The sequence below is a fragment of the Lagopus muta genome, chromosome 11, assembly GCF_023343835.1.
Source record: "Lagopus muta isolate bLagMut1 chromosome 11, bLagMut1 primary, whole genome shotgun sequence".
NCBI lineage: Eukaryota > Metazoa > Chordata > Aves > Galliformes > Phasianidae > Lagopus > Lagopus muta.
This window is the reverse complement of record NC_064443.1, coordinates 6,207,026-6,328,921: the sequence shown is the minus strand read 5'-3', so window position 1 is coordinate 6,328,921 and position 121,896 is coordinate 6,207,026. Positions and strand designations below refer to the sequence as shown.

Here is a 121,896-nt window from a genome sequence, read left to right as displayed (position 1 = left end):
TAGGTTCCCTCCCTCTTCCCAGTGGTGACCGACTTGGGGTGTATCACCCCAGTGCCTTCTTTGGTGGTATGGCTGGGAGTCACTCCACCAGTCTGTCTTCTGCTCACACTCTTTGATGCTCCTAAATCTCTCCACCTCCTCCTTGAGCTCTGCAGGAGGTATCTCAGCCACCCTCCAGTGGCAGCAGCAAACTCAGGCACTCCTTGCAGCCAGAAATCTGAGCAGCCACGTTTCTGGGCAGGCACTCGATCTGGGTCGCCACATTCTTTTTGGAGAGAGCTTTCTGCCTCACAGAGACCATAGCTAGATGTGTTCTCCAGGAGGCAGTCGCTAGGTAAGCCAGTTTCCCAAGTGGGGAGGGATGCTTTGTTCCCCAGCTCACCCTGCCTGCAGGAACTGCCATGCAAACTGACGTGCCACACTCTGTTCACTCCTGGGAGCTCTTCGAGGGTCACTTTTGTAACTGGAGGCTCTGATGCTGCTGCTCCAGGCCCCATCCCCACCACATCTGAGCTGCTGACACATGAAAGGTGATGGTGCCCCATAGCTCCTCACTGACAGGAATTCAGCTGCCCTACTGAGGTGATTCCTTGCTTTGGTGCAGAATGCGGCCACACCAGAGCTGTCTGCCTGCAGAGAAAGGCACCAAGTCTTGGAGCACAGTGTGAAGGATGAATACAGCTCCGTGCCACGCACCCTGTGCACGCAGCTCCTGGGACAGGTCCAAAGAGTGGATGGTTTGTTATTCCTTACACACACCATCCTGTCTATAAGAAGTGAGCCTTGCTATTTCCAGAGTGGAATCCCATACGAATAAAGACAGTGATTATCAGATCTGCCGGCTTCCATGCAGACAGTATTTTCCTGTCCATTCTGAAGGCAGGGCTGTATTGGTGTCAGGGTCCTGTGACAGAGCACTGTGCTGAAGCTGCACCATACTGCTCTACCTGACCCAGCCTATGGCACAGCTCTCCGGAGCAGCTGAGGCCTTTCCTCTCAGCTCCCATTGCCTGACAAGGAGGGAGGGAACTGGCCCCGATGCACTGAGAGCCCACTGCCGGGTCAATCTTCCAGCCATTCTGCCCCAAGCCTGTAGCATTGCCTGGGGTTGTGGCCAAAGTGCAGGACCCAGCACTTGTTCTTACTGGACTTCATCCCATTGGCCCCAACCCAGCAATCCAGTCTGTCCAGGTCGCTCTGTGGGGCTTTCCTGCCCTCAGGCAGATCGGCAGTTCCGCCAACTTGGTGTCATCTGCCAACTTATTGAGGATGCACTCAATCCTCTCATCCAGATCAAACTCCTTCATCCAGATCAATTTATTTAGGTGCTACCTTCTGCTTTACCACACGCTCTCAGCAAATTGAAACAAAGAAAAAACTGACAAACATTCTAAAACTTTCTCTTTGCAAACTTCTGGTTTAGTGGTAACAAACGAGCTCCTTGCTGCCTTCAGGAGCTGTATTAGCTCAGAATGCTCTGCGTTACCGTTCAGGATTAGTTGTGTCATGCTCCTTGTAAGCCCAGGTGAAAGAACTCTGAACTGCAGAAGGAGCTTCAAGTCTTCAACACAGCCCTTCCTTGGGCCATGGTACTGCAATGGATGGAGGCCAAAGGCAGCTCTCACACAGCAGCGTGCTTTGAGTGATAACAGAATAGGAGCCCGACTGCAGTGTCGTGAAATCTTGTTCACAAACGGTTTAAATGCATCGATGGATGTTCTGCATGAGGCTGCACGCTTGCCGTGACACCTGAGCAACTGTGACCAGCATCACTTTCAGAAGGCTTCTGCGTAGTGCCCAACCGTGCTGGCTGCTTCCAGGAGAAGAGAAGCCCGCTGTAGGCAGGCGCTGGGAAGCAGGCAGCAGCTGTGGGTGCAGGAAGGAGGGATGGCTGTGCGGGAGCACCGAGCTGTGTGCTTTCGTCTGCGAGTGCCAAGCAGTGCCGGAGCTCCCGCCGCCCCGCCTGCCTGCAGAGGGCTGCCGAGCACAACCGGGCCTCTACTGAAACGCTTCCCAAATGCTGGGGCGTTCCGTTGTGCGTAACCCAGATGCAGCAAATGACGGCCGCAGCCCGGCTCGGGGCCGGTAACAGGCCTGCTCCCACAGCACGAGACAAAGCGGAGCTGAGCTACGAGGCCTCTCCGTGAGGCTCCATGGGCTGGCATGGTGTGCTCCTGGGCTCTGCGTTCACTTACTCTGTATGAAAGTATCCTCCTGGAGGTTCAGTTTGCTGTGAGGTGTGTGAGGAGCCAGAAGGCATAGCTGGCACGATGCCTCCTGGGCTCCGAACGTCAGGACTGCGTTCAATGCAAACACTGCTCTCACCAAACCGCTCGCTCCTGTCGCTTAGCAAAACGTGGCAGCCATCCTGCTGCTTTACACCCCGCTCCTGCTGCCCTTCCCAGGCTCCCGCTGGCCGTGTCTGGGGGTTCATGCTGGGCAGCGAGGAGGAATCCCTGCTCGCTTCCCGCTGCAGCACAGCAGTACTGGGAAGCAGGGCAGGAGAGGACGGACTGTGAGGGACTTCCCAAACGATTGGAGTTTTATCCTCCAAGAAATGCATCTGAGACTTTAAAATCTTATAAGAGAAACTGGTAAGTTTTTATTGGCCTCTGGTAGGATGGGCGTTTGGGTTTCATGTACCCTGCCAGACTCTGGTGACCTGTGCTGAAGACAGTGTTGTCGTCAGAATGATGCTGATGTCCAATAAAGTTGCTCCCTCGTGTCAAGGTTCTGTGTAACATGAGATTGTGTGCTGAAATGAAGCAAAAGAAGAGCGTTTAAGTGGGAAAGCACAGGTATGGAGTGATAAATGCAATCTGTGTTAACTGTTACGAAGTCCATTCTTTAACTAAATCTTTAAGCTAATTTGCTATATGAAAGGGCCTTTTAACCCAGCCCTCTTTTACAACTTCAATTCTTCCTTCCTTACTTTGGTTCAGAAGCCAAGATAGCACAGTACAGCGTTCTGTGAGATCTAAGCAATCAATGTTTTAAGATGTGGTATCAGATGGGGAACTCTGGAAGAGAGGTATGCAGTCACCACAAGCTCCTCTCTTGCTGAAGCCCAGTGATCCCTGTTGTTTCAAGGTTGGTTTCATGGACAGCTTCTTTGTGAACATTTATTTAAAGAGCAGATATGGTTGAAGGGAAAAAAAAAACAAAAACCAAAAAACTTGATTTACTTCTCTGCACTAGCATGGAAATAACTCTGGGGACAATGTGTCTATAGCTACAGAGCACCATAAGTAAAATAAGCTTATGTAGCACTTGCTGTAGAGGAAATAGATAGGACAAACGCTTCAAAATGATAAGAACATCTGGAAAGCTGAAGAAATGGCAGCCCAGACCGCCACTGCAAGAGCATGTGCCTCTATGAAAATCAGTGAATGCGTTTAAACCTCTCCTGCAAAGCTGAGAGGTTCTAACAGGTGTGGCAGTGAGGAGAGGACAATAAAGCTCACAGCCCATGCAGCAGTTGTCTGGGCCTCGTCTCCTCATCCTGCATTATCATAGACTCATAGGATCATTACGGTTGGAAAAGGTGTCTATGATCATCCAGTCCAACCACCCACCTACCAGCAGCTCACTAGCTCTCTAACCACGTCCCTCAGTGCCACATCTCCATGTTTCTCGAGCACCTCCGGGTGACACAGTCCATTCCAGCACCCAGGTGACACAGCCCATTCCAGCACCCAGGTGACACAGCCCATTCCAGCACCCAGCCACTCTTTCAGCGTTTTTCCTAATATCCAACCTGAACCTCCCCTGGTGCGATGTGAGCCCAAGTTCCACCCTCGACTTCTGCTTTCCGGGTTGAAACACTGAGCAATTAAAATCTCAATAGTTCAATTCAGGCTGAAATGGGGTCTGTTTTTTTTCGCAGGTATATACTTTTGCCGCTCAGCACTGAGGAAAACAGACACTGTGTGTATCTCAAGATGTCGTTCAAAACAACTGAGTCATGATGTAGGCCTATAATCTCAGTCCTGTGTTACCACACCTTGAGCTATGCCAGAAATTCAGTTTCACTGGTAAACACTCGTGGTGGGCCCAGGAATGCCATTCCCTGCACTAGTTCACACGTAGCTCTGCATGAGCACTGCCTGAAAGTCACTTCTGTGGCACAGGAATCCAAGGGGCAAGGCGAGCAGTTTTGACTGTCTCTCTTCAGTCAGCCTAGATAGGTTCTGCCTGTATCAACAGTGGCTTTTTCTCTCTTAGAGCCCAGTGAACCATGCAGCCAAACTTTGGGAAGCCCTCTCTTATTCTTCTGACATTGCTTTATCTGATTTTTTTCCCCCTCCCTCCATCTCTGCTCTGTCTCTTGACACTGCAAAACCTAAAGTTATTTGGGCCCTTGAATTTCCTTTGTCCACTACAGGGTGATTTTGGATTTGGCAGACTGCTGAAAAACCACCAAGAAACGCCCGTTTTTTCTCTTTTTGCTCTAAGACAGATAGATATTATCCTCCCTCTGAAAATGAGATGGATTCAAGACACCAAATCAGTCGTAACTAGCACTTGCACATCAGCTGTGACACTTTGTGACTACTTTACATGGCGTTCTCATACTTGGAAGGGACAAGTGTCAGCAGCTGTTGAAGATGCTCAGGACGTGTGTCCCAGCAGAACACCCTGAAGCATGCCTTCCAAAACCACCCAGAGGGAGGTCTTAGCAAAGGGAGGGAGAGAAGTTCTGCGTTCTCAATCTCAGCTCAAACTCAAGGGTTCCTCTTTTGCCTTCGCCACCACTGCTCACTCATCTAAGAGGAGGAAGCACCGTGGAGTTGGGCTTTTGCAGCTGACAGGAGTAGTGGTGCAGGCGACTCTCGGCACGTACCCCACAGCCCATGGCTCTGGGCTGGTGCTCGCTAGGCGCAGGGCTTTTACCTGCAGCTCCGGGGTAGGAGCCCAGCATGCGACAGCGATGGGGCTGGCCCTGATGGAAGCGGTGGGTGCCTTCCAAACCTACAATATAACTCCAACAAACAAATGACTTTTTTTTTTTTTTTAATAGTAACCAACACGCACTCAGGTTGTGTTCCGAGGCCCTCCACCCCTCCGGGTCGCACTCCCGCTCTCAGCACAGCGCGGTACCCGCAGCCGCGGATTGCTGCGCCTGCCGCGCAGTTCGCGCGCTGCCGGGGCACACAGATGCACACAAACACACTCACATACGCGGAGCAGCGGCTCGCTCAGCGCTCCCTGCGCTCCGTGCCCCGTCCCGCGGCGCTCCCCGCCCCGCCCCGCCGCGCCCAGGCCACTTTCTTTCCCGAGTCCCCGCGGTAGCGAGGCGCAAAACCGCGCGGCCCCCCCGGGCGCGGAGCCCCGCGGCGCGCAGCCCGACTCACCGCGGCTTCCTCCCGGCCGCGCGCTGCCGCCTCGCCTCGCTTCGCCTCCCCCTCCTCCGCCGCCCGCCCCAGCCCCAGCCCCGGCAGAGGAAATATTGCAATGTTGCAAGCTGACGTAAGGACATTACAAGGAAAGGGCTACATTTCGGAGTGTTTATGAAAAGCCTCGGTACTGTACTGTCACCAGGGGGCATGCAATATAATGCATTTCGCCAAACATTTTGAATAATAATCATTTAACAACAACAACAACAAAAAAGCCCCGGTCCGGTCGGCGCTCGCGGAGCCGGAGGAACCATGCAGCCAAACTTTGCGAAGCCCTTTCTTATTTTTCTGACATTGCTCGCTCGCCCTTGAGGAGCCGTAATTGCATTATCTGATTTTTTTTTTTTTCCCCTTCTTTTCTCCCCCCTTCCCCCCCTCCCCGCTCCGTCTCTCGACATCGCAAATTCGCTCGCGTTTCGGAAGGAGCAGCCGCCAAAGCTACCGAGCGGCAGGAGCCGCCGCCAGCCCCGCTCGCCTCTCCGCGAGTCCGGTGTTGTTTTGAAGGGAGCTAACATGGCGACGGTGCCCGTCTATTGCATCTGTAGGCTGCCCTACGACGTAACCCGCTTCATGATTGAATGCGATGCCTGCAAGGACTGGTTTCACGGCAGGTAACACAAAGAGATCGGGCCTTTTCCCCCCTTTCGCCGCGGTCCCCCCCCTCTCGCTCGGTGCCTTTCGCCTCCTTTTCTCTCCAGGGCAGAGCGCGGCGATGGTGCCGTTGGAGCCACCGCCGTGTGCAGTTTTCCAACAGGCCTTTTTGGAGAGGAGGAGGAGGAGCCACTCTGCCCCCGTCTCTCTCTCTCTCTCTCCGCGTTGTATTTTTTTGTTTTGTTTTGTAAATTTTCCTTCGATTCCCCGCACAAAGCCCCCCCCCCCCATCCCCCTTCCTCCCCGGGGCTCCGGTGTCATCGGGCCGGGGGGGGCATTGTGCTTCTTTCCTCGGGGCGGGCGCCGCGGGGTGCGCGGAGCGGAGCGCGGACCGTGCCGCCGGCCGCCTCAGCCCGGCTACGGGGCCGCTCCGCCGGCCGGGAGCGGTCGGGTCGGGCCGCGTCCCGCACCTTCCGCCTCGTCCTCTCGGTTACGGACCCAGGGCGGCGGGCTGAGGGCTCGGGCGGCGTGGAGCCGCGTCCCGGGGAGGCGGCGGGGTTCGGCCGCGCTGTCAGCGCGTTCCACGCCCGCGGCTCCGGGCCGGGCGCGCCTCGCCTCGCCCGCGCGGGGATCTCGGTCCCCGCACCCCCCCCCACACACACACACACAAACCCCGCCGCCGCGCTCCACGGCCCTGTTGGGGCAGCCGGGTGTTTCCCGTCTGACAGGGCTGCCATCGCCGGGCCGGCCCTGCGGCTTAACCCTTGGCGGGGCGACTGGGCGGGGCGCGGAACGGGCGGAGGGGGAAGCGCGGGGCCGCGGCGGCTCCGCAGGGCGAGGGGAAGCCCCTCCGTGCCGGGAGCCGCGGGGGCGGGCGGGGCGGGAGAGCGCCGGCCCTGAGGCGGGGCGGCGGCGGCGGCGGCCGTGCGGGGAAGCCCCGGCAGCAGCGAGCCCGCCCCGCGCGGTACGGCCCCCGCCTCACGGGGAGGGAAGGAGGGAAGGAAGGAAGGAAGGAGGGGCTCCCTGCGGCTCCCGGCGCTGCCCCCCGCCCCGCCGCCGCCGGGGGAGACGAAGGGGGGACGCGGGAGAGTTTGTTTAGGGCGGACAAAGGCGGACTTCGGCCCTCGATTCATTTCGCCCTGAAGCTTTGTCATGGAAAGCGAGCGCGGGCGGCTGCCGTGCGGGAGACAATGGCAGAGCGGGCGTACTTGAGTTAATGCTGTGTGGAACTGAACTTCGGGAGCGTTGGAGCGTTTGGGGTTGTTGGGGTTTTTTTCCTTCTTTTTTTTTTTTTCCTTCCTCCTCTGCGAGAGACGGGGAAGTTGGTTAAGGACGCGGGGAAGGAGCGCCAAGCGTGGCTGTGCGATGTGTGCTGGAAGCGATGCTGGCTGTACCCGAGCAGGACAGCGCCGCGACTGCATCTCCCGCGTGTCCGAGGGGAGGTGCCGGGCTCTGTGTCAGGGGAGCTGACCGACGGAGGGGGCACAGGGCCTTTGCTCAGCCCCAAAGTAGCGCCCCAGAGGTGGGTTTCATAGTGAGCAAAACTGAGGAGACCGCACTCCGAGGGAACCTCAGATAACCGTGTTGGAGAAAGGAGGTGGCTGATGGAGTAAGGAACCACCTGTATCTGTCCCTGTTTGATTTGCTCGATGTTGTATGAGACAATAAATCATCAGCTGTGAAAAATATACACCGGGATTTGGTCGTGGAGAGTTGTCCTGTCTCGTTCCTAGGTGCTCAAAGCACTGTTGGTGTTAATGCCTGTATAGTTGCTGCACTGCAACAAAAGTGACCGAGCATGCAAAGCTCTGCACTCTTAAAGAGGCTTGCCCATTTAGAAACGATTTCTTTCTCTTTTCAACATACACAGAGCACATTTCAGAAAAAAAAATGCCATTCCTGTCTCGGTTCTGTAGAAGCAGATCAGGGGTTTTCATGCTTCCTCCCTGACCGTAGCTTCCAGATATTTCAGTACATGTTTTTCCAGGTTCTGTTCACGTGTCAGGTGTGGTCCCCTAATGCTGGGTAACATCTTTGTGGCACTTCAACGAATCTGACGGTAAACTCGTATTACTAAAATATTAAAAGTAAGTTAAACTTGCTCAGTGCCATTTAGAAGCTGGAAGCAGAGCTGAGCCATCACCACATGACTGACAAGCGCTTCCCAGCCTGATGCTGATGTGCCATCGACTGTGGTTGGAAGCGACCGCTCTGCGATGTGTCCTGAAGGAGGGCTGGGAGGGACGAGCCGGGCTCTCGGGGCATTCAGGTCTCACTCATCATGGGAACTTCTGTGATCTGCAGACAGGATTTCTCATGTGAAGCAGCATTAGAACTTTCTTTATAGATCCCCACTTAATCCTCACATGCTTCCGAGCGGTTGCCCACTGCTGTATCTGAACTTTTGTGCGGCAGGAGAAAGTGCTATATCAGAGGCTTCCCTCCTTTTTCTGGTCACTGCTCTGGAGCTAGGCCTGCATGCAGCAGAGTCACTGCAATAGCATATTGGGTCGAATTGATGTACGTGGCAGGTAGGTTTTTTCTGCTGGACAAAGGCGTCCGTATTGGTTTTGTGCACGGGGTGTTGCTGAGCTCTAAGAAGAAAGGTCATCATTGGCTCTGTTCCTTTCTCTGCAAAGCTTTCAGAGGCCTTTTGTTACAGCTCCATATGTTACCCATCATCAGGGCCCCCAGCCGCTGTTTATGAGGCGTACTGAACTGTGCAGCCACCGGCGTGTTCGCAGAGCACTGCTTTGTGCCTTCTTATTAAACCGACTTTCAGTCATCTCTGTGCTTCCAGCCCTGGAGAGGACAGGGACGGTCTTAGAGACAAAAGGAAAAGAAATGCCTCTGTGGACAGCAGAGCGGGGCTGTTGGACACCACTGTTTGTAAGGACAGAACCTTTGCCACAGAGATTCGTAGAGCTGGGATGCTTTGAGATCCTGATTCTCGTGCTCCTCAGGAGTTGTGCTGGTCCTGCTGTTGCCTTTCCTCCGCTGCACCTAAGCTGGCAGGACAGTTCTGTAGCACAGCACTCCCAGGTTGCCCTGTTGCAGTTACCATGCTGGATTCCTCAACTTTCATGAGACTGAAAAGTGGGAACCCAAGGAAGGTGCCACCAAGGTCACATGGAAATCCTACAGCCTGTATGTACACAATGGCCTCTGGTAGCTGTGGTCACTGAATTGACATGGCAGAATCATTTGTCAGAGCATGCCTTGTGAGCAGCACCACCTTGTCTGCTTCTGGATGGTGGTGGTGGTTAGCATCTATGAAGCTGCATAGGGTTTAGGAGCTGCCCCTTTCAGAGATACCCTCTTTCCCTGTGCATCATTGCTGCAGCTGGGAGCAGCTGTGCTAGTTTTGCTGACAGTCTGTGGATGCAAAATCTTAACAGGTGGATGTAGTTACACTTAATAGCAGGCTTCCAACTACTCAGGTCACCTGTGACTGGAGTTTGCAGAACTCAAGGCAAGGTGAGTCCTTTTGCTCAAGTTTGTTCCACTAGAAATCTGTTCTGGGTTATTCTTTCACGTAGGTGGAAGGAGGTGAACCATTTATTTCTCTGAAATGGTTGTTTTGTTACCGGTACTTATAATACCTGTATCTGCTCTTTTTGATGTAGGAGGATCATACAATATTTAAATAAAATGACCCAGAGAAGATTCAGGTTGGATGTTAGGCAAAATTTCTTCTCCAAAGAGTGGTCAGGCTCTGGAAAGGGCTGCCCAGGGAGGTGGTGGAGGAGTTAAAGGAACGTTCAGATGTTGTGCCGAGAGGCGTGCTTTAGTTGGGGAAATAGTGGTGGTAGGTGGAGAGTTGGACTGGATGATCTTGAAGGCCTTTTCCAACCTTAATAATTCTATGACTTTATTTTCATATTTATTTTCCTGTATTTAAACTTGCAAACTTATAGCCATTGTTATAGCTGCAGTGATATCTTAGTGCTATTATAAAATGTTTAGCTAACTAGAAGTTGCTATTCCAATTCCTATAGCAACATAGGGTTAGGATGATTTTTAGCTGTAGAATCTTGATGCACGAAATGAACTCCATCTGGATTAAGAAATACACTTGTTATTACATTGCAAAACTGAAAACTGCGTATGGGGAAGATGCAGCTCTTCTACTGGAACATTCAGCCTTGTCTTTTTCTTAAAATAGGTCTGTCTTTGCCTGGCAGTGTCTGGGTCCTCTCTTTTACATGGCTGCATCACCAGCTGTGGTCGAATCTGAACATAAATATACTTAAAGATGGGATAATCCTAACTTTTAGGTGATCCTAGAAGTACCATTCGGTTTCCCAAAGTACTGTCACAATGGAGGGAGTTACTGAGGTTAATTGTCGATTGTGCAGAGAAGATTGTGTTTCATACTGAGAGTTCAGATAGGACAAGGAAGTAAATTATTAGTTTAGTGTTATTTCAGGTTTTCCTGAAGAGTTTGTCAACTTTACAGTCTGCTGGAGACCAGAGCAGGCATTGTGAAGAAGCTGGATGAACACCAACCCTGGAATGTGGTTCCTTATGGATGATCCATTCCAGGAAAAAAAAAGAAAAAGTTTGTTGCAAAGTGTTTTTATGGACCCCATAGACCATGCTGATTGTTCTGGATGAACTGTCCATGCAGCCACTGTAGTGAGGTTTGTTTCCCTTAGAAAAAAGCCAAGAAAAAGATTTTTTTTTTGTATTTATATATATATGAGTTGTGAGTATGGAATGTGAAGTTTTGAACTCATGATAAAATGAGTATATATAAATGAACGAGTGCTCCCCAGCAGCACAGGCCTTTGGCTGGGCTGTGCTGAGCTCAGGCCAGCAGAAGCAGGGCTGCACCCTCCGCAGGTGCTGTGCTGTTACCAGGAAAGTGAAAGCGATGTTGTTTCTCAGGCAACAAAAGATCAGTTCTGCGAGAAAACTGGGGCTTGATTAACCAACCCGCCGCGCTTTCCTTATTGCTAAATAGCTCTGTAATGAAGGGAATGGATAAAAATATCTTGAAAAAGTGATTGCGGCGGTATAGCTACGAATGGAGGAAAAAATGGCGAGGAGAAAATATGTTCCAGATGCGTTATAGGCCTCTCTAGACCCAATTGTTGTTAATATTACCGTAGCATATTTTCCCCTTTCCAATCAACGTGCTTTTTCCAGTGGATGCAGCCTCCTGTTGTTTGGGTGCCTGCAGTTACAGGTGCCCGGCTGCGTCCTGCAGGCCGGCTGCCTGCGGTGGCCCTGCAGCTCAGGAGGAAGGCTCCAGAAGAGCGACGTGGCTCCTTGTTGTGCTCGCAGGGGTAAGATTCAGGAAGCAGGGTTAGCCGAGGATGTGTTCCCTTCAGTTCTCTGATAGCGTATCCACAGCGAAAACTAATGGCGTTTTTACAGCCTGGTTAGCTGTGCTGTGTACGGCCGCACAGGCTGCAGCCTGGGTACGGTTTGTACAGCTGTGTGATTGCACAAGGGCTGAGCAAACACTCGGTGCCTGGAGCAGTGCAAAGCTGGCTTCGCTCTGCCCTCGTGGGTTTGCGTTACGTTGTTGGGCTGCAGCGTTGGCGGGACGGCTGTGATTCGTGCCCATGCCGAGCAGTGCGCTGTGCTTTCACTTTCACAAGCAAGGCACCTTTCTTCCTGCTCTAAGCTTCATTAACAAAACTTCGTAGCTCTCACAGGCATTCCACTTCTGTCACGGCAAATGTAAAACCCGACGAGTAGTATTGCATTTTTGTTACAGCGTACTTCCAGTGAACAAAACTCATCGTCTGCATGGCACTGACCTTCTGGTTGGTAGGGCTGGTTGCCCTGCTTGCCGTAAGTTCTGTATATAAAATAGCTAGTGCTTTCCCAGGGCGTTTCATTAAGCAGGGCTGTGATATGTGATAGAGGCGCTGGGGTCTCGCTTTGGGGTGGTGCAGTGAGCAAACTCTGGAGCGAGCTGGATTTCTCACAGTAGCCATTTTCTCTGCTCAGCCCGCGGCAGGGAGCACAGCCATGTGTGTCTGTGTATTAGAAACTCCTAGACTTGCTGAGTGATATAAATAATAATTCCTTTCCAGGTTTTTATTTGAAAACAATAAGGCTGTGCATGAGCTATTTTAGGGCATCGTGCACCATCTATTTTGAGATGTGATCTTGCTGCTCATTGCATCCAAATACCTTTCAGATAGAGTATATAGAAATAATAAGGTTTTCAGCAGATTTCTTGTATTCTTTGATTCTCCTCTGTTAATTGCTATGTTGTGTAAATTATGTATCATCTTACTTGCAAGATATATAAAAAATATTGCAGACATGAAACGACACCAGCCATAGAGCAGTGAGTATTGTACTTTAAAACAAGACTTCCTAAACTGCTAGTCCAGTGCAATCTGAATATGCAAATGTACTCAGTATTTTTTCCAGATACGCTAATTAATACATAGGATTTATAATGCAGTTGCTGCTGCACCTGTCTTTTTGATGGTATTGTCATAATAACGGGAGATGCAGTTTAGGTTTATCCTCCACATAATGGCCAAGTAGCTCTTGACAGAAAGTCACAGAGAGATGAGTGGTGGTGTCCGTGCTCACTGAGGATGCAATCTGGTCGAACTGCAAGAGTTCCCACTTGTTCTGCTATTTTGTTTTCTCCATAGCTGGAATTCCAGCCGGGGAGTGCATCCAGCACGCGAGGAGGTAATTTCCTCGTGGTCTCAGAGAGTGAAACCCCCTTCTTGCTGAGCTTCTGCAGGCATCTGATGGGGTTGGTGTCAGAGGCTGAAGAGAGGAAGGATGCCTGCCGTGGGGAAGGGGAGTTGCCCTGCTCACCGCCTCCAGGGCAGATCGCTGGGAGGGATCACCTCCTGCTGCAGCTTAGCGATGGGCCCACAGTCCTGCGCGGAGAACAGAGGCTTTCACTGTCAGCTCCATATGCTCACGCAGCTGTGTAGTTCTCTAACATGAGCACATCCAGCGCTTTTATCCACTATTAGCAGGTAATCGAGTCAGGCACAAAGTTAAGCAGGAATATATTCTGTCATGAAAAAGGACCACAGAATTTTGAAAATGAAAAGTGCTTCTGCATTTTGTATTTTCCATTATTCATCTGATCTCTGAGAGCAGTTGCAGCTACACTTGCCCTTTTGTTTTTAATGAGTTGCCTATGGATTCCATTTCATGTTCCTCCTGTATATACAGTACATTTGCTCTCAGGGAGAACATTTTTCCTGAAAGTTTTCATCTGGCACAGAAGTGGGGAAGAAAGTGAAATATTTGAGCTAAAGATCATTAGTTGTGATTTCTTCTTCAGCCTCCTTTCTGTGCCCTTAACATCTCAGTGGTAAAGAGCAGAAACGTGAAAATTGGCAGGAATGATGTTCCTATCTCATATGTGCCATTCACCAGTCTGAAAAGGCTGGCTGAGATATAGGCAAATTATAGTGATTTTTTTTTTTTTTAATCTACTTGATACATAATCATTACTAAAAAATAATAATGCTCATAATCTTCCTGTGTTCCTTTGGCTCGATGACACTGTGCACTGTGTTTGGACAATGGGATGAAGTCTTTGGCTTTCATGGGGTTTGCACATGTAGTATGTGTGATTATAGTATGCATTTATGATTGTTCATGTGTATAAAAATACACTTATTAAACGTGGGCCATGTGGTTATGATTTAGCCTTTCAGCTCAGATCTTTATTATGAGTAACTTGGTGTAGATCAGTGTCTCATTGTAAATTTCTAGCAACAGGTACTTCAAAGTCTTCAGCATTCCAATCCGGATAGAAACGAATGCAAACGTTTTTCATTACCTTCTTGGATGAGCACAGAATAACATGAGAACACATGAAAGAGCCACTGATTGTTTTTCAGGAATACAACCAAATGACCAGAGCTACAGCAAAGTTTAATGCCCTGTATTGAGCGTCTCCCCGGGGTCCATGGATCAGGCAGGAGGCTGAAGTGAAAGGGTTCAGCCTTCAGCTGTTGTGTGGCCTGGGTGTGTGCAATGGAAGTGTCTCCTGGGTCACAGCTCTGTCCATCTGTGATGGAGAGAATAGCAAACTTGCAGGGCTGTTAAGTACTTTTTCCACCGTCACCTTAGAAATGTAAGTCACAGAAGCACCATCAAAAGCAGCCAGGCTCAAGAATGACCAAGAACCTTTATGCTGCTTCCCCACTGTGTGTAATCTAGCTAGAAAAGAAGTCCATAGGCAATCTCTCAGCAATCTCCGTTCATTCATGTCTGCTTTTTGTGTATGAAACAGTAATGCTTGTACTCTATTTTAGTTGCTGGGTAGGGGTTGCTCACTCTAAAGACTTGCCTGATTTCTGGTCTGGATACACGACCTCTCGGTTAAGCTTTAACATTGAAAGTCGTACAGATGGCAGAGAGTGCTGGAGAATATCTGAGAAAGATTGCAATGCCATTTCCTGCAATGGAGTGCAGGACTTCTGCATGGATGGATGAGGTGATCTTGAAATGCTTAGACTGGTTCTTAGAAGACCCTTTAGATTCACAGACGTTAATGCTGCTAGACGGTGTTCTGAACACTTACGTATTCTTATCAAGAAACCTCACCTGTCTAATGATGAGGAAAAGCCAACAAATTCATTAATGAGCTGTTCTAGTGACTTATTGTTTCAGTTCTGACCAAAAAAGTTATGGGATTTCCATTCTGTTCGCTTAGTTTCTGTTTCTACATGCGATATCTTATTATTTTGTGTGTTGAGCCCTCTTTCTCGGTCAGCCCTTTTCATCAACACGTTGATGTCCTCCTGCTAAGAGTCACCGTGCTTCTTTAATCAGAAGATACATCTGTTCTTCTGAGTTTGGCTGAGAAAGTTGTTGAGCATTTATTGTAGAAATAGTTGCTTCATTTGGAGAGTAATTCTCTGGGTTTTCAAAGAATTAAGAGAAAGAATGCATTTAACTTCTGCAGAATCTCTTTGTCAGATGTTCCATGCCTTCTGCACCAACTTTGTCTTCACATTGTACTTAGAATACTATAAACTGTGTCAGAAGTGGTACTGATGGTTGTTGGTTTTTACATCCGCAGCTGCATTTCATCCTATGATGTTAGTTATAGTCTCCTGTAGTTTTACTCTCACTTTATTATTATTATTATTGAAAGCTATCCTGGATTACTAATCATAGAATGGCCTGGGTTGAAAAGGACCATAATGATCATCTGGTGTCGACCCCCCTGCTGTGGGTAGGGCTGCCAACCACTAGACCAGGCTGCCCGGAGCCACATCCAGCCTGGTTTTGAATGCCTCCAGGGCATCCTAATGACACAGAAATTTTCATTGAAATGTGCCCTTTCCTTGTATAGTAGCTGTAGATAAGGCCTACAAGATCTTGTGGACTGAGTAATAAAAGCTGAGCACTATGCAGGGGAAAGGCTCAGTGTTGACAAAGCTGGTAACAAGGATTCAGGTAATGACATGCCACCCTTTGGATGAGTATTGAACCAATTACCCAGCATCGTGCTGGAGGAGCTGCCCTGCTGGAAGAGGTGTCCTCAGCGCTAAGCAGGCAGCTCTGCTCTGACCACATGCAGTCATTGGAGGGCTGTATGGTGACTTGGTATGATGTTCATTCCATGAACAGCACTTTCACCCATTGCTGCAACGCAATTGATCTTCTAGCTGGAATGTGCAGTGAAATCATAGAGTCACAGAACTGTTTGATTGGAAGGGGCTGCTAATGGCCATCTGGTCCAACTGCTCTGCACTGAGCAGGGACACCCACAGCTCCGTGAGTGCTCAGAGCGTGCAGCCTGACCTTGGTGTCTGCAGGAATGGGACACCACTGTGCCTGCCCTGCACTAATGTGCTGCAGCTATCTCTGTGCCTGGGAGAACTGCAGAGCACAAAGACAGCCTGGATTTAAAGTTGCTGTGTAAGCTATGAGAGTCAGAACTGTGCACTAAGTATGTTGGCAGTTTGAAGACATTTATATTTTCAGACACACTGGTTAAACATGGGTATTAAGGCAGAGGAAACGGAGATGGAGCTGCAAGATTTTTTTCCCTGGCTTTGCTCCTCGTTTCCTTCTGAGTTTCTGTCCATCAGCTGACGTGGCTGGGGTTTGGATTAACTCTCACACGTGTGGTATGGAGTGTATAGGTAACAAGCTGATAGCAAACTGGCAATAATACTGATCAATCTTACCTATGGGATGCAGTAACTTGTAATTAGAACATAGCAAGTGGTTTGAACTCTTTGGGTAAAATATCCCTTGTACTCCTCATAAATATTTTAAATATAAAATTGACAAAGTGAAGAAAATGAATAGCTTATAATTGCAAGAGAAAAGGAATAAGAGTTCTCCTGGCAGCTGCGGTCAGAACAGGGCCAGGAGTTTGTTAGGAAGGTGGGATAAAAGCACGGTGTTTGCTGAATGCCATCCTTAGTGCTAGCCAGGTTGCTTCTGACCCCAAATTGTGCAGCCACTGCTGCAGCGTTCTCTTTGCTCTCCTTCTGCCAGGCACACTCATAGCAAGTGTCTGCAGATGATCCTTGTAACATCGTGCCCTGGTGGAAGCCTGGCAAACCTGTAATTGCATGGCCTCTTTCCCTGCTATCTAGTATGTTAAGAAAAGTGTTTCTTTAAGGCAGAGCATGTATCCTGGGCATGCTGTGCGGCTTGCAGCTTGGCAGTGACATGGCACAGCAGAGGAATAACGAACTGCTGCCACTGTGTGTGTGTGTGTGTGTCAGAGCACTGCGCTCCTGGTATACGTGCTGTTTGAGTCAACAAATCTGCATACAGCTTACAGTTTCTAGAATGCTTCTCTTAGAAGCTTGGGGAGTGTCATTTGATCACTGTCTTTTTTTTTTTTTTTTTTTTTTTTTTAAATTTCATTTTCAATTTAATTTTATTTTCAGTTTCACTTTTTCTCAGCGGAAATTACCTGCTTTCACTTCGTAAATAGCTCAGTGGTTTCTTACCAGCTCGACTTTACTCTGGCTCACTGCAACAGAGAGAAAAGTACGTGAGCACATCCTCAGGTGATGTGCAGTGATCACGTTCTTTTGCTTTTTGGGCTGAATGTGGTGCATTGCCTTTGTTGAGTGCTGTGGGTATAGATAGATGCTTGTTTCAGATTCACTTTTGATGTTTGCAAGCTATGTCACCTGAGGAGTAGATAGGCAAACTGGTGCCGTTAGGGTGGCTGCAATATCCAGCAGAAGCCATGTGCAGAACAGCTTTGAGGACATGGTGTAAATCCCCACGTTGCACTGAGTTTATCACTGGTGTGTTCCATTCACGAATGAGGGCAGCTCCTAACGTGCCTCAGCCACCTGCAGCACTGGGAGCAGGAGCTGCGTGCGCCGTGCTGGCAGTGCCCAGGAGTGCTCTGTGAGGTCAGGCTCTGGCTGCTTGGCCCAGCTCCTTGCTGCTATTGCACAGAGCAGCCTCCCACTGCGGGAGTGCTGTGATTTGCAAAGGGAAGGGGAGGGAGTGTGGCAGAAGGAGCAGCCCAGAGATACAAATAAAGCCACTACACTGTGTGTGTGTACAACTAATCTGCGAGATAGCCACCAACTGCTCCCTGACCCTCCAACTACTTAACTCTGATATACAATTTATATCACTTTTTGTACTACTGCTACAGTTTTTTTTCCATTTAAAAAATATATTACTGTTGCTGAAATTAAATTAATTCGGCGCTGTTGGAAAATTACTCAAAGGGCTGTAATAAGCAGTAATTGTAATTATTTCTGTATCTGCATCAAAAACAAAGGACAGCTGGAAATGCCAATTCAGCATATTGTGTGTAATCAGAGATGCTGGATGGAAAGATCCCTGAGTCCAACCATCAGTCCATGCCTGTGACCACTCTAGATCCATGTCCCTCAGTGCCACATGTCCACAGGTCTTGAACACCTCCAGGGATGATGACTCCAGTAGCTCCCTGGGCAGCCCATTCCAGTGCCTGACCACTCTCTTGGAGAAGTCTCTCCTAATGCCCAACTTGGACCTCCCAGGCACAAAGTGAGGCCATTCCCTCTCATCCTGTCACTGTTACGTGGGAAATGTCTCTGCTTGCTTCTACCAAGAGCAGAAGCCCTTGGAGGCAGGAGGAAGAGGAGATGTGTATTACCTGGGCCTGTGGCAGCAGGGACATTTTCCCTGATATGACAGAGCTGATACAATCGCTGTTCTGAGTATGTTTTTTTTCCTGCATTTTCATGGAGAGCTGAATCATGTTATACCAAAAAGCTGATTCAAGCAAGTATGGTTTGTGGAGTGTGCTTCTGAACAGCACTCACACCGAATTTGGTGGGGTTGTGCTCTCAGAGTCCATCTGACTGCTGCTGGTCACAATCTGAAGCTGTCTGCTGCTTCTTTCATTTCGTTCTTTCTCAATTCTGTGTTTCGTTGCACTCTTGGAACTAAGAAATTCTTCCCAAAGCAGAACCATTTATTTTAAATGCAAAACACGGCCAACATCAGGCGCGGTTCAGCTGTGCTGGCCAGTTTGTGTTCCCACGGAAGTCGGTGGCAAAATGCCTGCTGATGGGAGAGCAGCTCCGTCCTGCCTCCTGCTTGTGCCACAAACCTCCAAGGGAACAGAAATAGAGAAATTTAAACATGAGCGGCTGCTGTATGCACAGATGTCCATGTCTGGTTCCCACAGAGATTACTGAGAGCGGAACATATCCTCAGAAGAGCAGAATTTAACTCATGGGGACTTTCCTACTCACAAATGTGGCAGTGCTCTGCAAAGGCTCCCTAAAAGCTGGAGTATTTCTCAGAGCCTTTGTTGAAAACCTTGGCGTTCTGCAGCTTTTTGGGTCGCTGCTGTGCGTAAACTCCCCAGAGTTCTGTGAATTTGGTACGACTGAGGGAGGTAGGCGTGATAGGTGGCTTAATGCTCACTATGTGTGCTTGTGCCTGGACGTGCTTTTATCAAGGGTGGGTGTGCGCACACAGGAAGGCTGCTGTGCAGCCAAACCATCCTGCAATGAATATCCAAGGGGAAAGGCAGCCTGCGTGCAGCAGCAGCTTTCACTCTTTGGTAAAGTTTTCCCTTTCAAGAAGAAGAGAAGCAGAGCTCGCATTTTGTGCTCATAAGCCACAAGCTGGGAAACAATATTAACACTCTATGCTAGGTTTGTAAACTGACCTAAAAACTGGCTGGAGAGAAAATGTGTTGTTTCCCATAGAACAGCTTAAGTAGCTTTGCAAATGAATGCCATTGGTAACAGTTCTTACTACATACGAGTTCCAGTAAGTGTAGCATTTTGATACATGCAATATAACTTTTAAATGATAGTTTTAAAGCATAACGTGAAACAGAGCGTTAATTTTGCCAAGGAACATGTATGGGAATGAAAACAGTGTTTCACCTAAGGCTTTGCAGAGACGTAACTGGAGTTCAGTATCGCCCGCTAAGCATTGTAGACTGAAGGAACCAGGACTGCAGGTGTATGAACAATTCGGCATGTTTATGGAGATGTTTAATCCGTGTCTCAAAATGTAACATCATTACGTTTTTTACAGTTCTTTGGTAATTGGAAATCCGCTTCATAAATTGCATGCAGTAAATGTCAATTTGCAGACAGTGGAATCAGTTGAAGCAAGCAGCAATTTGCAGCAGCGTAACGCAGCGCACACAACAGTGTGCAATCTCAAGGCCGTCATTCAGTTGCTAATGACAGTGAGTGTTGCTGCAGAGCTCAGGTCCTGTTACTTGTTCTGCTCCTCTGCAGCTCAAAATAATGCAGTAATAAGAAATCTTCAGTGGTTCCCATGTTAGTTTGGAACAAATCAGTTGCGTAAAGGTGAAGTTAGCAGGCCTTAGCACACTGGGAGTAATTTGAAAATTGACTAAAATTTGGTGGTGACTGACATGTTCCTTACATGAAAGTAAATTTGAAAAGAAATTAGTATCACCTTTATTTTCCACTGGAATCATATGAAATTTGAGGGAATGGTTTTAGGCGTGTTACTTGGGATGCTACTGCTTAAATTTGATTTCAGATTTGCTTTATAACCTTTGAAATGTTTTGTGCCTTTAAGAGACATAAATCCACGTAAAAGATGAGTAGGACAGGCATCTTAAATATGTGTAGTTCTGCTGCCAGAATAAGACCAGCCGCTTTTGAGCTTGTCTTTAGCTTCCCATGGGGGTAACCAGCCAACAAAGCACTGGTGGCAGTGGGATGTGATGGGCAGATGGGGCTGCTGCTGTGTGTTCCCCAGAAATCCAGCTGCTTCCTTATTCCAGTTAAAACACCTGGGTAAATCAAGTTCTGATACTGTTTATGAATTCTTCCTTCCACAAATTCAAAGGAATTTTTGGTATGCCAAGTGTCTTGCCCAGAACCATGAAGCTTCTGATCTGCAGCTGCTTTTGGTTTGCTTTGGTTTAAGCTTTACTTTGGCCAAACCTACCTTACAGACAACATCTTCCTTTGGAAGTTTGTTTAAATGTCAGCTGGACTTGATATGTGTGACTTTAGAAAGTGTTAGGTATTGCTTTGCTTTGCTTCTGAACAGCTACAAGACCAGAAATCACTTCTGACTTTTGGTGAGACCACTGCATGCCAACCAGCTGTGTAAATCCCGCTGCACGTGCTCCTGGCTTAAAATGGCCATGAAACTCTTTTCCCTCAGCAGAAGATGGGAATCCCAATTGCTTCAGCCACGTCTGCAGTGCTGCTCACATGAGAAGCGCCAGCTCAGCTCGGTGGCAGGGGAGCAATGCTGGGTGGTGCTGAGTCAGCCTCTGAGATTTCAGCCCAAAGCAGAGCTGAAAAGAACAGCTTTGTGAAGTACAATGTAAGGATGATTTATAGCAAATTAATTCTCTAGGAATTGCTTATCGAATCCCTGAGAGCTTGCACTGTTGCAGTGCCTAACAGGCGACTGTTTTTGTCAAAGCAACGCCTTTGGATGAGTTACTCTTCTGAAAGCAGTAATGAGTAATTTACTGGGACACATGCTAATAAGTTAAGTAGACATGTGCTCTAAAATTGCTGATAAACAACGATAAACACAAATTAATGCAGTGCACAGAAGGAATTTATGCAACAGCAGTGCTGTGGGCCCTGTTTCCATAAATAGAGATTCTGTTGAAGTTGGGAGGGAGAAAAGGGGCTTTAAGACCCAGCCCTGTGTTCAGTGTGGTTCTTATTGAGTGCGTGTGTAGATTTGACTGGCTTTGCACAGCGTGTCACATTTACTGTCAGTTGAGTACCACCAGTAGATCCATCATTAGTTAGGACTCTTTTTTTTTTTTAGGGTTTTTGGTTTTTTTTTCAGTGTAGTATTTGTTTATGTTTTTTACCTATGCTTGTGAGGGAGAAAAATCCTGTTTTCTACTACTTATAGAACACATAGCTGTTGGGAAAGAGCTTGTTTTGCTTTCACCTGTTGTCATATTATGCTGAGCCTCATGTTTCTCTCTGTAAATCAAAGCATCGCCAACCTATTATGTCATACGACTTAATAGAAGTTAAATCAATGCCTTTGCAGACCAAGAAGAGACCAGTAGTACCAGTTAGTCAATGAAGTGTGCACATTCACAGCTGAATTTCATCAGGTGGAGCAGGTCCTTATGACTCATGGTGGACATAAAGGGCACCGCTACATTCCATGTCAGCCCAGTGATTTGTCTTAATGTCTGAACTAAGGAAACCTGTATATCTTACAGCTCTGAATAAACAGTTGTGACCACCGTGTTTTCTTTCTGAAAGTGCAGTTTTGCTTTGTTTTCTCTACTGCATATAGTATCTATCAGACTGAGGTATTTGTCCTATCTCCATATCAAGGAGAAAATGTACCACCTCCATGGTGAGTGTCTTCAGCAATGAGGCAATGAAGAGCAATGGGTGGGCAGAACGGTTTCATACTGCTGAACTAGTTAATAACTTTTGAGACGAGTCTGCCATACCTGCAAGGAATTGTATGTGAAAGATGTACAGAGAGCAGCACAGGTGTCTGTGTGTGCATATGAAGCCAATTTACCATCTTGGAATGGAAATAAAACGTGATCAATCCGTAATTAAATCATTTGAAATTGGATATGAATCTTCAGAAGAAAACATTTTTGAAATGCTGAAAGCTAATGAAGTTCAGATACGAGAGCAAGTTACGCGACTGAACAACAGAAAGAGTCAAGAGTGATTTGGGGGTTTCTGTTAATAATTGGTGCAAAATGACATCCTTAACTAGCACTGTTGACAGCTTGAATATAATAGGTTCTTCATAAATAGGAAAGTGAAAAACATTCCTTTTCCCTCTTCCCTCCTTGGTATACCATTGGTTCATCGTTGGATTTTCCCATGTGGGCATTGCAGTTGGCTCAGATCGTTTGCCATGCAAAATAGAGCATGAAAAACAGTAATGTCAATGTGCTATCAGGAATGCTGTGTAGAAAGAATGCAAAAGTGTGCGAATGAATGGAAATGAGAAGCCAGCAAAATGCTGCTGTGTAGTTCCAGTGAGATCTTAGCATAATGACACCTATGCAAGTTATGTTTGTTACCTTAGATTTAGAACTGAATGATATAAATGGAGATGCAATTACAGCAAATCTAACACAAGCAGTAGTAGAAATGTTATTTCTGTACACTTTGGTACAGCGGTTGTTGTACAAACTCAGCGATGTGGCCTGGGGCTTTGCTGCTGTTTGGTTTATTTGTAACATGTTTGCGTGCATTTATCAGTACTTTAGTCATGTTTGTTTATCGCACATCTCCAGTGTGTTCTTTCAGTCCACAGGCTTTGCATGTGGTGTGCAGATAAGTGGATTCTTGATTTGATAGGTAGATGCTAGAATGGATATGGCAAGCTTTGCATTCCTGGAACAGTGGAGCTCTGCAAATGACGGCGCACAACAGCTGCTGGAGAAAGGAGCAGTTGCCCGTTCATTTGAAGAGCGGCTGACCTGGTGGTGTGCTTGGCAAAGAGGAGCTGTATTGGTGCACAGTCGCTTGTGCAAACGGCGCTCTGAGTTCTGAAAAGAAGTATTTTCTGGGTGTCTTCTTCAGTCAGAGGGCAGAGCAGCTATGGCAGCCATCAGTTGTTTTATTTTCATGCACATGTGTAGCCCCAGCAACTGAAGTACTAAGACTGAGACTTGATGGAACTTTCATGTAGATATTAAATTCAGAAAGCTAAATGCCAGTCTAACTTCAGCAGCAAAAGTTACTCATGCATTTCTCTCTATGGATGAGCTCTCTGGCTGGTGTACGGGGTTTTATAGTCAGGTGTCATTTAATCTGTGGGCCACGTTTCGGTAAGCTTAACATCTAATTCCAACCAATTATTTGTAACTCCACATTTCTTAATGTAAAAATGCATGTAAATGCAGGTTTGTTCTATGCAGTTTGAAATCCAAACCGATCTTGTCATATGTGCACGGGGAAATGACGTGAAGTCTCTTTTGGCACTAGGAGAGAGCCCTACTCCTTCTCCTCTTATTGATTCAAGCAGCACAAAATGCTTCTCTTAAACTGTCCACAAAACCTGAAAATGATTCCCTGAAAGAAAACAAGAGTGAGAAGGATCAGCCTGAGGCGGTGCTTTGTGCTCTCGAAAATGGGGGTGTTAAAATCGTAGATAAGTGTAGCAGTTTTTCATAAAGAAAGACTTGGAAAATTTTTAACCGTGCCCAGGAAGCGAGCCCATACACACACGTGCTTGCAGCCGTATGCGCACATCTCTCCCTGTCCTTCCTCCTGTATTTCCCTGTGTTTCAAACACAGAGAAGTGTTTTCTGTGAGGGCAGTTGTCTTTGGCTGCAGAAAGGCTCTCAGTGAATGGTGGAGGGCTGACAACATGGAGGTGTGTGAGGGAGGGCAGAGAGCAGCCCAAACACGGGTCTCCTGCTCACTGCTAGAAAAAGAGGAATGTAAAATTACTGTCTACAGTTCCAGCTTCTTTGGTTGGAAAAGGTACGTTGCCTTTATAAATGGCACTGCATTATAGATCAGTGTTTTGGCTCAGGAGTCTCTTAATGTATATTTTTCTAATTACATTTTCAGCTCTCTGGAGCTCCCCTTTAAATTCACATTGGTGTCTAATCAGCACACGAGCTGGTCAGCTGGAACCTTTCCTGCTGCTTACCAAAGCCAGCAGGTGTCTTTGAGGTGCATCAGAGTACCAATACAAAGCTCCCAGGCACTGCTGTTGCTCACACTTGTCAAGGACCAGTACCTGCATCTCCTCAGAGGTTGCTTTGCATCAGCTGAAGGCAGAAATAATGGCTGACCTGATGACCAGCAGAATGAGCATCTTCAGCAATGGAGCGCACTACAGCTGCTGTTACCTGAGCCACGTTGCAGGCAAGTTGCCTGGTGTAATAGCATCACTGTGACAGGGAGCTGTGTTGCTTTGAGACTTTGTGTTCCTTTTAAACTGCAGGTCAGAAAATGAAAATGGCTAAGGGTTCTACCAAACTGCAGACATGGGTTTATTGTAACCAGTGCTACGGATATATATTGTATGGCTATTTTTGCAGTGGTGACAGGACAGTGGGGTTTTGTTTGCAGTAATATTCCTTTTTTTTTAAGAAGTGAAAGGGTCATAGAAAGACCCACAGACCTGTAGTATTGCAGTAGCATGTGATGCTGGCAGAAACTTTGGTTGTGCAGTAATTTCAGACTGCTGTGATCTAGAAAGATTTGTTTGATTGATTTCCTTTTTTTTTGTCTGAGATACGTAATATTTCATTTATGCAACAGTACTGGCTTGTTTCTGCTGAGGAAGAAAAACCACTTGTTAATAATAGACAATTTTCTAAAGTGGTTTTGACCTGTACTTATTCAGAAAGTGACATATTAATGAAAACAAACAGAGGATAAGTTGCAGTGCTTCTTTGCACAGAACAGTTTATGCTGGCTTGGGTGTGTGGTTGTGATGTGAGAATATTTTGGTGCTATATTTTGTATGGGTTGCATCTTACAGCTTTTCATGGGGCAGTGTTAAATAGCACAGGTGCCATTAGGTGTGGGTTGGGAGATGTATTCACAGCTGTGTGGGGGTTCTGTGTGAGCAGGTTTGTTGTGTGGAGTGAGGCAGAAAGGTCCTGAACTCTTTGAAGAGTCAGCTGCTGTATCAACAGTGTTTCAAGGTGCAAAATATTGATTCCTGTTGTTCTTTAATTTAGCCGTGTAGTTAAATGCTTCAAATAAAAACAAGTGTGAAGTATTAGAATCATAGAATCATTAAGGCTGAAAATGACCTCTAAGATCATCTGGTCCAACCATTCACCTATCAGTGATATTCCCCACCAAACCAGGTATTGCAGTTCCCGTCCTTGAACAGGGTCTCTCTGCTCTGTTCCTAAAGTGTCCCATCCCTTTGTCCTGGCTGCACAGGTGGGCTGGTTGTGCACAAGGAAAGTGCTGGGATATCATTGATGCTGCTGTGAGAAGGAGAAGGTCAGGCTCTTAAACAGAATTCTCAATCCACAGTTCTCCAAGAGCTGCTGCCACTACTTGTTACAGAGCCTTGTCTTGTTGCAGTGCTTGAATTCCCTTTCCCTGTGGAACTTGCCCCATGATTCCCAACCTGTAGGTGAAAATGAATGCACAGCCAGTATTTTTTGTTTATTGTTGCACTTGGTACTCAGGATTGATTAAAGACTTTGCTTCAACACTTGATTATATGCAACCGGTAAATAATGACATGCTTGACCAATCCAGCACTGAAAGCCATGCAACCATTCTGAAGGTGTGTGCAGTTACACAGGGGATTTGTGGCTATCTGGATGTTGCCCTCCCAGTCTCGTAGCAAGCTGCAAGCCTGAGCAGGGAAAGGACAATTTTGTGTGCGAGTCTGCTTTTTTCTATACAGCTACTAAAACAACAGAGAGCTTAAATCCAGAGTGAGCCCCAGGAACAGCACTCGGCTTGCAGCTACTCTGTTCTTAGATAAAGCTTCTAATGATTGCAGTGGGAATTCTACTGAGGCAACAACTTCAGTACTTTCCCTGTTTGGTTTTTTAGATTTCAGCCATCAAGAAACTTGGCACGAGAAGTTACTCTGCTGAAGGACTGAAGTTATTATCCAGATCCCACACACTGGAGTTTGTTGTTTTGTCAGTGCTCAGTGTACTTCAGTGTCCAGCCTTACTTGACCTGTTTTTCTGCATTGAGCCCAAAGAGAGAAGGAATTGCTTAATGTTAGGTGGGTCAGATGGATCAGACTGGTGGAGGGCCAACATGGCTTACAGGGGACAGGGAGCCTCTGACAAATGAGCATTTGGCTCAAAATAGAGGAGGGAAAGTCTTCTTGTGATAGGCAAAATTCTCGTGGGAGTATCACAGGTTTGAAGGCATTGTGCCTGCAAGGTGAACATCAGGCTCTTCTGTGCAGTAACCTGATAGCAAGCACTGAAACTACATATTTGGTGAGAGGCTGGAAAGCTTCTGCTTCCTTTTGGACAAAGAAAAATGGGTTAACTCTCATTTGAACTGGCTGCGATTGCATGAAATGACCCATCCTTGAAATAGGCATGTTCTTTTTTTTTTTTCCCCCTGTATAGAAAAGAAACACTTTGGATTCCAGGGCACAGTGCTCTACTTCAAGCATTTGTACTCACTCAGAAGCTTTTCTCACGTGACTTCCTGTGCTCCTTTCTGCTCTGTCATTCCTGCAAGCTGAGCTGTTTTCCCTTGAGCTCAACTTGTGTACCAAATGTAGTTCTACGTCGTGCATTGCAAAGCTCTGTGGCTTCTGTTGCTTGCAGGTCACAAATGTGGAGTCTGTGCTGAAAGGAGAGGATAGCTTTAAGACCTACAAATCAGCGTACTGCTTGCTGTTCCCAGCCTTCCATCTAGTTGGCAGCTGAGACTGAACTCTGCTCTGCTAACTGTTGTTTGAGGTAAAAGGTAGAAGAAAGTCTTTCCTTAACAGTCCCTATCAAATGTAGCATAGATCCAAAAGGTGTTAATGTCATTTTTATGAAAATGATTTTTGCATATTGATGAAAAAGAAACCTGTAAATTCAAATGTGTGTAAACAAGAAGGCTGAGCCTGTTTGGAAAGAAATCTGCGCTGATGCATGAGACACAACTGGTTCTTGCAGAAACAAACAGAAATACCTCAGTGCTTTCAGAAATTCCAGTCAGAGAGAACATTCCCATTATCTGGGGTGTGTTTGGGCAAGCTCTCTTACCCAAACAAAATGAAGTATGTTGCAGGCATGTATCATGATCAAGTTTCATACTATTTTAATCCCAGGTCTCGCAGTGCTTTGTGTCCTCTTCTCTAGAGTCCTGACCAAAAAGACAAACTCAAGCAGAGAGGGGACTGTGCATTGCATCCGGGTGTTGGTGAGGTGTGTGGAAGGGGAGGTAGGAGGTGTGCAGCCCATCGGTGTGCTTGTCAGCCCTTTGAGAAATCCAGCCCTGGCTTTCACTCATTGAAAGCATTGTGCTGAGAAGGGATTACAGACAGAAAGATGTATGTTGGGGCACTTGAGGTGCTGTCTGCTGAGCAGTGTACCTGGCTGAAAGCTTTCTGGCAACACACTTGCACAAATTTTGCTTTAGATGATATCAGAGCACCTTTTCTCCTGGCAGTTCTGAAGAGATGGGGATAGATGATGTGACTGGAGTAGGCCAACTGCACAAATTTCAGCAAGGTCTTTAGACAAGAGATTATTCCTAAATCTGTAGTCGTAGCCAGCAATCCGTGAGCTGCGTGGAGACCCTGGCACCAACAAAATGGAATACCCACAAGGCACTATGCTGACTCCTGATTTGTTCCACTCCACATAATTGGCTTTGCCTCTTAATTTTTCTTCAGGGTGCCAGAAATGGTCCGTTTAAGTATATATTTTGAATATTATATTGCCTTCATGTTTTGTACCAGAATAACGCGGGCTTTATCACGCTGAGTCAGAGCAGTGTCTCGGCTGATATCTATTCTGCAGTCATTAGCTAGCACCTGGCACATCAGTTGAGGATGAAATGGAAAACTGTATGTAAAGAACAGAAAGTAACTGGAGGAAGGAAAGGGGAGGGAAAGAAAGCAACAGAGAAAAAAAAGTGTGCATACAAATTCTTCTTTCACACCTGCAGGCTATCAGCTTACACCTTAAAGCACAGAGCTTTGTTACCCACATCAAAATCTTCTGTTGCGTAGCTCAGATACAATGCAGAGCTTTTGAACACTTGTATAATGATGCAGTCTGCCAACCAGCGTAACCTCCCCCAGCTACCAGGTCAAAATGAGCACTTCTGGGCTCCCTGCAATTTCCTTATGTCAAAGTAGCCGTAAAGAATGGAAGTTTTATTGCTGCATGTGGCCAGATTCTTTTGTGGACGAACGCCACTTCTTTCAGTTGAGTTGCACAAAGAATAAATTGCAAAATAAGAGGATGATTTTGTGAGGCGGGTTATTTTTATGTTGTTTAATGTACTTCTTGCCCTTTTGTTTTTAATTCACTCTAGCTTTGCAATTTTCTCCTTCAGTTTTTGTTTTCTTTCTGCTTTTTACCACTGCCTCTTTCTCTGTTGTTTCCCCCTTGGCTTATTTCCCATATGCTTTTGGAAAATCCGGTAAGGAGAAGGAGCCGAACAAGACTCAGAACAGCTGTAATCACACAGGGCTGAGCAGCTTCTCCGCCAAACAGACTGCCTTTGGCAGGGCCCTGTTTTCAGCAATGAATCCTTGGCACACTAACAGGTGCCTCCACAAAAGTCCTGTGCTAAGAGCAACTACTGTAAGTGGCATATGGTTGAGGGTTTGACCAGAAGGCAAGATGAGAGGGCAGCAGTGAAGCAAAGAAACACAAGGACAAACTTCGTAACTACTGCACGGATTTGGGAAAGAAACTGGAATTGTAAATCTGAATTTTAATGTCAGCTATTTTTGGATGTGTCCCTTGATTTCCATTAGCATGGTCCTACGTGACAGCCTGATGAGCAGAATCAGGCTCTGGTTATCAAGATGTCGTAAGCAGAGGATGAGTTTTGGATATAGATGGCAATATGTTGCTGTTTGAGAGAATGCATGAGCTGTTCTCTCCATGTTGACTCTGGTAAATGTGACCTTTTCAAGGTGTTGCCTTTATGTCATTCAGACGACAGACATTGCAGTCAGCTGGAGTTAAACATCGGGGTCAAATCACTAAGCCTTTAACTATTTTAAATTATACAAGAGTGAGATGAAATAGAATTTAGATTTGATATAAAATAGCAAGGAGGAAAAGAGTTTCATCTGGCGCTTTTTACCACCACCCCTATTTAGAAACCTTTTCAGCCTACGTTTGTTTATTGTCCATATATTTGTGTGAGTGTTGTCTTTCCAACAATAGGAAGAACTGTATCTACTTCTTAGCTGATTTTTCATATTACCTGCAGCAAATCATTTTAACTACCCACGTCTTGATCCTCTGCATGGAAGAAAGGACTAATGCCAGCTCTGTACCTGACTGAAGATAATGGTGCTTAAGCGATGGGCCGCACTGGGCTATGTGAGAGCAGTTGTTCCCTGAGCACTGTGTGATGTAGCCTTTTGCCTGCTCTGGGACCTCATGTCCCAGCTGGGATCAAGCAGGGCATCCTATGCTTATAGTGCAGGGCTGGAGAGGGCTGTGTGACCAGTGCCTTATGCATGAAGTGACAGAGTGCAGTGAGTCCCACTGAGCAACTTTTGTATTTGAAGACTAGAACTCGACTGGCCTGCAGCCTGGCCTACAGTGGCAGAATGGCAGCTCTGGGCATTCTTGAGTGATCTACATGGGATGACACAAAGCACACTCTAGAACGAAGCTGTGCCTTGGCTTGGGCTTATAACAAGCCCAGTGCACATACTCCTACCTTAGCTGCTTCCTTCTCAAGGGTGCTTGTGTCTTTCTCCAGTGAGTTTCTGCTCACAACTATTTTCCTTCCTTCCTTCCTTTTTTTTTTTTTTTTTGTTTTTTAATGGCTATTGGTGGCAAAACCTAAGCAGTAAACTCAGTGATCTCCCTTAAGTATTAATATAATAGCTAGCAAAAAGAATCAGACTCCAGAGCACATGAAAAACTATCAAGTGGGAAGAGCCACTGTGTGGTGTATTGCCTTGGACTGCACATTGCCTTAGTGGAATGAGATTGTTGAAAAATATCATTTGCTTTTAAACTAAACAGTAGGCCTCCTTTAAATTATATCTTAATAAAAAAGAGAACATCTTGGATGGTCTTTGATTTAGATGCACTGCATTTTAAATGTGTTCTAATTATAGTGCTCATCACTTAACATTAATTTAATGAACATCCTCATTTATAGGGACAAGGTTGGCAAATAGAAATTAATGCCATTAAAATCCACAAGTCTCCCACAGGAAAAGAAAAAATCAAAAGATCTATGAACAAAATGTAACCTTATTATTTATAACAAGGCAAAGCATAAAATCACCATCCGTAAGTTTTTGTAATTGGCTCTGGGGCCCTCAGCATACACAGTCTGCCAGCAGCAGCAGTGCAGCCAGCAGCCTGCCATGCGAGATGCTGCTCCCAGCCCAGCAGTGGCTGACAGGTGTCCACATGCAGCAGTCACTCACATGGTGGGCACTAATTGGGAGGCAAATGCAAAATGGAGGCTGCGTGTCCAAGGTGCTTCTGATAGGTCAGGACAGAGAAAAATGTGCTTCTCTAATGGATAAAAGCTTTTAACTCTGAGGTCTGGCACCTTGTCGGAGCTCAGCAGCTATCTTTTAGAACTACCTCTTGTTTCCTTTGCCCGTGTAAGATGACTGATTTGTTGTTACTCTGAATTATGGTAGTTGCATTTTGATGTGTATGTATAGTTTCACTCGTATTTAGTGGGACCTCTTCTTAGAACTCCTTGGGAGCCTGTCAGAGCCTGAGTAAATGATTTTACACTCAGTGGGATTTTTGTTGGCCAGCAGTAGAGTTCTTGCTGTTCCTCTCTGCAGCCTGCTGCTCAGCTTGTTCTGAGAGACTTCAGGTTGAGGTTCCAGTCTTGCAGGTGGACTCCGGCACTGTTTCAGTTGTCTGGATCAAGATGAGAACTTTTCCAGTCACCCTCCAGAAAAGATTGCAGTGGCTCATCAAGACCCAAGAATAACAATTGAGGGAAGAACTTTTGATGGATATGGCAAAAGTGGTTGTAATACATATCTCTGCTTTTATCATTTAATTGCATGCTGATATCAGAATCACTTAGTTTGAAGAAACACAAGCTGTCAGATTTTCTCCCAAGGCATTGGTTTTGACGTACATGGGGGCTGGGTGCTCCACTTACTTCTTAAGAGCCCCTTCTGTCCTGGATGCTTTTAGGGAAGTTGCAGGAATTCAGGTGATGGCAATAACAATTAATCACAAACCAAAGATACGTAAGGACAGATGATATTAATAAAGGGAGAACGTAGTCTTGTATGGATCCCTGTGACCCTGACATGTCATTCCGTTATGGGAGGCTGAGACTGTGATATGCATTGCAGCCAACTTGTCACACTGGCCCTAATGGGCTGTGAGCAGACACCATGATGGCTGTGCTTTCCATTTAGTCTGGCTTGACTGAATTATGCAGGCTCATTTTTCTCCATAAATATGATGATGATCATCTGCAATGTTTAGCCCCTTCTTCGAGACATAGTAAGGAGAATTTTTATCGTTATTCTCCAAATCCTGCTCTACAATTATTTAAGGGGTGGAGGAGAGCAATTGAGCTTTAAATAAAGGTGTAGGCTTTGCTTCTTGGAGAGTTATGCCTTGCACAAGTGCTACTTAGTGGAAAAATGCTGTAATATAAGGTGCAGATGGTGTGAAATTTTCATACATAAACAACTTATGTTTGAAATTAGCGATGAGTACCTGCTGAAGTACTTGACTTTGGACAGGCTTATCAATAACGAATACATCTGGTGCTCAGATCTCTTTTGTCTTTCACCTTCACTGTGTCAGTTGTGTCAGTGCCTTCTCCAGCCCTCAGCTCGCTGGCTGGCCTGCTGCCCCTACACTGGAAGCTGTGTAATCAGCCGTACATGGGGTCAGCGTGAATTCGTTCATTTTCTGCAGTTACGGTGTCTGTAGAAGTTTAAGGTGTGAACTCAAACTTCTTTTTTTTTAATCTCTTTCTGAAATGGGGAAATATAGGTCAAAGCCAAAAGCCTAAGCTGTGGGCAACTTCCTTCCAGTACTTGAATGGAGCTTATAGGCAGGACTTTTTACATGGTCTGATGGTGACAGGAAAAGGGCGAATGGCTTTAAACTAAAAGAGAAGATATCTAGGTTAGATGTTAAGAGGAAATTCTTTACTCATGGAATCATAGAATCACAAGGTTTGAAACAACCTATAAGATCATCTAGTCCAACCGTCTTCTCATTACCACTGCTACCACAAGCTACTAAGGGAGGTGAGGCACTGGCAGAGAGAGAACTCTGTCCCAAAGAGGTTGTGGGTGCCCCATCAACTGGAGGTGCTCAAGGCCAGGTTGGATGGGGCCCTGGGCAGCCTGAGCTGGTGGGGTGGCAACCCTGCTCATAGCGGGGGGTAGATGATTGTCAAGGTCCCTTCCAAGGGGGATAGAACTAGATGATTGTCAAGGTCCCTTCCAGCCTAAGCCATTCTGTGATTCTCCCCACATTGCCATCTCCTCCCAGGTTTTGTAAGGGAATGCACAGATGCCGAGGCAGTTCCAGCAGCATGAAGGTTCAGAGCCTTTCCCTCCTGCAGGGCTCTTGGGCAGCTCTCAGCAGTTGCACATCTGCAGCACCGGTTTCTTCTCCCAGTAGTGTGGTGAGCATGGGCTTTTTGTGGTGTCGCCTCATACAGAATTTACTTTCAATTAGAAACTTGGTAAGTTAATCATCAGGGTTTTCTTTTAATGTTTAGGGCTAAACTGATTTTAAACAGGTCCAACTGACAGAACTGGGCTAGCACAGCACAGCTGTCTCTTTATTCTGGATGTGCTGTCAGTGGGAAGATGGGAGCCTGCCCTGGCACCGTGCTGCAGCAGATGTGGCTGTGTGCGCCACAGAGGGTTACACAAGGGCCATTGGAGCAGGGTTGTGTGCTGTGATGTCACTGACGCCATTTTGTCGGCATTTAGGGCCCCTTCAGCCTCCCCTCCCCAGGGCTGTGTGGCAGCAGTTGCCTCTCTCACACAGGGTCTATTGCACTGCTTCCCTCTGCGGCGTTTTTAACTACGCTGGGGTGTTTTTGGTTTGTTTGCTTTCCTGTGTCTTGGTTTACAGACTGGCTACTGATAGAGATGGTGGAAAATTTCCCGTTTGCAGTGGCAGACCTCCTTAGGGATTAGGTGGTATTTAAATCCTCTGGCGCAGACAACATGGCAGAAGTCTTTGTATTTGTTTGGGTTTCTTTGCCCCTGAAAGGCCCTGCCTCCTCTGCTCACACAGACCCGTAGGAGATGAGCAATTGTGTTATTAATATTTACAATCTCGTTGACTAAAAATGAAAGGTTCATCAATTACTTGTGTATCTTTTGCCTGTAAGTCTTGTCAGCAGTTCAACTGAGTAAATATTGGAATGAGTATGTGTTGGAGCTGTCTCTAGATGAGTCACAGCAAACAGTTTAATGCCTGTCATCTAAATATATAATCTTAGCCTTCTACATTGCATTAAATTCTGCAGGTTCCAAGCATCTCCCAGATCAAGTCAGCAGTAATTCTCTGGTGGACTTCATAGGGTATATTTAGGGTTGAAACTGTAGTGTAGGAAAAACGTTATTTGTGTCTTTCTGTGTAGGTCTACGTAAGTATAGAGGTAACCGTGTCTCAGCTGGTGGAGAGAGAAGTGATTTAATGTCTGCGTTCTGAAGGAGCAGGTTCTCTTCCCTTAAATTTGATAAATTCTGCTATTGAGTTCAGAGGATTCAAGTTTATGGCATTTTATCCTGGAAACTTAAAGTCAATTCTAAAAAGAAAAAAATAAAATATTTTGATGCAACCCAGTCAGGAAGTAAACTGAAGGGGAAGGTTGTTCTGAATATTTATATGGCAAAAAGGACTGTAAGGCAAAACTTCCTCTGAAACCCAGCAAAAAGACATTTGATGTGGAATTCAGTCATGAGAAGGCTTGGGCTAGATCTGTCCATATTTCAAAAGCAGCCTTCCAATTTCTAGCATGCTTTTAAATTGTTTCAGTTCAGGCATTTTCTTTGTTTTATTTCATTATTCGTATTTAGGTGTCTCTTATTAATAAGACATAAGTGGACCCAAATTGAGCTCCCACACATACAGGAGAGGATGCATTCTAACAGCAGAAATTGACTTAGATGATTAGTTTTTTTGTGTGCATGTGAATTCACATTTTGCTAGGCATGTTAACATCTCCTTCCTGGTGATTGCAAATACATTGTTTCTATGGCACCATGACACAGGTGTCAGCCTCCAGAAAATGGAGCACAATAGGAAATGCTCGTCTCAGAGTCCTAATACGAATTCCTGTTTACATTACTGAATGAGGGAACGCTCAGGTACAAGAAAGATATTTCACGGTTTATTTATGGTAATATTTTGTCTTCTACGTGGACTTCATGTCTCCTTGGTCCTGATTCGTTTTTTTAAATTTACATGTTTTGCTTAAAGCAGAAGAGAGAGATTACGTCTCTGCTTGGCTCATGACCTACTTATTGTTGCATTTATAGAAAAAAAAGCAGGATTGTATCTCTCCGCTTCTTAGCTTCTCCTCCAGTACAAAACTAAGAAACTGCACAGGTATTCAGTGGCAGGGAATAACATCCCAGCAAAAGCTGGGACCCTGGTCCTTACTGCCATTCCTGGTTTTGAAGAGGTTGCATTGGGAAAGTAACCTGCATTCAAAGTTAGGACTTTAGGTCGACATAAGCTGTGTGGCAAAAATTATCTACTGGTGAACTTTTTTTTGTTTTTTGCAGATAATGTTTTTCAGAGAAAAAGCGATAGTTAGTGGGCTGTTGGCATGTTGAAATGAGCATGGAGACACTTGTGACAAGACATTGAGCTTTGTATTTAAAAATGGCCTTTCCTGCTGCTCATGATAAAGATTGGAGGGGCATCCACAGCCTTTACATCGCTGGTTAGATTTATCTCACATGAGCATCTACCTTTAAAATACTATGGCTTTTTTTTTTTCTTTCTTGATGGAAAAACTGGGGTTTTGGGGAACTATGAGGAGAGAAACAGGTTTAGCCTCTGGTCATATAGAAAGCTACCAGTGTCTCAGAGAGTACAGTTTTGTTGTTGGGTTTTTTTTGTTTGTTTGTTTTTTTCCTGATCCTGGACCCTCAGGAATGACTTCAGTTCATCTGGTCTGCAGTCAGAATTGGATTATCAGTATTTTTCAACTCTGTACTGACGTACCTTCAGAGGAGGCTGTGGAAGAGTAACCCAGGACAGCTTGGTGTGTCCCAATGCACCCTTGGAAAAATAAGAGACAAAGTGTTTGCTTGAAAAGTCCTTCTTCAGGCCATGGTTTGCAGCTGAGGTCTTAGAGATTAAAATAACTTTAAACTCATTGAAATTCCTGAAGAACAGAAAGGACGTAGATTCCAAATTACCCAAGGAGAAAGATTTTTGGAGACTCATGCTCTTACTAGCATAGGGCAGGAATAGTTAGGAGAAACTCAGGCATGCAGTCAGTGTTGAGGGAGGTTTATTTCAAATAGATACCACTTGCTTACAAGAGGTTATTTGGACAGTGCTTACAGTTTGTCATTGCTCCTGGAGGGAACAGAATTGCAGGTCTGAGCTTGCATGAGGCTAGCTGAGCTAATTATGGCTTGCAGGGTGCTGCTGCCAAGCACCAGCTCTGAGCGTGGTGCCAAGTGCTGCTGCTTGAGGCCACTTGTGTTAGCTCTGCTAAGTGGAAGCAGCACGGCTGCAAGAGTGCCAGGTGCACTTTTACTGAAGAGATAAGCAGGCTGTGGTTTCCCCCTTCTTCTCTGGGCAGGATGTGCATGCTTACTTTGGGTGCAGCTGGCCGTTCCACCTGTTGGGATCTGGAGCATTATGGCAGTTGGGCCCTGGTGTAACCAGTCCTACACAGGAGATTACATTCCCGGGCAGAGCATTTGCTGATGGAGCTGTGTTGTTCTAGCTTTTTAACGGGCTGCACCGTGTCCTGTGAGCATGCCCTGAAAGCTTTATTTTATTCCAGCCCCTACAGAGAAGCAAGAGTTGAAACTCTTGTCTTGAAATCTGGCTTTCACAGAGGAGGTCAGGAAGGCCTCCAGGTAACTTCAGCTGGTAACTTCATCATAAGATACAAGTCGTAACGTCTGTGTGTGTGTGTATGGGTTGTGATTGTACAATTCTTAGGCATAGGCTAATGTTTTAGATCTGTGTTGTGCAAAGGCTCTTGTGTACAAGTTAAAAATGGTTTTTCTGGGGATAGTCTCTAACGTAAATCTAGAATCAGTTATTTTCATGAGTTTCTCTGACAATGAACACATCACGGAAAGGTTTGTGGCTCCTAAGTACAGTGGAGGTTTAAATGCAGAACCACTCTGTAAGTTGGATTCTTATGCAAGTTGATGTTTGTAAAATACTCTCAGATCTTCCTGGAGGCCTTCATGATTGCTGGGTGAGAACAGCGGTGTTGGCTGGCTCCTGCAATGAGAAGGAATTTGGCATGCAAAGGGGAAATAGCAGGGCCAGAAAGGAGGTGGGGACTGCATGTTGACCTGTGTTCAAATCCCAAACAGCTGCTGCAGTAAAGCCTTGGATGCACCAGAAAAAACATTCTGAAATAAAACTAGTACAGTAAAGTTCTGAATCTGCATCTTTTGTTAGGGGTGAATATGGTATTAGCACGTTAAATGCAAATGTGACAGATCATTGATAATTGCTAAGTATTTGTTTAGACTGATACATTTTATTCTACAACTATCAAGTCTTCATGTTGGTACCACTGTGAATACCCAGCCTGAGTAGTTGCTAAGTTTAAAAATCAGGCACTGTTAACTCCATTTACAGCTGTGTTTGTGCTTTAACAAGTGCACCAGTGTTACTGGAACCACTGATAGCTCTTTTAATATAAAGTAGCTTTTGAGTTGCCCCTGCTTTCTTAGAGGACTGGTTGGCCAAAAACTGGACTGTTTGTATCTTTTGTAGTTTCTCCAGTTGTCAGAAAAAGCTTCTAATTCAGCATAAGGCAAGAACTGTGTTGAAATCGTTGTCTGTCTTTAACAGATTTTTGATCTAAGAAAAAATCTGATGTTGGTAGGTGTTTGCGTTTGACATCAGGAAAATATTCAGGACTCCGCGTAACGGCAAAGGTTGGGAAGCCATTTTTAAGCAATTATGTTAGCAAAGCATGATATTAAGAGATAAAAAAATGTTTTTGTAACAGCATATTGTGATTCCAGACCTCCTTCTATACATTAAATATGTAAAGATCATGACTCTGTGTTACTCTGACTGGGAGAGTTACATTTTTCTTAAGAGAAGAAAATTAAATTAGTTGTTTGATATATTATTGAGAACTTCTGTTACTTGATGTGGAATTAGATCGCACAGGCTGGTTCTGTGGCACCGAGGTGTTCCCTGTGCTGCCTTAATTCTCAGCTGAGCAATTAAGGCAACTTCTCAGCCCTTTGTGCCCCAGGAGCAGCTCAGAAAGACGAGAACAGGACCCAGAATTTGGCTCATAGTTTGAATCCAAACGCACAGTCAAAGAAAAGAAAAAATGAAGCCAAACCTGTGCTGCTTTATAAGGCACCTGGCTCTTGACCCACACGCGGTAGATGAGGTGAGTAGTTGTTGTTTGTGGAGTGGTGCCCGTGTCCTGGGAACAGCAGCATGGGCTGTCGGGCTGATTGAGCCCTGCAGTGATGGGATGATGTCAGAAAACACGTCATCTGGGGACCTTGTTATGGCCAGAACACATCGCTGCTATTTCACTCCATTCATAACCGCACATTTTAGAGGAAGGTGAGCTGCTTGTGAGAAAGAGAACTGAGCTCTTAAAAGGGTTTTATAAAAAGCTAGAGAGCCTGGAATTGTCTCTCTTGGGTGAAATGGAGATGTTGGAGGGATTGTTTTGTGCTGCAGTCAGGCGTTTGCTGGGAAGCGTTCATGAGGCAAAGCTGTAGAAACTATTTATAGAATGTGAAATGGAGAAAGTGCCCCAGGTTGGGAACTACCAGGCTTCCTTCCATGGCTGGCACCACCCTGTGCCAAGAACCAGCCGTGGGCTTCACGTACCGTGTCCCATGTTGGGAGAACGGCCCAGGGCTTCTCTTGTTCTGCGGTGGTCTTTGCTGGGGTGTTTGCAGCTGGCATTGGGATAACAGGGGGCTCCCCTGGCCTTCCTTGCTGCTCACAAAGCCAGGAGCGGCTGTTCACAGGTCTGAGATGCCAGAAATGGGGCGAGAGAGGGAAAGCTATTGGTTTTCATGCGGTCTGTTGGCTGTGTTGCAGAACTCCCTTTCTCTCCTGATAGCTGAGGCCAGTAGTTTAGAAAGAATTGAGCATGTTGTGTGTTTTGTTCACTAATAATTTCATGTAGTCACTAACATACAGATCAGAGGCTTCTGGGTGTGAATACCACACTCTGAAATCAGATGTAGGCTTCCAAGTGGCTTCTGAAATGCTTTTTAGAAAGCATATCTCAGATTCACTCAGCTGTTTGATTCAAGACCCAAACCCTTTTTCCTTTTTATTTTTATTTTTATTTTTATTTTTATTTTAATTTTTTATTATCTATTTTGGGGAGAAACATAGTTTTCCTTCTAATGTTCTTCTTTCTATGGTGAAGTAGTGGTACAGCATGCAGTACATTTTAAGGGCTAATTTTCTTACCATAAATTTGTAAGAATCTCTCTGAAAGCATTTTGAATGTAAGAAGAGGCTGAAAATGGGTTTTCTGCATCTGAACTGCTGCAGCAGTTTAACATTTTGTGGCTATGAATAGCAGCAATGCAGCCATGTAAAAATAGTAACTCTCTGCAGAAACTTTTCTTTCCTTTGTAATGCCTTGAGATTACAGATATCACTGGGGACTTCAGTGAGTGGATCAGATAGGAAGCGTTCAGAAAAACAGGAAGTCTTATCCACAACAAATAACCTGCTAACAAAAATAGCGACCGAGGACAGATTATCATTAACAGCATTGAGCGTAATAGAGATGAAACTATTACACCTCAGAGAAAAGTATCCTATAATAATAGCCTCAGCTGCTGAACATGATTTGCTTTTCGTGCTTTAAAACTTGTTTTATGACTCAGGCGTGAACGATCTGGATATTGCTGATTGCATAAAATCTGCGATTCTCTGAATGTAATTTAAGTTCTCAATGTCTGCATTTTGTTCCTGTACTTACTTTTGTTTTGGCTTTCCTTGCAATTCCAGGTGCTCCTTCTAGGGGGGAAAAGAAAGTTCAATCTGTTTTAAAAACTCTAGTTGTGATGTTTGCTCTGCAGAGGTCAGCAGACCAACCAGAGCAGCAAGCCCTGGTTTCTTGCATCACTGGGGTCCGAGATACTTGTGCTTAGACTTCTGCAGTGTCTGTGATAAACAAATAAATGTATGCCTTAATGCCTATGTACTGCAGAGATAATATTTTCACACACCAGAAATAGGGCAGATTTCTCACTTATCTAAGAGAGCACCTGCAATAGCCACTAACTCCATGAAGTCCCTCAGCCACTTGCAATTAAAAACATGCTCTGCAGCTGGCTTAGTTGGCTGTAACATTTGTTTTTCAGGGAGGTCCTGATTTCACTCGTTTTTACAAAGTTTTGTAGAGGTCAAGTAATCCATGCTTTCTGCCAAAGAGCTAATTCCCTGCTGCATACCACAACTGCAAACAAGTTTGAAAATAGAATTGCAAAATGTGGTCAGTCAACCAAAGAGCAAAGTTTATCCGAGACAGCAAAACTTGTACAACTGGCTGAGGTACAGGGGAGAAGCAGTGAGAGCAGCTTCTCAGTGTAGTTCAATTCTGTTTCCATTACTGAACCGTAAGGAGCAGATGCAGTCTGTTCCTCTTTCTAAAACGTAAAGGCACCTACTTTAGAGCAAGCAACTTATTTTCAATACAACTGCAAACTTTGTAAGGAGCAGGCAACACCCCTCCTCCCAAAACAACGTCCAAATAACAAAGGGCAAATGGAGGTATCTCACTGCCGTGTCCCTGCGATAGCATTCTCCCCTCTTTCCATGCTTGGAGGGATTGTACAACTGCTTTCAAAGCAGTGGAGAACCACGTTTAACAAGAAAGGAGAGCATTACGTGGGGTCCCTCTTGACTTCAGTTCATGCCCTTTTCCTCAACAGAACTCTGAGGGAAGGCCAGACAGACCCAGATACCTTTCCCAGCCAATGCCTGTGCCCTAGCCCTCCTGGCCAGGGGAATGCAGCATGGCACACTTTCATGGTCCATGTGCTTCATGGCAACGCAGATTTGTTGTGCCTCTTTGCTGGAATAAAACATCTTTTAGCATTTGCTGTTGGCTTTTCTTAATGCCATGTTCCCAAGTAGTCAAATGATTTTGTGGCTGTAATGGGTATAGCAGCTACTCAGAAGCTTGGATATTGTTGGAGTGATTAGAACACAGGTACTGTGTTAGTACAGTATTCCCAGTGCATGCTGCATGCACTTGTTTGTAGCCTAATGGCAGTATTTGTATGGATTATTTCCTCTCTAAGGCCCAGCTGAATGTTGCTCATCCATAGTTTGCACTCCTTTAGACTCTATGAGAAAAAAACCCTGTCCCTTCTGATTGTTGTGCCCTCACCATAGAATCCTAGAATCATTGATACCAATATCCACCCATCCACCTACCATCAACATTGCCCACTGAGCCATGTCCCTAAGTACCACATCTGTGCTTTTCTTGAGTACCTCTGGGGCAGTGACTCCAGCATTTCGTTGGGCAGCCTGTTCCAGTGTCCAAATCTTATCTGTTTTTGTTTGTTTGTTTGTTTGTTTGTTTTCCCCTAAGCTCTTTCAGTTTGAACATTACAAAATTTTGTGGAACTGTCTTGGAGATTTTTATAAGCCAAAGGAGGTTGGTTCTTCCTACTTCACCTACATTCTATGTTTGCTTTGAAATTGGTTTCATTGCCAAGCACAACACACACCCTGTCCAGTCCCTGTGAGTCTTGGCAGCAGCCACCCATGGGTGCAGACCTGTGGAAACCCAAAGGAAAGCGTCAGCTTAACAAAGTAGTTTGAAAATATGTGGATCTGTGAAAACTGGTAAAGGGTAATTCCACAATAAAAGAAGGGCATAAAACTATTAGGGAGCATCCAGAGGACTATGAAGACAGTGAAGGGTCTGTAGGACAAGGTGTATGAGGAGTGGCTGAGGTCCCTGGGTTTGTTCAGCCCAAAGTAGAGCAGGCTGAGGGGGGGCCTCATGGCCCTGCAAATGATTTGTGTGTGGGTCGCACATCCAAGCGCTTGCACAGAGATTCCCATCTTCAAAGCACTGAGCACGTTTGTTAATTATACTGTACTAGCCTTTGAGGTTATCAGGCATTTATTAATAATACTGTTTTATAAGTGGAGAAACTGAGTCAAAGAAGTTATGCAATTTACTTGGGATTAAAGAGAGTCACAACAACAAGTAGAACGTATATTGCTGTGTTGTACAGCAGCACCCTGCTACTTCAGTGCTGCTGTCTGTAGGTCCTGCTGTACAGGACAACCTGCTGGTGGCTCCAGGTGTGCCCCAGAGTGAATCCTCCCAATTTAGGGCTCTGGCTGCCTGGTGGAGGCAGGATCACCTCTCAGTTAGGCCCTTATTCAACACGACCCTTGTATTGGACGCTTGCAGTTGTGCCTAAGCCAGCACACATTGTTTTTCTCCTAACACTGCTTGCATCTGGGTTTTTTAGTGGAGTAGCACTTATGAGTGTATCCTTCTGTTCTCCAAAGTGATTTTTCAACCCATTGCTTAGCTTTAACCACATCTGACAGCAGGCTTGAGGTCTCAAAAAATCCTGTATGTTCTGTAAAAATAAGTAGCTGATTAGATGAGACAGATCGTTCTATTTAGTGAAGGACTTGTCTGTTTGCTTATCAGACAGAGGAGAGCATACATGAGAGAGCCCTGCTCGGAGTTTACCCAGTAACACAGCCACCAGGAGAGCAACGTGAGACTGAAATCCAAAGAACAGCCTGTTCCACCAGATTCGCTCCCCCTTGGAACTGCTTGTTTCTTTTCCTTTTCTTGATTTTTTTTTTATTTTTATTTTTATTTTATTTTTTTAATATATAATATTGTGGATACTAGAGATCTTGTATGTTGCAGTTCTGGATGCTCTGATGTGGACACAACAAATCTCTGTCACAGCACTGGCCCATCTGATAACTGCTGTGTAACCAAGTGACTGTTTCATTTTGGGGGCAGTTGAAACTGCTTTGTTAGGTGAAAATGAGTAATAAACACGTGATCAAATGAGATGTAAGCGCAAGATATCCATTAAAATGTGAAGTGTGGTTCTTTCCACTGCTGACAAGTCCTGATTTTCCTGCAGTACCTATGCTTCTTTTTGGATGGTGGAGGCTTCTGAAACTGGATGGTCCTCTTTCCTGTAAATGGCATCTTATTGTTAAAGAAGAGCATTATTGTGTAACGTGATTAAATTACATGTCAAGAAGTTATACCGGTAGATACCCTGTTGTTAAGGGTTGAGGATGAGGTCAGGTTAATTATTAATTACCACTTTTATGACCAATAACAATGCCATGAATGCCTCTTTTGGTCTGTGACAGCTGCCCCACCTGGGCTCTGGTGCTTTGTCCTCACATGCTGAGGCTGCCTGTGCCTGGCCCTGAGCACCCTGCTGCCTACTCCCAGGCTCAGGCCCTGTGTGCTGAGATCTGGATCCATCAGCACAGTTCCCTCTTGCATCACATATTAATACTGTCTCCAGCTTCTGAGAGAAGAGAAGGAGGAGCATGAGATCAAGCACCATTTTCCACTATTTATAGTCCTTTCTTAAATCTAAAGGGATATGGGAGTTTCTTGCTTGTACTCCCTACCCAGAGGTACTGCTAGTGCGAACCGATCTTTAGAGGACTTTGCTTAAGCTGTTCTCAGCAGCCTGCAGTGGCAGTCACCCCACAGTCTCATTAGGCATCACTGTGCCTTACCCTGTGCAGGAACCCTCTGCTGTTCTTGTCAGATGAGGCAAGGAAGTGCTGAGGGGGAGGACGACTGTATTCCTAGGTCTCCAGGTGGTTTTGGTCATTTGCTGTTTAGCACAAAAGAGAAAGTTGCTAATGGGCTGTCAGGCACCACAGCCTTTCTGCAGTAGGTGTGGGTCAGTGCCCAGTGTTCTGAAGTCCAGGTACCCTCACATGGGGCTGTGCTCACGACGCAGAGCACATGCATTGTAGCAGAGGGAAGCACTGTGCTGCCCTGCAAGCATGAGGCAGAGGTTGCCCTATGCTTTGTCCTGTTGAGCCCTCATGCTTCAAAGGTTGCATGCACATGGCGTGCAACATGTTCCTGTGTGTCTGGAGTCGTGTTCATGAAGTAGCTAGATGAAAACTGCTGCTGAAGCATGAAGGGCTTACTCATCCATGTGGTGCCCTTCCAGGTTTGTGGCGGGTGATGAAAGTGATTTGGGTTTGGACTGATTTTGGGAGAGAGGAAGAAGCAGATACATGGTTGTGTGAAATAAGGATTGAAGTGTCGTTTTTTACCAGTGTTAACATTCTTAAGTTTTCAGCGTGCATCTAGTGAAGTGGCAAAGGATGGAGATGGAAGTTAAACTAAATACGTACTCCAGCGTTCTGTTTGGTGGTTACAAATCCTGAACAGTGCATTTGGCTGGAGATGTGGCAGACACTGCTGTACCCAGCAGTGAGCTCTGAAGACTTGTTCTGTGCTCAGATCCTGCTGGGAAACCTCAGCAAATCTCCTCAGTCCTGCTTGTGACAGGTTCTTTATCTGTAAAAGGTCCGATTGTGCTGGCCTCCCCTGTAGATAAAGAGAATGTATTTTAAGGTCTGCTTTGTGAAGAACGTGTAATGCTCTAGCAGAGTTTCTTACGCTCTGCTCTGCAGCAAGAAGCAGATAAATGATATGAAATGAAAGCTAACAGGTTACATCTGCAGTGCTGCTGCATGGGCCTGTGTGTAGGGATGGGGTCACTTTTCCTTGCTCCAGCACCTGGGGCTGTGGCTGGGGATGAAGTGGGACTGGGACTGAATGGCTGCAGCAGGCACAGCTGACTGCAACCCAGGGGCTGCCCCAGCTCCCAGCTGTGCCATCCTGCAGCACTTCTTAGAAACCTCTGTGCAAACGCCATTCATTTCGTGTTGCTTTGCAGTTTGTGCCATGACTGGTGCTCATTGGGAACAGGTAAATGCATGGCTGGTTTGTATTCAGAAGTTTTCTTTAGGTATCACTAGATTTTATGTTCTTTCCCACCAAGTTACCTTTTGTTGATTATTTTTTATATTTTTCTCTACTTGTCTTCTGTTTGATAATGGTTATTACATGATCATCATAGAATGGAATAATTTTAACCCATTAATTAAATGGGTCAAAAATTACTTATATGTCATCTCATTGAAGCCTACAAATGAAGGCCATCGTAGACATTCATGCCATGAAAATTCATGTGTATCCACCTTTTATTATGGTTGCCTGACTAAGAAAGTCATCAGCTTTGTCAGAACACTGAAATCTGAGTCCCTCTTCATGGTGAGCACAGGCAATTTTATCTTTAAGTGGCAAGGTGCAAAGATTCTAATAAAAATATAATTTCTAACTTCTGATTGCAGATGTTTCTGTTTGTGCTATTTCTCACTTAAATTGCTGTAAAGTGTGATATACAGGTTTAAACGGCTACCATATCAAAGGCTTTACATTTCATTATTACTTGTTAAAATTAAAATGCAGTTGTAGTAATAGTGCTTCACTTTTATCTGATTATCAAATGAATTTTACACTGCTTCAACATGAATTAAATAATTTTAATAACATTTTGAAGTCAACTACTAAGTTGCTTTACATCATCCCAACAAGATACTCTTGGATACGCAATAATTAACCTCTTCTTCCATCCTTACTGCACTTCAGCAGAGCAGTGGAGGTTCTCTGCCTGGGGAGCAGTGGGTGGGAGCTGCTCCCTGCATCGTGCCTCTCATTGGGTGTGCGTGTTAGTGCCAGTGTCCTGGGTAATGAGACTCTGCAGGACATCTGGGAAAGGTTTTCCTTCATTAACCTTCACCAATTAGAAGTTTTCTCCTTCAAATATGCTTCGGGAACCTGATGCTTTCCCCAAGAAGAATGTGTTTGTTTTGGCAAAGCTTCCAAATTGCGGTATGGTGGCAAGAGATAGCGCTCACTCTGCGAGTTGTCAGGAAGGTCTGTAAAATGCTCCACTGGAGAGAGGATCATAGAATGGCTTGGGTTGGAAGGGGCCTTAAAGATCGGGTTCCAACCCTTCCATGGATAGAGGTGCCAGCCAAGTACCAGATGAGGCTGCCCAGGGCTACATCCAACCTGGCCTTGAGCCTCCAGGGACAGGGCACCCACAGCTCTCTGGGCTGTCTGTTCAGCACATCACCGTCCTCTCTGTGAATAACTTCTACCTGACCTCCAATCTAAATCTCCTCTCCTTCAGTTTAAAGCCATTTCCCCTTGTCCTATCACTATCTACCCATCTGGAAAGTTGATTTCCCTCCTGTTTGTAATTGTATATTCCAAAAGTATTGGAAGGCTGCCTTCTCTTCTCCAGTCTGAACAAGCCCAGCTCCTTCAGCCTGTCTTCCCAGGAGATGTGCTCCAGCCCTCTGAGCATCTCTGTGACCCTCTCTGGACCCTGTCCAGAAGATCCATATCTTTCCTGAGGTGAGGGTCTCAGACCTGGACACAGTGCTGAGCTGTATAAATGCAACGCTATGTGGTTTGTCAGCTCTTGCAGCAGAACAGGATCTTACTAGGATGTCAGCACAATTTTGGGGTGTTTACAGGCTTTTTGAAACTGATTCTTGGCCTGTTGATACAAATGACTCGAACTCTGCTCCCGCTGTCGTTCCCAAGGCCCTCAGCCCTGCCTCCTGCTGCGTGCTCCCTGCTCCCTGCCTGCCCTCCCATTACAGGAGCTGCTGTCTTCTCTCCTCCAGCTCCACGGACTGCATGCAGGATGGCAGCCATGCCCACACGCCATGCTGTCCCGGCACTCCGCTCCCTACACCTATTTCCAGCTCAGGCTGTGCTTTTGTGAGCTCTGCCTCAACGCCACATTTGCAGTTTTCCCTTTCTGAACCTCTTATGCCCACTTTTACCTCATTGGCAGATCTGAATAACTGCACAGAAATGCTATTGAGAGCTTTTCCAGTTCCTTGCCACTGATGGCAGCGCATCCAGGGTTTGTATTGACAGATTAATTTGCGAATCAGTGCAGCAGGGGCTGTTGCTGGAGGCTGCTCCCCAGCACGCTGCGTGGGATCCTGCATTGTCTGACTCCAAGCCCGTTTGATCGCTGTAGGGGGTCAAATGTTTGACTCCAGCCTTTTTTTATGTTTGTATTTCTCTCAGGCAAATAGAACTGGGGAGAGAAAAAAAAAAAAAAAAGAAATTGGAGGGACCGAAGTGGAGCATTCTCACGAAAAAATAGTTGTAAAATACAATGCACCTTTTGTGCTAAAGTTTGTGGGTGGAGGCAGGGCTTGAGGGAATGGACAGTGCCATTCTGCCGAGGTTCATGAAATGGCTTTCTTCACCTTCAGAGATGTTTTGATTTTATTATATTTTCCACTGGTCCTCTTGAGGAACAAATGCACACGTGAGTTACAGAGGACACTTCTCCAGGACCCTGCTGGCTTCTGCCTGAGGGTGGCATGCTCCTCATGCTTCACCTTCAAGGTGCAAACGTGCTCTCAGGCTTGAGGACAGGTCACTGCTGTGGAACTGACAGCGGCCCAGCAAAGTCTCTCTCTCTGCTAACAGGAGTGTTCTTTAGGGACTGTCTTTAACTATGGGAATTCTATTTTTGTGCCTATATTCACATGGCAGTTCTGCCGGTGGAAGCAACTGGCAAGGCAAGCACTATTCCTTGAGACAAGAAATTGGTTCATACTTAAAGATCATATGAGGCATTTCGATAGCCTGGATTGCTTGGGATGTTTGTGCTTGAGCTTCAGGTTCAGTAAAGTTAGCAGTTTCTGGCTGTGAGCAGCTGTAAATGGCCAAACGTTCAAAAGCTGTGTTGTAGCTGGAAAAGTTGACTGCATCTTTAGAGGACCACTCGAGTCTGAGGACAGTTATTTTTACTCTTTCATTTTGTTCTAGCTAAATATTTGTACTTGCTCTCAGAACAATAGCTCCCACCACACTGGAGCCTTTGCCCATTGCAGAGCTTTTCATACCTCCTTTGTAGTGATCCATGCGGTGCCCGAGGGTCTCATCTGCTTAGTTTAAGCTAAATATAGACTTTTCAAGCCCTTGTACAGAGCCTAATCCATACCTTTACTAAGCTTGACAAGCTGAATCCAGTGACATAAGCAGCTGATGCAGCTTTATGGGTAGAGGAATCCCCCACATTCTGTTACGCCTGTTCTAATCTGCCAGGGTTTGTTTAAATTTCCTAGTGCTTAATCTGGAATTTCACTGCCTGTATGTACTTGACTCCAAGGGCTGTGTTGTTGTGATGATTTTTTCCTGTCTGCAAACTCAGTCTTCAGTTTTCCGTGCTGTCTGCCCAAGGAGACCTGATGATTTTGTGTATTTTCAAGTAACCGTTTATTACAAAAAACATGAGCCAAATCTGTGATTGCTTTTACGTGATTCAGAAATAGGTTAGTGTTTACCAGCAGTGCTGCTGCTCTGTTTGCAGGTTGCACTCACAGAAACAAGAATTTCTCCAGTTTGGTTGCTCCCACCTTTGCTCTTTGGTTTGGTTAGGGCTGGGTCCCATACTTGCAGTGGTGGCTGCAACAGGATGAATGTCCGCAAAGGTTTCTGGCAGAATCTTGCTTTGACAAAACATTTACAATGGGTACAGAAAAGATTTATTTCCACGTCTCACCCTCTTTGTCTTTTTCCAGCTTGGTGGGGTTTTTGTGGATGCTGTTTTTCAAAAGCAGGATCTGTGGCTTGTAATCCCGATCTTTACAGTTGTGTATCACTGTGTGACTTCAATCCAAAGTGGTTTCAAACCCACCTTTGTTAAAGGCAGAGGGTCACGGTGTATTTTGTTACCTACAAAACCTGCTACCTGTTGCCTATGAATTCTGCTCTTCCTGTGCTCATCGCCAGCAACGTGCAGGAGGGCTGAATGCTCCTGTGTGTACGGAGCTGAAATTTCCATGGTACATGCTTGAACACTTTCCCTGGCAGAAGAGAAATACTGGAGTGTTTTGATGACTGAGGAGCACTGAAAAGTATTTAGGATGTGTGGCAGAGAAGGTGGCTGTGGTCGTGGGGTGTCTGCCTGGTTTTTGCAAGGACTGGGGTCCCCTTGCCTGCCAAACACTGATGGAGCTGTGGCACAAAGGCTGCATCCCACAGCACCAAGCTTGCTGCAAGGAAGCGGAAGGAGTTTTCATACATTACAAAAATGTGCCTTTCAGTCTGAGCAGCTTCAGGCAGAACAAGCAGGAGCAGAATCCTGTTTGCTTTTCCTCCTCTTGGGGAACAGTGCCATTCCAGAATTTGATTTTTTGGCTGGCTGCTCAGTGCTTTGACTGCACAACACCTATCTTGGGTACTTCATTTCTTTGCAGTTCAGTTTTGTTTTCCCCCAGTGCTGTGCCCTGCCACTGGCTTGCACCCGCATTGTGTGTCCATAGGCTGTGCTGCATTCTTATGTACGTTGTGCCATCCAAAATAATCTCAGTGGGTGTTCCAGCAGCTGCCATGATACAGCCTATACTCTTGGCAGCCAGCAGGGCTGTGATCTGTGTGTCTGCTCTTTATCTTTGTATACTGTAATGAGATGGAACCTACAGAAGCCTTGCATAGGGTGTACCTTGGCAGGAGTGCCCCAGTAGCGGTCCATACATGCCCAATAGTGCCCTTTGGATTGGTACTTTTCAGCCCTGCATCTCGAGCGTGGACTGCAGAATGTCTGCTCTGACTGTACCAGCACAGCAGTACCTGAGCTTGGCTTTGGTATTGCCATGCGTGGTCAGCATAGGAAGCACACAGCTGATAGGGTGGAGGGTTTATTTCATTACCAATTGCTTGCTTGCTCGGAAATGGACTCAAGCTGATGTCATATTTGTCTTTAAATATTCCAGCTGCGTGGGTGTTGAAGAAGAGGAGGCGCCAGATATTGACATCTATCATTGTCCAAATTGTGAGAAAACTCACGGGAAGTCCACTCGTAAGTATACTTGCTTAGATAGATACTAGACGTTGTATGCTTAAAGAAAAGGAGGGGGTTGGGTTGGTTGGTTGTTTTTTTTGTTATATAAAGAGGCATTTAACTAGTTTGTGGCATAAAAGTTATGAATTCAAAACATGATGTAAAAAAAGATGTTGGTGGGAAGAAACAGGATTGGATTCTGGAGATGTGAGTTCTGTTCCCAGTCCCAATGAGTCTTGGGCAGTGCATGTGAGCTAATGTGAGCACTTCACTGTTCTGTTCAGTCCCAGACTGTGCAAGAAAAGAACAGTTCCTTCTGTGAGCACTGTGAGGCACCTACTGCTGTGGATTAGAAAAACCCTACAGAGGCAGCTAGCTGTAACACAGTGATTTTTTAAAACTGCATGGCGTTCTTTGTCTTTTGATGAGAAGAGTAAGAATCAATGTGTTCTGCTTGGCCTGGGTATAAAAGTGCAGCAATTTCAGCAGCAGTCGAAATTGCAGGATGCACCAAGGGTGCCAATTCTGGCTGTTATTTCACAGGCAAAAGTTCTCCTGAATAAAAGTGACAGTTGATCTCAGTGGGAGTTTTGTCTGGGAAAGAACTGTGGGATGTGTTTGCTTTTGGTCAGATTAATTTACAAATTCTTTCTATTACACAATGGGGGAAAAAAAAGAAATCAATTGCTGTAAAAGATTAAATGCTTTACTTGAAAGCCATTTATTGTAAATAAGCAACAGCGTTGCACATTTCCCTACTACTCTGCAGTGTTACAGCCACACACAGAGGAAGAGCGCTGTGCTCATCTCCCAGGAGCACAGAACCGTAATGTTCCTTTTCAGTGAGAAATAAGGGATGGCTGGAAGCTGCTTTCTGCTCTGTTCAAGCTCAGTGATACCAAAAACAACCAGTTTTTTTCTGCCCTGTCTTGAAAATTCAGGTTTAAAATATTCCAAAAATAAAAGAGGAAAATTCTGAAGTGTTTTGTGGGCAAAAAGTTGAATCGTTTTTCCGCTTTGGCTCTTGCAAACTGGAAACCTGAGCAACCTGCAGCTGCTCCATTTCCCAGACAGTTTGCTACAACTGTGGTACAAGCAAGGCACACACAAACTGGGCTAAAAGCCCTCGGGAGGCAACTCATGATGATGGACTTCACAAAGTCAGTATGTCTGTTTTGATTGAATGAATCTGCCTTTGTAGTGTTTTGTTGGGAGATTCCTAGCAAAAAAAAACCAAAAACAAACAAACACCAAAAATCACAGAAAAACTGTCAAACAACCACAAGTTATCTTAGAGGGAATAATCTGCCATTTTAGAATGGGTTGTACTGAAAGGTACAACTGGTAGAGCTGCAAACTGTGTGAGGGCCTTGTTGGGCAGGCCTTCTAGCCTCTGAGGGTTTTGGCATTGAGATGGCCAGTGCTTTGATTTTCTTCCATTTTGCTTTGAATTAGGAATGAGAGGCAGCTACTTTTCAGTGTGAGGGGGGGGAATCAGACAGAAGTAGCCAAAGTCAGTAATCAGGAATTAAACATAAATCCTTTTTAAGACATAATCTTAGAATTCAAGAAATGGCAGTTCCAATAAAAAGATTACAAGTTTAATATACCAGTCAAGATGAGGAGAATTAAACCAACCGCAGTCCTCTGAAGGTCTAAGAAGGCTTTTGGCTATTTAGTTCTTTTTACTCCAGATAGAATCTGACTTGGCAGTATGACCCTCAATCACACTGTACAGAATGGAGAAGGTGGTTGTAGAACACTGCTGCTAGTTACAGCCTATCAGTGTGGTAGAAGTGCAGAACGTGATGGCATTCTCCAGCACATCAATGCAAGTTTGTTTTCTCCCTGCAAAGACACTAAGGAAAGTTAGATGATGTACAGGACCAACCATCAAAGTAGCAGTGTGTGAGGATTTCGGGAACATTTAAGCATTAGTTATTGATTGCCTTACCTTCTGTTTTAGTGTAAGATCACAGGATCCTCAAGCTGCGTAGCAGTTTCCACCATTAACTAATGGAATCATGGATTCTGCTGAGAAAAACACCCTATTATCCTGTAGCCACCTCTTGCGGAGTGCAATAGGCTAGAAAAGTCGAAAGACCAATTACATGACAGCAGGAACAGCTTGACTTAATGCATTCATTCTGGCAGGCATTTGTATGCAGTACATCCTGCTCTGCAGCGCTTGGGCTCTGCTGGGACTGCTGTGGGATGATCAGTTTCATTTGTTTATTAGCTGTTACAATATATGTTTAAACTAGTTATCTAGCAGTATCAGTTTTGTAATAAATAAGTGTTGTGCCAGAGCCGTAGTTCACTGGTAGGATTTAATTACTGCAAGATTAGCAGAGGGAAACACAGACACCAATTGTCTGTTATGCAACTTGTCTGGATTTAAAAATATATGTGTATTTCTGGAACATGCATTCCTCAATATATGTTTTCCAGATGTCAAATTTAAAAATCGTTTTCCTCCTCTTACATTTTTCCACTTTGCCAATGTGGCTTAGTGGCTACTATTTCAGAAAATTGCTTCCTGTCATATGACATTTTAAGCCAGTTCAGTTTAATGAAATCTGTAGGGTCTTTTCTTTGAGAAAAATTATACGTGTTCACAGAAATGGTTCTGACATCAATTAAATAAGATATAAGTGCTTTGTTAAGGCTTGACTTATTTCGTAGCACGGTCTGAGATGTTTGGCTCGATTGCTGTCTGATTTGCAGCAGTGACAATCAGATACATGATTTGGAATCAGTGAAGTTAATGCACGTGAGTGGAGTGTCTTCAAGTAGTTAAAGCCTCCCGTGTATATCAATAGCAAACCATGAGGGTGCTTTCAGGTATCCCTTCACAAATACAGTTGAAAAAATGTACCTCTGAAGCCTGGAATTATACATTTTGAGGCCATAGAAATGCATTCTCTCTTTCCTCAGAGGCGCTTTCTGTAGGAGCAGGGGTTCATGCTTTCCAAAGGTCAAATTTAGATCAGAAAGTTCTGCAGAAAAATAAATCTGTAATCATTTAAAAAAAAAAAAAAAAAAAGCGCCCTTTCAGGCCAGAGCTCGTATTTGTAGCACATGTTAATGGCCTTTAATCCTTACTGAGGTCTTCGTGGTGCAGATGAAACGTAAAGAGAAGGGCTGAAAACGGGCCAAGCGCCGATGTTTGAAGCTGTGGGATGGCCTCCAGTCAGCGGCTCGCTGCAATCCATGGCTTTGGGTGCTGGCTGCTGGTGCTGTGCTGGAGGTGGATCCCAGCAGCACCAGAGGAAAGGCTCCCTGGTGCTCTGAGGGGAGTTGCAGTGTATTTCTCTACAGGGCCGATTTGCTGCTGTTATTTCTCAGTGTTCCATGCTATCTGAGACATAATAAAAGAACATGCTGCTAATTTTCCATGTGACAAGCAGCACCTGTTTCACTGGGACTTGTGCTAAGAGTCCCAGTGTTGAATAGATCAGGGTGAGGGGAGGGGGCCGACACGGAAAGGGACAGAAGAGGAGGAAGGTTTGGCATCCATGTAGGGCTTGCTTCCTTTGTTACCAGGAGCATTGAATTAATGCACTAAGCCTGAGAGTCATTAAGATAAAGAACTTGCAGCTTTAATGAATATATCCAGCTAGGCTGGAGAGCTGCATGGAACTAATAAAACCAGCATGCTCTGTGCAAAACCCGGGGTGGATTCCTCAGAGGATGTCTTTGCTTGAGTTATCACAGGGTTGTGGTCAGGAAAACAAAGTTAGCTTTTTCCAGACCTTTTCTCTTATAGCTGCGGCCTCCAGATTCCTTTCTTAATGAAAAAGTACATAGAAATGTGTGCGTGCATGTGCAAAGCACAGAGAGAGTGCCATCCACACGTTGCTACTTTGACAGTTTGGGGGCTAGAGGTTGAGTTTCATGATATAAGACATAGGTAAAAAATAAAAGAAAGTTGTGAGGTGAAATTTCTTCCAACTGGCTTGAAATGATATATGTTTGAAACAAAACCATTTACTACAAAAATGAGCCTGCTCAAACAGACTGTGGTAGCAGGAACAGCTGAGAGAGATAGTGCTGACCAAGGTAAAACTGGACCAGTTTTACTTGCTCTGTGTTATCTGGCTGTTAAAGGCAAGGCAGAGCTGCGTAGACATCTGACTTGCTTATTTATGCTTATTTCAGCTGACCCTTTTTCCGTGAGATACTTGCCTGTCAATCACCAGCTGGGAGCATAGTTAAGGGGCCTTCCATCTGATGGCCTCATTTCAAAGCCCAAGCTTTCCTGGACTTTCAAAACCCAGGAAGAAGTTTGTTCTAAAAATTGCATTTGTGGTGCCCTTGCATCTTTTTTTTTTTTTCTTCTTCTTCTTTTCTTTTTTTTTCTCTTTTCCCTTTTATGTGAATGTTTGTGCAGGGCATATTTCAAAGCCCAACCAAACTGATGTCAAATCTACCACTGCTGGACAGACCTTTAGATGCAGGTAATTTATAACAAATCAATTCATAATGACATAGTGACAGAGCAGAAAAGTGGCTTTCCAAGGGCTTTTGGTGTATATGACAAGTACAAAATGTCCAGAGCCTGTGTTTGCATGAAGCCTGTGGTAGCTGTGCAGTTCAGCAATTATCCGTCTGGTTGCCCTTATGTTACAGAACGAGCACTGTTCAGTATGTAATGGATCTTCAGGCTACAGTATAGCTGTTTAATGGGGAATTGAGAGTAGTATTAAAGTTGGCACTGCACCATAGTAGGGACTCCCTCTTTTCTGCTCTCCTAAGAAATGCTGTGATGTGTCATTCCTTCAAATGTCCTCATTTTCTTCTACTTAGCATTTGGTACTGTCCAAATCACTCTTTTTCAGTGAAAAAGAAAAGAAATTGGCATAAACACGACACTGGGCAGAGTACAGAGGTCAAGCCTGTACAGAATGGAAGCCAAATCTTTATAAAGGAGCTTCGAAGTCGTACCTTTCCAAGGTAAGTTGTTCGGTGGTGTAACTAAGCAGTGTTCTGGTGGAAAAGCAGATACAGCCCATTTCATATGAAGCTGGCCATGATTCTCCCCAGAAGCAGTAGGTGGTACAGGGAGATGATGTTTGAGTGAACTGTTCTATTATGGATGTCCCAGGCTCTCTCCTTTTCCATTTCTGCAGCAGCGTTAAAATCTACTGTTGGTTGAGTCCAGCTCCTGCAGATTTCAGTAGATGCTAGTACTTGTGGAGACAAGAACAAGAATTGTTTGGCCCCTACAACATAAGCTTGAATAAGAGACTAAGAAATTTGTTGCACAGAATTCTCAAAAATACTGATGGTTTTGCTGAAGTCTCTCTGCTTCTTGAAAAGAAGAACAATGACATCCTCAGTTGCTACAGTGATAAAGACTCCCTTATTTAGGGTAATGAATAGTGCTAATTGTTAGGTGGTGTGTTCCACACTTTATCAGGCTGTTCCACAGCCATTTGTAAGAGTGATGATTTTCCTCTCATTCTTGAATGTAGGCTTTAGCCAAGTAAATTCTCAATTATTAATGACTGAGTATTTTAGAAGTATCTGCGGAGGCTGGTAAAATGTGCCTGGTAAACACACAACTTCTTTGTTTCAGAGAGGATTTAATTTCACATTTCTTTCCAGATAACAGTCACCAGGCTGGTTAAAGTGAAGGCTGAAATACCCCAGCAGAGCATTGCAGTGCTTACAGATGTATTTCACTTGATTCAGGACTCAGTAATTTTATCTGTTTGGCTATTTTTTTCAGGCCTGTTTTATTTTTGTTTTGTTTTGTTTTTAATACAGAGTGATTGGAAAGGTTGCAAAGCTGATTTCATGGAAAAAAAAAGAGAGATCAAGGTCTAGGCAGAATGATTTCAGTAATCTAGAAATGGCTGGGAAACTGTAGGTGCTGGTGGCTTCTGTTACCAAAACCTTGGGTCTGTGCACAAAATGCAAACCAGCAATGTACCCTAAGAAGGCAACGATCACAATGACAAACTCCTTCCAGAGAAGATTGGAATTCTGTTTTTTAGTGGATGTCTTCACTTCCCCAGTCACTCCAGGGAGATGTGTTCTCAGTTAATGCTTTCAGCACCTCACTGAAAGTTACACAGAGTTGTATGGGATTTCTTCTCTAATTTAAAGAAACAGGAATTTGACTCAGTATGTTGTGTTGTTCCCAAACAGTGAAAGAAGTATGGTCTTCTGTTTTTGCTTTGTTTTGTTTTTTTGTTTGCCACTTACATGGGCATAGAAGAAAATCTGTGCTGCCAGATAAGAAAATCTCTTCTGCCAAAATAGAGAGCAAGAAGAGACTGTAGTTCAGAGTCTCTGTGAGATGCAGGCCACTGGCAGTGGCACTTGTGGCATTAGCAAAGCGGCCTTGTTGAGAAATTTTCTCTTCTAAAGAAAATGAGTGAAATCTGCAGATGTTCACTACAAAACCCAGTGGCAACAATCTGATGAACTGAAAAGGGGATCTTGTTTTAAAGGCAGAAGTGTTGCTGATTCACGGAAGGCAACACCCAGCTGTAACCAGTCTGTCCCTTTGTGGAGCTCAGAGCAAAAGGAACCCTGAGGAAAGCAAACAAGAAAAAAGTTGGGTTCATGTCATTCAGCTCCTGAATTTTTAATGCCAAAATGGAACTGGGGTAGTAATAATAATAACTACGTTAATTGTTCAGGTATTGTAGCGTAGAGGTTGCTCTCCATTTTGGCACCATCATTGCTAGACATTTCTGTGGCACACACAGATGCAAATTAGACTTAAACAAGTATGTGAGATACGTATGGGCACTGTAAACTACAGAGGTTTAATGGTATATTAATATTTATGCAGACTGAGAATTAATTGAAAGACTGCAGTGCACAGGGTGCATTCAGCAGGAGAGCAGAGGAAGGACCCTATCTGGATAACACGCAGTGCCCTATGAGTTGCTGCTGCTTCTCTCACCATGCATTTCTTCAGCTTGCATGTTACACCCCTTTCCTGTGCTTATTTGATGTCTCATTGATGCCAGGCATGCTAGATGTACCTCTGCCAGCCTGTCAGATGCCAGTTTATACCCAGGAGATAACTGGGTTCCATGAATGTGCCCTGCAGCTGTCCGGAAGATAAATTTGATTCATCCAGTCTTACGCTTTGCTCTGTTGTTGCACACAGTTCTAGTCCGTGCTCTTTGTTTCCCAAATGCATTCCTCCTCTTCATTATCAACTCACAAGATTACCTGGAATTTAAAGAGGAGCTTAGCTGCAGTTAATTAGTATCTACTTTGTCAAGAGGTATGCTGGTTCTCTGAAGCAGGAAGCCCTCCACGAGCCTAACGTGCACTGTGTGGGCAGCAAAGAACTGTTGAGCTGTAAGAGCACATGACAAGAACCTCTTTCACCAGATGCAGCCTTCCTGTGAGGTTCTCATAAAGTTCACTTCTAGCTCTTTAACATTTCCAGCCTCAGTTCTTCGTGCTTGCATAAATATGGAGTGCTATAATCCATGCCAAGCCTCAGGACGTACCTGCCTTACGTTCCTTTTTGGGAACCGAGAATGTCAGCTGTAGTTCAGAGCTGATGCAGAAGAGGGCAGTCATGTATCAGCCTTAAGGGTTCCCCTAGGCAATGCTTTTGGGGGTAAAACGTCAATGTTTCCTTATTTCCTCTGGCCCCAGCCTGCTGGCACAGAGCTGCACCAATGTCTTCCCAGAGCCCAGCCTTGGCTTGGCTACTGAGGTGGTGCGAAGAGAGACCTGCCACATCTTTACTAGAGCACACCTCAGGCTCTTCTTCTTCATCCAGAGCGTCGTCATTTCTCACTTTGAATTCAAAATGTTTTGCTCTTGAAAAGATCTAGGAATTGGACTTTTAAATTGAATGAGGGATCGTTTGATAAACCTGCCCTTTGATTCGTCACTTTGAAGCTCTCTCAGCTGCTGGAAAATGATTTGCAGAGTATTTCCTGAACCATTTATTTGACTACTTAAAAACGATTTGCAAAGTCTTTCCCAGGCAATTTATTTGAGATTATGCAACGTTTTAAATATTGCCCTCTTTAAATTGAAATATTTAACACTAATTTCTTTGGCATTGATCACTGGTAACAAGACAGATTCCTGTAGTTAAGAAAATGGTCTCTCACCATGAGATGTTATTTCAGAAGTTTCCAGTAGTTGGTGCATTAGAGTTGAGTGAGCCGATTGCAGACGATTTTTCTGTGCTTCATGTGCTTTGTAACACACTGCCTTACGGCTTTTGTCTTACAAACCTACTTTGCATGTAAGTGAGGTTTTGCAGATAGGTGTGATCATCCACACGGTTCAGAGAGATCCAGGCTGTGAATTGCACCACTTTCCATCATGCGTAGTCACTTAAATCTACTCAAGAAGTGTACTGGATGGTGCTAAAGCATTGCTTATTGTCTCCTCAGGGCAGCTCTCAGTGACAGCTTAGAGCACCTGGTAGCCCAGTGCCACCTGGAAGACTACTGACTATCGGCTCTGCTGAGCCCAAGACCTCAGGGTTTATTGTTTCTGGTGTTGCCTCTCTCAAAGACTGTGTTTTGACTGATTCTCAGAGGTGCTTTGCATGTGGAATGCTTATTCCAGTAGGCATTTTGGTTTTTGAGAGTTCTTGAGAGAATTGTTGTCTCTAAAAAAATAAATGTGTGTATATACATATATTCGCAAATATGAGCTTGTATGCTTCATGACCAACAAATTGTTTTCTCTCTAGTTGCTGGCACTGTATGTTCTGGTGTGTCTGCATACCTTCAAGCTTCTATTTAGAGATTGCTTTTGGTAGACTTTGCATAAATGTAGCCCTTATTTGTTTGGAAAATCTAATGTTAAGAAAAGACACACATTCACATATTGCTTACTCTTCAGTAGAGCAACACAGAGTGATGTAGGAAAATCATAGCATAGCTGGCATTTGTAAAGAAGTTAAGAAGTGGGTTTCTTTTCAAAAAACACATTTTTTAGCATTTGAATAAAATAATAGAGGTCCAAGCATATTCTGGTTGTTTCAAAACAAACAGAGGCACCCAACTGAACAAAATGGGAGTTGGGAAGAAGTGGCTGCTTACTGATGATGTCAGTTTATTTTTGCCTACCCATAATTTTTCTTTCCAGTAGCACAATGCAGAAGATGCCAAGCTCTGCATGGAAGCTCCTTACCACTGAATCTATGTTTGCTTTTCTAGTGCTGAAGATATAGTAGTGAAAGTGCCAGGCAGCCAGCTAACAACAGAGTATTTGGAAGAAAATGGCTTCACAGAGCCCATCCTGGTTCCCAAGAAGGATGGCCTGGGATTATCTGTGCCTGCACCTACGTTCTACGTCAGCGATGTTGAAAACTACGTTGGTGCGTATCTGGGGCAGTGGAAATGTATCGTTAGAGCTCAGCTGCTTCCTTAAAATTGGGCCTGGTATTGGGGAAAAAAGCACCCTGCCTGGAGCTGCTCTGTATTGGCTCCGGGGCCAAGCAGCCCTGCCCAGGCAGCTCCTTGAGTTAGTGCCATGTCGTGATATGCCAAGGACTTCTTGGGAATGGGATGGGGGAGGGACCTTGGGACCATCCCTTGTGTTTGGATCAGGTTGATTGCCTCAATGAAATGAAAGCAACTTAGGAGCATTGCTGGAGGCAGGGTGGCAGCCAGCTACAGGTTAAATGACGACATATTTTGGCCTGTATTTATTTGAAGGCTTTGACACACACACACACGCACGGAGAGCAATGAAGGGGAAGTTTGGGGAGAGGGGAGTGTATGTGTGTTTTATGACCAAATTAGGAAGGAGGTTATGCTATTGTGAAATCCTGACATCACACCTTGAGCTATGCAGATTTTAAGATTCAGTATATAATGGTAACTTGTAATTAGCAATTAATTCACTTGTGTTTCTTGTCCCAGCTTGTGTACTTCAGAATAAGTCTGTGCCATACTGCACTGCACTCCATAGCACTATATTAAGAGAACAGCCATTGTGGTATCAAGAAATTGTTTCCTGGGGCCAGCCCTTAATTGATTGCTGCCATCTCACTTCTTACTGAAGGAATTACTAGACTGAAACACCCACTCTACACAGGCAGTCCATTTCAGCACTTACCACTTCATTGAGAGCTTTTTTTCACTGCTGCTGGTCATTTGCATTCATGCTGGCATCCTTCTGTCCCTAACTTGGGCAGGGTGTTGTGCTGCATCTTCCTGCAAGTCATCACATCACTCAACCTTGGAAGACATCCCGTGGCCAGCAGCCCTGAAACTGTTCTGAAATCTCTCACCTTGTCTCCATATCCTTCTTTTGCATGTGTGATCTCATCTCTTGTTCTCTCTCATTCCTTCACTCTTCTGTGTTACTGTCTCAGATCTGTGTTCCTTCCAGCCTTCTGGCAAACTGTGGTCCTTTTGGAGCCACAACTCCAGCTCTTATGTATCTGTCTATGCTTCAGGGCTCCCTTACCTCCTTATACTGAGTGCTACTTACCAGGCCATTGCTGTTCTTGACTCCCCCTGCTCCTTTTGCAATGATTGTATGCAGTGAGGTTCTGACAGTAACGGAGAATTCAAGACTCCTGCTTTTATTGTTATATATCTGTCCCATTGTTTCTACAGGAAACATATTTTCCTTGCCCGTCTGCTACGTAAGCAGATTTTCTTGCTTGACCTGGGTGCTCCTCATGCATCTGCTGGCACTCTCAGCCTCTAGCTGAAATCATCCACCCTCCCAACAGCACCATTAGTGAAGAGCTGAAGGGAAGAACAGAGGCTGTTTAATCTGAAGCTGGCACCAGATTTTAAAGTGAACAAAAGCAATACACTCCGTATATGGAGGTATAACCTCCATGGGATTGGTTGGTCTGAATGAGGTTTCACAGGCACTGTTTTTCAGTTTATTACATTGGACCCAGAATGTCTTCTAGAAACAACGTGAATGAAGTAGCAGAGGACAAAACAGCACCAATGAGATTGCCAAGTGTGTTATTACTTTACTGACGTTTTTAGGGGGAAAAAAAAAAAAAAAGTTGTTTTTTTTTTTCTCTCTAATGTGATAAAAGTTAGGAATGATGCACTGGGAAAACAAAAATATGATCAATTAAAATGGAAGGCAAAAAAAATAGAGTTGTTTTCTTGCAGAAAGGGTAGGAGAGTGTGCTTAGAAATGGGCAGTCTTCATAAAGCTGTGACTTTCTCCATGTTCCCTATGGTGTGCCCTGTGCAGAATCCCACTGATGCAGTCAGCTGCTACTGCTAGTGTTTGTGCTGGAAACTGGCATCCAACAAGGTTTGTCAAGGAAGTACACATGTATGAGCAGCTCATTCTCTGTACTAAAGCACAGAGGGGCTGGAATTTCAATAAGTAAAATAACAAAAAAGTCCATTTTTTTCATGGTACTCTTGAAAAATGTTTCAAAAATTCCTAAGTAAAATCTATACTGGAGCACGAAGGAACTTTTTACTCAATATCCTGTGCAGTAATACGTTCAATCACAAAAATGTTTACAGCATGGTGAGTAAAGCTTGCTCTGTGCATGTCCAAGTGTTTGCGTTTAATTTTCACCACACAAAAAAAGAAAGAGTAGACAGAAAATATCATTAATCCTTTAAAGAGAAAAACTACAGAAATAATTATGTCATAGGGCATGAATGCAAACGCACCCTTTCATACATATCCAATTTTGTTTTAGAAGCAAAGCAAAAAAACTTACAGAGGCTAAGAAGGTTGGAAAATAGAAAAAATGAGATGTTCATATATTCTGGAAATGTGAGCTCAGCCCCAAGCACACAGTGGGACCTGCAGGCAGTCTCCCTTCATCATTAAATTAATTTTTAGGACCGGAGAGAAGCGTTGATGTCACGGATGTCACCAAGCAGAAGGACTGCAAGATGAAGCTCAAGGAGTTTGTGGATTACTACTACAGTACCAACAGGAAGAGGGTGCTCAATGTGACCAACCTGGAGTTTTCAGACACCAGGTAACCTTCCTGTGCTGATGGCTTCCCACCGCTTTGTCCATCTGTAGCCGCTTCAGGCAAAGCGCAGAAATGAAATGCTGTAGCATGATGGAGGGAGTGATCAGAGATGGAGTGAGTGGGCCTGTGCTTGGCATGGTAGTTCAGGGTTATCTATCACCAGCTTTCCCATGTGACCCATGTCACACATGGGAGCAGATGAGTCTGAATATGAGGCTGGGGTGCTTTAGTGGTGCAGTGAAATGGTCATGGCACTGCCTATTGAACATCATCAATCCTCAGTGATAGGAAATCTACTGTTGTCCTGTTTTAAATGACATGCTTTCCACATAAGATAATTAGCTGATGGAAATTCCTAAGAGTTCAAGTCATTGCTTTGTGCTATATGTAGCTGTATTCATCAGCTGAGCTGTGACTTTATTCCATAAGCACTCGGATGCATCTACAATGTTGCTTTTGCAATTCTTGTAGCCCTAGATATTTAGAATTTATTTATTTCTATGCAGACTCTACAGGTAAAATGATGAGCACCAACAAAAACATAAAGAGTGGTTGTTTTGGGGAGCATTCCATTTTGGCAAGGAGACGTGAAATTTAAGGTGGCCTTAAAGAAGGTGGCTGGTGAATAATTACCAGCTAATTTATTTTAAGCCATTACCTCCAGCCCTGTAGTTAGCGTTTTAGCAGTGCACACCCATTTCAGCAGAGAGCATCTGTAGTAATTATAGGCTTCAAAGATTACTGGTATTTTCAGTAGAGATTTTTTAGCTTTCTGCCATTATCAGAGAATAACGGGAGGTCTTTGTTCTGCAGGGCTGCTGGGGCTGTCACTCATATGCTGCTAATTTAGACATTAACCACCAAATATTTTATTTCTTAGCATAGACAGTGACATTTTAATTGAATGCACTGCTCCATCTTTCCTTGCCGTTCTAAATGGAGCTATTGTCATCTGTATTTGACAGTGAACATAAATGACACGTGGGAGCATTTAATTTTAGTTTGAAGTGCAGATACTTCCATGGAATTTATATATTTGAGTGTCCAGCAGGGAGCTTCCACCCCCTGTAGATATTAGGCCAAATTTTGTACTATTTAAATATTAAATTTAGCCCATTTGGGGATGAATGGCTTTAATACTTGTTTATTATGGCACTACATCATTTTAGCTTTGGTTAATAATGATATAATTTATGTGATGTATTTATGGAAATAAATACGTATGCTTAATGTAAATAATTGTAGACATTTGTATAAATTACATTCATTTTACACATCTCATATATTGTATTTTAAACACCTTATCAACCCCAATTAGATTTTTTTCCTTCTTCAGAGCTTTTCATGTAATTTAACCAGTCTAACTAAAAACATAACTGTGACTTTTCAGCATCCGACCAAGATTGATTTAGTTAACGTTAACATTAATACTTAAGACTTGTGATCAGGATTGCTGCAGTCTTTGATTTAAGAGGTGTGTGATCATTTTAATTCTTCCTGTAAAGGATGTCAAGTTTTGTAGAGCCTCCAGATATAGTGAAGAAGTTGTCCTGGGTGGAAAACTATTGGCCTGACGATGCTCTTCTGGCCAAGCCAAAAGTGACCAAGTACTGCCTGATCTGCGTGAAGGACAGCTACACAGACTTCCACATAGATTCGGGAGGAGCTTCTGCCTGGTACCATGTGCTGAAGGTAGAATCAAGCTATACTTTATACGGGAAAGCCAACCTGAAGTTCTCGATCTAGTAATTTTTCCCCATGGTCCAGTTATATCCATAAGAAATAAGCACAGCCCTCAGTGCTGTTAGTGAGTGCACTCAGTAGTGCCAGTCTACAGACAGACAGAGCAGTTTGGCATGTGGAAGTTGTTTGTGTTTTCTCACTAAATTGTCTGTAAATTTCTCACTGAATGTTTGCTTGATGCCTTCTGCATACGCTTCTCCTAAGGCCTGGAAGAAGCCCCATCCTGCTTTGCAGGGTAATGGAATCTGACACTACAAACTCTTTGTGCCATCTGTCCCACAAATCTGAGCAAATGTGCTCAGCTAGTGATATAATTATTCCAGCCCTCTGTACAAAACTGACTTGTAAGTTTTACTTAAGTGGTGTAAAAATAGATGATGCCATATTTGTGTCTGCTTGTGCTTGTATCAGTGCAGCATTGCTTGATTTGGCTGCTTGTTGCTAATGTTGTATTTTCTAATTCAGGGAGAAAAAATATTTTATCTCATCAAACCAGCCTCGGCAAATATTTCTCTCTATGAACGCTGGCAATCAGCAGCAAACCACAGTGAAATGTTTTTTGCAGACCAGGTAGATAAATGTTACAAATGCACGGTTAAACAAGGACAGACACTCTTCATTCCTTCAGGTGAGCGGGCGGCTACAGGTGGGGTTTCCTCTTTGTTTTACAGCTGCTGAAACAGCACGGCCAGAGTGATGCAGGAATGTGATTTGTCACCTTTCTCTGACAAAGTATGAAGTCGAATTTCACGCGCTTAGAAAAGAGATGAAAGTCAGAAGTTTTACTCTTTCAGTATTTGAGCAACAGAATATTTGTATTTTTATCTTGAAAATACAGCTGTTGCATCCAGTGTTCTACCCTTGGTCCAGCTGGGCTCAAGCACTCTGCAGAGTCCTGGCTATCTATCCAAGTATGACATTAATGGTTTTTGTCACAGTATCTAAGGGAGAGCTCATGTTGGATTGCTTGCTGACTGTGACCCCCACAACATTTCCTGCCATTGATTCCCTTTGACACCAAAGAACTATAGGAGCCTGTGTGGTGTGAGTGTGTTTATGGTTTCATGTGAGGCTGAAGACCTGACTGACACGAATTTGTATAGGCTGCCTGATAGGCTGTTAGCTGTGCTGCCTGGAAACCTCAGCTTGGATAGGCACTACAGCAAGCTCGATGTCAGACACTGCCACAGATTTTATGGGGATGTGAAAACAACCTCTAATACTAGGTGCTGCGGCTGCTTTTGACAGTAACAAGAAAGGGCACTTGGACCACTACCCCCTTTCTCTGTCTGTTTGGTCTTGCCGCATCAGAGGTACTTAGCACCTTCTGCACCAGGCCTTTCTAGTGCAAAATGAAGGGCTCAAATGCAACTTTGTTCTGAGCACATGGGGTCCCAGTGCTGACTTGGACTGAAGAGCTGTGTTGGTATCTGGGAAGTAAGGTGCTAAGTAAATTATGGCAATTATCTGGGGAATTATTTCTTCTTTACAGTGTACCCAGTTTTAATTCTTAGCATTCTTTTCTTTCTCACCTAGGTTGGATTTATGCAACTCTTACACCTGTGGACTGCCTAGCCTTTGCTGGACATTTTCTACATAGTCTAAGTGTTGAAATGCAGATGAGGTAATCCATCTTTAAATTGTCACAATTTTCTATAATCTCTGTTTTCTCCTGAAGTGGTAATTCCAAGCCCTTTTTCTTCTATTGCATGGAAAGACATAGGAAATGGTTGGACTGATGTGGCCAGCGTGAAGGAAGAACTGTTATACTGTTGGGATTTTTCCCTTGCAGGACGCTGTTTGCTTTCTGGATAAGCACTCACCTGCTCAGCTGGGCTCTTTGCCCAGGCTAAAACAGTAAGAGCAGTCTTCACTGATGCTGGACAAATAATGACACCTAAATCACACAACTTCTTATCAGTGTTATTTTTGTATTTTGCTTTTGGTCTGATGCCAGAATGCTTGGTAGTGGCACAAAGAAAATATGAAAAATGAACTCTGGGCTGATATGAACAGCGTTTGTCACTGTCCAACATACCTGTGAGCTGCTATGCCTTTAAGATCAGTTTGCTTTGTATTGCAGGGCATATGAAGTAGAAAGACGGTTGAAAATTGTCAGTCTAACCCAGTTTCCAAACTATGAGACTGCATGTTGGTATATGGGAAAGCATCTACTAGAAACATTCAAAGGTAAAACTGCATTTCTTTGCCTGCTTTAATTGCTTAGATTTGGGGACCTGAAAATAGCTACTCATAATTTCTACTGGTATGCCACAGTCAATCTTGTTCATATCTGATGACCTGATTCTCACGTACCAGCTGAATGCAGGTCTGGTCTGGCTGTCATCTGAATCAGCCTGGCACCTTACTCTAAGAAGGACCTTACCTGTCTCTCCTACCTATGCTGAAGAAAAGATTTCACCTTCTTTATAAAACAGATTTAAGTTCTTTCAGAGGCAAATAATATTGTAACCAGCCACCTGGGCTGGTGTAAGTTGAGAATTCATTCCCTGACTTAACATAAAGAGCTTCATGCTATGTCAGCTCAAAGCACGCTGAATAGCACTTCTGCCGTAATTCTGCTGATTCTGGTGGAAATACATGGGCAAGTCAGAAGTAATGGCCCAAATGAAACATCATTGATAGAGCCAGCAGGAACACTGAGAAGTTTTCTGTGAAATTCAAGATCATCTAATTCAAATTCCTTCAGAATTGATCCAGACATCCATGTGTGTTCTTTACAAAAATTTACAATTCTGCTTTGCTCTTTGACTCTATTTCTTACGATTGAGTATACGGACACTCAGTGGGTATTTTATAGCAAGTAAAATGTGTCTAATTAATAAGCAATGGAGGAGTCCCTCTGAGTATTGCCTAGAAGGGAGCGATAGTCACTTTTGTGGCTGACTGTAAACAAAAAAGGTACTGTGCAGAAAAGCTTAGGCAAATCTGTATTCATGAAGAATGCTTTGCCTGGTATGGCTTTGTTTCCACATATCAGTACTTGCTGTTTCAGGAGAATGAAAGAACTTCTCTTGTTAGCTTTGTATTCCCACAGCCTAGGATGTATGAGCATGGGAGCTAGCTTGAGTATGCAACCAAGAAATGAACCGAAAGGACTGCCAGTGTAAACATAGCTTACAGGAACACACTGTAGGAAGTCAGGGTTGGATTTATGGCACAATAAATACGCTCTTTATTCACCATCAAGTCCTAATAGGGATTTGCTTGTGGTGGCCAAGTTTTAAAAAGTTAAGTTTCAGAGTTAAACTTTCTAGAAAAAGAGAATTTGTGCAGAAAGGCTTCAGTTCTCATTGTTTGAATGGCACTGTTTTTTCCACTTAGGTTTGCACAAAGCTGGGCAACAACCTCCCGCTCATTTACTCCAAGGAGCGAAAATCCTCAATGGTGCTTTCAGGTCGTGGACTAAAAAACAGGTAGGAGAAGACCCTGTGTTAGTATTGTGTTCCTTGTGTTTGTCAGTCACTGGCACAGGGAGCAAATGATAAAACATAGTCATAGCAAAGCAGCTAGTTTTGGAAGCCCAAAGAGGGACCAGGAGAGCAGAAGAGTGTGACAGCAGGAATTCCTTGGTGCTATGTGATGAGTCAGCAAGTAAAAAAAAAAAAGGGACACTGGGGTCTAAAAAAATGTCAGTTTTGCTTATGATCAACAAGATACTGAATGAATGTTCTTCATAGCTCTGAGCATTTTCACATGCCAAATCTTTAAGTAAAGGCTGTGTATGCGAGCAAGGCCTAGAACAACACCTGCATTTTTGTGTGCACAAGGTGCTCAGTTCCTGCAAATCAACACATCAATTAAGCCAGGAAATACATATTGCCTAGAGAGATGGCTTAAAGAGATTTTCAGCCCAAATCTCCCTCTGCGGTCATTTCAGCAGCGTTGTTCTTGTGTATGTTGCTCCTAGAGTTCTGGGGAATTAACTGCAGGAGGCAGGCCACTCAATCATAACACACGGGCGGGGGAACTAGCAGCTTTAGGATTTTCAGACTCTTTCAGAAGGAGTGAGCAGCTGAGTACACAGTGTAGCAAATACAGCTTAGGTCACTTACGTGACTGTCCCATATTTAAGTGTAGCCAGGGACTTTGCTGTCTGTACAGCAATAAGAGAGTGCTTGAGCCCCAGTTCTGAATTGCTGCTGGTTTCCTGTAGCAGGGCTGGCCAGTGTGGAAGCTCTCTTCTTCATCTCACCCTGTTTGTTTTTCCACTTGCCTCACAGATGTGAAGCAGTGAGCAAAAGAAGTCGGGCTGTGTTGGCAAGTAGGCAAAGCTGAACTTAGAACACTGTAACATAGCACATGAATGAAACTAGCTCCCAAGCTACTTTGCTGGCAAGGTGTGTGCCTGTTGAGTGCAATGAAGTCGTCATTCTGAGACAGTCTCTCCTTGTAGGTGTAGAAAAGGAGTCTCTCTCAGAATCTCATATAAGAGGGTAAGCAAACTGATGTTACAGTTGTGAACATGCAGTAATATGTGAAAAAGACTGCTGACTTCGTCAATAGCTGTCCTGAGGGAACAGCAAAAACACCCAGAAGGGGAAATAAAGTATATATGAGTGTTTTTCCATATTATACGTGTAGTCAGTATTGATTTCAGTATTTAGGAAAAAATAGTAAGGTGTCCTTGATGAGTTTTACTATATTATTGCAAAAAAACATGCACAGAAACATCAGTCTGGCTTTGTTCTGATTTAGGCTTTAGCAGAGCATGAAGATGAACTACCTGAAAACTTCAAACCAGCACAGCTTATCAAGGACCTTGCCAAAGAAATAAGATTAAGTGAGGTTTGTGTTCTTTTCATCATATTAGCAGTGTTATATGTTTTTCAATAACATAGATTGTAAAACCGAGGACTTTAATCTTTTTTTCCCCATTCTGCTCATTGAAAGAATTCATAAGAGGCTTAAGCAGTAGGGTTACTGCTCAGGACTCTTGTCTGTGGCTAACTGGCCACATGTTTTGGATGCCTGTTTGCTTTCTCCATGACTTCGTGCTGTGCATGCCTGCCCTGTGTCTTCTCCTCTGTGTTCTTCTAGCTGGACTGACCACGCTGTCCTCTTCATCTTTTTTTTTTTCCTTTCTCTTTATCTGCTTTCTACCCCAAAACACAGTAGAACTCAAAGAATGCTGTTGCTGTCCTCTAATTGTGCTCAATATATGGTATGACCTTATGTTCATTGGTCTTACCTGTGACATTCTCTGAGCTAGGGACAGTCAGCCACTCTGTGTGTTGTCCCAGTAGGAGGCCTTGCTCTTGGCTGGTTTCTAGGCAGAGTTATTATATTAAACATGAAGATTATTTTTAAAATAAACTCACAAAACCACAGAGGTTGTGTGGAGCTGTTGTCCAGTAAGTCTGGTGTCTCGTTCCGCCTAGTGGGGCTGTGTGACAGTGCAGGGGGACAATAGCTAGCTCCTTTGTGTTTTGAGAAGGTTCTGTGTTGCATTCCACTACTTAACTATATCCAAAGACCTCAGCATTGAAATCTATCTTATCCTCTTTGATGTAGCATGTACATTTTTTGATCGTCAGAATGGCAACTGGAGCAGAAAATAATTTCTTTATAATTAGTCAGACAGTATTAATTTTAATTGGGCAGCTATTTTACTGCTTATTTTACCTGAGGGCATGAAACACGATTCTGCTACGTTTATCCCATCTGAGTTAAATTGGTTTGTGCTCAAGCTGATTAGCATTTTAAACAAAAGCCCATTCATGTTACACATTTGTCTGTACTGCCGTCCATTTAAGTGTCCTACCTGATGCAATCTGGAGAGAGTTAACTTCCACACAGTGGCACTGGAGTTTCTCCAGGTCAAAGTCATGCATGGGCAGCTGCTGGGGGAAATTAGCAGTGAGAAGAGCATCAGTGTGACACTGGGTGCTCGTGAATGTAGGTACTCCAGTTCTGAAGGGGGGATTACTGGTAGTTGTTTCCCCAAGGAAGGGAGAGTGAGAGGGAATATCCAACGCAGCACAAGTGGGTCTGAACGCCCTCCTGTTTTCTGCTACAGAACGCTTCGAAAGCCAGCAAAGCTGATACGAGTGCCAACACAAACACCGAGGAGATCTGCCCTGTGGAGAAGGAGGAGGCACCATCACCTGTCCAAGTGACACCGCCGTCCCCACCTGCAGAAAAGCTCCCTAAAAAAAAGACTCCGAAAACTGTGAAAACCCCCAAACAACTCAAGCCATCCAAACCCCCTAAGCCTCCCAAGCCTCCCAAACCACCCAAACCTCCCAAAACACCCAAAGTTAAGGGAGAAGGAAAAAAGAAAGGAAAGAAGGCAAAAGAGAGCCCACCGCCAGCCATCCCGAACCTCGACTTGCTGGAGGCGCACACAAAGGAGGCTTTGACAAAGATCGAGACGCCAAAGAAGGGAAAGGTGGGTTGGATTTTAACCCTGCCCCATTGTTGCCATGGTGGGGTTAAAGTCCCTTAGCTCTCATGAAAAATAATAATCAAGCACCAGTGTCTCTGCTGAAGTAAATGAGAGTTTTCTCTTTTTTTTTTTCTGTTTTACCTGACTGTTCAACGTGGTTTGCCTGTTTGCATGGTAGCTCATTTGATGTGAAGAAAGAAACATCTATTCAAGTTGAATCTGGCAAACTACTGTCAGATCCTTCTACAAGCTAAGAGGAGGCAAAAATTAAATGACTTTTTAGAGGTTTGGTTGTATTTTTGTGTGTTTGTTTGTTTGCCTTTTCTATAGTGGATTTCCATAATCAGTTATCAGAGACAAAGTAGGCTCATTTCTGAAACATTTTGTTTTCATGAGATTTTGTGTCAAATGAGTGAATGAAGATAAAGCAATGATTTGTGACCACTTTTGCTCGTGTTTAACAAATTTCATTTTTATACCCATTAGATGAATTTTGCTGCAATTTCAGCAATAGTGGGGATTTCATTGATGCACTCACAGAAGAATGCATTGTACACTTTGTTGTTGAGAAGAATCCATAAGGTTTTTCCTAAGTGCTTCCAAATTTCATAGCAGCTTATAAGCAGTTGCAAAACATGTTCACAGAGCAAGAGACAGGGAGATGAACATGTGTTTACACTAATCTTGTATGTTAATATATGAAGGAGAAATGCAAGTAATCTTCTGAACTCTTTGAACAGTGATATTTCATTTCAAAGAGGGATGAATCAGGAAAGAAGTTTTCATAAATATGCCATGTCTTATTCTAGATAAAAATGTATTTGTGTGACATACCAGTGCTTGATCCTCATTAAGAGTACATGCTAATTTCTTCACCAGGCCACAAAGAATGTTTTAAGTGTTCCCAATAAGGAAACACCTACTAAGCAGAATGAGGTGGAGAAGTTTGAAGTTCGAGAGCAAAACAAAAGCAAAACAGAAGCCAAATGGAAATATAAGGTAAGGTCTCATGTCTTTTTTTTTTCTTTCTGATTTTGCCACACAGAAGGGTGGAGGAATGTACATAGGTCTACCTACGCAGAGTGTGGCTATCAATTTCCAGCAGAAAATAACAAAGCAAGCATTGATAAAGGTGTGGGGCTCATTCTTCAAAAGTATGTGCTGAACTATCTGTTCTCACTCTTGGTAAGGCCAGAGAAAAGACTTTTAATAGTGAGATTTTTCAGTGCAAATAAATTCCTTGGAAGAGAATTGTCTTTTCATGTGGAGAAAGCTACTGGGAGTCCTGACTTCTTGACAGAGACATCCAATTGAATTTTTTTTGTGTTAGCAACTATCATGGTTAGTGTGACCAGGTCACCCAGCCAGTACAGATTAGGAAGGGATTAGGGCTAGGTTTAAAAGTCCATCAAAGATTGAATGACTTTGGTATGAAATTATTAAATTCATATATATAACTCAAGCTCTTCTGAAGGTGAGAATGAAGTAGATGGAACCTGACAATAAAGTGCAGTCACATTTGTGAGCTTGCAGGTTCTGGGCTAGATTCTGTCCTCAGCTGCACAAGCATGATGCTGAAGAGCAGTGTTTAATATTTTATCTCAATCAGTACCAATATAAGAGAGCAGGATTTAAACCTGGCATCAGGCTTGGTTGTGGTGGGCGCTGCTTAACTGGTGCTGAAGCGTTTCTTGAATGGGGACAAGTCCCTGAACTAAACAGAACTCGACTTATCTAGGGAATACTATCATTGTCCATTGCTTAGCATGTTTGTGAGGAATATATTTCTCTGCATAAAAATCAGCAAACTCTCTGCCATTATCTAGGAATCTGAAATACTAACAACTCATTTGACTGATTGTATTGGGCTTTTTTGGGTCTTTCTGCCTTTCAGAACAGTAAGCCTGATTCACTACTAAAAATGGAAGAGGAACACAAATCTGAAAAGACGCCTTTATCAGGAAATAAGGACAACAAATTCACATTCTCTTTCACTAATAAGAAGTTACTTGGGTAAGTTAAAACCAGAACAATATTCATTATGTAAGAAAGGAGGTTAAAAAATCCTGTGATTATTTATGTGGGTTTTTTTTAGTACCAGTAGGTGAAACTCTGCCTTTCTGGTCAGTGTAGGAAATACACTTAGTTTTTCAGTCCTGAACTTGATTTGCTTAGAACCCTGCTTAGCTGAAGGTTGCGATTACTGCCTTCAGTATGCAGGCTGTATCTCATGTTTTATCACTTCAGGTTCTTCCTAGTTTGAGTTTGTTATATTCAATTATTTTTTTGCAGATCCTATTCAGGGTGTATTTAAAAAAAATATTAAATAAACACTGGCAAAATTCTATGCTGTGCCTGCATTACATATATCGTACACTTTGAGACAGCTTTTAATGGTGTAGGGCTTATTTGAAGTCAGGAATGCCACTCTGGTCTGCATTGTATTTGGAGATAAAATGGTGCAGAAATGAGTTTGTGATCTGATTTGAATTGCTCTGGCACCTCTGTAAGTGTTGAGGCTGACTGAGGTTTCTGTGTGAGGAAAGGTACTCATTGTCTTCCTCTCCATCTGTTCCCAAAATGATTTCCAGCCTGTGTATTGTTACTGACTTATATATACATCTTTTTTTTCTTTCAGTTCAAAGGGAGTAAAAACCCAGCTGAATACCAGTGTGTTTGGGTCACTGCAGAATTTTAAGGAGGACAAAGCAAAACCTGTACGAGATGAATATGAATATGTGTCAGATGATGGTGAGCTAAAAATTGATGAGTTTCCAATCAGAAGGAAGAAAAACACTACAAAGAGAGAACTGCCCTGTAAGGATATTTCCTTTTTTGTCTGTATCTGCATGACAAAGTCTTGTGTTGGTTGTCCAAAATTATTCTTCGTGTTATCTGATTTACTGTAAAGAAAACCATATCTTAACTGTCAGTCAATAGAACTGGATTTGAATTGGTTTTGAAGTTCAGGCTTAGGAGTGATATATATATATATTATATATATATATATAATATATATATATATATATATTTTTTATTATATATATATATATATATATATATAATATATATATATATTTTATTATATATAATATAATATATATATATTATATAGATATATATATAATTTTTTTTTAAGAGAACTATGACTTCATTTTTCCCTTTTTTAATTCAGTTTTTTCAGATAAGAAAGACACTCTACAGCATACTCCTGTTAAAAAGCCAAAGGTGGAGTCGGTGTCATATAAGGTACGGTGACTTTTGTTCCTATCACAAGCAAGCATCCATTACATATCTCTTAGAGTTTGTGGAATCTTATCCAAAAATTGCTTGGAACCTTGGCTCGGATATGCCAGGCAGTGTTTAATGGCAGGTGTGCAGATTTGGTGTAATCACCAGTGATTTCCATTCACAGGGTGATAGCATTTTTTTCCTGCCCATGCTAGGTGATAGTACGGTGCAGGGAATGGTGGTAATATGAAGATTTCTTACAGGTTGTTGTCATATCCTCTACGTCATTCTGCAGTCCCATCTGCCCACGATAAGTAGCTCTCAGACATTTTAAAGACTAAACATAAATTGGCACCGTTTGACAAAAGAAACTCAGAGTAATGCTAATAGAATTGAACATGTCATGTGGTGTTTCACATTACTGCTAGTCCCATTACGTAGCCATTAAAAGCTTTATTTACTATCATCTAGTAGATTCTCCCTTTGCCTTTTATGGGCTTACAGCTAGCATGCCCTTGGCTCAGCTTCATATTTTAGCATGTCACTAACTTGATGCAATGTCCATCTGCCTGTTGACACTTAGCATGAGGAATCATGGAATCACCAAGATTGGAAAAGACCTCCAAGATCATCCAGTCCAACTGACCACCTATCACCAGTATTTCCAACTGATCCATGTCCCTCAGTACAACATCTAAATGTTTCTTGAACGCCTCCAGGGTTGGTGACTCCATTGCCCCCTGGGCAGCCCGTTTCAGTGCTTGATCACTTTCTTGGAGAAGAGTAAGAAGTTTAACAGCACAGACATAAGTTTGCTCTTGTTTGTGTTAGCATTGTAGCTCAATGCTGGAAATTAAATGACACGCTGAAATGTTTTGTCTAGCTGTAGTTAACATAAATCCGTGTTATGATATCCGAATCAGTCACAGAAAGAAAAATAACCTGTTAACACAAAACTATAGGTGACTGGAGTTTTTGGCCCTAAAAGCTCAGCCGTCTTTATCATCCTGGTTTGGCTCAGGGATATCTAAAAATGCCTTTCTCCTTGCCTCAGTCTGTTCTGAAGTCTGGAGAACGGTGCACAAGGAGCAAGGCCAAGCATGCTGACACCTCACTGCACAGAAGTTGAGAGAACAGTTCCTGCAGAAGCCACTAATGACACTCTAAGCAATAATGGCTATGACTTCAGAGGCCTGAAAGCAGGCAGGAAGGGAGAAAAAAGTTGTTTTATAACAGTCTACAGTGCAGAGAGGTATTAGCTCCAAATAGATGCAGGTAGCTTCCTTTTATGTCCTTGGATGGTACGCTCATACATGTCCATCCTATTCTTCTGTTGGATTTTCCTGTCCTCTCGCAGCAAGGATGACAGAAGTGGGTCTGTCCCTGTGCCTGAGCTGGCTACATTGAATCTTGCAAGACTCAGAACTGTGCTGCGAAAGGTGTCTGGGCAGACAAAGAAACAGCCCCAAATTCATGTCTTCTGTTCTGAAAAATGGGCAGGGTGGCTGAACACAGCACCTGGAAACACTGCTGGTACAGTGGTGTGATGTGATCCCATGTACAGGATCAGATCTCAAAGCTGGTTCTCCAGTGCTACAAGGGAACAGGAAAGCCTGCTGTGTCTACAGGCTGGAAGGAGATTGATTTTATTGTGTGCCTAATTTTTATTGTTACCTCTTGTTAGCAAGAGCAACTTAGAAAGGCCAGCCCTACATCTTGCAAGAGTAGCAGGCTGTAGAAATTCTTGTGTTGTTCTTTGTTGACTAAGTTAGTAAGTTCCCATTTTTTGAGCCTTTTTCTTGTTTTTGCAGAGTGATGACTCGTCAGATGAAGATTTACTTCACATTGACACAGAGGCAAAGCCAGGGCGCAATTCCAAAGTAAAGAAAGAGAGTGGAAGTTCAGCAGGAATTCTTGACCTTTTGCAGGCAAGCAAGGAAGTTGGGGGTTTAGAGTATAACACCAACAGGTATGCACAAAGGGATGTTTTTCACTCTTAACCTGTAAGCAAGAATTGTTCTTTTATGGCTCTGTGTGTGAGAGTGAGAGAGGATGAACTTGGCTTTTTCTCCAGAAAGCAAATACTTCCTTTATCCTGTGAACTGGAGGGAGAGGTGGAAAAAGTGTGTGGGAAAGATTTTGGTGGTATAATTTAAACAAATAGAGGCATTTCACATCTGTAAATACTGAACAAATATTTTAGCAATATTACTATAATAGATGAATCATTCAAAAGGAAGAGAAAGCTCAGTGAATGCAGTTTGAGTTCACTGCCTCCGCTCTTAACATGCCAAGTCTGATCTTAAACTACAGATAACAGAATTAGGGTATGCTTGCCCCTTTAAAAGAAGCTGAGTAGGACTTTTCACATATGGAAATGTCTTCCTTAATTCAAACCTTTGGAGTAAAGCTCTGGGAAGGAGTTCTGGAACCATCAACTGGTTTTACAGCTAACATGAACAGAATGGCACAGCAGACATACACTGCTATGTCCTATGCCCTGTTCTTCCTCTCAGACCGCTGGTTAAGTGAGAACTCTTAACCAATCTTGTCCCATCTTTAGAACCTAAGCACCCTCCACTGCTCCACAGGAACCGGATTCATACCTTTGGAAGCTGTGGACCCCCCAGAGCATCTTTTTCTTCCCTGCTTTCTTTAGGTCTACCTTGACTATGCAAAGCCTCATATTCTGTGCAGAAAGTAAGAACAGCAGTATTCGTGGGTTTGAGAGTTGAGAACGGAGTTAGCAAAGTGAGATTGGTGCCATCCTTCTCACCCAGGCTGTGCCCTGTGAGTGTTGGGTGTGCGTGGCCAGAACATTTGAAAGGACCTGCTAAAGTGGAATGAGAAGTTTCCCTCAGAGAGGAAGATAATATCTAAACCTGGGAAAGACTGGAAGTTAAAAGTCATAACTGAGAATTCCTAAGGATATGTCTCACGGTCAAAGGGGAACATATGGAATAAGTTATCAAAGGAAACCATAAAGAGCAAATTTTATCAGTGAGGTGGAGAGGTTTTTAATGTTAAGATGATAGGTGGAATTCTTTATAAGCTGCAGTCTGGGAACAGAGTTTCAGAGAAATCTAAATGAGGGAACATTGTTGAACCAAAGGACGTTCCAACATAGCTCTGTTTATTAGGTAACGGTCAGTTTCACAGCATAGATAATTACAGGAGATTAGAGCATACTATGCAGACTGCCTTCACTCACAGTACGCCCATGGCAAAGTACCAGGCAGCCTGTGAGAGCCAGACTTGCCTGTGTGCATCAGTGTTTAGAGTCCGTTACTTTTGCAGCACACTGGCAGAGATCCTCACCCCCCAGTACAACGGGTGAGCACGTCCAGTCTCCTGTAAGAGTTTCTGTTCATTCCTCATGTGTTCCCATGATACTTCTTCCAGTGGTGTCTCACAGCAGGACTGCAGGTGAAAATTTGATTTTAAAATCAAGTTGCATAGCAGCGGTACTTAGAAGGCTTATCTTGACAGGGCTGTTATCTCTAGGGAAGACATCCAGTCTCAGTTCAGTGTTGGTTTTCTTCCATTACCACCATCCCTCTAGGAAGGAGTAGTTGTTCAAAACCAGTGACTGTGGAGAGTGTGGGGAGAGGTACCAAAGTGTCTGCAGCTCCCAGGAAATACAGTATTTTCTGTTGTCTGAGCCCAGATGTGATAGGGATTCTGGATTTTCCTCATCTCTCGAGAGTTTTGGTCTTCAGAAACCACTGAAATACTCACATTGGTACTGGTCAGTTTAGCAGTTCCTCTGAGTTCATTTTTCATTCTGCATAATGGTGTGTTATGGAACCAGTGCTTATATCAAATTTACGCTCACCTTTTGGCAGGCAATTAGGCATTTGGGCAGGTTGTAAGGTGTGTTTCACGGTGGGGATAGAGCTGCTGGTGTAATAGGACTCCCACACATGAAGCTCCCGATACATGAAAGAAGAAAATGGCAGGCATTTTAAGAGCACTGCCTTGGACATGTGTACAGTACTATTTAACATACAGTGTGGTTCATTGCCTGCTTATGATGTGCAGAAATGCAGAGGGAAGCTAAAAATATAGGTTAAAGAAATGGTCCTCAAAGATCCTCTCTTTTTCTTGACTTAGATATTTTGCTGTCTGCCATGGGTTAAAACTGCCATTCAGCAATGGAACAGTACTCAGACCTTTCATTTTTCCCCCTTCAACCTGGGCTCTGTATCGAGTCTATTTGTAGACTTTGTGGTTTCTGAAATCAAAGTCGCAAATGCAGTCACATAACTAAACTGCATGAATTACTGCACTGTGTGCGGTAGTTCAGTGGGAATGTGTCATATCAATTTTGGCTCTTGTATAAACAATTAGGTTTTGGCAGTGTGTGTTGCAGCTTGATTGAAAAAAGCTCCTGATAAATGAAATTGCTATGTTTCAATTCGTAATTACGCCAGGCTTTTCAAATGGCTGTAACGTGCTTTAAAAAATATAGAAAGAAGGAAACCTGATATGCAAACACACTGTGTCACAATGTAATGCCAATGTGATCCTGCCTGACTCAGAAACAATCTTCGTCTTTCTCTGCATTCTTATTTTTATGGCTCTTAATGGCTATGTATGCGTATGTATTTCTCTACATACCCATACATATTCATGTATATTTTGGATACTCCAGACTGCAGCAGTGCAGGCAGCCCCTGTGGAATACCCTCTGCTCACACAGTGGTCAGCTCGGAGGTGGGAAGCATGGAGCCCAGACAAGACCAGCACCAAAGCTGCTGACCCTCAGTAGTAACTTAGGAATCAGGGCAGGGTTGTTGTTGTTGTTGTTGCTGTTGTTTTGTGTGAAAGATCTTACCTGAACTGTGTGAAGCTTGATTCAGTAAAACATTAGATTGTCTTTTTCAGCTGACCAAAAGTCCTGATGGTATTCATGTAGGTTGTGTGAGAGGTACATTTCCTACACCTATGCCAGTGGTAGCAAGATGGGAAGAGATGAGGAGAGAGGTCCTTCAGAAAGGTTGCTGTAAACGTGAAAACAAACAGAATATAGGAAAAAAAAAATTGAAGATTCATGTGATTTTGAACTGAGCAAGTTATTTGTTCCCAGGTTTGATTAAAAAATGCAAGAAAATACTGATTTTGTACTTGAAGTTAAGTGAGTTTCACAGTTCTATACATTTGTCACTTCTCCAAAATGCTGACAAGTCATTACTGTCTCTGCCTTACTTCTTCGTGGTTCATTTACATCTTGCTGTGGTGGGGTGAGAGGAAATGCAGAAATGATGGGGAAATTATCACAGAGGGAGAATGGTGATTTATTACCTCCTCCTCACATGCAGCAGGGTTTTTCAGCAGTTCCTGCATGCAGTATTCCAGGACAACATCAGCTGAGAGGGACCTTGAGAAGGCATCTGTGCAGCTGCTGGATCACAGCATGTCCAGCTGTGAAGTGTGACCTGGTTATCCAGGGCATTGCCCTGCAGAATTTCGTATTTAGGGATGATGGAGATTCTGCAGTTTCTCACCGTGAGCTCTTAGCCCTCAGCACGGCCCTTTCCTTCTTGTGTGTCTGGCTGGGATTTCCCCAGCCATTGTTTTTGATTGCTGACTTTGATCTGTTTAGAACTCCAAGCAGGTTCTGCTTCCTTTTTTGTCTAACCTCACGAGGCAGTGATGCTTTTAGTTATTTCCACTTAGAAAATGTTCAGTGTTTCCTCTGACTTCCCTTTGCCCTTACCCATTTTCCCAAGTCTTGGGGTGAGCCTGGGAAATAGTTGCTTAGTGAAGCATTCATGAGGTTACTACTTTCCCTCCCCATTGCCCTTCAGTGCCTCCTGCTGCTGTGCAGGCAGCACGGGGACCAGGGGAGAGGACAGCCTTCAGTGAGTTGTATTGCACTGAAATGAATACGTTCAAGTGCTATGTATGAGGCTATAGGTGAATGATTAAGTAATTGCATGAGAAAGAAAGAGTTTCTGCTGAGAGGTGTTGAACCCTTGGAGAGGGGTGGGATGTGAAAGGAAGCCCTGGCTCCCTGCAGTATCCCTTCAGGGCACTGGGAAGGTCCTGTGCCCAGGCAGCATGGGGACGGGCCTCGGTTAGCAGGGAAAGCTTAACGTGCAGGGGCTGAACCATGTGTGCTCTCATCAGCAATCACAGCTGTCTGCCTGTCATCACCTGCTCTGGAGCATGATGTCAGGGAAAGCATGCTTCTGGCAAGTCCAGGAGGGAAACAGGCCACGTGAAAGCCCCAGAGCATAGCCCAAAGGGCTGCTCTGTGCACTGCTCCAAAATGAAGATACTGCTGACAGCAAGGAGCTGCCCTGTGATGCCAAGGCGCCCAGCTTACTAGGCCTAAGAGCTAGTTGTCCGTAGGGCTGTGCAGGACACAGAGCCATCTGTGCTGCACAGCGCGATGTGCCCTTCCCTGGTCAGCCCTGGGGGAGATGTTTGGAATGAGTTTTAGCAACAAATTTTCCCCTTCTCTGTTAACAGCATGAAAGGGTCCTTTGCAGAGTTGCTTTATGAGAGTAAAAAGAAACAACAAGGTCCTCAAAAGGGGAGCCGTGCACAATGCTGGAGTGGAGCCCACTGCAAAAGGCACGAGCTGCTGTCAGTCTGTTCATTAGAGTGCCCTTTTCTCCAGCTCTGCTCCCGTTTTTGAAGTTATAGGTCATAGCTGGAACTCATAGTTTACTTTCATAAATGTGTTGGTTGTGTTTGTTTGTTTTTTAACTATTGTGAAGCTACAGAAAGGGGATACGGCCTTCAAGAGCTTAAGAATTACTTCTCAATTCTCTCTCCTTTTTTTTTTCCTTTGGCTCAGAAAGCTGAAATGCTTTCAATAGAAGCACAGGCAAGCACATGCCCTAATGAGAAACACTTTACTCCATGTGCAGCTATGTCTCTTTAAGACATGTTACCCACACGTTCAGGTTGTGGTTTGACTCAGAACCACTGGTTTTGATCATATTCCACAATTTATTTGTTGAAGCTTGTGTTGCTTAAGGCAGTTCCTCTCTGATTTGCCCACTTAGTGGTCAGTTTTTGATGGTCTGTTTGCACTGTTTTGAGAGTCCAGTGCTTGCAAAAACTGTTCTGGGGGGGGAATTGAAAAGAAAATATGTTAACTTCTTATACGTGGTGCAAAATATGCCTTTGTCAGGGAGGAGGCTAAGGCATCTGGCATGATAATAAGGGGATTAAAATGTCTCTTCACTAAATAAATGTTTCGATGTTCTTTTATTCCTTGAGCTGTTAGCTACCGACAGCAGTCTTAACTCATTTGCAGGATTATTTATAAATGCAATTAGTGCCCAGAAACTCCCTCTATGTATTATATGTTACTCTATCCAGAGTCTTGTAAAGGCTTTAAGAGGATTAAATTAAGATCAAATAAATGAAAGTGACGTGGCACTGCTAATTTACTTGGGAAATGATGTATGTTAGGGGCTTCTATTGCATAACTTTTTTTGCAGTGTTTTCTGCATTTCACAGAATTGCTGTTCTCTGATGAGATGAGCAAAGTTTTCACCACCCTGTAGTCCTCTCATCCAGTCCATATCTTGTCAGCCCTGGCTGTGCAGGCTGTTCCACTGCTTCGTGTAGTGATGCTGCTGCTCAGTTACCCTTCTTCATTTCCCGAGCCTTTCCCTTTACTGGGCTGCAGGAGAGCCTGCATGCTGGGGTGGTACCTCTGTGGTCCCCCCTCACCTTCTTCAGGCTTTGCTTTCACATTTTGTCGTGTGAAGGAAGGGATGGAGGAGTCTGAAAGGAGTTTGGGAAGGCATTGGCCAAGAGCAGGAACCTCATCCTTCAGTTCAGTGAAGGAAACATGGTTCTTGCCTGCTGTAGCTCTGTTACAGGAAGGTGGAATTTGGGTATGTGAGTGAGGGGCTCATACCCTCAGAGCTGGGGGGTAGAAATGCTGCGCTGTTGGGAGCTTTGAAAAGTTACCTGGCCTCTGTCCTTGCACACCAGCAACGACAGCCACCAAAGAGCTGCACATCAGATGCATAGCCAAGTGGTTCACAGCTTCCTGACTTCCAAGGCAGCAAGCCCAAATTTAATGCATGGTGATGTTGCTCTTAAAGTAAAAATAACCAGTGCTGGTTGCTCACCTGGTTAAAGTACAGCAATAGGAAGTTTGCCCTAGCAGCACTGTCAGGTGAAAGGAGTCAGCTATTTGTGAGCAGTGTGTGTTTTCATGGAATTGCTGATGGCTTCTGTATCTCTCCATGTTTTCCTGCAGTCAGCCACCCGCCTCACCCAGCACACAGGAAGCAATCCAGGGCATGCTATCCATGGCAAACCTCCAGTCGTCGGACTCCTGCCTGCAGGCCTCCTGGGGGACCAACCAGGCCAAGAATAACTCCATCTCCTCACAGAACTCTAAAAAAGCAGGTGGCGGTGGCAACAAAAATGCTGGCAAACGGTTACTAAAGAAAAGCACAAAAAACAGTATTGACATTGAAGATTATGATGAAGATCAGGACCACTTAGATGCCTGTTTCAAAGACTCAGATTACGGTAAGCACAACGAAGCAGTCTGAGTAAGTGTGCACACGTGCATATTTGTTCATATCTGCAAACGCCCCTTGCGTGTGTTTCCTTGGTGTGCAGATTCACATCTTGTCTCACAAGGGGTCATGAGGTTTGCACAGTGCAGAGCTGGAGGGTTTCAGTCTAACTTGGGATAAAGAAACTTGTCTGTCTTTCTTCCAGCTATGCTGCCACTCCACAGGCAACAGGGAGACTCATTTTTCCTGTCTGAAAACTTTCTCTGTGTACCCTAAAAGTAGCTGGTCACAGCTCAGTGACATCACCTTCTAAGTGTAGCATGGATAAGAGCAGGAGAATGTCCCCAGATGGTTTCCAGCTGTTACCTCTCAGCAGTACCTCTGGGGGACTTTGTTCTTCTAGCTGTGATGCCTGTGGTCACCATTGCTGTATAGAGCAAGTGGGCCTCTCTGCAGTATATAATTGTCTCCTACACTGAAACTACTCTTTGTTTCCTACTGTAGTTTACCCTTCTCTTGAATCGGATGAAGATAATCCAGTATTCAAATCTCGATCAAAGAAAAGGAAAAGTTCCGATGATGCCCCTTACAGCCCAACAGGTAAGCTCTTACAATTTGTGCTACTCAGACTAAGCCATGCAGGTCCCTAAGGAACCAGGCATTTTTCAAGGAATGCAGAAACTGTAAGACCAAAAATGAGCAATTTCTCTGTAATGTGAAGGATTAACCCTTTCCAGTACAGCGGGGGAAGATTTCACATGCTGGGACTTGTACCGATGTGTTAGTTTTTCTCCATCAATCAGTTGGCAGGAGAAGTGTTTTTTGGGGTAGGTCTTTGATTTATTTTTCCTCATGCTCCTGTGAAGGAAGGATTGCTGGCAGTAGTGTAGTAGTGAAAGTCCAGACAGTTGATCAGCCCTGGTTTTTAGTGTTGTGTAAAGAGAAACAAGCAGGAAACGTAGGAATGGTCTCCTTTGGGTTCAGCCAATGCTGATGTTCTGGAAGGCTGTTTTTGTTGCAGTTTACCAGAGGCAGTGCAAGGCCAGGGGATCCCTGGGCACCCTTTGCTGTGGCCACTAATGAAGGATTCTCCACAGCTTGCTGTGTGACAAGCAGCCCATTTCTTAGCTTGTGACATTGCACGTCCATCTCCTGCTCAGGAGGGCAGTCCCGCTGCCCAGTGTGTGGCTATGCAGCTCACATGGGCACTCTGCACCTGCCTCACCTCTGATTGCTTTCCTTGCAGCACGAGTCGGCCCCTCAGTGCCTCGGCAAGACAGACCGGTGCGAGAGGGAACAAGGGTTGCCTCCATCGAAACCGGCCTCGCCGCTGCAGCCGCAAAGTTGTCACAGCAGGTGAGGTTGCTTAAGAAGCAGTAGCTGTCAGGAAATGAAAGCTGCAGTCATGACCAAACACCAGAGCAGTGCCAGCCCTTCTTGGGGTTTATTTGTGCCAGTTTGGCAAGGCTTATCAGTCTCAGGGGAAATAAACAGGAGGAAAATCCAGCAGTGTTGCACCATACATAGCTGACAACTAAATGGTGCAGAGCAGGAAGTCTGTTGGGCATGCAGAGAAGCACTGAGAGGATGCATATCTACCTGCATTCTTGTGGGCTAGAGATAGAAGCAGGATCACCAAAAGGAGAGTGCGTGAGCGGCAGATTGATGTGCTGGAGGTCTGGGTGGTGTGATTGCCTTGTCTGTGTGAGTTGGCTGCTGGGGAGCATTAGGGCTTACTCCCAAAGCTTTGGTTAACCAAGGGCAGCTAACATCAGTTTAGCAAATGTATTGAGGCACTTCTGGCTGTAGAAAAGTATCCTCTGGTCTCTGGAGGGGTCAGGTAGGTGCTGAGTGCCTCATGCACACTGACCCGACAAATGTGACACCACAAAGTACGAGGTCTGCTGGAGACAGGTTGGGGAGTTGCTGGAGTTGTGGCATTTGGTGGCATTGTGCTTTCGTGGTGGGTGCTGTTGGGAAGCGGCATTTTGTCAGGAAGTGGACTTGTAGGTAGGCGAGGGAAAGAGGACAGTGACAGACCCTTTGCTCCCTGTGTGTGTAGGGGCAGCTAGAGGTGTTACCTTAGCATGAAGCAGCTTCTGTGAATAAGTGGGGTGTTTAATGTCCTTCTATTACGAAAGCGTATGAAGATACCTGAAGATAGGAGATGTCAGTGTATGCGGAACATGGAAAGGCTTGCTCATACAAAACCACGCTGGTCTCCCAAGGCAGGGTCATTTTGGCGCTGGCTGGCTCCCTCTCACCGCAGTGCACTGAGAGTTAACAAGCAAGGAGGCTCTGCACAAGGCGCATACGTAGATGCAAGAAGGGCAGCGTGTGCATGTGGCAGAGAGCTGGGAGCGAGATGGTATCGGAACAGACTCTGAGCAGTTTGTACGTGGCAAACTTCGTTGTTTTTCGTTGTATCAGGACCCTAAGCAACACCACTGGCCCTTGCCATAGCTAAAGGTCTTCCGAGGATTAATCTGAGCTTCATGTTTGTCATTTTAAAGGAGGAACAAAAAGGCAAGAAGAAAAAAAATACCAAAAAGAAGCTGTCAACCAACAACGCGAACAAACCAGCTCAGGAAGGCAGCTCACCAGAGCCGAAGCTGGAGTCACATGCCAGCAGCCTCACAGATCACGAGTACACCGCAGGGGCCAGCACCTTTGGGGCCGCCCAGCCTAACAGGGGATCGCAGCCGATGGCACCCGGTGTTTTCCTCACACAGAGGAGACCCTCATCATCCTCGCAGAACAATGCCTCCGCCAAAGGTACCAGGAAACGCCTGGGGTTATGGTGTAGGAATGGGGAAGGGTGATTTGGTCATATAATCCATGCCCTTTGCAGGGCCTCCGTGTGTGGTGTCTGTCACGGGTCTGTGGAATTGTTTTGGTAGGACAAACCTGGTTGGAGATTTGACCCATAGCCTTGGCTGCCCTGGCAGCGTGGGCCTAAATATGTGCTTTGCTGCCTGGCATTTGTTGTTGTAGACTGTGAGGCATCCTATGGTAGGAAATACTCCGAGCGTGCCCTGGGCTTTCTGAGGAGGACACGCAGTGGTCACATCACAGTCCAGCCTGTCTGGTGAAGCCTTGACAAGGGAAGGAGGCATCCATGAAGGCAGTTGTGCTCAGGGCCGTGCCGGGCACTGCTGTTTTAAGCTTCTTTTTGTGCAGTAGCTATGCAGAGGTGTAAATAAGGACATCCTGCCTGGCAAGTGTAGAGCAGTGAGAATCTGCAAAGCTGTCCTGAGAGCTGCAACAAGGGAGCAGAGGAATGTCAAGCCTTGGGAGTTACCCAACCACACAAGCAGAACCAAGAGACGAAGAGATCACTTGTTATCGGCTGTAGGGAAAGCATTAAAAAGCCGGAGCTGTCTGGGGCCTGGGCTTGGACCTCCTGTTCCTTGCTTGAACTTTGCTGGGAAAGCACAATGAAGGCAGGTGTGTGGGACAGGCAGGAACTCCAGTCAAGTGCACTGTGTATGATGAAGATCAAGTATGCGATCCCACAGGAAAGACCTGTTGTAAAAAGTGAGACTGTGTGGCTGTTGTTTCCAGTATTCTTCTGTATGTGAGTGGAGCAAATTAGAGATAGTGTGAGGTGTCCTGCAGCCCCTTGGAGGGGTGCCAACCAGTAAAGCATCACAGGCCATATAGGAGGATGTGCTCACAGTAGACTCTAGGGCCCTTCCAGGAGCTGGCAACACCTGTGGCTCTCTACAGAACTGGAATGAAGTGAAAATTCTTGCCTGGAATTGTGTCTTTGTGGTGAAATGGTGTCATGAAGGTCCAAGAGGTCCGTGGAAGAAGTGGTGGGAAGAAAAGTGCTGAATGGAGCCTGACCCCAGTCAGGCCAGTGAGTTGGGCAAACCAGACAGGGCATCGTGAAGAGAGCTTGTATGGGCATGTGGAGCGCACCTTGCTCGTGGTATAGCTCTCGATCCTCAGAGGAGGGGAGGAACCGTGTGCCGGAAGTGCATACCCATCCATGCAGGGAAAGGAGCACTTTCAGAACCTCCAGTGCAGGGTCTTGAGACAGCTGGGACCACCAAGCGGACATCAACCTGTCTCTCTTGCATAGAACACAGGGAGTTCCAGGCTGGGTATCATCAGTAATGAAGGGATGATGGGATGAAGCAGAATCAGGGAGCTCTCAGACCACTTCAGGGAGGAGAGATGACTCAGAATGAGGCAAAAGGATGAAAAATGACGAAATTATAAATTGCCTTTCAGTACTGTCAGTGGCTGTAGAAGCACATTCTTGTTGAGAAAGGCTATAGAGTGGAAGCCACTCAAGCCTTTTGAGCTTGAGAAGTCCCATGGTAAGTGTCACCCACACCGTCATGGCTTGGAACACAAAGTCGATGGGAGAAGTGGAAAGGAGCTGAGATTCTTGAGGTATTATACATGGATACACCACTAGTGGTGTGATAGGAAGGAGTTGGGTGGGTTCATGTAGTTGCCAGGTCTCAGATGCCTTGGAGATCCATGAAGTTGCTGTCTGTGAAGTGGGAGCTGGTGAGAGATGAGGTGGAGATCAGCTGTGCTTGCTGCGCTAGTCCTTGTGGAAAAGTGTGCGGGAACACAGACCTTCCTGAATGGTGCAGCCTGTGAGCATGGGTCTGGTTTGTGATGGTGTTTCTGTCACATGAGTATGAGGAAAGGGAAAGTTGTCCACTCTGAGTGCTTTGTAGTGCATTGGTGCTAACCCGAATCTGAACGTGTGTATGTGTGTATGCATTCAGTGACTTTCTGACTGGGCTGACTGCAGGTGGTGTCTGTAGTGCTAGGGAAAGAGAGGGCAAGGAAAGCACGATGGTGGTGTCAGTGAGGTGGCATGCAAGCTGGGCCCTGTGCATCAGATTATCCCTTGACGATGTGTGAAATAGTGGAGAGGTACTCAGAGATCCCAGAGGTGCCTGCATGTGAATGTGTTGAAAGCAGGCAGTGTTTGACAGCCTGCTGGGTGCCTCTGTGCGTGCAGCAATACCTACACAGAGGTACTGCTCTGGTGAGCTCTGAGGCACGAGATAGTGCTGGAGTGACTGGGGCTGGGTGGTCACGCTGGGGCACCCCTTGAGCTGGGGTGTGTGTGCAGACTCAGGGCAGGGTATGGGCACCGTGGAGGCATTTGGTGCCCCAGGTACGCACTGGGACCTGCCTGGCTGCGGTGGTGCTGATTGGCAAGAGACTGTGCTTGTCTCTGAGGCACATCTGGGTTTGGGATGGTCATGGGAGATCCCTCAAGTTCGAGGGACAGCTGTGGTCTCCTGGAGGTGCTGGGGTAGGGACGGGGTCGGGAAGGTGGTAGTGCGGGGCTGAGGGCTCGCTGCTGTGGGGTGGCGTGGGGCAGGAGCCAGCCTGGGGCTCACCACTGCCACTCTCCCTCCAGGAAAGCGCACGAAGAAGGGGATGGCCACGGCCAAGCAGCGGCTCGGCAAGATCCTGAAGATCCACCGGAATGGGAAGCTGCTCCTTTAGCTCCGCCTGACTTGGAGCACAGCGATAACAACCCTCTTAACTTTCGGCGGTCGGAGTGTACAGAATCCTGCTATAAATATTTTTTAATATAGATGTCCTTTCTCAGAGTGCTGAGAGTGACTAGTCCGCAAAAAGTTAATCCTCGCCTGGCCCCACGGCGCTGAGCGCGCCGGGAGGTGAGAGAGCACCCGGCCCACGGGGGTGAGGACAGCGAGGGGTTGGGGACGGAGTGTGGTGGGGGACTGGGGGCACTGGGCGCGTTCCCCCCCGGCCGTGCCATGTTGATGCGTTTCCCGAGGCATCCTTTTCCTAGAATGTAGCTTGTACATAGCTTTTGGAATAATGACCACCTGTTTTTTATAAGGGGAAAGTCTCTCCGGGCGCTGTCCGTAGCAGCGGCCCTTACCAGCTCTTTGCGTAACTTCTTGTACGAGGAGGGAGACAGTTATTTTACTAGCACCTTGTGGAGTGTTTCCGTGTTTTGTGACGATGTAATTTATTAATGTTTGTAGCTTTTTATATTTGTACATTTCTTATGGGCTTTGTTTATATACACACATTACTGGGGCGCGGCGCCCGCGGGGAACCAGAGCCACCCGCAGCCCACGGCCATCGGGGCCATGCTGGCCTGGGCGTCACGCCAGCTTTTTTTATTATGATTATTATTATTAGTATTATTATTTTTTCGCGACATGTACATTTCTAACAAAGTTTATCGTGGCTATCTATCTATGACGGTGTTTTATTTACCAATTCATATCAAATGCTCTTGTATCGAGTTCACGAAATCTAAGTAAACCTAGAGCAAAGTTTAAAGAAGAAGAAAAAAAAAAAAAAAAAAAGAAGAAGAAAAAAAAAGAAAAAAAAAAAGAGAAAGCAAAGTAAACTATTTCAGGTTTTGTATACAACTGCCTGGGCCTGGCCTTTTTGTGGGGTCGGCGAGGGGCAGTGCGTGGGCTTGGTGGAGGGGTGCAGGGCAGGGCGAGAGGCTTAGAGTGGTGTCTGCCCTGTTCTGCTGCTCTCTCAGTGCAAGCAGACACTGGGGAGCTGTGCTGAGCCTTTGCAAGCGTCCCCCAGCACTAAGCCAGCACCTGGTCTGCTTGCAGCAGTCCCTTCCATCACCTCCAGATGTGGTCTTGGCTCCTACCCAGCACTGAAGGGCAGTTACTTGGTTTATGGTTATGACACACCCTGTGCTCCACCTGGACACGTCTGCCCTCTACCCACATCATTTGCAATCCTCAGGCAAACATACACACTCAGTACTCCCTGCTTCCTCCTCCCCTCTTGGAGGCCACCAGGTGCTGCAGCTTTGCCACTTTCACCCACTGTAAGGTCAGATAACTCGCACGCTTTGAGCCATTCATCCACCTCCTGTCAATGGTGGTCTTTCCCATGTACTCCTCCCTTATCACAAAAGACTGAACGTGATGCCATTGAAATGTGCAGCCAGTGCTGCTTCTGCAGTTCTCTTTCTTAACACAACGTTGTTTGCATCCACCAACCCAGGCTGCTCCATAATTCTTGGCCCATACTACGGGAACAGTGAAAGGAACTGACTGTGACCTACAGAGAACCATTCAATTACCCATTATGGCAGCCCCAGAAGGCTCAAGGTTTGTGTTGCAAAGTCCCCTGCTTAGGCACTGTGGCTTCAACCCCATGACGTAGATGACAATGAGAGAATGGGATGATAACATGGCTCCTTTCACTGGCTGCATCTCTTCAAACAAACAGGCGTCTCTTGATGAATTTTTGTTGTAATTCCTTAAGAAAAACAGCAGGCCAAGTGTGCTGTTTGCTGATGGCTTCTTTTTGGGGAGATTTTGCCTGTGTCTGTCCCAAGGTTGTCAGAGACTATGTGCAAAACTGATGCCAGCTAAATGCTGTCAGCATTCAAACCAGGCAACCAGTGGTGCCACATGGTGGATGGGTTAAAGGTAGTGGATTCCAGGGCACGGCTCTGTGAATTCCGCTAAATTGAGAGATCTGAAAGAAGGCTGAAAATTTACTTTCAGCCAAGGGTTAGAATGACTTTTGGACAAGGACAGCATGGCAAGTATGTAAGGACCCAGGGAGTGTTGCTGCAGGGAGTAGGGCACCAGCACCTCAATGAAAGCACCAAGAGAGGCAGCATTCTGAGTCTCTCGTTCTCTCTTTCAGCAGAGAAGGTCACACGTTGGCCATCAGCTCCTTACAAATTCACAGGCCAAAACAGTAATGCCTTGGATAGCCTGTTGAGTTTCTGGGACCTCCTTGCAGTACGTCCTCACAGCGACATTTTGGACAGGAGGTTAAGGTGGCTCACGGTAATAGCACACGTTCGCCAGCTGGGGGAGTTCACAGTTCAGAAACAACCACAGCCCGTGAGGACCTGGTGCAACAAAACGCCGAGCACCTCTGCAGGCTCGGGGACACGCTGCCTGCTTACCAGGTTTCTTGCAGCGCTTCTGAGGATGCCCTGTGTCTCGATGCACGTCTACCACTCCCAGCAGCCCCAGGAGACCACCACAAGGCTCTGAGTCAGAAACGAGTGATATCGTAGCACAGCTGCAGATGAAAGGAACCTGGCATGCTGCTGCAGAGTTGCACCCTGTGGGTAATTTCGTGCTGACAGGACTGTTTTGCTGGCCTGTTGGGTTGCTGGGGACTTCTTGCTGTTCTCCTCTGGGCCAGTCGTGGCTTTTACAGTCTTGGCTCTAAGGCGACCATGTAACAGCTTGTTAAAAATCATCACTCCTATCTTCTCTTGCTAGTTGATAATGCTGTCTGGCCAAGCCAGATCTCTTCCCTTGCCTATGCATTTATACCCCAAATAGTCTGTTTCATCCAGCCAGATGCTTATGCATCAGCTGTCGGGGTGGGGTGTGCAGCTCTGCCTTGGCCTTCATGTGAACACTGTGATAGCAGCATCTCTGTCTCTGCAGGTGGGCTGCTGCCCCTGTGCAGGTGACACCGTTCCCAAGCAACTCCTTCATCTCTTTGGGGCAAACTCCAGAGAGCTCCGCATTTAACCAGTTCTCCTACACAATTATAATACATAAAAGTAGAACACATGCTAGATAATGGGGTCAGGCCTGCTTCACCATCTGAGTGACTTGGTGCTTCCCATCCACATAGCAGCCTCATCCTCACAACAGAAGTAAAGCCTGTTCAGCTGCAGGCTGCATGCAGTACCTTCATGGGCCCCAGACCATCCCATCTCCCTTTACCTTGTTCAGTGCCGAGCAAATGCTGCCCCAAACCAAAACTGCAAGTGATCCTATTCCTCCTAGCATCCAGCTCTACACACAGCAAGAACACACCTGGATCTCCTCACAGCCATCTGAGGCCACAGAGTGCTCCTGTGCATCCACATTTATTCTGACAAGGTTGTCTGAGGACATCTAGCAGCTCCCATAGCAGCACTGTGCTTAGTGGATGCTGTGTTTGACACTTTGGCAGTCAGGTGAAATATTCGTGGCTCACTTTGCCAACATGGAGCTACCTGCAGGAGAGATTGCTGCAGTAGATTTTACGTCTACCGTGTCTAGAAACTAAATGTCTGTTGATTCAATGTCCAGTGTGCAAAGGATGGCAGTACCGGGGAGGCAATTTCTGTACACAATGGCACAGAGAAGCTGCTGGATGCTCCAGCTGAATGACTCCTAATAGCATTCAGGTTTCTGCACTTTCTGGCTTGAAACTGACAGGAATCATTTACAAACTGGCAGCGGGCAGAGGCCCACATCAGGCTGGCTGATTTATGTTCATCTTTCATCTCCAGCCCCGGCAGCTCTGAGCACACCACAGTGAGTGTGCTTGTTACTTCAACAGTGGCACGCTGCCATCCTGCAAGACAAAAGCTGTTCTTTCCATTAACATCTGACATGGATTTGTAGTACCCACCCTACAGAATTCACAGCATTTGTGTAAACAATTTTGAAGTTGTTCTCTGTATATCATGAGAGAAAGTCTGCTTCTCCTCTTCTCTTAAAAGTGTAATAATTATAATTAATTAAGATCTCCCTGTTTGCAGTCTGCCATGAAGATGCACTTAGAGGCTGATTTTTAGGTCACTGTTCTGTCAAACTTCACATACTTCTTTCCCCCAGCTAACTGTATTTACCAAACATTTGGCTCCATGGCCACTGCTCCAAACCTGGAGCTGCCAGCCCAAGCTTGCCTTCCTTTGGCTCTCCCTTTGCTTGCAGACCATATGCAAAGGAAATCTGCTCCTGAAAAGTGAGCCCTGCAGTCTTGCTTTCACGTTCAACTTCATCAAATTAATAATTAGCACTCACTTAAGTGACAAGGAGATACGTCTTAAAAGGCCTTGTGTTTACACTACTCTTTCATTTACTCTTTCAAAAGCTTTCTTTGGCAGCCAGAGGAAAGCACGATGCACCCTTCCTTCCAGAGGTCACTGGGCCATCTTGGTTCAGCTCTGGGCTGCAGCACAAGCTGTGCAGCTCATATCCCAGCGTTTGTCATCACACCTTGCCACTAGCTGAGGGAGGGCCAGAGCCCTGCTAGGGCCACAGCTCTGCTCACAGCCTCACAAAGCCCCTTGTCCCTTAAGGGCAGTGAACTGGGCCTATAATACTGCATGACTCCTCACACAGGGGAAGCTCTACAGGTGCTTCATGGTGGACTGACAACAATATTTAATCTGTTTCTCCTGGAACACCACAGCACCCCTTCTAACCCAGGTGTGCCACCAGCCATAACATGCTGGGATAACACCATCCAGTGATGTACAAGCAGAATGCTTGAGAGGTCCTTAACACGACAATGAAAGAGACAGTATATCAATATCATAGGAGCCATTAGATAGATTAAGGGCCTCTCTCTCCGTGCACAGCCAGGGAGGGCTTTCTTCAAATGGTGTCTGATACGCCCATAGGTAAACCTCTCAAAACATAGTGGCATCATTTTTCTTACTGTACCTCCAGTTTGCAAGGCTAGATCTGTAATCACTTTGCTCAAGATACAAGCTGTACCCTGAGGAATAACAGCTGGATTAAAAGACTGCTGCCTCACAATAGCCCTTGGTGAAGGGAACAGAAAGCCACTGGATGGAGCAGCTCAGCTTTTACATACAGCTGGAGCCCTGCAGTAAGTTGCCTTTCTCTTCCCTGGTCCCTGGGACAGAGCACCTGAAAGGTGAAGCCCATGACAAGTGGCTCAGTTTCACCTTTTAGCTAGCTGTGTGGCTACAGCCTTGCTGGTCATGACTGATGTCATTCTGTTACTGCAGCTCCCAATTTACCACATCTGTAAGGGTACACAGCACTACTCCCATGGCTCATACAGCTAAACACCATGGAGCCTGGATGACCTGTCGCCTGCCCTGGTTGGACTCCCTGCACTTGCTGGTGCCAGCAGTTCTCCTCCAGTGACCATTCTTTCACCTTCCTTGCTAAACTCAGCAATTCTAACCACACAGGCACTTAATTTTATTACAGTCATAAAATATTTTGGTGGGTCAGTGTGGAAAACAAATACCTCCGCAGAATATGAAGTATCAGATGCCTCAGTCCACGGGAGGTAGAAAGGAAAAAGGGGTGAATGGTTCCTAGCAGCATTTATGCATGACTTTATTGGAGCAGACCATGAAATAGGACATAGAACAAGTAATACAATGAAAAGTGCAGTAATACTGTATGGTTTTACGTGTCCCTCGCCCAAAGTTACAGGCTGTAGCAGCTCCTTTCAACATACTTTCTTAATTCAAGTTCAGCAGCCTTGTTTCTCTTCCTGAAAATGTGCAAACCTTTAACATATCTCAAGGGATAACTCAAAACTCTCCCAGAGAACGAAATATTAATTAGAGAAAAGAATCTCACTGTAGCTCAGCACTGTGTGGCCTCTAGGAAGCAGAGGAGCCCAGACCTAAAGTGCCTCCTTTGTGTGGGGCTTTTGTTCCCCACATTCCACCCACTCCACACTGTCACAGCTGATAATACCTCAAAGTCCACTGAAAGAAAACTGTCATGGCTAAGTGTACCTTGGCTGCTTATAGAGAATATAAGCTATTAACGAGCTTGTTATTTTGAGCAGGATTTACACAAATTGTTCCCCATCCAGCATTTGGCATAAGCAGTGATGACAACTTTTCAACAGATGCTAGCATGGAGAGAACAAAGATGCTGTGGCTTCAGACCATCTGCAGGGATTAAGCCTTCATCAAGTGAGGTGACTTTTTTTCCTGCTCTTGAGACAAAAGAAACTTTTCTTTCCCTCTACCTAAACACTTCAGTTTCTCCAAGACACCATTTCATTGCCAGACTCGTTCACCATGGCTCATCTATCAGAGAGTTACCTGAGAACCACTGATTTTTCCCCCTCAAACATCCAGGCAGATCTGGATGCTCAATAATTCTGATTATTGCTATTGCTATTATAGCTGATCAGTGGTTGCAACTTTGTACTTGATCCTGTTTCAGGAAGGTTCTGGCTGCTCCTCAGGCCACCAGCACTGGAAAAAATCTGAACTAACCACAAATTTCCCAAGAAAGTGACCCCACTCAGCAATTAGTTATGTGTGATTCTAGGCACCACTGCTTTTCTTAAGCTTCCAAGCTATGTCTAGAGTAAAATGAAAAGATAGATCACCCAGAACATTGTGATTCTTCATCATCTGTACAGTGTCACAAATCTGAACAATTAACATCAGATAAGAAACTCTGATGCTTGTTTTCTGTATGCTTTGACTGGATACAGCAGCATATGAGGAATAAGCAACATCAGAGGGTCCCATTTTTGGATAGCAAGAACCACGCGGCTGGCAGCTTCCTTGACCCAAAGCCCACTAAGGTACGTGGTGATTTACCTTTTTATTTGATGTAGGGCATAGCTTACAAGCTTAAGAAAAGCTGTGACACTTAATGACAGAAAAGTAGTTAATATCAGTTTCAGGCCTTACTGCAGGTCCCACACCTCCCTCAAGAGCTGTCCCATGAACTGTTATGGCTGTCACTCAGGTGGTTACCCTTCTGCTGTGAGAGAGACACAAAACACATTGTTAAATCTCACATATGATAGGGCAATGCGTGTTTTAAGAATCACATATCCACAAAAAAATCCACATAAACCTTTCCTACCATTTCTGTTATGAAGAATGTCAAAACAGACTTATAAGTGGGAGGCATATACAATCTTTGCGATTGCCACAGGAACATCATTTCATGCACAGCAGGAAATTTACAAGCAAAATAAAAGCTAAGATTGATTGGGAGAGGTGAAAAGAAGAATACTCACAGACTCTTCATTTGCAGGCTAGGACCACAAGGTGAGAGGCTGTTGGTATGGAGTAAGACAGGCCACAGTGAGAAAGGGCATAGATTTTCAGGTCAGAGGTTAGTTATCCTGCTACACCTGTGGAAATAAATGTGGATATAAAGAGCAGACTCTGTTTCCACAGATTCTGCATTTACTGTCAAAAAAAAAAATCACTTACTGTTTGCCTAGTGCTATTGACATTGGAGGTCTGCACAGTGCTTGCTGCTCAACTTTCCTCCAGTCCCTCTGCAAGCCATTAAGGAACATTAATATGACTGTTGACTCACAATGCAGGTAGCCCCCTCTCCCAGTTCTTTGGCTGGTCTAATTAACTGGTACCTCACCAAACTAGAAAGCAAAACAGCCACTCCTAATCTATTCCTGACCTTCCTCCTCTATCTTTCTCATTCAACAACATCAATTCAACCATCACCCAACAGAAGCTCCATGAAATACTTTTTCCTGAGTTTTAACAATCTTAGCTTATTAAATGAGGAGCAGGGGAAAAAATAAACCCATAAAACCAATACAGCCAGGTGTAGCAATTGGACAGATCAACACAATGGGAAAGGCATTTCAACAGAGATGTGATGATGGAAGGACCAGCACAACAGAAAGGTGCTATAAAGGAAGGGAAGAAGATTGCTCACCGATATTGGAAGATTCCAGGCTCACAGGGGAAAGCTTCACCAAGGAGGGATCTCCAGGAAGAGATCCTTTCCCCCTGCCAGTCAGCCCTTAAATGAGGTCTAAGAGAGGTGCAGCCAGGCTCCACCCTTCCCTACCACACAGCTGAATTGCCTTCACCTGTGCTCCCAGGGCTGACCAGGTCCTTTCCCAGGTGCTCAATCAGGATTTGGACCGTGACTCAACAGTTCCCATACATCAGGGAATTTCTTTTTTATTCATGCTTGCCTTGCAGTAGACAAAAAATGTTACGAACCACTAATGGGACAATGTTAGCATGCCTCTTTCTGTCTCTTTAAATGGATATTCTTGGACTTTGGAGGACTGACTATAAGCCAAAGAGCATCTGCTCCCAGTTTTGTCTCTAAAGTGCAGTCATGGTGGGTGCACCTCAATAGCGTGCTCTCCTTTGCAGCAACACTGGCTGGGAGGAGAGGGGAGACAGGGTTTAAGGGAGAAGAAGCCCTCAGGTGAGCTCATCATAATCATTTCTTGGAGTTCTTTGCTTAGCTCTGTTTGGCCTTTGACAAGTAGCGACCATGTATACCTCATTTGCCGTGAACTGACACACACCCACCAGGACACAGAAATGCCCAGTGGGCCTGATGTCACACAGAGCCCTTCCAGATGTGTCCCGAGTGTCCTGTGCCTGCAAGGAGGAGCACAACAGACACCACGTGCACAAGTAAGGGGCTGCATGAGAAGCAGAGATTTCTGAGCACGTCTTTTGGATATCTTCTAGCTCACAGCTTGCTCACAATGATACATACATCAAAGACTGAAAATTGAGGCTGTCTGACCCCAGTCTCCCAGACCTCTGAAAATGGTTGTGTCTTCTTGTATCATTCTTGTATCACCGGTCAACAGTGATCCTGAATTTCTTTTTTTTTTTTTTCCTCCTAATAATATATTTTATTTACCAGCAGTGAGCATTATGCCTCATAACACATTGTCCTACATAACCCAATCCCCTTTTAAAATGGAATAACAGAGTTTGAAAGAAAACATGACTTAGAAGATTAAGAGGTAGGATCAGAAGTAAGCCACCTGTCAGACAGGATAAGAACACATGATTTTTTTCCTTTGGATTTAAGCAGTCATTTAAATGTAATAGTCATATGTTTTAGTGTTCGCTATAAGGTCTAATTTTAAAGAATTTGTGCAAAATAAATGAGCGTCTCCCATTTACAGCCATATTTTCAGCTATTATCTCCTTCACTGCTCTAGCCAATAACAAGGAACCAGCCTCTATTATACTTATTCCTTGTCAGCAGCAATTTATTTATATGCAGACATCCAGGGAAATGTCTTTCTCAGACCGATCTCTATGCTGGCCCTGAACAGCCATCAAGCACTGAGCCAGGTGAAGCCCTCCAGATGCACACGTCTGTCTCAGGAATCCCCATTAATCGCAGTACGTGTGCGGGTACAGACTTGCACAGGCCTGATGAACAGACTGTTATTCCAAGAGATCAGCAGATGGGTGTATTCCTTATATATGTGTGTGTGTGTATGTATACATACATATATGTATGCATTTAGAGGTACAAAAAACAAACTAACCCTAGACATAATAATGACTAAAGCCATACTTCACATTATTATTCGTTGTTATTGCTATTAAATGGCTCTTACTCATAACACAGCCCTACAGTACTTTGGATCTTAATCGCCTTTTGTGGTATAAAATGGTCCAAACAGCTGCTAAACAGAACAAAAGTGTAATCCATCAGTATCGATTAGAACAAACATAAACATCCCATTTCCTTGCAGACAAACGTGGCACAGCCTGAGCAGCATGCTCCAGCCGTCAGAAGGTCCCTGAGCTCTAACAGCGACGACAAGCGGGGTGCCTGCCTGCTCCAGGCACGTGGCACAGCTGAGGGAAGTTCTGAGGAGTGGGGATGTGGCAGGCTGGGAGAGGCTGGAGGCCCACAGCTTCACCAGTGTCCCTGTCTCTGTGCTTTCTGGGGCTGGAGGCTGGCAAAGGGCAGTCTGTGAGCTGCACTGAGCCAAGCTTGCAGGGCTGGCAGTTCCTCGTTCTGCTGGGCACATCCCAGCTCCTCACCAGCTGTGGCACGGGTGCAGGTGGCTGGGAAATGCCCGTGGCTGGAGGAAGAGGCTGACTGAGAAAGTCTGGCTTTGTGAACCAGAAATGCTTTGTCTGATTGAATTTGAAACTTATAAACCTGAAACCAATCAGAAAAATGTTTCTTCCTCTGAAATGCCCAGCTATTTTGAACAAGTACACATTGCTGTTCAGCTCAGGTTGCAAGGAAAGCAGGCTCGCATCACTCCCTGCCTCCCACCTGGCAGGTTGGGCTGGGATAGATAGGATCCTACTCACCAGTCCTACGTATGCTGCAGCTTCACGCTGAATAACCTACAGAAGGCTGGAGAGTCAAGCACTTAGTGGGCAATTTGTGCTGACTAAATGTACATAGAAGTGCATGGCATGATGCTGTCTGTGCAACCATGGCAAGGACAGAGTCCCCAGTGCAACACTAGGGAGGAAAAGACCAACCACTCATCATAGTCAAGACAGCAAGACAATGTCTGATGGAGAAAAGAAAGAAGGAAGGGAGGAAAGAAAAAGTGATGGATCTAAAAAGGACATCATATCTTCACCAATGGATAACTGTTACTGCTGTCAGCCACCGCTTTTCCATCTTCCTCAAGTGCATAGCTATGGATGGACTGAATGGCATGTGCTTTCTCCAGACCTTGTGGTTGCTGAAGTGATCATAGAAATGAGCACGGGTTCATCCTGATGGACATTTGGCACACTGGGACTCCCTGCGTGACTTGTGCCACCAATTCCAGCTGAGGCGTAAGAAGTTTCTGCATCTGATCTGTCTCCTGTAGAAGTAGGAAGTGCACACTGGGTCTCAGTGTACAGCCAGCTGTGCTTCAGGCAAGTGCTAGAGGCACTGGCGTTGGCAGACAGCTATGCCATGCTGAAGAAATCCCCCGATGTACACCAATGGTAATATTACACTTCTGAGTCTGGGACTCTATGCGAGTTCCTCTTTATCCAAACTTTCAGGGTCTAAATGTTCCTCTGCAACAGACAATTATCAACAACATGGCTTTGTTAAAAGCTAGAAGATTTTTAGCATATCACAAGTGCATGCAAAAAGGCCACGTGCTTTTAGCTACCATCACTTCAGACTCTGAGTCTCATTTGAATGCAATCTGCTGTGTGAATGTGTAATTGGAAAAACATGGCCAAATATGTCTGTGTACACAGGCACACAATGAAAAGCAGTTTTCATTAAACAGCACTAAACATGGAAACATATGCCAGAAGATTTAAATCACAGAAGTTTCCTCTGATTTACTGCAGGGATGACCTGGCCCTGGTGTACAGAATGGTGCCCTATGGGGCTGCTCGCCTGCAGCACCTGCACCTCCAAGCAAAGAGATGCAGTCAGAGAGGAGAGGTGGGCTGCAGGCTGGGAGAGACAATGGGGCCCTTTGGATCTTCACTGTCTGGGTATTAGGAGGTCACTGTGCCGACAATGGCAACACAGCCAGAGGCTGAGTGGTTCACCTCCCACAGTCAGTGACCAGGGTGAAGGGGGTAAGTAATGCCTCAGGCTTGGGGAAGGGGAGCACAACACCCAGAATGTGTCTCTGTTTCCTCTCCACAGTTGTTCCTTTGCTACTAGGCCTTTATCAAGTGTTCGTGTTCACATAGCAGAGCCCTTTGCTGGTCAGAACATGAGCCGCGCATTCCCCACCCTCCATTTAAAAAGCATGGGAGCAGCAGCTCTGGCAGCAGAACTCACCATGGCAAAGCATCAGCCAGCCATCGCTGATGGGAAGAATAATGGATAGGACAGACTGACAGCCTTCCTGAGGTCAGCAGGGATGTGCAAACACTGCATGGAGCACGGGCAGGCCAGGTGCCGCACTGAGAGTCGCTTCCAAACCCTGGCTTGTGCACGTACCACTCCGATCCTGGCAATCAGCTCAGCCCCATGTAAGTGATTAAACTATGTCTAATCCCATCTGTTTGCCCTCAGTGAGGTGCACGTCTTCCCCCTGCCCTGGGCCTGCCGAGCTGAATGTATTTCTGAAGCAGAGGTGCCATGCCGCCGCTCAGTGCAACGCATCCTGTTTATAGAACAAGAGAATTAGCCAATCTGTGTGTTTATGCATGAGGTTAGCTGGCCTGCTGCTGTAATGGGAGTGCAAAGAGCATGGTTTCAGTTTGTAATGTATTTAACGTGTTTGTTTTGAGCCTAAATTACCAGACTTTTCTGCAAGGAAAAAAGAGAATTGTTTTTAGGAGGCCTCTGTAACACGAACCCCAAAATGAGGTGTGTCCTTTAAACATATCATGTGACTGGCCAAGGTGCACGCGTGGCACTCGAAAGACAATTTGTAGTTTATGTGACAGAGGAGCTTTGAATTCGAAGCTGTTTGCTCATGAGCTCTGCATGCCTTGCAGGTGTATGGCAGGAGCCAGCCATGCGCTCACCCCTTGCTGCAGGCTTGGGTTCCATGCACATCGCACAGCACATCCAAGGGACACAAGCAGAGCAAGCTGCGGTGGTGTGGAGAGACCCCAGTGTGCTGGAGGTTGTGTTTCACCCTGAAAAGAAGCACGTGAAGAAATGGAAAAGAAAATTATCCTCTGAATGGTTTTAGGATCAGCCTCTGCCTTGCTATCACTCATTCCAAAAACAGACTCCTCCTAAATGTGTACAGTCATCATTCTTTTTATTTTCTTTTATTCTTTTCCACCATTTGCACACTCGACAGTTGTTCACGAGTGGTTCTGTTGCACTCAGCCAATGCTCCTATAGCAGGCAGTGCAAGGGGAGAGCAGAGCCTTCCAGCCATTGCTCTTCAGGCTCAGCAGGAGTAGCAGCAGCTCAGCTGTACGTCCTGGGAGGGAAATGGCTCCAGAGCTGCTCAGGCCAACCTTGGGGACCTCAGCAAAATTACGAGTGCCCTATGGAGCCCAGTGGCACAATGGGAGCAACATGGGCAGTGCTGTGGAGAAAGAAGGGAACATACAGCCCATGCAGGGACAAATACGTGCTTCATATAGTGGCCCTACAGTGTATAATGTTTAGAAACTTGAAACCCAGAGAGCCAGTAGAGTTGTGCTTTTTTTTTAATAGGGAGTGTAGAGTTTTATTATTTAAAAGGTTTTATAAAGGAGTTTTAAATAGACCATGGAATTGCTATGGCAAGTTTTTTCTGTTGGAAATCATTCAGCCATTTGGTTTCTATTTTTGCAAAAAGTACAAGCTTTTTGAACAATCATTTGATATGCTTGTTGATGCATCACAAAAAGGAGATATGCTTTGAATTCTCCTTAAAAACCCCATGTAAACACAAGGCTTATGTATAATTGCAACAAAATACCATCTCCTTATTGAGTGCTTTCACATGCAATTTCCTCCCTGACTACTGCATGTAAACACAGTTATTGTATTTGGGAAACTCCCAAATCTCAGGCACAATCAGGATCAATAGCTCAACAAAAGCAAATTATAGTTTAGGATGTCCATGTTTTGCAACAAGATGCCTAGATGGTAACGGAGGAAGAATGCAAGAAACATTTTAAAATAGACGGGTGGTTGCATGGCCCCATTCCCACTCATCTGTGTGAGGTTCACACCACACATCAGCACCTTCTTCCCATCCACTGGCCTGCAGGCAGACAGACTGAAGTCCAAGCATGGGAGCAGAACATCAGACAGATCAAGTCCTTTTTTCTCTCTGTCTTCTCAGTTTCTATTTCTCTTCGTCAGCAAAAGACTACATCATGCCACCCTTCAGGTCCTCATTTCCCTTTTCCTTAGGCAGTGGGAGGCTGGGACAGGCTCGGAACTCACAGCCACTGTTGTGTGTCAGTGAGAGTCTTAATTTCCCATGGAGTATTGCTGTGCACGTCATCTCCCACTGCCCATTTCTTTCTGCTTCCCCACAGAAGCTATCCCCAGTGCTGTGTGCATTCCCCATCCATTTATTCCAGTGTCACCATGGCCAGTTAATCTTGGTCCCTGTGCCATTGCCGCCTGCTCCCCATGGCTGCAGGGACATTAAATCGCATTTCTTTCTTGACAAATAGCCACAAAATCCTCTTAGGAAAGTCTAAGGCACTATGTGCAACTCAAAGGACGTGTTACATTGGTTTGCATTGGAGGATAGCTCTGTGCCAGGCAAATAGTAGGACCCGAGGAAATGGCAAGAAGTTATACCAGAGGAGGTTTAGGTTGGATATTAGGAGAAACTTTTTCTCTCAGAGGGTGGTCAGGCACTGGAATGGCTGCCCAGGGAGGTGGTGGAGTCGCCATCCCTGGCAGTGTTCAAGAGGCGCCTGGATGAGGAGCTACGAGAGATGGTTTAGTAGCTTGTGGCACTGATAGGAATGGGAGGGTGGTTGGACTAGATGATCTTGCAGGTCGTTTCCAACCTTGTGATTCTGTGATTCTGTGATTCTGTGCCATTTTGCCTGTGATTTTTTATTACAGAAGAGCCGACAGGTCACACACAGTGGCTCCCCAATGTCACCTCCTCCTCACTGATGGGAGGGCAAACACAGGCAAAACCTGTGCATTCAGGGCTGGTGCCAGTGGGAGCTCTGGTTTAGCTCCAATGAGAAGGCTAATCAAGGCAAATAACCTGTAATTTTTCTTTGTATTAAAATTTTAATCAGGTACAGCTCCATTCATATGTGAAGGCAACACAGATTAATGGCTTTTCCTTCATAGTCCCTGTGCTGTGTTACAAAGCTCTGGGCTGAGCATGGCACAGCATAGGGCCAATTGGGCTCTGCCAGCATGGCAGTGTGGCACAGCAGGCACAGAGCTGGCACAGATCCCATGGCAGGGGTACACAATGCCATCGCTGAGGAAAAGAGCTGCGTGACGTGAGCGTCCTTTAGAAACGGCATGACTGCAAAGCTGAAATGGTTTTCCCCTAGACTCTATGTATATTTTTTGTTTTCAAATTTGTTTCTGCTATGCCCTGATTTATCAAAGCACTAAAACACATGCTTGACTTTAAATGCCTCACTGCAGCTAAAACTAATTGCGTACTTAGTCTTTGATGGCTCAAGGTCATAAAGAAATCACTAGCTTTTCAAAACAAATACTTCAATATGTTAATTACTAGCAAACCAAATACCACTGCCTCTTCAGCCATCGGTGTAGGTTTGCATGCCTGACTAGAGGGTGAGCGTGATTCTGCCTGAGATTTTCCAGCACAAATGTGGGCAGCTGACAATAACTCAGGGCTCAGAAATTCCAGCAGGCTCAGACTGCATGCCCGCTTATCTCCTGGGTGCACCACACCTTTACTTGGGAATGGTTGACCAAGGGCACAGAACGGACAGCTGTGCAGGGCACAAACACAGCACAAACACAGCAAAAGTGCTGCTACTCGCGGGTGTGCAACAAAGGATTGGGCAAAGCATGCCAACATGTCTGCTGCGGTGATGCCCAGACTGCAGGGGTCACCTGAATACATCTCTGAAGACTTCAGCATCCCATAAAAAACCATATCCTCCTGCCTGGCTGTGGCAGTAGCCCTCTCCCATCACATGGTACAGCGTGCACACATATCGATGCACACATACACGTATATAAAATTGAACGCAGTGCTGCACAAATGGTGTTCCCATGGACAGCAGTGCATACTCTGACAGCCTAAAGATATTCCTTTCCCACTTCCCCCAGTACTGGCTGCTATCCCCTCCAGAATTCTTAGTAGAACAATAATATTTTAACAGTTGCAGCTTTAAAAACCTTGATTATGACCAACCATTTCTCCCAGGCAATTGTATATTTAGCAGAAGGGACAAATAAAACTTCCCAGGAACGAGGTTATTTAGGGCATAAAATTCAAGGAAATAGGTATTTAGGTCATTGTGGGCATGGTTTTTATTTTCCCTAACTTTCAGATTACTTTCGATTAGGTCTGTTCAGAGTGGAAACTTCTTGATGTGAAATAGATACTGTCTAAATCATTAGAGCTCACTCACTGCCATGTGCCACCTTTTAGAGAAATTAAAGCTGACCCTGGGGTTACCTAGCTGAACATTCACCGACCCAGGGCACTTCCGCTGAATATGAATAAGCTTGTAGTACAAATACAGTCGGAGAGCGGCATCGCTCCTGGCACAGATAATGCCTTTGTTGGCTGGAGCTGGGGCTCACGGGCTGTTAGACTATGGAGGCCATTGATTCAGAGCACTCTCTGTTGGGATCGGTTCAGATTTTTTTTCCCTTTTTTTCCCCCCCTGACATCTGGAGTCTATCCCTTCATCAGCCTCGCAACCCCCACTCAAAAACAAGAGAAGGGAGACAGACTCATGGTCAGAGTGAGTCCCCAGACAAACTTTGACAAAGCTTGCAATGAAAATTCGTAAGTTTTTAAGCCAAGAGTCTTTTTTTCACATAGAGGGTGGTGATGCACTGGAACAGGTTGCCCAAGGAGGCTGTGGATGCCCCCTCCCTGAAGGCATTCAAGGCCAGGCTGGATGTGGGTCTGGGCAGCTTGGTCTGGTGGCTGGCATCCCTGCACATAGCAGAGGGTTGAAAGTAGATAATCACTGTAGTCATTTTCAACCCGGGCCATTCTATGATTCTATGATTTGGAGGATAAAGATTTTACCAAGAATTTACCAACTGAGTTGCCCCAAAACAACAACCACACTTCTCCAAATGGACTTCTTTCAGTGTTTAGGTAGTTCCTCCTGACACTGCACTGCACAGCACCTGTGCACCATATTGGCAGCCATTTGATCACAACACATTCATGGGCAACTAACTTTGGTATGCACGGGAGTGTGATCTCCTTGGAAATAGCTGGAAGGCCAAACTGCCCATCAGACTTGTCCCTGTGCCGCCTCACTTTGGAAGAACAAACGTGGAAGCTGCCTCTACTTATATTAAACAGAAAGGGAGATGCTGGTAAACAATTAAGTGGGGTCTTGTTTAGAGAACAAATCTTTTTAATATGCTGCCAAACTATACTAAACAATAACTGTCAGAATCTGTTAAATAGCAGAAAACCAATATTGCTCGGTACAAAACTGATTTTGCTAACATTTGTTCACAAACCGCATCACACATTCAGTCCTGTTTCCCCTGTGAACTCTTAACAATCCAAGACAGCTCCAAGTGATGTTTCTTTTAGTTTTCATAATGTGTTAAGTAGGGAAGAAAAGCCATATGGCATTCCTTCGCCTGGCAGGGCAGGCAGCTCCTCATTAGGCTGCTGACCTGAAACATAATCTCCACCATGACCTGCGGAGAAATGCCTGGGACCCACCTGCAAATAAAAGCCCTTTTTGAGAAATAATGCCAGACTGCTGGCTGACAGTGAGTTTGATTCACCTTTAGGAAACTCAAACGACCCGTATTTCTTCCTTGTAGTGCCTGAAGATGGACATGACTAAAGAGTCGATCCTCTTTTTTTTCTCCACTTGCCTACCATTTGCTGTATGTAATATGCCAAATTATACATTAGTGACAAGTTTTGCCTTCTAGCTGTAGCCCTGGCTTATGATCTGACTGCTATACAGTATGCACGTCCCATCTGTGTGTCCCATCCATGTGTCTGTGCCCAGCATGGCCACCTGGGGCCAAGCTGCACTGCAGCCAGTTACACCGACAGCACCTTGGGCATGCAAGTCTTACTGAGCTCCTCCTCACAAACAAGCACTTGCTTCCAACCGTGCCCTGCTCATCTGCAGACAGACTTAAAGCCACTGAAGGAACTAAATCACACCGCCTTGCTCCTCGGCGGTGTAACCCAAGAGGACAAGATAAGGAAGCACTCTGCATTGTACCACTCTGGAATTCCTTTACACCTTCTGCCTTTCATGGGGGGCATGCTATCTGCCTACAGCACTCTTCCTGCAGAGAGCAGCCATCATCTGGAGAGTCCATTTAGATAAACTGAAGTTCTACTGAAAGCCACTGCCACGCTGCGTTTTCCAAGTACCCGTAACCATCAGCATTACAGTATCCACAGCAGGAAGAACTGCTCGTTACAAAACTGTGTTCCAAACCATTCCTGGCCTGTTGGATCGGGGACATTTTGTTTTCTAAACTGCAAAATTAAACACGCTAATGAACAGTTGAATGCTTTACCACAAATTAGTTACAGTGGGAGGTTTTCTTCTCCAGCTGTTAGGAAATGCATACGTCCACCGCATACAACCATAGAAATGAAAGATGTATTTTTGCAGAGCTGAAGTAGTAGCTTTTGTATTAAACAAGACTTCATGATCTTAAGTTGTCTACAGACAAATAAACAATATGCAGTTTTATATGAAAATAATCATACCATTAATCCTATTAAGGTGCTCTGCTCTGGTTCTCCCCTTGCTCTGGCTCCTATCCAGCGTTGCATGCATTCAACGACTGGATTGTTGCCTCCCAAAATCCAGCCTGCACTGAAACCATCTGCTCAGTCAGAGCAGTGGCATTTCCAGTAAGGAGGCAAAATGACAGATACTTTTGAGAGCCAGAGCTGCGGAAATTGCTGGTCTTTTTCTCTTCTAAAGTAAGGGAAAATGATCACTGGGCCTATTATAATGAAGACAAAATAATCACAACCTCAGATGGAAAGTTCATCATATAATCCAACTGATGTTTTTTTTTCCAGATGGGGTAGCTGCTAATTCCTGGGCAATAGGATAGCAATTTGGGGATTCTGCATGCCCTGAATATATGAATGCACAAGGAGACAGAATAGGAACTTGCTTAGGTCTACCTAGAAATTGGAAATCGTTCCATTACACAGTGGGAATGGACTGCAATTTTCCTCCTCTTTCTGATTATCCAGCCTTCATTATATGTAATCCTTAGGTACATGATGGAGCACAAGGAGGGTTTTGATAGCAGCAAAAGCAATTTGGTAGCATACAACTGATCGGTCGCTGATCTCTGACCAGGGCCTGGGCCAGGAGCTGCCCACAGCTCCCAGCTGCTAGGTGCAAAAGCACAAAGTGCCCTGTATGGTGCTTTTGTAAACTGAGAGGGAAATTAAAGCACCTGTGGGCTGATTCTGATGTAACTGATTCTGGGGAAAACCAGCACAAACAGCAGACCTTTCCCAGGCTACAGCATCAGCACTTTGGTATCAGCTTTTTCTGATAGCAGAGCATTGCAGAATGTAAGGAGCACAAGGAAAGCTGTTGAGAGGAGGGAAAAATGTCACAGATGTGCCAACAGAAAGCATGTATTCAAGGTTCATTAAAATTAACTGCTGGTCCGAGCCAAGGTCCACTGTGTAACACCAATTAATCAAAACACCATAAATTAGATGTGCTATTCTGCATATTGGGAATTTCTCCCATGTATCTCCAATCACAACAACATGGATTCTTCATACCTGCTTTGCAGTTGCACATTTCCACCTGCTCAGTTTAAAGAGTTGTTATTATAATGTCAAAATAACCAATTAAAAAAAAATGAATGCCATCCATTTGAGTCAGAAAGGAATCAAGAAAGTGCTGTGCTTATTCTCCATGCATTTCAGATTTGATAACATAAATTAAACTGGAAGAAGTCTGTGAATAAACAGCCTTCAGACCAGAGGCCAGCAGGATTCACCCGTGCACTACAGGTGTGTCTATGAGCACACACCTGTGTTTTACCTCTGGACAGTTAGCAGGAAGCCCTGAGCACCTGCTGCAATCACCTCTTCATGCAGGAGAAAGGAAAAAAGGCCACTGAGATTCAGTAAAAAAGGGAGCAGTTCTTGCCCTGCCTGCTGATCCCAATCTGATCACATGTTGTGTCTGTAAAAAGGGATACATCTTCTCATTGTTACAAGGAAGGGCAGCCTTGCTGCAAGGCTCGTCTTCTTTGAAGCTAAGTGCTGTTGAGCACAGAGGCACCCGCAGACATGGGGTGCCCATCTGCAGCAGGCTGGTGGGCATCCAGACACCTTCTTTTAGTCCCATCTCTTTCATTTTAAGTACCATTACACTGCTGAAAAATACTTATAGTTAATCAGCACTGCTTAATCCTGTTCACTTCCATCTGTGCCTCATTGCATCCTGACACCTCTCCTGTCCCGGGGCCATGGCCGTTCAGTGCAGCTCAGCCACTGGAGGCCTCTGGGGAGCAGCTGTCCCCAATCATCCTGTCCATGGCCCTTTCATTCACAGATTACATCTTGTACCAACAGATTGCGTGTGGGAAAAATCAAAGCTGTCAGGGGCTCCTCCCAGGACACACATTTTGCACAAGGTGCCCCACCAGGGGCTCAGTGCTTGACCTCCCTGCTCAGCAGGTAATGAATTGGGGCTGGCTTCGGGCAGCCAGCACCACGCCATGGCCCTGAGAGCAGCAGTGTCACTGCCTGTGGCTGCTGCCAGCCCTGGGGCTTCCTCATGGTGCTGCAGCCTCTGGGTGGAGAGCAGGAAAAAACCCCAATGGGATAAAAGATGCTTCATCACAGCCTTCCTGCTGTGCTCAGGGGGGAAATCCAAGGATGAAATTTCAGAAGCCACAGACAACAATGACAGTTTAATGACTAAATTCTAAGATTCGATAACCCCTCATGCGCGAAGAACTCACTGTGATGGACCCACTGAATTTCTAGCACTCCCTGCCCCGGGAGGGGATCTCAGTTTTAATTCCCATTGATGAGAGTACTGCCTATGGTTTGAAATGAACCACTGCCTGTCTCCTGCCATCCCCTCTTCTCTTTGCCTTCCAACGCAATCCTCAGCAGAACAGCATCCTGCACACCAGCCTGGTGCAGACCTGCAGAAGTGGTTAAAGGCTCAGGGCAGGCAGCATGAGAGCATCACATTAAACTGCTATTAATGCTTTTAATAGTTAAACATCCACCTTTGTATAAAACCTCTTTTTCAGCGCAGAAACACCGTTGTTGAGGATCTCAACAGTACTGCTAGATAAACTTGTCAAACCCAGGTAATATTTTATGAGTGATTTAAGCACCTTTTCCAGTTGTTAAACAAAGACTTCTCTTACAGCTTGGCAAGTGCAATGCTACTTAGTGCCTAGGTGATGTAAAATAACACGTTGTTATTTTACAAGCAGAATGAGATGACGCTATCGTGCTTTCCTTCCCACTCTGGCAGCTTGCTGTTGCCGACTTGCTGGCAGGCACTTTGCCCTGATGTTATCAGCAGCATTCAGCAAGTCGGGGCGGCTCTGATTGCCTGGCGTGCCGCATCCCTTTCCCACACTGCAAGAAATAATCCTCATTTTGCATGCCATGAGCTAGGAGACGTTGTCAGGCCTGCACCGACAGCCCAACCAGATATTTTGACAGGGAAATGTACGTTTTCCCTACTATTTTGTCTAATACTTCTCATGTTTTGTCTGTGGTTTGCAGGTCAGTTAACCAGGAGTGTGGGCAGTGTGGCAGGATGTGAGCAGGCAGGTGAAGGAAAGCCAGGGGGTGAAATACTGGCTCCCACAACCAAGAGGTAAAACCCACCCGGACTTCATTGGAGCTCAGCTGTGGCATTGGCTGTTCTGGGCCAGGCAGAAGGTGACATCCCCTGCCCTCTCTCCATCCCTGATGGGGCAGGGCACTTCCACCTGCAGGCCTGCAGCTCATGGAGGTGTTACCGGCGTGAGCCAGGAACTTGTTAATCCTCTGCAGGTTTTAATAATCGCTGGGCGTTAGTGAATACACTGCGTTATAAAAGTCTTATTAAACCTAAATTAAATGCAGATTGGGAACTGAAATGTGCCATAGAAATTTATGGGGGGATCTCAGCAGAGAATAAGGTTTTCAGACTTTGCTGTGAGAGCTACAGAATATCAGTTTCTGAATCAGTATAAATTACTGCGTGCCAGCCGCCAGTTACTAGCAAACATGTCTGTAGAAGTATGTCTTATATCCCCATGGATTGCCAAAACTTAATTCGACAACAGGAATTTCCAGGTCTCTAAAGAGAAATGAATGATTTCCATGTCTGCACAGAATGATGCCAGCTGAAGCAGCCAGGTGCAGCTTCCACCTTCCCCATGCTTGCCAAGCTTAGGATTTGCAGAAGTAGATGGAGCAACTCTGGATTCCTGATCTAAGTGAGAGGCTGTGCACTTCTCAGACTGTGAACATGAAGGCTGATGATGCTCAGTTTGGATCATCAGCATTTGTCTCCAGCATGTCAGGACCACTCATGTCCTATGTGGGTTGTGGTCCTGCCCTGCACAGCTGCCAGAGGCATCCTGGGGGGTCTAGTGAGAAGAGCTGCTCTGCGTGGACTGTGCTTTCTGCAGAACCAATTAGTGCTGATGACTTCCTATCACTTACAAGACTGATACGTCTATGATTTCTCTCTCCAGCCCTGCACTTGATTAAAGGACACTCCACATCCAGAGCAATGTTGTTATACAGAATGCCTGTGTTATCAAATAATAAACTAACTGTCACAATATTGGCTCAAGGCTTAGGAGTTTTCTTGCATAGGAAGATTAAGACCATTACAGTTCAAATAAGTACCATTTTTTGACTAATTGTTTGCAGATACAGCATAGAAGCAGTCACTTGCCTTGGGAAAGTAGTGTGATTTTTGATGCAAGTATCTGGCTGAAACATAGCTAAAAAATAAATGCTAAGAGCTCAAACTTACTTGAATTTGTACTTTTGCATTCATGCGAATGGAAACTGCATTCATAAAGCAGAAGAGCTGTCCCAGCTTGCTGGTCTCCCCTTTCAATCTGAAAATAAAAGAGCAATTACTAAGTTTGATTTTGACACCTGGACTAAGATTTTCCTAAAACCACAAGAGCAGCTGTGCAGACCCAGCCCAGCGGGCAGCACCAAGTCTTCCCTCTCCTGCACCATGTTCACACACATTCACTCTGCAGAACCCCTAGAGGCACCCAATGCTTTTTCTAACCACTGATATACAGCCTTTGCTATACAGGAAAGTCACCAACCCTACCATACCTACACCATCTACCTCATAGGCTCCTGCACAGCCTATCTGTCAGGAGCAGCTGCTTTGCACTGCTTATCAAACAAAGGAAAATGAACATCGTGCCCATGTCCCACCTGAAACCAGTGAGGATGTGGGTTAGGCAGAAGATCTCTGAGCACAGAGGCGGTTGCTGCTCCCTACCCTACCAGACACCTCAGGCCAGAGCTCTTTGGCATGGTGCAACGTGCTGCTGCCCTGTTCCCAGCACACAGAGCAGAAGGCACGCAGGCAGCCTGCGCACAGTTCACGCCTCCCGCTGAGTCAGGGGCCCCATATATATGACCTTCTGTCTCTTGGTCTTCTCCTGTCAAAACCAAAGCTGGGTGTGAGACTAGGAATGCGCTGGGAACCAGATGCTTCACTGGAGTCAAACCTTTCTGGGTAAATACATTGCAAAGAGCACAAATCATATAATTTCAAACTTTGGGAATTTGTATATATTTAAATATACACAAAATTTGGCTCTTTCTCGACAATAGATTCATACTCCAGAAGAAAAGAAATCCAGCAGACTGAAATTAATAATGCATTAGAACAAACACGAGTGCATTGTTTCCCATTTAAGGAACTGACTGGATATAAATAAACCCTTACTCATATTCCGTGATTTAAATAACAGAGTCACTCTTACCCAGAGTAACAATTGCACCTTTCAGAAATATAACAGATAAAAATTACTTTTCAGAAGAGGAATGAGTCTTGAACTCATTGGTTTCCTGCGAGCAGAGAGCTGGAATGTGACAGTTCGGAGCTCTGCCCTGAACGTCCCCAGGACTTTAGAGGAGTGCTGAATTGGATGAGAGAAATACAACTAATGATGTTTTGACTTTTGACACTGCCTACAGGTCCTGTTTCCCCCATGCAGACACATCCCCTTGCCTACACTTATGCTGGCACTGCATCTCATTAACGCCCCATTCTCCTCCTGCCAAGCAGCACGCATGGTAAGGAAACATGGATGCATCTATCTGCCCAAGAAAACTGTCTGAAATCAGAAAAGGTGAAGTGGATCAGAGCTCATTGAAACGGTGTGTTCATTTTGGTACAGAATCCGTAATGGAGAGGGCAGAAGCAGGAGTGCTTTGTGCCTGTTGGGTTCCAGCCTGAAAGCAGAGCAGCTTGTGGCATCCAAGTCCATTGGACAGCAGCTGAAGTAATGAATGTTCACACATCTCCAGCAACACCTCAGCAGAACACCAGAGAGAACTCGGGTAATGCAAGGAAAGAGTTCCATTTAATAACCAGCTGTACAGTTCCAAAAGTGTACGCAGTGCTTCGTATTTAAATGCAATAAGACATTTTTTTCTGACAATTTCATAGTGGGAAAGTGTGGTTGCAAGGTAGCTTACCAGCCACTCCTTTTTATTCTATTTACAAAGCCAAAGCCATTTTCCTGCAAAACTCACTGCAGCACACACAGCGTTTGGGGTGAAGAAGAAAGCACAGATCATAAAATAGTTGTCCTTGCTTATACAATCAGTTTGTGAAAACAGCCGTCTCATTTTAAACAAACAGAATTTTATTAGAGTGCAGTCCAGCAAATTGTGGTTATTTCTCACATAACTTTGTTCCATGTCAAGCACTGATTTCCTTTTTATGTAAATGAAAGCCTATGAAACGATGCAATTACCCTCCCCACACACATTAGTTTAAATGCCGAGGCGCTACACAAGTCATTTATCTTTGGTGCTTTCTGTTAGGCTGCAAGTCAGCTCTGAGGTTTAAATTTTGTTTAAAAGTTCTTGGCTAATTGATCGCTTTAGAGATGCTTTAAACACAGGTAAAACACCGACAAAGACTTTTAAAGTAAGCTTTCTTAATGGATGAATTGCAACTATCCATCATCCTGCTTGCTACTTCCCTACCGCCATCCCATTAAACCTAATAAGTTCTATTAAAGCTGTTAACATGTGGCATCTGTTAATGGAAAGTGTATAATGCATAAGGCATGAAGGGGACCCGAGGGCTCCTAGAAGTAAAGTTTGGAGCAGAAAGACAAATCCCAACCATTCACGAAGCGACTGGAGCCGCAGGTCAGTGTTCCAGGCCTTTCCTGGAGCCGTTCCCATTTAAAGCCCTGCACAGGGCAGCTGGGCTGGGCTCAGCAGCACGGGGGCACATGTTGTATTTCAGCCACTGCAGTGAATGAAACGTAGAAGTTGGAGGTAAAAAAAAAAAACAAAAAACACATTTATTTTTGGCTTGAGAAAACAGCGTGACACGTGACAAGCCTGGATCTCTTTTAGAGAGCCCATGCTCTATATGACTGAGATTAAATCTGACCGTTCCTGAAGGAACGCAGAAATCCCTAAACCTGGATGGCAAGGGCTGTAATGTCTGCTGTTAGCTGATTACTGACATCTTGAAAGCATTGCTGCAGCAGGCCTTCCTGCAAACGGCTGTCATGTGGATGCTCTCGGATGGAGAGCATGCATCACAGCGAGCGGGTGCCGGGAAGCCTCAAGGACCTGTGTGCCATCAAAAGCTTTGAACTGCTCGGAGTTTTGGGGCTGCTCTGCTTGTTACTAGGGGGACTATCACAACGTATTACAATGACCAAAGCCAGCCCATGTAGTAACAGCTGTGAGCGTAATCCAAAAATTAGCTCATTAATTCACAGGAAAGTATTTTCTACTCGGCTTTCATTACAAAAAATGTGTCTCCTTGTTAGTGAAACCTAGAGCTTTTACTGGAACCTTTAAAACATTAGCAATGCACATGTGCCTTTCTGTGCCTTAGTGGGAGATTTATTAAGTTTATGCTCTAATCTCTGTTTACAAGCAGAAATATGATGAACGTAAATAATCTCAAATAAGATTTCAAGCTACAAGTCCATTTTGCTCTTTTTCAACGTCGTTATGTTATTTCAAACCTGCAGTTAATTCTTTTCTTTGTTGCCCTGTTTTTTTTTTAATCTATTTCACTCCACTTGACCTTTGCATTTCTTGGAAAAGACAGTCAAAGTTGGGAAAATCTCTACGTGTTATCTGACAGTGCTTATTTCCCATACAGTGTGTACAGGGCTGTAGCTTTGGAGTCTCAAAGAGAAGGTGTGGGATAGAAGGCACTGCTGGCTTCATCGCCACCCGCTCTGCACTGCAGAGTTTGGGTCTCAGCTGCCTACAGGAGCTGACTTTTAAATAAATACTCCTTATTTATTTCCAATTACTGAGTGTTCTTGAAATTGGGAAGACTTATTTGCATAAAGATAGAAAAAATAAAATTTGCAATGACAGCTATTAAGCAACAACAACAACAACAACAAAACCCTCAAAAGTTAGGAATCTCTTGTTTAATTATACACAACAAGTATTTTCTCTACTTCATTACTGTTAATACAAGTTAAAAGTAAACAGTGTCTGGCTGGCAAAGGCTGGGAAGAAATGCTTTCAGATGATACATTACCATCTCCTGCAGAAAACTTACTACACTGTTGCTGAAATGCAGTGTTTCACATCACAGGAACAGAGCCAGTGAGCAGCAGGCACAAAACCAGCAGATGCAAAAGCCCCAACCCACCACACACTGCATCCAGCCTGCTCTGGGCACCCAGCAGCCCCACACACAGCTCTGAAGGACTGCTTCTGGGCTGCAACCATGCACAGCCGCTGCTGCAGCAGCCTCAGGTATCTCTCAGAACAGAAAGCCTTCAATCGTACAACTAGCTGCAGGGGCTTTCCACTGATCAATAAGCTTGGACGTGCCTCTAGCACAGCCTGCACAGGCTGCTCATTAGGCTGGGCAAACTTGAATTAATGCCTCAGCCTGATGAGAACCCAGATGCCCAGCGTACCTGCAGGACGAGCAGATCTGCCCTGAGACACCAAACCCAACTACATGGATGCATGGCGAGCACTGGCAGAGAGCAATCTGGTGAGGCCAAGACAGTGAGGCAGTGGAGTGCCCCCCAAGAGATCCTGTTTTCTGCACTAGGTCAAGCCCTTATAACAGTTAAACTGAACTGAGCAAAATATCCCAGCTGCCAGAGCATTTCAGAGAGCTTTACATTCTTCTTTAGAAAAGGGATATTACAAGCAGATGAGCTGGTAACTGCAGTAGGATGACTTTGGACACTCACCCTCCTCCTCTCCAAGTTTGCCACAAGAGGCGCCAGACAGGTGCAGGGGATCCCACCTAGCACTGCTGATTTTTGCTCTTTATTGGCCCACAGAAAAGTGACTGTTACAAAGCACTGAGGTGTAACTGCATTCTGCTCCTGCTGTGGACCCATGTGAGTGTGCACACAGAGCTTTGGAAGGGCTTGGAAGCATTCCCCTCTTCTTGGCTGCTCTTAACCCATCCACACGTCCCACTGCACCCAAAGAAGTGCTTTTCAGAGCAGTGCATTTTGACTCTCTGTACACAAACTCAGCAGCAAAGGGCTTCTGCTGCAGCACAGTGGTGAGCAGCACAGCAGCAGCAGCAGCTCAGCACAGCTGAGATGTGCTGAGATGTTCTTGCAGAGGTACTGGCCTCTATTTTGGATCCAGAACAGGGCAAGAGCAGTTCTTGAGAACCACTGTATGTAGTCCAGATACACAAACTCAGCATGTTGACCTTTTCTGTGCTAGAGAAAGTAAAAAGTTCAGCTCTGGCAACAACAACAACAACAAATAATTCAAGGAAAAAAAGAAATCAAGAAAGCAAGAAAACAAGCCGGCGATATTTACATTTAACAGCCTGTAGCATTTTGGTTTTCAAAAGCCTGAGTCCGAGGTAATTAAAACTTTGGTGGCCTTTCAGTTTTTAAATTGCAAATAAAGGATAACAAAACGGAGAGAGTGAGGTCTTTCTGCAGCACATGTGGCATGAGAAGCCCGTGCTGTCACAGCTTGACAGGTGTGTGCTTGTGTGCTGCTAGGGCTGCTGCTGCGCTGAGTTACTCATGAAACCTGAGAGTGTTTGTAAACAGTCTGTACTTTCTCAAAAGTGCCCTGGAGATTTGTTACAGGAAGTCAAATTGCTCAAATCTACCTAATTTGGCACGATACGTTGAAAGCATGCTTGAGTGATCATAATTGCACTGGGACTGACTTCATTTAGCAATCTCTAAGCATACCTTTCCAATAACAACTGCAGGCGATATAAATTCAATCTCTTGTTTGTCTCTGAAAGTGATTAGCCTAAAAAATTTGGAATTTAAACACTCATAATTGCAAAGTGTTATTTATATTCAAGTTTGATTTATTAAATAAAAAACTTTTTTTTTCTTTCTTTTTTTTTTTTTTCCCAAGGAATGACTGTTTTGGAAAGGGGAAAGCTGTTTTGGAAAGGGAAAGGGACAGCAAACTGAAAGGAAAGGAAAAGCATAATTCTCATTGGTGGCCGTGTTGCTCTAACAAGGATGCTTTTCCCCTATATATATAACATCACAACAAGAGTAAGAGTTTGTTTCAAATGTGGCCTTTTTGCTATGAGAAGCTTATGGCTCACTGGGATGAATACAGCTTTTAGTTATATCTAAGTAGAAATGCTTGCAAAGACACCAGTTCAACGGCGCTGTAAAACTGAAGACAGAAAATGCCATTTTCATGGTGAGCGTGGCAACCTGTAATTGAATACAATGAACAAGGCTGGATGAAAGATATTTCTTTGGTGTGTCCATTCAACTTTTAAAAACCAATGAATCGAATACATGTTTGCATCCTTCTTATACTGACATTCTCCAGAAACTGTTGGGGTAAAACCCAAGCAACGACAGGCGAGAACCCTCCTTCATAAATACAGGCAAATACCCATGAGGCAGGATGCTAACTTAAATAGGCCACTTAAAATTAGTGCATGTCTTCCATATAACCCCCAAATATCTGAATTCCAATTAAAGAAAAATGCAGTGAACGCTTTCTAAATCATGCTGACAAATTAGGTGAAAGAAATTAAATGGAGAGGGATTTCAAAGAGCAAATATGTCGGAAAGAGCAATTCCAAAAATGCAGGGAAACACACAAAGTCCATTAGAAAATAATGTCTGCTGAGCATGTCCCGCTTAGCCCTAATCACAAGCAGACCCACGTAGAGTTTCCTTGCTGTAGTTAAAAAGAAGAAATGAGAGAGAACCAAGTGAGGCAGTAAAATCCTCCCCAAGGGTTAGCCTTGTGCCCCAGCCTTACTCTGTCAGGAAGGACTGCATTCTTCTCACAAGTCTCTGTACCACATTAACTTTTTCATGTTCTTGTTCTATGAGCATCTTCCTCCTTTGCCACCACCCCGACCTGAACTGCCATTCAAAATCTGCGCCCACAGTCAGGCGCAGTATCGTGCTTGACATCAGAAGCCCTAAATCAGCAGCCCCAAAAGACACAGCACTCAGCTAAGCCAGGATCAGCAGCACACCCCCAGCCGAGCTGCCATGTTCCACTAGGTGAGCACACATCTCACCTGGCAGCACTGGTCTGCCTGCTGCTGCCCTGCTACATGCTGGTACCCACAGTGCACACTTGTGCTCTGCTAGCATGGAGAGAAAGGCGGCGGCACGTGCTGGAAAGCAAGTTACATCTTCCAGCTGTGGGGTCCTGCAAGAAGCCAGCAGGTGCATGGGGGGAGTGGGTCACTCCCTAGTGCTGGAAGGGAGGGGGAACTCCTCAGACCCTCCCAGCTTTACCTAAAGTTTACTTTGTTTCTAAAGTAGCATCAACCAAAGCATCCCTAAAATAAAGCCAGTCCTCAGGATGAGTCTGATTTATAAAAGGTCCTGCTCAAAGTAGGTGGGACCTTCGCTTACCTAAGCAAATAATTTAGTGCTATAATTTAGCCCATTTCCCCTTCAGCAATACTACCTCTTAGCCATTTGTTTTTAAACCAAACACATTATTTATTTGATGGGAGGGAAGAGAACAGAAAGAATGACACAACCTAAACATCCATCATTGTTGTTTGTGCTCCTTGAAGGACATTGTTGAATTATCACTATAAACATCCCACATTTGGTTAACGTTGTTGATATAAACAAGAATTTTTCCTCATTAAGGTAATTTGGTGCAGTCTGAGAAGTTGATTTATCAAGAGAATTAATTAAAGGCAGATATGATTTGTAGCTCTTTGTACTTGTAGATGTTTCAGCATAAACATTCCCATTAAAATTAAATTACATCTAATCTGATCCTACTAACAATAGTTGTAAGTGCACTCCACGTATGCAAACACGACTGTGTATTCCCACTTGGAGCAGTGCAGCAGAGAGACCCAAGCTCACAGTGGCCAGGATGCACAGATGCCAGAAGGGCTTGTGGACACGTGGTGTGCTGGATGGCAGCCCCAGTGGGGACAGTGCTGATGGGTTAATGGTTGGACTAGATGATCTTAGAGGTCTTTTCCAACCTTAAATGATTCCACGATTCTCACTTGAAGATCTGCAGATGTGGGGAAGGAGATGAAAATCCTGCTTTCTCCTTCAGCTTTCACAGTCAACATGAGGTATGTATTTAATAGGACTTTCTTGAGCTGGGGGAGGTTGTAACTAGGGAGTTAAAATGAAAGGTCTCCCCCTCCTCCTGTCTGATTCAGACTTCGTGTAGCCCACAAAGGCAGGACACAAACTCAGTTCAAGTGCCAGTCAAACCAGATCCCCTTGAATCAAGCAAGATTCATCTGTAGCACCTTGGTTCAAGAATCAATTAATCTATGCAATCTATCTATTAGTCTATCCTGTTTTCAAATGCTGTGGAAATTCCCTTCTGGGGCAGCACCTGGAGACCCAACAAGGTTGGCACTGGAAATGGGTGGAAGTGGGTACAATGCAAACCCAAACTCAGCTCTTGCAGACTTCTCAATCTTTCTTTTATGCAATCCCACTAGGATAAACTTAATAAGGACACCAGAGCTACTAAAACCTCCTCCCCTTATAGCTGACCCTCACAGCACAACCACAAAGAAAAGCTAAGTCACAGATTAGTTCCAGGTTTCCCAGGCTACCCTCACATGGGCAGCTTTGGATGGCACATGGCACAGGCAGCAGCAGTGCTTGTACCACCAGGTGTGCTGGGTAGCACCCTTTTACCATTGTCTCTATTATTTTATTTGCCATGCTCACTCATGAAAGCTAACAGGTAAACACAGTGCCTACCCCTGCTCCAAATGCACCCATACTTGTTCCCCAGTTGTTGCAAAATGAATCGGCACAGATTTTGCTTGAATTTAGCACACACCGGTTCCCAGGCTCAAATCCCAGCATCCCAAAAAGGAGCACATCACAGCAATTTTCTTACCTGCCAGCAATACAGAATATTGTTTGACAAAGAAAGAAAAGACTTTTAACCTTGACAGAAAAAGAAATCAGGCATGAAAAGGCATAGGGAAGAGAAGCAACCCAGCTTAGGTCAAGGAGTAAGCATACCTCATGTCATACCTCATGACTCTCTGAGATTAAAGCACTTGCTGTGGACAACACAGAAGAAATTACCTGAATTTGTCCACTGTTAAAGGAAACAGACACTTTATGATTTAGGATTTCTGCTCCCAATCTTGGTGATCAATCGTCCAAGATGCCGAGCACCTTCAAGTCACTGTTAATTGAGTCTGTTAATTACAGCATTCAAGAACTCACAACCCAAGTGCATCACAGAGCCAGATGTAGCACACATTTACAAAGAGGGCCTTCAGGAAGTCTAGATTAGTCTCAGGATGACTTGAAAGGAAAGATAAGGAAGCTTAAGGGGACTCTTCCTCTCCTGAAGCAGACAAATGAATTAGCAGTGAAGGCTCCAGCTCTGGTCAATTGAAGGGATAATGTGATGATGAAGTAGGTCTTAAATCATTTTGATATATTGAAGTGTCACTGTAAAGAAGATCTAGAGTTGTAGAGAGAAAACAAAGAATCAGTCAAAATAATCAGGCAAATTTGAGGATCTAATTGCTTGGTTGGACATAGAGTTATTCAGCACAAAATTTTAACAGCTTGTAAAGAGTCTTTTTTATATTATTCATTTAAGTGAATGATTTTTTAGCATGATTTTTTAGTAATTTAGTAATTTAGTTATTTATCTAATTTTATTATTCCATTTATCTTACAGAAGAGTGTCATAAGAATCATTTTATTTTCCATAGTTGGAATGGGGCAGGCAGATGGGGGGCCTGAACTGATTACCCAGGGAAGTACAGACAGTCGTGGGGACCTTGATGACATTGAAAAGGAATGTCCATCCACGGTCACAGGGCAGCACTTTATACAGGCACTTCAGCACTAGAGCATGCTTCAGTTAGGGCATGTGGAGGCAGCCAAAGTCCCAGCAGAGCTATTGGTGGGCCAGCCTCCACCTCTTCTGATTGAATTACTGAAGTCAGCTTTCATATCCTCTGACATAAACCACAGAGATGCACGACTTAGGAAAACATGGAAGAAGAAAAATTCCTGTTAGAATGTACTTTTTCAGAAGTGAGTCCTCCTCAGGTTACATACACATGGCTGAGGCATTACCGTACAGAAAAGCATTTCACTTGGAACTCATCAGCCAGGAACTCATTAACTTATTTTGCCATCATGCAAACATTTATTTCAGGGAAGGATATTTGCATATACATCAAGTCTGAGAGGGGAGAGGGAGAATGGAGGACTTATCTCATAGAACTTGAGAAGATACAGCAGTCATGTTGTTCATATGCTTCTCATAATAGTTGGCTGTCGACAGCTGCGTTAAGTGGGCTGCACCCATTATGGGGATGGAATCTGTCATCAAAATGAATTAGAGGCTTATTTGGACATAGCTGTATTTTATACTCTATTGGCAATTCACTGTCTGCTTGGCACCTTAATGAAATGTAGGATAGGAAAAGAAGGCACAAGTGCATAAGAACACAAAGAAAATAGATTATTTTTCCTTTCCATAATGGCATTCTGTGGATTTTCACAGTCATTTAAGGAGACTTCTTTCTCTCTTTCATTTTATTAACTTCCACCACTAAAGAGCAGTTGTCATTTTACATCTTAACTAAGGATTATTTGGAAAGCACAATTCACTAAAATAATTCCACATCCTCAAACGTAGCTAACTAAACGATGCAACTGCAAGTGCAAAAGAACGTGTTGTCTCCACATCAAGCTTTAATTTAAAACAAACACATGATTCATAAGTCACCTAGATCACTAATACATGGCAATAATAAGGTGCTAATGTGAACTGACCAGTTTCATAAGAAGAGTAGCTGACAAATAACTGCTTCCGACCTCTCTGTCGCCGTAGCTGTGAACTGGCTTACAGCAAGGTTTGGGGAAATGCCCATATGCCTCCTGGGCCCTTGGTGAAATATTAAGGGACTTTCTACAGTGCTTGCAAGCACAAGGAAACACTGCTGTTTTTCCCGGGCCACCAACAGAGGAGACACACAACAGTGCCTGCTGCTCACCCAGGGACCACCAAGAAGTCCTGGATACACGCAGGTGTATCCAGCTTTCGAAAACCAGTAGTGCATGTCTTTTTAGAAAGAAAGAGGGCAAAGTGTCTGTGAGATGAATGTATCTTTGTTCGCTTTGGTCCCAAAATGTGGAGACTCATAGACTCCACCCGTGTGAAAGTCCACAGCACCCAGCAATGGCAATGAGCAGCCAGTGAGCTGCCTGCAGGCTCGGGGGGCAAGTATTCACCTTCACAGCCCATTGGCAATTTGCTGCGGGATGGCAATTCCCCAAAAGCAATGCTTTTCCTTCCTGTGAAGGTGCAAAGCCGTTTATCATTTTCACAAGACTACAAATGAGCCACATACTTCTGCCACTACAACAAGCTTTGTTCTGAAAACACAGATTCCCTCTGTGGGAAGTGGAGCAGTTCAGCTCTATCATTCTGAATTCCTGTGACAAGATTTAGAGACGGGGCTGCCACAGGGCTTGAATGGAGTGTCTCATGAGCAATCACAATAACAGAACAACACTGCACTCCCATTTTTTCTTACTAAATCACTCCGTCTCTTAGTGCAGTGTAGTTCTTTGTCAGTAAAGCATTCCTGGGCTCACTGACAACACCATATGGAAACAACACACAAGAGGACAGATTTTTTTTCCTCTATCAGTCACAGTCCTACATCCTTTGCCCAGCTACTACCCCTAATGTTGTGTGCAGTGAAATGACGAGAGCTCTGAGCTCTGCTAGAGGAACCTCATCTTTCACAGAGCTCAGGACAAGTCAGCAGTGCACTCTGAATGCTGGAGTGTTGCAGAGATCCACTGAAGCATTGCAGCAGTGATTTACAATCATCCACTGAAGCACTGCAGCAGTGCTTTACAATCTTTGGACATATCTGCAGTTCCTGAATGCAGCTGCATTTATACAATGCATTTTGCACTTGTGGCTGCAAAATATATGCAGCCTAGGCCCAACAAATTACTCTGATTGAGAAAAACAACACAACTTGAAAAAGAGTAATTCAACAAAATTCTAAGAAATGGATTAATAATTATCTTTTTATCATGTTAATTGACCCAGAAGACAATCAGTAGCAATCTATATACACAAGGCTTTAAAAACTCAGCACCTCTGCGCTCTTTCCCACTCTATCCATCTTTCAGAAGCAAGAGCTGCAAGAGATGGGGTGGACAACTCCAAGTGAGTCAATAAATTACAAAATCATCCTACAGTGCATTTGTGGATCAACATCTCTTCCTTCCAGTTTAGCCCTACTAACCCTACAGAAAAACAAGCCATTCTGCCTTTTATTCTTGTGGCATCCTTTTTTATTTGGTCATTTGTATTTGGGCTAAACCAGTCCAACTGCAAATATGGGCATGAGCTACACAGTTACGATTCAAGATCACTTTTCCCAAATTCACGAGCTTGCAGAGGGGAAAAAAAAGGGGAAGTGTTGGATTTATAGGTCAACTCAATGAAGATGAGCTTATTGAAATCACAGTGAAAAGCTCCTGTTGTGCAGTAGGTGATTTTCAAGTGTTAATATAGCAGCCGTCTTTGCCAAGCAGCACCTCAGCTCCCAAGGCTGCAGTAAATACTTCAGCATTTTGCCAAATTTTGGTGTAAACAATGAAGCATTTTCTGTTATCAGAGCACAAAAAGCACTTTAACTAGCATAACTTGCCTGTTAACTTTAATTCAAGGTACTCCCAAAATCATTATCCGCTGGAAGGGAGGGCTCATTTCAGCAGGCAGCAGCCAGCCCTGGCTGGGAGAGCGGGAGGCCTGACATTAATAAGGTGCTCTATGCCCGGAAGACCATAAAGGGAAAACATTAACTAGGTGTTAGAACAAGGGGATATGAAGTGACACAAAGTGTGTAAATGTCACAAGCTCTCTATGAGGCCTCTGTGTTAAAAGTCTTCCTCATTTTAGCCTCCCTGGGTAGAATATTTTCCTTCTGCTGTTGCTTCTTGTAAGGAATTTCGGTAACAAATGAAAATGATAATTTCAATAAGGTGTATGGCAGGCTTGTGGAGAGGGCAGCAATGATCACAGCTCTAGAGAGAAATGGGGAGTACACAGCTTGATAACAAAAAGCAAACATACGTTACTATTAAAAGCTGTTTACAGAGTGCCACAAATGCTACAGACACAATGCAAACCATTTCCTGCCACAAGCATTCCCAGCCTTGT

The 121,896-nt window shown here is 44.8% G+C and overlaps 1 protein-coding gene and 3 long non-coding RNA genes across 6 annotated transcripts; 2 read left to right on the top strand and 2 right to left on the bottom strand.

The window, feature by feature from the left end:
- Positions 1-1,063: 1,063 nt before the first annotated feature.
- LOC125698656 (uncharacterized) lies at positions 1,064-5,426 on the bottom strand. Of its 2 annotated transcripts, none has more exons than XR_007379245.1 (3): positions 5,355-5,426; positions 4,894-4,982; positions 1,064-2,755 (listed from the first exon to the last, which is right to left on the bottom strand). It is a non-coding gene; the product is annotated as an uncharacterized LOC125698656 (long non-coding RNA). The 2 variants fall into 2 exon arrangements; XR_007379244.1 differs by having other exon boundaries at positions 4,894-4,971; positions 5,355-5,422.
- PHF2 (PHD finger protein 2) lies at positions 5,367-87,291 on the top strand. 2 transcript variants are annotated; one of them, XM_048957311.1, is made up of 23 exons: positions 5,367-5,469; positions 5,823-6,010; positions 49,099-49,184; positions 54,008-54,122; positions 58,331-58,491; positions 60,960-61,101; positions 62,604-62,790; positions 63,307-63,469; positions 64,378-64,465; positions 64,925-65,031; positions 66,187-66,278; positions 67,561-67,650; positions 68,882-69,253; positions 70,130-70,249; positions 71,145-71,263; positions 71,889-72,067; positions 72,426-72,499; positions 74,293-74,450; positions 80,715-80,992; positions 81,487-81,582; positions 82,229-82,338; positions 83,496-83,757; positions 86,381-87,291. In XM_048957311.1, exons 1-23 carry the CDS (start codon positions 5,455-5,457, stop codon positions 86,467-86,469), a joined length of 3,291 nt encoding a protein of 1,096 aa, XP_048813268.1. In that variant the 5' UTR covers positions 5,367-5,454; the 3' UTR covers positions 86,470-87,291. The 2 variants fall into 2 exon arrangements, with proteins under 2 accessions (XP_048813268.1, XP_048813269.1); XM_048957312.1 differs by lacking the exon at positions 83,496-83,757 and having other exon boundaries at positions 5,368-5,469.
- On the top strand, positions 9,489-13,420 carry LOC125698657 (uncharacterized). Its single transcript, XR_007379246.1, has 2 exons — positions 9,489-11,795; positions 12,620-13,420. It is a non-coding gene; the product is annotated as an uncharacterized LOC125698657 (long non-coding RNA).
- Positions 87,292-91,240: 3,949 nt separating the features above from the next.
- On the bottom strand, positions 91,241-94,469 carry LOC125698725 (uncharacterized). Its single transcript, XR_007379292.1, has 4 exons — positions 94,383-94,469; positions 93,911-93,978; positions 93,712-93,828; positions 91,241-93,449 (listed from the first exon to the last, which is right to left on the bottom strand). It is a non-coding gene; the product is annotated as an uncharacterized LOC125698725 (long non-coding RNA).
- Positions 94,470-121,896: the final 27,427 nt, after the last annotated feature.

Coding starts and splice junctions, on each gene's coding strand:
- PHF2 (XM_048957311.1), top strand. Junction 54,123..58,330: donor CGAAGTCGTACCTTTCCAAG/GTAAGTTGTTCG, acceptor TTGCTTTTCTAG/TGCTGAAGATATAGTAGTGA. Junction 61,102..62,603: donor CTGGAGTTTTCAGACACCAG/GTAACCTTCCTG, acceptor CTTCCTGTAAAG/GATGTCAAGTTTTGTAGAGC.